The sequence below is a fragment of the Staurois parvus genome, unplaced genomic scaffold, assembly GCF_062004578.1.
Source record: "Staurois parvus isolate SC_StPar_1 unplaced genomic scaffold, SC_StPar_1.0 ptg000209l, whole genome shotgun sequence".
Taxonomy (NCBI): Eukaryota; Metazoa; Chordata; class Amphibia; order Anura; family Ranidae; genus Staurois; species Staurois parvus.
The window spans coordinates 12,370,638-12,514,816 of record NW_028318005.1 but is presented as its reverse complement, the minus strand read 5'-3'; positions in this window follow the sequence as shown (position 1 = coordinate 12,514,816).

Here is a 144,179-nt window from a genome sequence, read left to right as displayed (position 1 = left end):
GAAAGTGGAGCGTGGGTGGGAGAGGGAAGGGGGGGAGGGGAGGGGGAGTTTTGGGAGGGGGGGTGGTAAGAAAAGGAAGTTTATATATATGGTCAAATAAATCATATAAATTACTGTTTTGATAATTATAATAATAGAAATGTTGAAATGACATGTATAAGACTTGAAAATAAATAAATATTTATAAAAAAAAAAAAAAAGAAGCTCCATAAGCCCTTCATATCAAAGAATCAGAATATGCTGAGAAGAGGTCAGAAGTGTAATGTGAAACATAGCTTTTTAATGTACAATAAAGACTATACAGAAAAAAGGTCAGGAGTACAACATACACTACCCAGAGAATGGGTCAAAAGTATAATGTACAGTGTAACACAGACTATAGAAAGATAAGAGAGGAGTTTATTGCAAAGACAATATACAGTGCAGAGAAGGGGCCAGGAGTAACATTAACTGTTTAGAGTAAACAGTTAGTGTTTGTCGGTCTTAAGTTTTTTACTTTGATTGTGAATAAGCAATGAAAAATATGTCAGCCAGAAACATGTTGAGCGTGGGGCGTCTAATGTTCTTGTCAGTATTGTGTCCTTTTTACATGTGTTGTGCTCTGGCCAGAGTGGATTACTTTTCTGGAACATTATTTGGTCTGAGTTTACTCTGTGGTAAAAGTGGATGCCCGGTTGGTATCTATCTATCTATCTATCTATCTATCTATCTATCAATCTATATATTTGTCTGTCTACTTTTCTATGCATCAAAGATAAAAGGGCTGATTGGATGTAAAGCTGATATTCAGGGCAAAAAGGTCCTGCTGTCTATCCTCCGTAAAAGGGTATACCTTCTTCCCACTTTTACAGTCGAGACTGGGCACGCAGACGGGACAGCAGTGCAGAGTTCCAACTCTTCGTTTCCGAACTCTAAGATGCGATTTACCTCTTTACACAGTGATCGACCTAGGAGAGGGATCTGCAAAGAGGGATCAGCCTCTAAGAGACGTACTTGCGAACAGTATAGAAGCTCTATAAAGAAGGGGGTGGAGGGGAGAGATGTTTTTTTTTTTTTTTTTTTTTTTCTCTCTGCCCCTCCGTGTCCCTAATTTGCCTCCTGTTTCATCCTTCAGTCCTCTAGCTTTGCTCTAATTCTTCCCCTTTTTGTTAAGAAGTACAAGTAGAAAGGGGTCAATAGGGAGATCTGGATGGAGGGGAGGCTAGCCATGGGAGGAGTGTAGCCCTAAGGACCAAATCAAAGGTGGATGTTAGTTCCACAAATGATGAATAGGCAAAGTGAAGGCCTAAAAAGAGGGGGGAGGGGGGGGGAGGGATGGTGGTGAGGTTGGGGGGAGGGGATGGAGGGGAGGGAGAGGGGAGGGATTGTGGGAAGGGGGGGAGGGATAAGGGGAGAGAAAAGGTTAGCGGGATAAATACGCTCTACAGGTATAAGAAAGAGGAAAGTAAGGAGGAAAAGGAGTCAGAAGGAAAAGAGTAAGATGGAAGAAATCCAATATATAACCTATAATGTAAAAGGGCTAAATTGTCCAGGAAAGAGATTTAGGTTATTTAAAGAACTACAACATAGAAAATCCTCAGTGATATTCTTGCAAGAAACACACTTAGAGATAGAGTCGAAGGTTAGACTGAGAACCAGATACTTTCCGACATGGTTTTATGCGGATTCACCAATTAAAAGAGCAAAAGGAGTTGCTATAGGCTTTGCTAAAAATATAAGGTTTGTGGTTGAGGAGAGATTGACGGACCCGGAGGGAAGGTTCCTATTTTTGAGAGGTAAATTACAGGGAATTGAGTGCACAATAGCAAATATATATAGTCCAAATAAGAAGCCAGTGACATTTGCGAGAGAAGTGTTGAAGAGATTGATGGACTTTAAAAAAGGGTGTATGTTAGTGGCGGGTGATTTTAACCTCTGTATAGACCTGAAGATGGATACCACTTCCTGTGTGAGGAGAGAGGAAAGCAAGTCCTTGAGAAGGTTAAAAAAAAGGATGCATGAGTGTCAACTTGTGGACATCTGGAGAATTAGGAATATGAATGAGAGAGATTATACTTTCTTTTCGCAAGTACATGAGACTTATTCTAGACTAGATTACATATTAGTAGAACACCAAATGATAGAATGGGTGGGGGAAGTAAAAATAGGAGTAAGCACCCTATCGGATCATGCCCCGGTAGAAATGAGGTTAAGATGGGGTAGAGAAGAGAGAGAGGGATATGTGTGGCGGATGAATGAGGCACTCCTCATGGATGAAGAGATTAGTCGAAGAATTGAGAGGGAAATTGAGTGGTTTTTTGAAGAGAACGAGACAGAGGATGTATCGGTAGCAACGGTGTGGGAAGCTCATAAAGCTTACATCAGAGGTCTGCTCATTGCAATGGGGGCAAAAAAGAATAAAGAAAGGAAAGAAAAGATAAATAGATTATTAAATGAAATAAATGATCTTGAACAGGTGCATAAAAGGGAAAGATCTAAGGAGATAATGCAGGGGTTAATAAAGAAGAAAGAAGAACTAGAGAATGTAATGGAGGAAGAAAAAAGAAGAGTCTTTAATAAAATAACATGTGAAAGGTATAGATGGGGAGATAGGCCGGGAAAGTATTTAATGAGAACTTTAAGAAAGAAGAAAAATAGAAATTATATTGAGAAAATAAGAAACCCCAAGGGTGAATTTCTACACTCAACTAAGGATATTGCCAGAATATTTAAAGAGTATTACAATGAGTTGTATAATATTATACCCCAGGATAAGTTTAAGAAAATGGAAATAGTAAATAGGGGGAAAAGAAAGATATACCTAGAGGAAGCAGGTCTACCGAAATTAAGAGAAATACAACTGAACTCTTTAGAGGAAGAAATAACTTCAGAGGAAATAAAAATAGCGTTAAAAAGCATGGCGGGAGGGAAAAGTCCGGGTCCAGACGGATACACAGTTAAATACTATAAAAAATATATAGAGCTTTTAATACCCAAGATGAAGACTTATATGAACGCCTTGGGGAATGCGATGGAGATGAGGGGTGAATCGTTACAGGCTAATATAGTACTGATTCAGAAGGAAGATAAAGATCCCTCGCAATGTGCGAGTTATCGACCAATAGCGCTATTGAATGTAGACACTAAAATATTTGCAAAGGTGTTGGCAAATAGATTAAAAGAACTGATGCCGGAGTGGATACATAGAGATCAAGTGGGGTTTGTTCCAGGAAGAGAGGGTAGAGACAACGCTCTGAGATCACTGCTGCTTACACAAGAGGGCAAGAAAGGGAAAACCCCAATGATATTGATGTCGATAGATGCCGAGAAGGCATTCGACAGAGTAAGTTGGGGTTTTATGATGGACACCCTGGAAGCATTAGGAATGGGAGATAGAATAAGAGGGTGGATTGGAGAGTTAGATAGAGGGCCTACCGCCACCATAATGGTAAATGGAGGAAGATCAGAGTATTTTAAGATGTCAAATGGTACAAGACAGGGATGTCCATTGTCCCCACTGTTATATGTATTATCACTGGAGCCCTTGCTGTCTAGGATTAGGAAGAATATAGATATAAAAGGAATAAAGATAGGAGATAGAGAAAATAAGGTAGCGGCGTATGCGGATGATTTGATGTTCTATGTAGGAAATCCCAGAACATCACTTCCAAATTTAATGAAAGCATTCAGTGAGTATGGAGAACTGTCGAATCTGAAAATAAACCCGACAAAGACTGAAATTTTAAATATCAACCTTTAAAATGAAGAAAAGGAAAAACTAAAAGAGGAATTCCCTTTCCTTTGGAGAGATAAAGATTTAAAATATCTAGGAATAAAATTATCAGCCTCAACTACGAACTTATATAAAGCCAATTATATAGCACTATTAAATGAGATAAAGGTGGAGCTGAGAAGGGTGGGAAATGGAAACCCATCGTGGATGGCACGCATAAACCTGATAAAGATGATAATTGTCCCTAAAGTATTATACAAATTTCAAATGATCCCAATTAAGCTCCCAGAGACATATTTTAAAGAACTTAGGAAAATGATGATAAAATATATATGGAGAAATAAAAAACCTAGAATAGACTATGAGATATTGACTAGAAGTAAAGAGAGAGGAGGATTGGGAGTACCAGATTTCAGGAGATATTATAGAGCGGGGATTATTGCGAGAATTTTTGACTGGATCCATAATCCGGAGAAAAGTTGGGTTAAAATTGAGAAAGCACTGAGTGGAATAAGTTTAAGTAAAAGTATTTGGGTACCAGCACAATATAGGGAATTAGAGGAGAGCACTAGTAAGTATACTTTGAATGTTCTAAAAGAATGGGATTTATTACACAGACAAAAAGGGTGGGTTTTTAATTCACAATTAATACCACTTAGGAACACAAAATATTTGATCCCGGGTATGGATAGTATAGCAGGGAAATGGATTATAAAACAAGAGGCGCAATTGAGAGATATATTGGTAGGGGAGGAAATTGGGTCATATAAGGATATGGAAGACAGAAAGGGAGAAGTTTTTAATAAGATGGATAGATTAAGATATTACCAACTGAAGTATTTTTTTGAGAGTCTCCCTAAGCCCATAAGAACTAGAAAGGATTGAAACCCATTTGAGAGATTATTTGAGACACGGGGAAATGGTAGACACGGAATGGCAAAAATACACAAGATATTATTGGAGATTGACACTGACACAAAATTAATGCACATAGAGAAATGGGAAAGAGATATAGGAAGGAAAATAGAGGAGGAGGAGAAGAGGAAAATGTTCACATTAATTCATGAAAATATTAGTATGAGGGAAGTAGAAGTAAATTATAAGTGTTTGAATAGATGGCACATTACCCCTAATGTAGAGCACAAGATGAATACGGAGATGTCACGGATGTGTTGGAGAGGATGTGGTGAGGTTGGCACGTGGTATCACATGTGGTGGGAGTGTTCAGAAATACAGGTGTTTTGGCGGAAGATAGTTTATGTAATAGGGAAAATGACTAAAATCAATATAGGATTGGATCCAGAACTATGTCTCCTCCATATCTCGAAGCTCTCTACGAAAGTATACAAGAGTCTCAGGATATGGCAATACTTGACCGCAGCAAAGAGTCTGATCCCAGGTTCTGGAAGAAAAGAGAGGTGCCAACTTAGGAGGATTGGATAAGTAGAGTAAATCAGCTATCCGGGACAGAAAGATTGTATTATACATATGAGGACAAGTTGGAGTTGTATAATAAAAAATGGAAAGTCTGGGAAGAATATAAAGTAAAGATGAAATATATGAGGAGATAATATTCCTGGAAGTGGAATTAGAATAGGGTTTAGGAAGAAAAGAAAGATATGGAGTTAATGAGAGAAAAAGGAAAGTGGAGCGTGGGTGGGAGAGGGAAGGGGGGGAGGGGAGGGGGAGTTTTGGGAGGGGGGGTGGTAAGAAAAGGAAGTTTATATATATGGTCAAATAAATCATATAAATTACTGTTTTGATAATTATAATAATAGAAATGTTGAAATGACATGTATAAGACTTGAAAATAAATAAATATTTATAAAAAAAAAAAAAAGAAGCTCCATAAGCCCTTCATATCAAAGAATCAGAATATGCTGAGAAGAGGTCAGAAGTGTAATGTGAAACATAGCTTTTTAATGTACAATAAAGACTATACAGAAAAAAGGTCAGGAGTACAACATACACTACCCAGAGAATGGGTCAAAAGTATAATGTACAGTGTAACACAGACTATAGAAAGATAAGAGAGGAGTTTATTGCAAAGACAATAGACAGTGCAGAGAAGGGGCCAGGAGTAACATATACTGTTTAGAGTAAACAGTTAGTGTTTGTCGGTCTTAAGTTTTTTACTTTGATTGTGAATAAGCAATGAAAAATATGTCAGCCAGAAACATGTTGAGCGTGGGGCGTCTAATGTTCTTGTCAGTATTGTGTCCTTTTTACATGTGTTGTGCTCTGGCCAGAGTGGATTACTTTTCTGGAACATTATTTGGTCTGAGTTTACTCTGTGGTAAAAGCGGATGCCCGGTTGGTATCTATCTATCTATCTATCTATCTATCTATCTATCTATCTATCTATCAATCTATATATTTGTCTGTCTACTTTTCTATGCATCAAAGATAAAAGGGCTGATTGGATGTAAAGCTGATATTCAGGGCAAAAAGGTCCTGCTGTCTATCCTCCGTAAAAGGGTATACCTTCTTCCCACTTTTACAGTCGAGACTGGGCACGCAGACGGGACAGCAGTGCAGAGTTCCAACTCTTCGTTTCCGAACTCTAAGATGCGATTTACCTCTTTACACAGTGATCGACCTAGGAGAGGGATCTGCAAAGAGGGATCAGCCTCTAAGAGACGTACTTGCGAACAGTATAGAAGCTCCATAAAGAAGGGGGTGGAGGGGAGAAATGTTTTTTTTTTTTTTTTTTTTTTCTCTCTGCCCCTCCGTTTCCCTAATTTGCCTCCTGTTTCATCCTTCAGTCCTCTAGCTTTGCTCTAATTCTTCCCCTTTTTGTTAAGAAGTACAAGTAGAAAGGGGTCAATAGGGAGATCTGGATGGAGGGGAGGCTAGCCATGGGAGGAGTGTAGCCCTAAGGACCAAATCAAAGGTGGATGTTAGTTCCACAAATGATGAATAGGCAAAGTGAAGGCCTAAAAAGAGGGGGGAGGGGGGGAGGGATGGTGGTGAGGTTGGGGGGAGGGGATGGAGGGGAGGGAGAGGGGAGGGATTGTGGGAAGAGGGGGGGGAGGGATAAGGGGAGAGAAAAGGTTAGCGGGATAAATACGCTCTATAGGTATAAGAAAGAGGAAAGTAAGGAGGAAAAGGAGTCAGGAGGAAAAGAGTAAGATGGAAGAAATCCAATATATAACCTATAATGTAAAAGGGCTAAATTGTCCAGGAAAGAGATTTAGGTTATTTAAAGAACTACAACATAGAAAATCCTCAGTGATATTCTTGCAAGAAACACACTTAGAGATAGAGTCGAAGGTTAGACTGAGAACCAGATACTTTCCGACATGGTTTTATGCGGATTCACCAATTAAAAGAGCAAAAGGAGTTGCTATAGGCTTTGCTAAAAATATAAGGTTTGTGGTTGAGGAGAGATTGACGGACCCGGAGGGAAGGTTCCTATTTTTGAGAGGTAAATTACAGGGAATTGAGTGCACAATAGCAAATATATATAGTCCAAATAAGAAGCCAGTGACATTTGTGAGAGAAGTGTTGAAGAGATTGATGGACTTTAAAAAAGGGTGTATGTTAGTGGCGGGTGATTTTAACCTCTGTATAGACCTGAAGATGGATACCACTTCCTGTGTGAGGAGAGAGGAAAGCAAGTCCTTGAGAAGGTTAAAAAAAAGGATGCATGAGTGTCAACTGGTGGACATCTGGAGAATTAGGAATATGAAAGAGAGAGATTATACTTTCTTTTCGCAAGTACATGAGACTTATTCTAGACTAGATTACATATTAGTAGAACACCAAATGATAGAATGGGTGGGGGAAGTAAAAATAGGAGTAAGCACCCTATCGGATCATGCCCCGGTAGAAATGAGGTTAAGATGGGGTAGAGAAGAGAGAGAGGGATATGTGTGGTGGATGAATGAGGCACTCCTCATGGATGAAGAGATTAGTCGAAGAATTGAGAGGGAAATTGAGTGGTTTTTTGAAGAGAACGAGACAGAGGATGTATCGGTAGCAACGGTGTGGGAAGCTCATAAAGCTTACATCAGAGGTCTGCTCATTGCAATGGGGGCAAAAAAGAATAAAGAAAGGAAAGAAAAGATAAATAGATTATTAAATGAAATAAATGATCTTGAACAGGTGCATAAAAGGGAAAGATCTAAGGAGATAATGCAGGGGTTAATAAAGAAGAAAGAAGAACTAGAGAATGTAATGGAGGAAGAAAAAAGAAGAGTCTTTAATAAAATAACATGTGAAAGGTATAGATGGGGAGATAGGCCGGGAAAGTATTTAATGAGGACTTTAAGAAAGAAGAAAAATAGAAATTATATTGAGAAAATAAGAAACCCCAAGGGTGAATTTCTACACTCAACTAAGGATATTGCCAGAATATTTAAAGAGTATTACAATGAGTTGTATAATATTATACCCCAGGATAAGTTTAAGAAAATGGAAATAGTAAATAGGGGGAAAAGAAAGATATACCTAGAGGAAGCAGGTCTACCGAAATTAAGAGAAATACAACTGAACTCTTTAGAGGAAGAAATAACTTCAGAGGAAATAAAAATAGCGTTAAAAAGCATGGCGGGAGGGAAAAGTCCGGGTCCAGACGGATACACAGTTAAATACTATAAAAAATATATAGAGCTTTTAATACCCAAGATGAAGACTTATATGAACGCCTTGGGGAATGGGATGGAGATGAGGGGAGAATCGTTACAGGCTAATATAGTACTGATTCAGAAGGAAGATAAAGATCCCTCGCAATGTGCGAGTTATCGACCAATAGCGCTATTGAATGTAGACACTAAAATATTTGCAAAGGTGTTGGCAAATAGATTAAAAGAACTGATGCCGGAGTGGATACATAGAGATCAAGTGGGGTTTGTTCCAGGAAGAGAGGGTAGAGACAACGCTCTGAGATCACTGCTGCTTACACAAGAGGGCAAGAAAGGGAAAACCCCAATGATATTGATGTCGATAGATGCCGAGAAGGCATTCGACAGAGTAAGTTGGGGTTTTATGATGGACACCCTGGAAGCATTAGGAATGGGAGATAGAATAAGAGGGTGGATTGGAGAGTTAGATAGAGGGCCTACCGCCACCATAATGGTAAATGGAGGAAGATCAGAGTATTTTAAGATGTCAAATGGTACAAGACAGGGATGTCCATTGTCCCCACTGTTATATGTATTATCACTGGAGCCCTTGCTGTCTAGGATTAGGAAGAATATAGATATAAAAGGAATAAAGATAGGAGATAGAGAAAATAAGGTAGCGGCGTATGTGGACGATTTGATGTTCTATGTAGGAAATCCCAGAACATCACTTCCAAATTTAATGAAAGCATTCAGTGAGTATGGAGAACTGTCGAATCTGAAAATAAACCCGACAAAGACTGAAATTTTAAATATCAACCTTTAAAATGAAGAAAAGGAAAAACTAAAAGAGGAATTCCCTTTCCTTTGGAGAGATAAAGATTTAAAATATCTAGGAATAAAATTATCAGCCTCAACTACGAACTTATATAAAGCCAATTATATAGCACTATTAAATGAGATAAAGGTGGAGCTGAGAAGGGTGGGAAATGGAAACCCATCGTGGATGGCACGCATAAACCTGATAAAGATGATAATTGTCCCTAAAGTATTATACAAATTTCAAATGATCCCAATTAAGCTCCCAGAGACATATTTTAAAGAACTTAGGAAAATGATGATAAAATATATATGGAGAAATAAAAAACCTAGAATAGGCTATGAGATATTGACTAGAAGTAAAGAGAGAGGAGGATTGGGAGTACCAGATTTCAGGAGATATTATAGAGCGGGGATTATTGCGAGAATTTTTGACTGGATCCATAATCCGGAGAAAAGTTGGGTTAAAACTGAGAAAGCACTGAGTGGAATAAGTTTAAGTAAAAGTATTTGGGTACCAGCACAATATAGGGAATTAGAGGAGAGCACTAGTAAGTATACTTTGAATGTTCTAAAAGAATGGGATTTATTACACAGACAAAAAGGGTGGGTTTTTAATTCACAATTAATACCACTTAGGAACACAAAATATTTGATCCCGGGTATGGATAGTATAGCAGGGAAATGGATTATAAAACAAGAGGCGCAATTGAGAGATATATTGGTAGGGGAGGAAATTGGGTCATATAAGGATATGGAAGACAGAAAGGGAGAAGTTTTTAATAAGATGGATAGATTAAGATATTACCAACTGAAGTATTTTTTTGAGAGTCTCCCTAAGCCCATAAGAACTAGAAAGGATTGAAACCCATTTGAGAGATTATTTGAGACACGGGGAAATGGTAGACACGGAATGGCAAAAATACACAAGATATTATTGGAGATTGACACTGACACAAAATTAATGCACATAGAGAAATGGGAAAGAGATATAGGAAGGAAAATAGAGGAGGAGGAGAAGAGGAAAATGTTCACATTAATTCATGAAAATATTAGTATGAGGGAAGTAGAAGTAAATTATAAGTGTTTGAATAGATGGCACATTACCCCTAATGTAGAGCACAAGATGAATACGGAGATGTCACGGATGTGTTGGAGAGGATGTGGTGAGGTTGGCACGTGGTATCACATGTGGTGGGAGTGTTCAGAAATACAGGTGTTTTGGCGGAAGATAGTTTATGTAATAGGGAAAATGACTAAAATCAATATAGGATTGGATCCAGAACTATGTCTCCTCCATATCTCGAAGCTCTCTACGAAAGTATACAAGAGTCTCGGGATATGGCAATACTTGACCGCAGCAAAGAGTCTGATCCCAGGTTCTGGAAGAAAAGAGAGGTGCCAACTTAGGAGGATTGGATAAGTAGAGTAAATCAGCTATCCGGGACAGAAAGATTGTATTATACATATGAGGACAAGTTGGAGTTGTATAATAAAAAATGGAAAGTCTGCGAAGAATATAAAGTAAAGATGAAATATATGAGGAGATAATATTCCTGGAAGTGGAATTAGAATAGGGTTTAGGAAGAATAGAAAGATATGGAGTTAATGAGAGAAATAGGAAAGTGGAGCGTGGGTGGGAGAGGGAAGGGGGGGAGGGGAGGGGGAGTTTTGGGAGGGGGGATGGTAAGAAAAGGAAGTTTATATATATGGTCAAATAAATCATATAAATTACTGTTTTGATAATTATAATAATAGAAATGTTGAAATGACATGTATAAGACTTGAAAATAAATAAATAAATATTTATAAAAAATAAAAAAAAAAGAAGCTCCATAAGCCCTTCATATCAAAGAATCAGAATATGCTGAGAAGAGGTCAGAAGTGTAATGTGAAACATAGCTTTTTAATGTACAATAAAGACTATACAGAAAAAAGGTCAGGAGTACAACATACACTACCCAGAGAATGGGTCAAAAGTATAATGTACAGTGTAACACAGACTATAGAAAGATAAGAGAGGAGTTTATTGCAAAGACAATAGACAGTGCAGAGAAGGGGCCAGGAGTAACATATACTGTTTAGAGTAAACAGTTAGTGTTTGTCGGTCTTAAGTTTTTTACTTTGATTGTGAATAAGCAATGAAAAATATGTCAGCCAGAAACATGTTGAGCGTGGGGCGTCTAATGTTCTTGTCAGTATTGTGTCCTTTTTACATGTGTTGTGCTCCGGCCAGAGTGGATTACTTTTCTGGAACATTATTTGGTCTGAGTTTACTCTGTGGTAAAAGCGGATGCCCGGTTGGTATCTATCTATCAATCTATATATTTGTCTGTCTACTTTTCTATGCATCAAAGATAAAAGGGCTGATTGGATGTAAAGCTGATATTCAGGGCAAAAAGGTCCTGCTGTCTATCCTCCGTAAAAGGGTATACCTTCTTCCCACTTTTACAGTCGAGACTGGGCACGCAGACGGGACAGCAGTGCAGAGTTCCAACTCTTCGTTTCCGAACTCTAAGATGCGATTTACCTCTTTACACAGTGATCGACCTAGGAGAGGGATCTGCAAAGAGGGATCAGCCTCTAAGAGACGTACTTGCGAACAGTATAGAAGCTCTATAAAGAAGGGGGTGGAGGGGAGAGATGTTTTTTTTTTTTTTTTTTTTTTTCTCTCTGCCCCTCCGTGTCCCTAATTTGCCTCCTGTTTCATCCTTCAGTCCTCTAGCTTTGCTCTAATTCTTCCCCTTTTTGTTAAGAAGTACAAGTAGAAAGGGGTCAATAGGGAGATCTGGATGGAGGGGAGGCTAGCCATGGGAGGAGTGTAGCCCTAAGGACCAAATCAAAGGTGGATGTTAGTTCCACAAATGATGAATAGGCAAAGTGAAGGCCTAAAAAGAGGGGGGAGGGGGGGGAGGGATGGTGGTGAGGTTGGGGGGAGGGGATGGAGGGGAGGGAGAGGGGAGGGATTGTGGGAAGGGGGGGAGGGATAAGGGGAGAGAAAAGGTTAGCGGGATAAATACGCTCTACAGGTATAAGAAAGAGGAAAGTAAGGAGGAAAAGGAGTCAGAAGGAAAAGAGTAAGATGGAAGAAATCCAATATATAACCTATAATGTAAAAGGGCTAAATTGTCCAGGAAAGAGATTTAGGTTATTTAAAGAACTACAACATAGAAAATCCTCAGTGATATTCTTGCAAGAAACACACTTAGAGATAGAGTCGAAGGTTAGACTGAGAACCAGATACTTTCCGACATGGTTTTATGCGGATTCACCAATTAAAAGAGCAAAAGGAGTTGCTATAGGCTTTGCTAAAAATATAAGGTTTGTGGTTGAGGAGAGATTGACGGACCCGGAGGGAAGGTTCCTATTTTTGAGAGGTAAATTACAGGGAATTGAGTGCACAATAGCAAATATATATAGTCCAAATAAGAAGCCAGTGACATTTGCGAGAGAAGTGTTGAAGAGATTGATGGACTTTAAAAAAGGGTGTATGTTAGTGGCGGGTGATTTTAACCTCTGTATAGACCTGAAGATGGATACCACTTCCTGTGTGAGGAGAGAGGAAAGCAAGTCCTTGAGAAGGTTAAAAAAAAGGATGCATGAGTGTCAACTGGTGGACATCTGGAGAATTAGGAATATGAATGAGAGAGATTATACTTTCTTTTCGCAAGTACATGAGACTTATTCTAGACTAGATTACATATTAGTAGAACACCAAATGATAGAATGGGTGGGGGAAGTAAAAATAGGAGTAAGCACCCTATCGGATCATGCCCCGGTAGAAATGAGGTTAAGATGGGGTAGAGAAGAGAGAGAGGGATATGTGTGGCGGATGAATGAGGCACTCCTCATGGATGAAGAGATTAGTCGAAGAATTGAGAGGGAAATTGAGTGGTTTTTTGAAGAGAACGAGACAGAGGATGTATCGGTAGCAACGGTGTGGGAAGCTCATAAAGCTTACATCAGAGGTCTGCTCATTGCAATGGGGGCAAAAAAGAATAAAGAAAGGAAAGAAAAGATAAATAGATTATTAAATGAAATAAATGATCTTGAACAGGTGCATAAAAGGGAAAGATCTAAGGAGATAATGCAGGGGTTAATAAAGAAGAAAGAAGAACTAGAGAATGTAATGGAGGAAGAAAAAAGAAGAGTCTTTAATAAAATAACATGTGAAAGGTATAGATGGGGAGATAGGCCGGGAAAGTATTTAATGAGAACTTTAAGAAAGAAGAAAAATAGAAATTATATTGAGAAAATAAGAAACCCCAAGGGTGAATTTCTACACTCAACTAAGGATATTGCCAGAATATTTAAAGAGTATTACAATGAGTTGTATAATATTATACCCCAGGATAAGTTTAAGAAAATGGAAATAGTAAATAGGGGGAAAAGAAAGATATACCTAGAGGAAGCAGGTCTACCGAAATTAAGAGAAATACAACTGAACTCTTTAGAGGAAGAAATAACTTCAGAGGAAATAAAAATAGCGTTAAAAAGCATGGCGGGAGGGAAAAGTCCGGGTCCAGACGGATACACAGTTAAATACTATAAAAAATATATAGAGCTTTTAATACCCAAGATGAAGACTTATATGAACGCCTTGGGGAATGCGATGGAGATGAGGGGTGAATCGTTACAGGCTAATATAGTACTGATTCAGAAGGAAGATAAAGATCCCTCGCAATGTGCGAGTTATCGACCAATAGCGCTATTGAATGTAGACACTAAAATATTTGCAAAGGTGTTGGCAAATAGATTAAAAGAACTGATGCCGGAGTGGATACATAGAGATCAAGTGGGGTTTGTTCCAGGAAGAGAGGGTAGAGACAACGCTCTGAGATCACTGCTGCTTACACAAGAGGGCAAGAAAGGGAAAACCCCAATGATATTGATGTCGATAGATGCCGAGAAGGCATTCGACAGAGTAAGTTGGGGTTTTATGATGGACACCCTGGAAGCATTAGGAATGGGAGATAGAATAAGAGGGTGGATTGGAGAGTTAGATAGAGGGCCTACCGCCACCATAATGGTAAATGGAGGAAGATCAGAGTATTTTAAGATGTCAAATGGTACAAGACAGGGATGTCCATTGTCCCCACTGTTATATGTATTATCACTGGAGCCCTTGCTGTCTAGGATTAGGAAGAATATAGATATAAAAGGAATAAAGATAGGAGATAGAGAAAATAAGGTAGCGGCGTATGCGGATGATTTGATGTTCTATGTAGGAAATCCCAGAACATCACTTCCAAATTTAATGAAAGCATTCAGTGAGTATGGAGAACTGTCGAATCTGAAAATAAACCCGACAAAGACTGAAATTTTAAATATCAACCTTTAAAATGAAGAAAAGGAAAAACTAAAAGAGGAATTCCCTTTCCTTTGGAGAGATAAAGATTTAAAATATCTAGGAATAAAATTATCAGCCTCAACTACGAACTTATATAAAGCCAATTATATAGCACTATTAAATGAGATAAAGGTGGAGCTGAGAAGGGTGGGAAATGGAAACCCATCGTGGATGGCACGCATAAACCTGATAAAGATGATAATTGTCCCTAAAGTATTATACAAATTTCAAATGATCCCAATTAAGCTCCCAGAGACATATTTTAAAGAACTTAGGAAAATGATGATAAAATATATATGGAGAAATAAAAAACCTAGAATAGACTATGAGATATTGACTAGAAGTAAAGAGAGAGGAGGATTGGGAGTACCAGATTTCAGGAGATATTATAGAGCGGGGATTATTGCGAGAATTTTTGACTGGATCCATAATCCGGAGAAAAGTTGGGTTAAAATTGAGAAAGCACTGAGTGGAATAAGTTTAAGTAAAAGTATTTGGGTACCAGCACAATATAGGGAATTAGAGGAGAGCACTAGTAAGTATACTTTGAATGTTCTAAAAGAATGGGATTTATTACACAGACAAAAAGGGTGGGTTTTTAATTCACAATTAATACCACTTAGGAACACAAAATATTTGATCCCGGGTATGGATAGTATAGCAGGGAAATGGATTATAAAACAAGAGGCGCAATTGAGAGATATATTGGTAGGGGAGGAAATTGGGTCATATAAGGATATGGAAGACAGAAAGGGAGAAGTTTTTAATAAGATGGATAGATTAAGATATTACCAACTGAAGTATTTTTTTGAGAGTCTCCCTAAGCCCATAAGAACTAGAAAGGATTGAAACCCATTTGAGAGATTATTTGAGACACGGGGAAATGGTAGACACGGAATGGCAAAAATACACAAGATATTATTGGAGATTGACACTGACACAAAATTAATGCACATAGAGAAATGGGAAAGAGATATAGGAAGGAAAATAGAGGAGGAGGAGAAGAGGAAAATGTTCACATTAATTCATGAAAATATTAGTATGAGGGAAGTAGAAGTAAATTATAAGTGTTTGAATAGATGGCACATTACCCCTAATGTAGAGCACAAGATGAATACGGAGATGTCACGGATGTGTTGGAGAGGATGTGGTGAGGTTGGCACGTGGTATCACATGTGGTGGGAGTGTTCAGAAATACAGGTGTTTTGGCGGAAGATAGTTTATGTAATAGGGAAAATGACTAAAATCAATATAGGATTGGATCCAGAACTATGTCTCCTCCATATCTCGAAGCTCTCTACGAAAGTATACAAGAGTCTCAGGATATGGCAATACTTGACCGCAGCAAAGAGTCTGATCCCAGGTTCTGGAAGAAAAGAGAGGTGCCAACTTAGGAGGATTGGATAAGTAGAGTAAATCAGCTATCCGGGACAGAAAGATTGTATTATACATATGAGGACAAGTTGGAGTTGTATAATAAAAAATGGAAAGTCTGGGAAGAATATAAAGTAAAGATGAAATATATGAGGAGATAATATTCCTGGAAGTGGAATTAGAATAGGGTTTAGGAAGAAAAGAAAGATATGGAGTTAATGAGAGAAAAAGGAAAGTGGAGCGTGGGTGGGAGAGGGAAGGGGGGGAGGGGAGGGGGAGTTTTGGGAGGGGGGGTGGTAAGAAAAGGAAGTTTATATATATGGTCAAATAAATCATATAAATTACTGTTTTGATAATTATAATAATAGAAATGTTGAAATGACATGTATAAGACTTGAAAATAAATAAATATTTATAAAAAAAAAAAAAAGAAGCTCCATAAGCCCTTCATATCAAAGAATCAGAATATGCTGAGAAGAGGTCAGAAGTGTAATGTGAAACATAGCTTTTTAATGTACAATAAAGACTATACAGAAAAAAGGTCAGGAGTACAACATACACTACCCAGAGAATGGGTCAAAAGTATAATGTACAGTGTAACACAGACTATAGAAAGATAAGAGAGGAGTTTATTGCAAAGACAATAGACAGTGCAGAGAAGGGGCCAGGAGTAACATATACTGTTTAGAGTAAACAGTTAGTGTTTGTCGGTCTTAAGTTTTTTACTTTGATTGTGAATAAGCAATGAAAAATATGTCAGCCAGAAACATGTTGAGCGTGGGGCGTCTAATGTTCTTGTCAGTATTGTGTCCTTTTTACATGTGTTGTGCTCTGGCCAGAGTGGATTACTTTTCTGGAACATTATTTGGTCTGAGTTTACTCTGTGGTAAAAGCGGATGCCCGGTTGGTATCTATCTATCTATCTATCTATCTATCTATCAATCTATATATTTGTCTGTCTACTTTTCTATGCATCAAAGATAAAAGGGCTGATTGGATGTAAAGCTGATATTCAGGGCAAAAAGGTCCTGCTGTCTATCCTCCGTAAAAGGGTATACCTTCTTCCCACTTTTACAGTCGAGACTGGGCACGCAGACGGGACAGCAGTGCAGAGTTCCAACTCTTCGTTTCCGAACTCTAAGATGCGATTTACCTCTTTACACAGTGATCGACCTAGGAGAGGGATCTGCAAAGAGGGATCAGCCTCTAAGAGACGTACTTGCGAACAGTATAGAAGCTCCATAAAGAAGGGGGTGGAGGGGAGAAATGTTTTTTTTTTTTTTTTTTTTTTCTCTCTGCCCCTCCGTTTCCCTAATTTGCCTCCTGTTTCATCCTTCAGTCCTCTAGCTTTGCTCTAATTCTTCCCCTTTTTGTTAAGAAGTACAAGTAGAAAGGGGTCAATAGGGAGATCTGGATGGAGGGGAGGCTAGCCATGGGAGGAGTGTAGCCCTAAGGACCAAATCAAAGGTGGATGTTAGTTCCACAAATGATGAATAGGCAAAGTGAAGGCCTAAAAAGAGGGGGGAGGGGGGGAGGGATGGTGGTGAGGTTGGGGGGAGGGGATGGAGGGGAGGGAGAGGGGAGGGATTGTGGGAAGAGGGGGGGGAGGGATAAGGGGAGAGAAAAGGTTAGCGGGATAAATACGCTCTATAGGTATAAGAAAGAGGAAAGTAAGGAGGAAAAGGAGTCAGGAGGAAAAGAGTAAGATGGAAGAAATCCAATATATAACCTATAATGTAAAAGGGCTAAATTGTCCAGGAAAGAGATTTAGGTTATTTAAAGAACTACAACATAGAAAATCCTCAGTGATATTCTTGCAAGAAACACACTTAGAGATAGAGTCGAAGGTTAGACTGAGAACCAGATACTTTCCGACATGGTTTTATGCGGATTCACCAATTAAAAGAGCAAAAGGAGTTGCTATAGGCTTTGCTAAAAATATAAGGTTTGTGGTTGAGGAGAGATTGACGGACCCGGAGGGAAGGTTCCTATTTTTGAGAGGTAAATTACAGGGAATTGAGTGCACAATAGCAAATATATATAGTCCAAATAAGAAGCCAGTGACATTTGTGAGAGAAGTGTTGAAGAGATTGATGGACTTTAAAAAAGGGTGTATGTTAGTGGCGGGTGATTTTAACCTCTGTATAGACCTGAAGATGGATACCACTTCCTGTGTGAGGAGAGAGGAAAGCAAGTCCTTGAGAAGGTTAAAAAAAAGGATGCATGAGTGTCAACTGGTGGACATCTGGAGAATTAGGAATATGAAAGAGAGAGATTATACTTTCTTTTCGCAAGTACATGAGACTTATTCTAGACTAGATTACATATTAGTAGAACACCAAATGATAGAATGGGTGGGGGAAGTAAAAATAGGAGTAAGCACCCTATCGGATCATGCCCCGGTAGAAATGAGGTTAAGATGGGGTAGAGAAGAGAGAGAGGGATATGTGTGGTGGATGAATGAGGCACTCCTCATGGATGAAGAGATTAGTCGAAGAATTGAGAGGGAAATTGAGTGGTTTTTTGAAGAGAACGAGACAGAGGATGTATCGGTAGCAACGGTGTGGGAAGCTCATAAAGCTTACATCAGAGGTCTGCTCATTGCAATGGGGGCAAAAAAGAATAAAGAAAGGAAAGAAAAGATAAATAGATTATTAAATGAAATAAATGATCTTGAACAGGTGCATAAAAGGGAAAGATCTAAGGAGATAATGCAGGGGTTAATAAAGAAGAAAGAAGAACTAGAGAATGTAATGGAGGAAGAAAAAAGAAGAGTCTTTAATAAAATAACATGTGAAAGGTATAGATGGGGAGATAGGCCGGGAAAGTATTTAATGAGGACTTTAAGAAAGAAGAAAAACAGAAATTATATTGAGAAAATAAGAAACCCCAAGGGTGAATTTCTACACTCAACTAAGGATATTGCCAGAATATTTAAAGAGTATTACAATGAGTTGTATAATATTATACCCCAGGATAAGTTTAAGAAAATGGAAATAGTAAATAGGGGGAAAAGAAAGATATACCTAGAGGAAGCAGGTCTACCGAAATTAAGAGAAATACAACTGAACTCTTTAGAGGAAGAAATAACTTCAGAGGAAATAAAAATAGCGTTAAAAAGCATGGCGGGAGGGAAAAGTCCGGGTCCAGACGGATACACAGTTAAATACTATAAAAAATATATAGAGCTTTTAATACCCAAGATGAAGACTTATATGAACGCCTTGGGGAATGGGATGGAGATGAGGGGAGAATCGTTACAGGCTAATATAGTACTGATTCAGAAGGAAGATAAAGATCCCTCGCAATGTGCGAGTTATCGACCAATAGCGCTATTGAATGTAGACACTAAAATATTTGCAAAGGTGTTGGCAAATAGATTAAAAGAACTGATGCCGGAGTGGATACATAGAGATCAAGTGGGGTTTGTTCCAGGAAGAGAGGGTAGAGACAACGCTCTGAGATCACTGCTGCTTACACAAGAGGGCAAGAAAGGGAAAACCCCAATGATATTGATGTCGATAGATGCCGAGAAGGCATTCGACAGAGTAAGTTGGGGTTTTATGATGGACACCCTGGAAGCATTAGGAATGGGAGATAGAATAAGAGGGTGGATTGGAGAGTTAGATAGAGGGCCTACCGCCACCATAATGGTAAATGGAGGAAGATCAGAGTATTTTAAGATGTCAAATGGTACAAGACAGGGATGTCCATTGTCCCCACTGTTATATGTATTATCACTGGAGCCCTTGCTGTCTAGGATTAGGAAGAATATAGATATAAAAGGAATAAAGATAGGAGATAGAGAAAATAAGGTAGCGGCGTATGTGGACGATTTGATGTTCTATGTAGGAAATCCCAGAACATCACTTCCAAATTTAATGAAAGCATTCAGTGAGTATGGAGAACTGTCGAATCTGAAAATAAACCCGACAAAGACTGAAATTTTAAATATCAACCTTTAAAATGAAGAAAAGGAAAAACTAAAAGAGGAATTCCCTTTCCTTTGGAGAGATAAAGATTTAAAATATCTAGGAATAAAATTATCAGCCTCAACTACGAACTTATATAAAGCCAATTATATAGCACTATTAAATGAGATAAAGGTGGAGCTGAGAAGGGTGGGAAATGGAAACCCATCGTGGATGGCACGCATAAACCTGATAAAGATGATAATTGTCCCTAAAGTATTATACAAATTTCAAATGATCCCAATTAAGCTCCCAGAGACATATTTTAAAGAACTTAGGAAAATGATGATAAAATATATATGGAGAAATAAAAAACCTAGAATAGGCTATGAGATATTGACTAGAAGTAAAGAGAGAGGAGGATTGGGAGTACCAGATTTCAGGAGATATTATAGAGCGGGGATTATTGCGAGAATTTTTGACTGGATCCATAATCCGGAGAAAAGTTGGGTTAAAACTGAGAAAGCACTGAGTGGAATAAGTTTAAGTAAAAGTATTTGGGTACCAGCACAATATAGGGAATTAGAGGAGAGCACTAGTAAGTATACTTTGAATGTTCTAAAAGAATGGGATTTATTACACAGACAAAAAGGGTGGGTTTTTAATTCACAATTAATACCACTTAGGAACACAAAATATTTGATCCCGGGTATGGATAGTATAGCAGGGAAATGGATTATAAAACAAGAGGCGCAATTGAGAGATATATTGGTAGGGGAGGAAATTGGGTCATATAAGGATATGGAAGACAGAAAGGGAGAAGTTTTTAATAAGATGGATAGATTAAGATATTACCAACTGAAGTATTTTTTTGAGAGTCTCCCTAAGCCCATAAGAACTAGAAAGGATTGAAACCCATTTGAGAGATTATTTGAGACACGGGGAAATGGTAGACACGGAATGGCAAAAATACACAAGATATTATTGGAGATTGACACTGACACAAAATTAATGCACATAGAGAAATGGGAAAGAGATATAGGAAGGAAAATAGAGGAGGAGGAGAAGAGGAAAATGTTCACATTAATTCATGAAAATATTAGTATGAGGGAAGTAGAAGTAAATTATAAGTGTTTGAATAGATGGCACATTACCCCTAATGTAGAGCACAAGATGAATACGGAGATGTCACGGATGTGTTGGAGAGGATGTGGTGAGGTTGGCACGTGGTATCACATGTGGTGGGAGTGTTCAGAAATACAGGTGTTTTGGCGGAAGATAGTTTATGTAATAGGGAAAATGACTAAAATCAATATAGGATTGGATCCAGAACTATGTCTCCTCCATATGTCGAAGCTCTCTACGAAAGTATACAAGAGTCTCGGGATATGGCAATACTTGACCGCAGCAAAGAGTCTGATCCCAGGTTCTGGAAGAAAAGAGAGGTGCCAACTTAGGAGGATTGGATAAGTAGAGTAAATCAGCTATCCGGGACAGAAAGATTGTATTATACATATGAGGACAAGTTGGAGTTGTATAATAAAAAATGGAAAGTCTGGGAAGAATATAAAGTAAAGATGAAATATATGAGGAGATAATATTCCTGGAAGTGGAATTAGAATAGGGTTTAGGAAGAATAGAAAGATATGGAGTTAATGAGAGAAAAAGGAAAGTGGAGCGTGGGTGGGAGAGGGAAGGGGGGGAGGGGAGGGGGAGTTTTGGGAGGGGGGGTGGTAAGAAAAGGAAGTTTATATATATGGTCAAATAAATCATATAAATTACTGTTTTGATAATTATAATAATAGAAATGTTGAAATGACATGTATAAGACTTGAAAATAAATAAATATTTATAAAAAAAAAAAAAAAGAAGCTCCATAAGCCCTTCATATCAAAGAATCAGAATATGCTGAGAAGAGGTCAGAAGTGTAATGTGAAACATAGCTTTTTAATGTACAATAAAGACTATACAGAAAAAAGGTCAGGAGTACAACATACACTACCCAGAGAATGGGTCAAAAGTATAATGTACAGTGTAACACAGACTATAGAAAGATAAGAGAGGAGTTTATTGCAAAGACAATAGACAGTGCAGAGAAGGGGCCAGGAGTAACATATACTGTTTAGAGTAAACAGTTAGTGTTTGTCGGTCTTAAGTTTTTTACTTTGATTGTGAATAAGCAATGAAAAATATGTCAGCCAGAAACATGTTGAGCGTGGGGCGTCTAATGTTCTTGTCAGTATTGTGTCCTTTTTACATGTGTTGTGCTCTGGCCAGAGTGGATTACTTTTCTGGAACATTATTTGGTCTGAGTTTACTCTGTGGTAAAAGCGGATGCCCGGTTGGTATCTATCTATCTATCAATCTATATATTTGTCTGTCTACTTTTCTATGCATCAAAGATAAAAGGGCTGATTGGATGTAAAGCTGATATTCAGGGCAAAAAGGTCCTGCTGTCTATCCTCCGTAAAAGGGTATACCTTCTTCCCACTTTTACAGTCGAGACTGGGCACGCAGACGGGACAGCAGTGCAGAGTTCCAACTCTTCGTTTCCGAACTCTAAGATGCGATTTACCTCTTTACACAGTGATCGACCTAGGAGAGGGATCTGCAAAGAGGGATCAGCCTCTAAGAGACGTACTTGCGAACAGTATAGAAGCTCCATAAAGAAGGGGGTGGAGGGGAGAGATGGTTTTTTTTTTTTTTTTTTTTTTTCTCTCTGCCCCTCCGTGTCCCTAATTTGCCTCCTGTTTCATCCTTCAGTCCTCTAGCTTTGCTCTAATTCTTCCCCTTTTTGTTAAGAAGTACAAGTAGAAAGGGGTCAATAGGGAGATCTGGATGGAGGGGAGGCTAGCCATGGGAGGAGTGTAGCCCTAAGGACCAAATCAAAGGTGGATGTTAGTTCCACAAATGATGAATAGGCAAAGTGAAGGCCTAAAAAGAGGGGGGAGGGGGGGGAGGGATGGTGGTGAGGTTGGGGGGAGGGGATGGAGGGGAGGGAGAGGGGAGGGATTGTGGGAAGGGGGGGGAGGGATAAGGGGAGAGAAAAGGTTAGCGGGATAAATGCGCTCTACAGGTATAAGAAAGAGGAAAGTAAGGAGGAAAAGGAGTCAGGAGGAAAAGAGTAAGATGGAAGAAATCCAATATATAACCTATAATGTAAAAGGGCTAAATTGTCCAGGAAAGAGATTTAGGTTATTTAAAGAACTACAACATAGAAAATCCTCAGTGATATTCTTGCATGAAACACACTTAGAGATAGAGTCGAAGGTTAGACTGAGAACCAGATACTTTCCGACATGGTTTTATGCGGATTCACCAATTAAAAGAGCAAAAGGAGTTGCTATAGGCTTTGCTAAAAATATAAGGTTTGTGGTTGAGGAGAGATTGACGGACCCGGAGGGAAGGTTCCTATTTTTGAGAGGTAAATTACAGGGAATTGAGTGCACAATAGCAAATATATATAGTCCAAATAAGAAGCCAGTGACATTTGTGAGAGAAGTGTTGAAGAGATTGATGGACTTTAAAAAAGGGTGTATGTTAGTGGCGGGTGATTTTAACCTCTGTATAGACCTGAAGATGGATACCACTTCCTGTGTGAGGAGAGAGGAAAGCAAGTCGTTGAGAAGGTTAAAAAAAAGGATGCATGAGTGTCAACTGGTGGACATCTGGAGAATTAGGAATATGAAAGAGAGAGATTATACTTTCTTTTCGCAAGTACATGAGACTTATTCTAGACTAGATTACATATTAGTAGAACACCAAATGATAGAATGGGTGGGGGAAGTAAAAATAGGAGTAAGCACCCTATCGGATCATGCCCCGGTAGAAATGAGGTTAAGATGGGGTAGAGAAGAGAGAGAGGGATATGTGTGGCAGATGAATGAGGCACTCCTCATGGATGAAGAGATTAGTCGAAGAATTGAGAGGGAAATTGAGTGGTTTTTTGAAGAGAACGAGACAGAGGATGTATCGGTAGCAACGGTGTGGGAAGCTCATAAAGCTTACATCAGAGGTCTGCTCATTGCAATGGGGGCAAAAAAGAATAAAGAAAGGAAAGAAAAGATAAATAGATTATTAAATGAAATAAATGATCTTGAACAGGTGCATAAAAGGGAAAGATCTAAGGAGATAATGCAGGGGTTAATAAAGAAGAAAGAAGAACTAGAGAATGTAATGGAGGAAGAAAAAAGAAGAGTCTTTAATAAAATAACATGTGAAAGGTATAGATGGGGAGATAGGCCGGGAATGTATTTAATGAGAACTTTAAGAAAGAAGAAAAATAGAAATTATATTGAGAAAATAAGAAACCCCAAGGGTGAATTTCTACACTCAACTAAGGATATTGCCAGAATATTTAAAGAGTATTACAATGAGTTGTATAATATTATACCCCAGGATAAGTTTAAGAAAATGGAAATAGTAAATAGGGGGAAAAGAAAGATATACCTAGAGGAAGCAGGTCTACCGAAATTAAGAGAAATACAACTGAACTCTTTAGAGGAAGAAATAACTTCAGAGGAAATAAAAATAGCGTTAAAAAGCATGGCGGGAGGGAAAAGTCCGGGTCCAGACGGATACACAGTTAAATACTATAAAAAATATATAGAGCTTTTAATACCCAAGATGAAGACTTATATGAACGCCTTGGGGAATGGGATGGAGATGAGGGGAGAATCGTTACAGGCTAATATAGTACTGATTCAGAAGGAAGATAAAGATCCCTCGCAATGTGCGAGTTATCGACCAATAGCGCTATTGAATGTAGACACTAAAATATTTGCAAAGGTGTTGGCAAATAGATTAAAAGAACTGATGCCGGAGTGGATACATAGAGATCAAGTGGGGTTTGTTCCAGGAAGAGAGGGTAGAGACAACGCTCTGAGATCACTGCTGCTTACACAAGAGGGCAAGAAAGGGAAAACCCCAATGATATTGATGTCGATAGATGCCGAGAAGGCATTCGACAGAGTAAGTTGGGGTTTTATGATGGACACCCTGGAAGCATTAGGAATGGGAGATAGAATAAGAGGGTGGATTGGAGAGTTAGATAGAGGGCCTACCGCCACCATAATGGTAAATGGAGGAAGATCAGAGTATTTTAAGATGTCAAATGGTACAAGACAGGGATGTCCATTGTCCCCACTGTTATATGTATTATCACTGGAGCCCTTGCTGTCTAGGATTAGGAAGAATATAGATATAAAAGGAATAAAGATAGGAGATAGAGAAAATAAGGTAGCGGCGTATGCGGACGATTTGATGTTCTATGTAGGAAATCCCAGAACATCACTTCCAAATTTAATGAAAGCATTCAGTGAGTATGGAGAACTGTCGAATCTGAAAATAAACCCGACAAAGACTGAAATTTTAAATATCAACCTTTAAAATGAAGAAAAGGAAAAACTAAAAGAGGAATTCCCTTTCCTTTGGAGAGATAAAGATTTAAAATATCTAGGAATAAAATTATCAGCCTCAACTACAAACTTATATAAAGCCAATTATATAGTACTATTAAATGAGATAAAGGTGGAGCTGAGAAGGGTGGGAAATGGAAACCCATCGTGGATGGCACGCATAAACCTGATAAAAATGATAATTGTCCCTAAAGTATTATACAAATTTCAAATGATCCCAATTAAGCTCCCAGAGACATATTTTAAAGAACTTAGGAAAATGATGATAAAATATATATGGAGAAATAAAAAACCTAGAATAGGCTATGAGATATTGACTAGAAGTAAAGAGAGAGGAGGATTGGGAGTACCAGATTTCAGGAGATATTATAGAGCGGGGATTATTGCGAGAATTTTTGACTGGATCCATAATCCGGAGAAAAGTTGGGTTAAAACTGAGAAAGCACTGAGTGGAATAAGTTTAAGTAAAAGTATTTGGGTACCAGCACAATATAGGGAATTAGAGGAGAGCACTAGTAAGTATACTTTGAATGTTCTAAAAGAATGGGATTTATTACACAGACAAAAAGGGTGGGTTTTTAATTCACAATTAATACCACTTAGGAACACAAAATATTTGATCCCGGGTATGGATAGTATAGCAGGGAAATGGATTATAAAACAAGAGGCGCAATTGAGAGATATATTGGTAGGGGAGGAAATTGGGTCATATAAGGATATGGAAGACAGAAAGGGAGAAGTTTTTAATAAGATGGATAGATTAAGATATTACCAACTGAAGTATTTTTTTGAGAGTCTCCCTAAGCCCATAAGAACTAGAAAGGATTGAAACCCATTTGAGAGATTATTTGAGACACGGGGAAATGGTAGACACGGAATGGCAAAAATACACAAGATATTATTGGAGATTGACACTGACACAAAATTAATGCACATAGAGAAATGGGAAAGAGATATAGGAAGGAAAATAGAGGAGGAGGAGAAGAGGAAAATGTTCACATTAATTCATGAAAATATTAGTATGAGGGAAGTAGAAGTAAATTATAAGTGTTTGAATAGATGGCACATTACCCCTAATGTAGAGCACAAGATGAATACGGAGATGTCACGGATGTGTTGGAGAGGATGTGGTGAGGTTGGCACGTGGTATCACATGTGGTGGGAGTGTTCAGAAATACAGGTGTTTTGGCGGAAGATAGTTTATGTAATAGGGAAAATGACTAAAATCAATATAGGATTGGATCCAGAACTATGTCTCCTCCATATCTCGAAGCTCTCTACGAAAGTATACAAGAGTCTCAGGATATGGCAATACTTGACCGCAGCAAAGAGTCTGATCCCAGGTTCTGGAAGAAAAGAGAGGTGCCAACTTAGGAGGATTGGATAAGTAGAGTAAATCAGCTATCCAGGACAGAAAGATTGTATTATACATATGAGGACAAGTTGGAGTTGTATAATAAAAAATGGAAAGTTTGGGAAGAATATAAAGTAAAGATGAAATATATGAGGAGATAATATTCCTGGAAGTGGAATTAGAATAGGGTTTAGGAAGAATAGAAAGATATGGAGTTAATGAGAGAAAAAGGAAAGTGGAGCGTGGGTGGGAGAGGGAAGGGGGGGAGGGGAGGGGGAGTTTTGGGAGGGGGGGTGTTAAGAAAAGGAAGTTTATATATATGGTCAAATAAATCATATAAATTACTGTTTTGATAATTATAATAATAGAAATGTTGAAATGACATGTATAAGACTTGAAAATAAATAAATAAATATTTATAAAAAAAAAAAAAAAGAAGCTCCATAAGCCCTTCATATCAAAGAATCAGAATATGCTGAGAAGAGGTCAGAAGTGTAATGTGAAACATAGCTTTTTAATGTACAATAAAGACTATACAGAAAAAAGGTCAGGAGTACAACATACACTACCCAGAGAATGGGTCAAAAGTATAATGTACAGTGTAACACAGACTATAGAAAGATAAGAGAGGAGTTTATTGCAAAGACAATAGACAGTGCAGAGAAGGGGCCAGGAGTAACATATACTGTTTAGAGTAAACAGTTAGTGTTTGTCGGTCTTAAGTTTTTTACTTTGATTGTGAATAAGCAATGAAAAATATGTCAGCCAGAAACATGTTGAGCGTGGGGCGTCTAATGTTCTTGTCAGTATTGTGTCCTTTTTACATGTGTTGTGCTCTGGCCAGAGTGGATTACTTTTCTGGAACATTATTTGGTCTGAGTTTACTCTGTGGTAAAAGCGGATGCCCGGTTGGTATCTATCTATCTATCAATCTATATATTTGTCTGTCTACTTTTCTATGCATCAAAGATAAAAGGGCTGATTGGATGTAAAGCTGATATTCAGGGCAAAAAGGTCCTGCTGTCTATCCTCCGTAAAAGGGTATACCTTCTTCCCACTTTTACAGTCGAGACTGGGCACGCAGACGGGACAGCAGTGCAGAGTTCCAACTCTTCGTTTCCGAACTCTAAGATGCGATTTACCTCTTTACACAGTGATCGACCTAGGAGAGGGATCTGCAAAGAGGGATCAGCCTCTAAGAGACGTACTTGCGAACAGTATAGAAGCTCCATAAAGAAGGGGGTGGAGGGGAGAGATGGTTTTTTTTTTTTTTTTTTTTTTCTCTCTGCCCCTCCGTGTCCCTAATTTGCCTCCTGTTTCATCCTTCAGTCCTCTAGCTTTGCTCTAATTCTTCCCCTTTTTGTTAAGAAGTACAAGTAGAAAGGGGTCAATAGGGAGATCTGGATGGAGGGGAGTCTAGCCATGGGAGGAGTGTAGCCCTAAGGACCAAATCAAAGGTGGATGTTAGTTCCACAAATGATGAATAGGCAAAGTGAAGGCCTAAAAAGAGGGGGGAGGGGGGGGAGGGATGGTGGTGAGGTTGGGGGGAGGGGATGGAGGGGAGGGAGAGGGGAGGGATTGTGGGAAGGGGGGGGAGGGATAAGGGGAGAGAAAAGGTTAGCGGGATAAATACGCTCTACAGGTATAAGAAAGAGGAAAGTAAGGAGGAAAAGGAGTCAGGAGGAAAAGAGTAAGATGGAAGAAATCCAATATATAACCTATAATGTAAAAGGGCTAAATTGTCCAGGAAAGAGATTTAGGTTATTTAAAGAACTACAACATAGAAAATCCTCAGTGATATTCTTGCAAGAAACACACTTAGAGATAGAGTCGAAGGTTAGACTGAGAACCAGATACTTTCCGACATGGTTTTATGCGGATTCACCAATTAAAAGAGCAAAAGGAGTTGCTATAGGCTTTGCTAAAAATATAAGGTTTGTGGTTGAGGAGAGATTGACGGACCCGGAGGGAAGGTTCCTATTTTTGAGAGGTAAATTACAGGGAATTGAGTGCACAATAGCAAATATATATAGTCCAAATAAGAAGCCAGTGACATTTGTGAGAGAAGTGTTGAAGAGATTGATGGACTTTAAAAAAGGGTGTATGTTAGTGGCGGGTGATTTTAACCTCTGTATAGACCTGAAGATGGATACCACTTCCTGTGTGAGGAGAGAGGAAAGCAAGTCCTTGAGAAGGTTAAAAAAAAGGATGCATGAGTGTCAACTGGTGGACATCTGGAGAATTAGGAATATGAAAGAGAGAGATTATACTTTCTTTTCGCAAGTACATGAGACTTATTCTAGACTAGATTACATATTAGTAGAACACCAAATGATAGAATGGGTGGGGGAAGTAAAAATAGGAGTAAGCACCCTATCGGATCATGCCCCGGTAGAAATGAGGTTAAGATGGGGTAGAGAAGAGAGAGAGGGATATGTGTGGCGGATGAATGAGGCACTCCTCATGGATGAAGAGATTAGTCGAAGAATTGAGAGGGAAATTGAGTGGTTTTTTGAAGAGAACGAGACAGAGGATGTATCGGTAGCAACGGTGTGGGAAGCTCATAAAGCTTACATCAGAGGTCTGCTCATTGCAATGGGGGCAAAAAAGAATAAAGAAAGGAAAGAAAAGATAAATAGATTATTAAATGAAATAAATGATCTTGAACAGGTGCATAAAAGGGAAAGATCTAAGGAGATAATGCAGGGGTTAATAAAGAAGAAAGAAGAACTAGAGAATGTAATGGAGGAAGAAAAAAGAAGAGTCTTTAATAAAATAACATGTGAAAGGTATAGATGGGGAGATAGGCCGGGAAAGTATTTAATGAGAACTTTAAGAAAGAAGAAAAATAGAAATTATATTGAGAAAATAAGAAACCCCAAGGGTGAATTTCTACACTCAACTAAGGATATTGCCAGAATATTTAAAGAGTATTACAATGAGTTGTATAATATTATACCCCAGGATAAGTTTAAGAAAATGGAAATAGTAAATAGGGGGAAAAGAAAGATATACCTAGAGGAAGCAGGTCTACCGAAATTAAGAGAAATACAACTGAACTCTTTAGAGGAAGAAATAACTTCAGAGGAAATAAAAATAGCGTTAAAAAGCATGGCGGGAGGGAAAAGTCCGGGTCCAGACGGATACACAGTTAAATACTATAAAAAATATATAGAGCTTTTAATACCCAAGATGAAGACTTATATGAACGCCTTGGGGAATGGGATGGAGATGAGGGGAGAATCGTTACAGGCTAATATAGTACTGATTCAGAAGGAAGATAAAGATCCCTCGCAATGTGCGAGTTATCGACCAATAGCGCTATTGAATGTAGACACTAAAATATTTGCAAAGGTGTTGGCAAATAGATTAAAAGAACTGATGCCGGAGTGGATACATAGAGATCAAGTGGGGTTTGTTCCAGGAAGAGAGGGTAGAGACAACGCTCTGAGATCACTGCTGCTTACACAAGAGGGCAAGAAAGGGAAAACCCCAATGATATTGATGTCGATAGATGCCGAGAAGGCATTCGACAGAGTAAGTTGGGGTTTTATGATGGACACCCTGGAAGCATTAGGAATGGGAGATAGAATAAGAGGGTGGATTGGAGAGTTAGATAGAGGGCCTACCGCCACCATAATGGTAAATGGAGGAAGATCAGAGTATTTTAAGATGTCAAATGGTACAAGACAGGGATGTCCATTGTCCCCACTGTTATATGTATTATCACTGGAGCCCTTGCTGTCTAGGATTAGGAAGAATATAGATATAAAAGGAATAAAGATAGGAGATAGAGAAAATAAGGTAGCGGCGTATGCGGACGATTTGATGTTCTATGTAGGAAATCCCAGAACATCACTTCCAAATTTAATGAAAGCATTCAGTGAGTATGGAGAACTGTCGAATCTGAAAATAAACCCGACAAAGACTGAAATTTTAAATATCAACCTTTAAAATGAAGAAAAGGAAAAACTAAAAGAGGAATTCCCTTTCCTTTGGAGAGATAAAGATTTAAAATATCTAGGAATAAAATTATCAGCCTCAACTACGAACTTATATAAAGCCAATTATATAGCACTATTAAATGAGATAAAGGTGGAGCTGAGAAGGGTGGGAAATGGAAACCCATCGTGGATGGCACGCATAAACCTGATAAAGATGATAATTGTCCCTAAAGTATTATACAAATTTCAAATGATCCCAATTAAGCTCCCAGAGACATATTTTAAAGAACTTAGGAAAATGATGATAAAATATATATGGAGAAATAAAAAACCTAGAATAGGCTATGAGATATTGACTAGAAGTAAAGAGAGAGGAGGATTGGGAGTACCAGATTTCAGGAGATATTATAGAGCGGGGATTATTGCGAGAATTTTTGACTGGATCCATAATCCGGAGAAAAGTTGGGTTAAAACTGAGAAAGCACTGAGTGGAATAAGTTTAAGTAAAAGTATTTAGGTACCAGCACAATATAGGGAATTAGAGGAGAGCACTAGTAAGTATACTTTGAATGTTCTAAAAGAATGGGATTTATTACACAGACAAAAAGGGTGGGTTTTTAATTCACAATTAATACCACTTAGGAACACAAAATATTTGATCCCGGGTATGGATAGTATAGCAGGGAAATGGATTATAAAACAAGAGGCGCAATTGAGAGATATATTGGTAGGGGAGGAAATTGGGTCATATAAGGATATGGAAGACAGAAAGGGAGAAGTTTTTAATAAGATGGATAGATTAAGATATTACCAACTGAAGTATTTTTTTGAGAGTCTCCCTAAGCCCATAAGAACTAGAAAGGATTGAAACCCATTTGAGAGATTATTTGAGACACGGGGAAATGGTAGACACGGAATGGCAAAAATACACAAGATATTATTGGAGATTGACACTGACACAAAATTAATGCACATAGAGAAATGGGAAAGAGATATAGGAAGGAAAATAGAGGAGGAGGAGAAGAGGAAAATGTTCACATTAATTCATGAAAATATTAGTATGAGGGAAGTAGAAGTAAATTATAAGTGTTTGAATAGATGGCACATTACCCCTAATGTAGAGCACAAGATGAATACGGAGATGTCACGGATGTGTTGGAGAGGATGTGGTGAGGTTGGCACGTGGTATCACATGTGGTGGGAGTGTTCAGAAATACAGGTGTTTTGGCGGAAGATAGTTTATGTAATAGGGAAAATGACTAAAATCAATATAGGATTGGATCCAGAACTATGTCTCCTCCATATCTCGAAGCTCTCTACGAAAGTATACAAGAGTCTCAGGATATGGCAATACTTGACCGCAGCAAAGAGTCTGATCCCAGGTTCTGGAAGAAAAGAGAGGTGCCAACTTAGGAGGATTGGATAAGTAGAGTAAATCAGCTATCCGGGACAGAAAGATTGTATTATACATATGAGGACAAGTTGGAGTTGTATAATAAAAAATGGAAAGTCTGGGAAGAATATAAAGTAAAGATGAAATATATGAGGAGATAATATTCCTGGAAGTGGAATTAGAATAGGGTTTAGGAAGAATAGAAAGATATGGAGTTAATGAGAGAAAAAGGAAAGTGGAGCGTGGGTGGGAGAGGGAAGGGGGGGAGGGGAGGGGAAGTTTTGGGAGGGGGGGTGGTAAGAAAAGGAAGTTTATATATATGGTCAAATAAATCATATAAATTACTGTTTTGATAATTATAATAATAGAAATGTTGAAATGACATGTATAAGACTTGAAAATAAATAAATATTTATAAAAAAAAAAAAAAAGAAGCTCCATAAGCCCTTCATATCAAAGAATCAGAATATGCTGAGAAGAGGTCAGAAGTGTAATGTGAAACATAGCTTTTTAATGTACAATAAAGACTATACAGAAAAAAGGTCAGGAGTACAACATACACTACCCAGAGAATGGGTCAAAAGTATAATGTACAGTGTAACACAGACTATAGAAAGATAAGAGAGGAGTTTATTGCAAAGACAATAGACAGTGCAGAGAAGGGGCCAGGAGTAACATATACTGTTTAGAGTAAACAGTTAGTGTTTGTCGGTCTTAAGTTTTTTACTTTGATTGTGAATAAGCAATGAAAAATATGTCAGCCAGAAACATGTTGAGCGTGGGGCGTCTAATGTTCTTGTCAGTATTGTGTCCTTTTTACATGTGTTGTGCTCTGGCCAGAGTGGATTACTTTTCTGGAACATTATTTGGTCTGAGTTTACTCTGTGGTAAAAGCGGATGCCCGGTTGGTATCTATCTATCTATCTATCTATCTATCTATCTATCTATCTATCTATCAATCTATATATTTGTCTGTCTACTTTTCTATGCATCAAAGATAAAAGGGCTGATTGGATGTAAAGCTGATATTCAGGGCAAAAAGGTCCTGCTGTCTATCCTCCGTAAAAGGGTATACCTTCTTCCCACTTTTACAGTCGAGACTGGGCACGCAGACGGGACAGCAGTGCAGAGTTCCAACTCTTCGTTTCCGAACTCTAAGATGCGATTTACCTCTTTACACAGTGATCGACCTAGGAGAGGGATCTGCAAAGAGGGATCAGCCTCTAAGAGACGTACTTGCGAACAGTATAGAAGCTCCATAAAGAAGGGGGTGGAGGGGAGAGATGTTTTTTTTTTTTTTTTTTTTTTTCTCTCTGCCCCTCCGTTTCCCTAATTTGCCTCCTGTTTCATCCTTCAGTCCTCTAGCTTTGCTCTAATTCTTCCCCTTTTTGTTAAGAAGTACAAGTAGAAAGGGGTCAATAGGGAGATCTGGATGGAGGGGAGGCTAGCCATGGGAGGAGTGTAGCCCTAAGGACCAAATCAAAGGTGGATGTTAGTTCCACAAATGATGAATAGGCAAAGTGAAGGCCTAAAAAGAGGGGGGAGGGGGGGAGGGATGGTGGTGAGGTTGGGGGGAGGGGATGGAGGGGAGGGAGAGGGGAGGGATTGTGGGAAGAGGGGGGGGGAGGGATAAGGGGAGAGAAAAGGTTAGCGGGATAAATACGCTCTACAGGTATAAGAAAGAGGAAAGTAAGGAGGAAAAGGAGTCAGGAGGAAAAGAGTAAGATGGAAGAAATCCAATATATAACCTATAATGTAAAAGGGCTAAATTGTCCAGGAAAGAGATTTAGGTTATTTAAAGAACTACAACATAGAAAATCCTCAGTGATATTCTTGCAAGAAACACACTTAGAGATAGAGTCGAAGGTTAGACTGAGAACCAGATACTTTCCGACATGGTTTTATGCGGATTCACCAATTAAAAGAGCAAAAGGAGTTGCTATAGGCTTTGCTAAAAATATAAGGTTTGTGGTTGAGGAGAGATTGACGGACCCGGAGGGAAGGTTCCTATTTTTGAGAGGTAAATTACAGGGAATTGAGTGCACAATAGCAAATATATATAGTCCAAATAAGAAGCCAGTGACATTTGTGAGAGAAGTGTTGAAGAGATTGATGGACTTTAAAAAAGGGTGTATGTTAGTGGCGGGTGATTTTAACCTCTGTATAGACCTGAAGATGGATACCACTTCCTGTGTGAGGAGAGAGGAAAGCAAGTCCTTGAGAAGGTTAAAAAAAAGGATGCATGAGTGTCAACTGGTGGACATCTGGAGAATTAGGAATATGAAAGAGAGAGATTATACTTTCTTTTCGCAAGTACATGAGACTTATTCTAGACTAGATTACATATTAGTAGAACACCAAATGATAGAATGGGTGGGGGAAGTAAAAATAGGAGTAAGCACCCTATCGGATCATGCCCCGGTAGAAATGAGGTTAAGATGGGGTAGAGAAGAGAGAGAGGGATATGTGTGGCGGATGAATGAGGCACTCCTCATGGATGAAGAGATTAGTCGAAGAATTGAGAGGGAAATTGAGTGGTTTTTTGAAGAGAACGAGACAGAGGATGTATCGGTAGCAACGGTGTGGGAAGCTCATAAAGCTTACATCAGAGGTCTGCTCATTGCAATGGGGGCAAAAAAGAATAAAGAAAGGAAAGAAAAGATAAATAGATTATTAAATGAAATAAATGATCTTGAACAGGTGCATAAAAGGGAAAGATCTAAGGAGATAATGCAGGGGTTAATAAAGAAGAAAGAAGAACTAGAGAATGTAATGGAGGAAGAAAAAAGAAGAGTCTTTAATAAAATAACATGTGAAAGGTATAGATGGGGAGATAGGCCGGGAAAGTATTTAATGAGAACTTTAAGAAAGAAGAAAAATAGAAATTATATTGAGAAAATAAGAAACCCCAAGGGTGAATTTCTACACTCAACTAAGGATATTGCCAGAATATTTAAAGAGTATTACAATGAGTTGTATAATATTATACCCCAGGATAAGTTTAAGAAAATGGAAATAGTAAATAGGGGGAAAAGAAAGATATACCTAGAGGAAGCAGGTCTACCGAAATTAAGAGAAATACAACTGAACTCTTTAGAGGAAGAAATAACTTCAGAGGAAATAAAAATAGCGTTAAAAAGCATGGCGGGAGGGAAAAGTCCGGGTCCAGACGGATACACAGTTAAATACTATAAAAAATATATAGAGCTTTTAATACCCAAGATGAAGACTTATATGAACGCCTTGGGGAATGGGATGGAGATGAGGGGAGAATCGTTACAGGCTAATATAGTACTGATTCAGAAGGAAGATAAAGATCCCTCGCAATGTGCGAGTTATCGACCAATAGCGCTATTGAATGTAGACACTAAAATATTTGCAAAGGTGTTGGCAAATAGATTAAAAGAACTGATGCCGGAGTGGATACATAGAGATCAAGTGGGGTTTGTTCCAGGAAGAGAGGGTAGAGACAACGCTCTGAGATCACTGCTGCTTACACAAGAGGGCAAGAAAGGGAAAACCCCAATGATATTGATGTCGATAGATGCCGAGAAGGCATTCGACAGAGTAAGTTGGGGTTTTATGATGGACACCCTGGAAGCATTAGGAATGGGAGATAGAATAAGAGGGTGGATTGGAGAGTTAGATAGAGGGCCTACCGCCACCATAATGGTAAATGGAGGAAGATCAGAGTATTTTAAGATGTCAAATGGTACAAGACAGGGATGTCCATTGTCCCCACTGTTATATGTATTATCACTGGAGCCCTTGCTGTCTAGGATTAGGAAGAATATAGATATAAAAGGAATAAAGATAGGAGATAGAGAAAATAAGGTAGCGGCGTATGCGGACGATTTGATGTTCTATGTAGGAAATCCCAGAACATCACTTCCAAATTTAATGAAAGCATTCAGTGAGTATGGAGAACTGTCGAATCTGAAAATAAACCCGACAAAGACTGAAATTTTAAATATCAACCTTTAAAATGAAGAAAAGGAAAAACTAAAAGAGGAATTCCCTTTCCTTTGGAGAGATAAAGATTTAAAATATCTAGGAATAAAATTATCAGCCTCAACTACGAACTTATATAAAGCCAATTATATAGCACTATTAAATGAGATAAAGGTGGAGCTGAGAAGGGTGGGAAATGGAAACCCATCGTGGATGGCACGCATAAACCTGATAAAGATGATAATTGTCCCTAAAGTATTATACAAATTTCAAATGATCCCAATTAAGCTCCCAGAGACATATTTTAAAGAACTTAGGAAAATGATGATAAAATATATATGGAGAAATAAAAAACCTAGAATAGGCTATGAGATATTGACTAGAAGTAAAGAGAGAGGAGGATTGGGAGTACCAGATTTCAGGAGATATTATAGAGCGGGGATTATTGCGAGAATTTTTGACTGGATCCATAATCCGGAGAAAAGTTGGGTTAAAACTGAGAAAGCACTGAGTGGAATAAGTTTAAGTAAAAGTATTTGGGTACCAGCACAATATAGGGAATTAGAGGAGAGCACTAGTAAGTATACTTTGAATGTTCTAAAAGAATGGGATTTATTACACAGACAAAAAGGGTGGGTTTTTAATTCACAATTAATACCACTTAGGAACACAAAATATTTGATCCCGGGTATGGATAGTATAGCAGGGAAATGGATTATAAAACAAGAGGCGCAATTGAGAGATATATTGGTAGGGGAGGAAATTGGGTCATATAAGGATATGGAAGACAGAAAGGGAGAAGTTTTTAATAAGATGGATAGATTAAGATATTACCAACTGAAGTATTTTTTTGAGAGTCTCCCTAAGCCCATAAGAACTAGAAAGGATTGAAACCCATTTGAGAGATTATTTGAGACACGGGGAAATGGTAGACACGGAATGGCAAAAATACACAAGATATTATTGGAGATTGACACTGACACAAAATTAATGCACATAGAGAAATGGGAAAGAGATATAGGAAGGAAAATAGAGGAGGAGGAGAAGAGGAAAATGTTCACATTAATTCATGAAAATATTAGTATGAGGGAAGTAGAAGTAAATTATAAGTGTTTGAATAGATGGCACATTACCCCTAATGTAGAGCACAAGATGAATACGGAGATGTCACGGATGTGTTGGAGAGGATGTGGTGAGGTTGGCACGTGGTATCACATGTGGTGGGAGTGTTCAGAAATACAGGTGTTTTGGCGGAAGATAGTTTATGTAATAGGGAAAATGACTAAAATCAATATAGGATTGGATCCAGAACTATGTCTCCTCCATATCTCGAAGCTCTCTACGAAAGTATACAAGAGTCTCGGGATATGGCAATACTTGACCGCAGCAAAGAGTCTGATCCCAGGTTCTGGAAGAAAAGAGAGGTGCCAACTTAGGAGGATTGGATAAGTAGAGTAAATCAGCTATCCGGGACAGAAAGATTGTATTATACATATGAGGACAAGTTGGAGTTGTATAATAAAAAATGGAAAGTCTGGGAAGAATATAAAGTAAAGATGAAATATATGAGGAGATAATATTCCTGGAAGTGGAATTAGAATAGGGTTTAGGAAGAATAGAAAGATATGGAGTTAATGAGAGAAAAAGGAAAGTGGAGCGTGGGTGGGAGAGGGAAGGGGGGGGAGGGGAGGGGGAGTTTTGGGAGGGGGGGTGGTAAGAAAAGGAAGTTTATATATATGGTCAAATAAATCATATAAATTACTGTTTTGATAATTATAATAATAGAAATGTTGAAATGACATGTATAAGACTTGAAAATAAATAAATATTTATAAAAAAAAAAAAAAGAAGCTCCATAAGCCCTTCATATCAAAGAATCAGAATATGCTGAGAAGAGGTCAGAAGTGTAATGTGAAACATAACTTTTTAATGTACAATAAAGACTATACAGAAAAAAGGTCAGGAGTACAACATACACTACCCAGAGAATGGGTCAAAAGTATAATGTACAGTGTAACACAGACTATAGAAAGATAAGAGAGGAGTTTATTGCAAAGACAATAGACAGTGCAGAGAAGGGGCCAGGAGTAACATATACTGTTTAGAGTAAACAGTTAGTGTTTGTCGGTCTTAAGTTTTTTACTTTGATTGTGAATAAGCAATGAAAAATATGTCAGCCAGAAACATGTTGAGCGTGGGGCGTCTAATGTTCTTGTCAGTATTGTGTCCTTTTTACATGTGTTGTGCTCTGGCCAGAGTGGATTACTTTTCTGGAACATTATTTGGTCTGAGTTTACTCTGTGGTAAAAGCGGATGCCCGGTTGGTATCTATCTATCTATCTATCTATCTATCTATCTATCTATCTATCTATCTATCAATCTATATATTTGTCTGTCTACTTTTCTATGCATCAAAGATAAAAGGGCTGATTGGATGTAAAGCTGATATTCAGGGCAAAAAGGTCCTGCTGTCTATCCTCCGTAAAAGGGTATACCTTCTTCCCACTTTTACAGTCGAGACTGGGCACGCAGACGGGACAGCAGTGCAGAGTTCCAACTCTTCGTTTCCGAACTCTAAGATGCGATTTACCTCTTTACACAGTGATCGACCTAGGAGAGGGATCTGCAAAGAGGGATCAGCCTCTAAGAGACGTACTTGCGAACAGTATAGAAGCTCCATAAAGAAGGGGGTGGAGGGGAGAGATGTTTTTTTTTTTTTTTTTTTTTTCTCTCTGCCCCTCCGTTTCCCTAATTTGCCTCCTGTTTCATCCTTCAGTCCTCTAGCTTTGCTCTAATTCTTCCCCTTTTTGTTAAGAAGTACAAGTAGAAAGGGGTCAATAGGGAGATCTGGATGGAGGGGAGGCTAGCCATGGGAGGAGTGTAGCCCTAAGGACCAAATCAAAGGTGGATGTTAGTTCCACAAATGATGAATAGGCAAAGTGAAGGCCTAAAAAGAGGGGGGAGGGGGGGAGGGATGGTGGTGAGGTTGGGGGGAGGGGATGGAGGGGAGGGAGAGGGGAGGGATTGTGGGAAGAGGGGGGGAGGGATAAGGGGAGAGAAAAGGTTAGCGGGATAAATACGCTCTACAGGTATAAGAAAGAGGAAAGTAAGGAGGAAAAGGAGTCAGGAGGAAAAGAGTAAGATGGAAGAAATCCAATATATAACCTATAATGTAAAAGGGCTAAATTGTCCAGGAAAGAGATTTAGGTTATTTAAAGAACTACAACATAGAAAATCCTCAGTGATATTCTTGCAAGAAACACACTTAGAGATAGAGTCGAAGGTTAGACTGAGAACCAGATACTTTCCGACATGGTTTTATGCGGATTCACCAATTAAAAGAGCAAAAGGAGTTGCTATAGGCTTTGCTAAAAATATAAGGTTTGTGGTTGAGGAGAGATTGACGGACCCGGAGGGAAGGTTCCTATTTTTGAGAGGTAAATTACAGGGAATTGAGTGCACAATAGCAAATATATATAGTCCAAATAAGAAGCCAGTGACATTTGTGAGAGAAGTGTTGAAGAGATTGATGGACTTTAAAAAAGGCTGTATGTTAGTGGCGGGTGATTTTAACCTCTGTATAGACCTGAAGATGGATACCACTTCCTGTGTGAGGAGAGAGGAAAGCAAGTCCTTGAGAAGGTTAAAAAAAAGGATGCATGAGTGTCAACTGGTGGACATCTGGAGAATTAGGAATATGAAAGAGAGAGATTATACTTTCTTTTTGCAAGTACATGAGACTTATTCTAGACTAGATTACATATTAGTAGAACACCAAATGATAGAATGGGTGGGGGGAAGTAAAAATAGGAGTAAGCACCCTATCGGATCATGCCCCGGTAGAAATGAGGTTAAGATGGGGTAGAGAAGAGAGAGAGGGATATGTGTGGCGGATGAATGAGGCACTCCTCATGGATGAAGAGATTAGTCGAAGAATTGAGAGGGAAATTGAGTGGTTTTTTGAAGAGAACGAGACAGAGGATGTATCGGTAGCAACGGTGTGGGAAGCTCATAAAGCTTACATCAGAGGTCTGCTCATTGCAATGGGGGCAAAAAAGAATAAAGAAAGGAAAGAAAAGATAAATAGATTATTAAATGAAATAAATGATCTTGAACAGGTGCATAAAAGGGAAAGATCTAAGGAGATAATGCAGGGGTTAATAAAGAAGAAAGAAGAACTAGAGAATGTAATGGAGGAAGAAAAAAGAAGAGTCTTTAATAAAATAACATGTGAAAGGTATAGATGGGGAGATAGGCCGGGAAAGTATTTAATGAGAACTTTAAGAAAGAAGAAAAATAGAAATTATATTGAGAAAATAAGAAACCCCAAGGGTGAATTTCTACACTCAACTAAGGATATTGCCAGAATATTTAAAGAGTATTACAATGAGTTGTATAATATTATACCCCAGGATAAGTTTAAGAAAATGGAAATAGTAAATAGGGGGAAAACAAAGATATACCTAGAGGAAGCAGGTCTACCGAAATTAAGAGAAATACAACTGAACTCTTTAGGGGAAGAAATAACTTCAGAGGAAATAAAAATAGCGTTAAAAAGCATGGCGGGAGGGAAAAGTCCGGGTCCAGACGGATACACAGTTAAATACTATAAAAAATATATAGAGCTTTTAATACCCAAGATGAAGACTTATATGAACGCCTTGGGGAATGGGATGGAGATGAGGGGAGAATCGTTACAGGCTAATATAGTACTGATTCAGAAGGAAGATAAAGATCCCTCGCAATGTGCGAGTTATCGACCAATAGCGCTATTGAATGTAGACACTAAAATATTTGCAAAGGTGTTGGCAAATAGATTAAAAGAACTGATGCCGGAGTGGATACATAGAGATCAAGTGGGGTTTGTTCCAGGAAGAGAGGGTAGAGACAACGCTCTGAGATCACTGCTGCTTACACAAGAGGGCAAGAAAGGGAAAACCCCAATGATATTGATGTCGATAGATGCCGAGAAGGCATTCGACAGAGTAAGTTGGGTTTTTATGATGGACACCCTGGAAGCATTAGGAATGGGAGATAGAATAAGAGGGTGGATTGGAGAGTTAGATAGAGGGCCTACCGCCACCATAATGGTAAATGGAGGAAGATCAGAGTATTTTAAGATGTCAAATGGTACAAGACAGGGATGTCCATTGTCCCCACTGTTATATGTATTATCACTGGAGCCCTTGCTGTCTAGGATTAGGAAGAATTTAGATATAAAAGGAATAAAGATAGGAGATAGAGAAAATAAGGTAGCGGCGTATGCGGACGATTTGATGTTCTATGTAGGAAATCCCAGAACATCACTTCCAAATTTAATGAAAGCATTCAGTGAGTATGGAGAACTGTCGAATCTGAAAATAAACCCGACAAAGACTGAAATTTTAAATATCAACCTTTAAAATGAAGAAAAGGAAAAACTAAAAGAGGAATTCCCTTTCCTTTGGAGAGATAAAGATTTAAAATATCTAGGAATAAAATTATCAGCCTCAACTACAAACTTATATAAAGCCAATTATATAGCACTATTAAATGAGATAAAGGTGGAGCTGAGAAGGGTGGGAAATGGAAACCCATCGTGGATGGCACGCATAAACCTGATAAAAATGATAATTGTCCCTAAAGTATTATACAAATTTCAAATGATCCCAATTAAGCTCCCAGAGACATATTTTAAAGAACTTAGGAAAATGATGATAAAATATATATGGAGAAATAAAAAACCTAGAATAGGCTATGAGATATTGACTAGAAGTAAAGAGAGAGGAGGATTGGGAGTACCAGATTTCAGGAGATATTATAGAGCGGGGATTATTGCGAGAATTTTTGACTGGATCCATAATCCGGAGAAAAGTTGGGTTAAAACTGAGAAAGCACTGAGTGGAATAAGTTTAAGTAAAAGTATTTGGGTACCAGCACAATATAGGGAATTAGAGGAGAGCACTAGTAAGTATACTTTGAATGTTCTAAAAGAATGGGATTTATTACACAGACAAAAAGGGTGGGTTTTTAATTCACAATTAATACCACTTAGGAACACAAAATATTTGATCCCGGGTATGGATAGTATAGCAGGGAAATGGATTATAAAACAAGAGGCGCAATTGAGAGATATATTGGTAGGGGAGGAAATTGGGTCATATAAGGATATGGAAGACAGAAAGGGAGAAGTTTTTAATAAGATGGATAGATTAAGATATTACCAACTGAAGTATTTTTTTGAGAGTCTCCCTAAGCCCATAAGAACTAGAAAGGATTGAAACCCATTTGAGAGATTATTTGAGACACGGGGAAATGGTAGACACGGAATGGCAAAAATACACAAGATATTATTGGAGATTGACACTGACACAAAATTAATGCACATAGAGAAATGGGAAAGAGATATAGGAAGGAAAATAGAGGAGGAGGAGAAGAGGAAAATGTTCACATTAATTCATGAAAATATTAGTATGAGGGAAGTAGAAGTAAATTATAAGTGTTTGAATAGATGGCACATTACCCCTAATGTAGAGCACAAGATGAATACGGAGATGTCACGGATGTGTTGGAGAGGATGTGGTGAGGTTGGCACGTGGTATCACATGTGGTGGGAGTGTTCAGAAATACAGGTGTTTTGGCGGAAGATAGTTTATGTAATAGGGAAAATGACTAAAATCAATATAGGATTGGATCCAGAACTATGTCTCCTCCATATCTCGAAGCTCTCTACGAAAGTATACAAGAGTCTCGGGATATGGCAATACTTGACCGCAGCAAAGAGTCTGATCCCAGGTTCTGGAAGAAAAGAGAGGTGCCAACTTAGGAGGATTGGATAAGTAGAGTAAATCAGCTATCCGGGACAGAAAGATTGTATTATACATATGAGGACAAGTTGGAGTTGTATAATAAAAAATGGAAAGTCTGGGAAGAATATAAAGTAAAGATGAAATATATGAGGAGATAATATTCCTGGAAGTGGAATTAGAATAGGGTTTAGGAAGAATAGAAAGATATGGAGTTAATGAGAGAAAAAGGAAAGTGGAGCGTGGGTGGGAGAGGGAAGGGGGGGGAGGGGAGGGGGAGTTTTGGGAGGGGGGGTGGTAAGAAAAGGAAGTTTATATATATGGTCAAATAAATCATATAAATTACTGTTTTGATAATTATAATAATAGAAATGTTGAAATGACATGTATAAGACTTGAAAATAAATAAATATTTATAAAAAAAAAAAAAAGAAGCTCCATAAGCCCTTCATATCAAAGAATCAGAATATGCTGAGAAGAGGTCAGAAGTGTAATGTGAAACATAACTTTTTAATGTACAATAAAGACTATACAGAAAAAAGGTCAGGAGTACAACATACACTACCCAGAGAATGGGTCAAAAGTATAATGTACAGTGTAACACAGACTATAGAAAGATAAGAGAGGAGTTTATTGCAAAGACAATAGACAGTGCAGAGAAGGGGCCAGGAGTAACATATACTGTTTAGAGTAAACAGTTAGTGTTTGTCGGTCTTAAGTTTTTTACTTTGATTGTGAATAAGCAATGAAAAATATGTCAGCCAGAAACATGTTGAGCGTGGGGCGTCTAATGTTCTTGTCAGTATTGTGTCCTTTTTACATGTGTTGTGCTCTGGCCAGAGTGGATTACTTTTCTGGAACATTATTTGGTCTGAGTTTACTCTGTGGTAAAAGCGGATGCCCGGTTGGTATCTATCTATCTATCTATCTATCTATCTATCTATCTATCTATCTATCAATCTATATATTTGTCTGTCTACTTTTCTATGCATCAAAGATAAAAGGGCTGATTGGATGTAAAGCTGATATTCAGGGCAAAAAGGTCCTGCTGTCTATCCTCCGTAAAAGGGTATACCTTCTTCCCACTTTTACAGTCGAGACTGGGCACGCAGACGGGACAGCAGTGCAGAGTTCCAACTCTTCGTTTCCGAACTCTAAGATGCGATTTACCTCTTTACACAGTGATCGACCTAGGAGAGGGATCTGCAAAGAGGGATCAGCCTCTAAGAGACGTACTTGCGAACAGTATAGAAGCTCCATAAAGAAGGGGGTGGAGGGGAGAGATGTTTTTTTTTTTTTTTTTTTTTTCTCTCTGCCCCTCCGTTTCCCTAATTTGCCTCCTGTTTCATCCTTCAGTCCTCTAGCTTTGCTCTAATTCTTCCCCTTTTTGTTAAGAAGTACAAGTAGAAAGGGGTCAATAGGGAGATCTGGATGGAGGGGAGGCTAGCCATGGGAGGAGTGTAGCCCTAAGGACCAAATCAAAGGTGGATGTTAGTTCCACAAATGATGAATAGGCAAAGTGAAGGCCTAAAAAGAGGGGGGAGGGGGGGGAGGGATGGTGGTGAGGTTGGGGGGAGGGGATGGAGGGGAGGGAGAGGGGAGGGATTGTGGGAAGAGGGGGGGAGGGATAAGGGGAGAGAAAAGGTTAGCGGGATAAATACGCTCTACAGGTATAAGAAAGAGGAAAGTAAGGAGGAAAAGGAGTCAGGAGGAAAAGAGTAAGATGGAAGAAATCCAATATATAACCTATAATGTAAAAGGGCTAAATTGTCCAGGAAAGAGATTTAGGTTATTTAAAGAACTACAACATAGAAAATCCTCAGTGATATTCTTGCAAGAAACACACTTAGAGATAGAGTCGAAGGTTAGACTGAGAACCAGATACTTTCCGACATGGTTTTATGCGGATTCACCAATTAAAAGAGCAAAAGGAGTTGCTATAGGCTTTGCTAAAAATATAAGGTTTGTGGTTGAGGAGAGATTGACGGACCCGGAGGGAAGGTTCCTATTTTTGAGAGGTAAATTACAGGGAATTGAGTGCACAATAGCAAATATATATAGTCCAAATAAGAAGCCAGTGACATTTGTGAGAGAAGTGTTGAAGAGATTGATGGACTTTAAAAAAGGCTGTATGTTAGTGGCGGGTGATTTTAACCTCTGTATAGACCTGAAGATGGATACCACTTCCTGTGTGAGGAGAGAGGAAAGCAAGTCCTTGAGAAGGTTAAAAAAAAGGATGCATGAGTGTCAACTGGTGGACATCTGGAGAATTAGGAATATGAAAGAGAGAGATTATACTTTCTTTTCGCAAGTACATGAGACTTATTCTAGACTAGATTACATATTAGTAGAACACCAAATGATAGAATGGGTGGGGGGAAGTAAAAATAGGAGTAAGCACCCTATCGGATCATGCCCCGGTAGAAATGAGGTTAAGATGGGGTAGAGAAGAGAGAGAGGGATATGTGTGGCGGATGAATGAGGCACTCCTCATGGATGAAGAGATTAGTCGAAGAATTGAGAGGGAAATTGAGTGGTTTTTTGAAGAGAACGAGACAGAGGATGTATCGGTAGCAACGGTGTGGGAAGCTCATAAAGCTTACATCAGAGGTCTGCTCATTGCAATGGGGGCAAAAAAGAATAAAGAAAGGAAAGAAAAGATAAATAGATTATTAAATGAAATAAATGATCTTGAACAGGTGCATAAAAGGGAAAGATCTAAGGAGATAATGCAGGGGTTAATAAAGAAGAAAGAAGAACTAGAGAATGTAATGGAGGAAGAAAAAAGAAGAGTCTTTAATAAAATAACATGTGAAAGGTATAGATGGGGAGATAGGCCGGGAAAGTATTTAATGAGAACTTTAAGAAAGAAGAAAAATAGAAATTATATTGAGAAAATAAGAAACCCCAAGGGTGAATTTCTACACTCAACTAAGGATATTGCCAGAATATTTAAAGAGTATTACAATGAGTTGTATAATATTATACCCCAGGATAAGTTTAAGAAAATGGAAATAGTAAATAGGGGGAAAACAAAGATATACCTAGAGGAAGCAGGTCTACCGAAATTAAGAGAAATACAACTGAACTCTTTAGAGGAAGAAATAACTTCAGAGGAAATAAAAATAGCGTTAAAAAGCATGGCGGGAGGGAAAAGTCCGGGTCCAGACGGATACACAGTTAAATACTATAAAAAATATATAGAGCTTTTAATACCCAAGATGAAGACTTATATGAACGCCTTGGGGAATGGGATGGAGATGAGGGGAGAATCGTTACAGGCTAATATAGTACTGATTCAGAAGGAAGATAAAGATCCCTCGCAATGTGCGAGTTATCGACCAATAGCGCTATTGAATGTAGACACTAAAATATTTGCAAAGGTGTTGGCAAATAGATTAAAAGAACTGATGCCGGAGTGGATACATAGAGATCAAGTGGGGTTTGTTCCAGGAAGAGAGGGTAGAGACAACGCTCTGAGATCACTGCTGCTTACACAAGAGGGCAAGAAAGGGAAAACCCCAATGATATTGATGTCGATAGATGCCGAGAAGGCATTCGACAGAGTAAGTTGGGGTTTGATGATGGACACCCTGGAAGCATTAGGAATGGGAGATAGAATAAGAGGGTGGATTGGAGAGTTAGATAGAGGGCCTACCGCCACCATAATGGTAAATGGAGGAAGATCAGAGTATTTTAAGATGTCAAATGGTACAAGACAGGGATGTCCATTGTCCCCACTGTTATATGTATTATCACTGGAGCCCTTGCTGTCTAGGATTAGGAAGAATATAGATATAAAAGGAATAAAGATAGGAGATAGAGAAAATAAGGTAGCGGCGTATGCGGACGATTTGATGTTCTATGTAGGAAATCCCAGAACATCACTTCCAAATTTAATGAAAGCATTCAGTGAGTATGGAGAACTGTCGAATCTGAAAATAAACCCGACAAAGACTGAAATTTTAAATATCAACCTTTAAAATGAAGAAAAGGAAAAACTAAAAGAGGAATTCCCTTTCCTTTGGAGAGATAAAGATTTAAAATATCTAGGAATAAAATTATCAGCCTCAACTACGAACTTATATAAAGCCAATTATATAGCACTATTAAATGAGATAAAGGTGGAGCTGAGAAGGGTGGGAAATGGAAACCCATCGTGGATGGCACGCATAAACCTGATAAAGATGATAATTGTCCCTAAAGTATTATACAAATTTCAAATGATCCCAATTAAGCTCCCAGAGACATATTTTAAAGAACTTAGGAAAATGATGATAAAATATATATGGAGAAATAAAAAACCTAGATTAGGCTATGAGATATTGACTAGAAGTAAAGAGAGAGGAGGATTGGGAGTACCAGATTTCAGGAGATATTATAGAGCGGGGATTATTGCGAGAATTTTTGACTGGATCCATAATCCGGAGAAAAGTTGGGTTAAAACTGAGAAAGCACTGAGTGGAATAAGTTTAAGTAAAAGTATTTGGGTACCAGCACAATATAGGGAATTACAGGAGAGCACTAGTAAGTATACTTTGAATGTTCTAAAAGAATGGGATTTATTACACAGACAAAAAGGGTGGGTTTTTAATTCACAATTAATACCACTTAGGAACACAAAATATTTGATCCCGGGTATGGATAGTATAGCAGGGAAATGGATTATAAAACAAGAGGCGCAATTGAGAGATATATTGGTAGGGGAGGAAATTGGGTCATATAAGGATATGGAAGACAGAAAGGGAGAAGTTTTTAATAAGATGGATAGATTAAGATATTACCAACTGAAGTATTTTTTTGAGAGTCTCCCTAAGCCCATAAGAACTAGAAAGGATTGAAACCCATTTGAGAGATTATTTGAGACACGGGGAAATGGTAGACACGGAATGGCAAAAATACACAAGATATTATTGGAGATTGACACTGACACAAAATTAATGCACATAGAGAAATGGGAAAGAGATATAGGAAGGAAAATAGAGGAGGAGGAGAAGAGGAAAATGTTCACATTAATTCATGAAAATATTAGTATGAGGGAAGTAGAAGTAAATTATAAGTGTTTGAATAGATGGCACATTACCCCTAATGTAGAGCACAAGATGAATACGGAGATGTCACGGATGTGTTGGAGAGGATGTGGTGAGGTTGGCACGTGGTATCACATGTGGTGGGAGTGTTCAGAAATACAGGTGTTTTGGCGGAAGATAGTTTATGTAATAGGGAAAATGACTAAAATCAATATAGGATTGGATCCAGAACTATGTCTCCTCCATATCTCGAAGCTCTCTACGAAAGTATACAAGAGTCTCGGGATATGGCAATACTTGACCGCAGCAAAGAGTCTGATCCCAGGTTCTGGAAGAAAAGAGAGGTGCCAACTTAGGAGGATTGGATAAGTAGAGTAAATCAGCTATCCGGGACAGAAAGATTGTATTATACATATGAGGACAAGTTGGAGTTGTATAATAAAAAATGGAAAGTCTGGGAAGAATATAAAGTAAAGATGAAATATATGAGGAGATAATATTCCTGGAAGTGGAATTAGAATAGGGTTTAGGAAGAATAGAAAGATATGGAGTTAATGAGAGAAAAAGGAAAGTGGAGCGTGGGTGGGAGAGGGAAGGGGGGGAGGGGAGGGGGAGTTTTGGGAGGGGAGGTGGTAAGAAAAGGAAGTTTATATATATGGTCAAATAAATCATATAAATTACTGTTTTGATAATTATAATAATAGAAATGTTGAAATGACATGTATAAGACTTGAAAATAAATAAATATTTATAAAAAAAAAAAAAAGAAGCTCCATAAGCCCTTCATATCAAAGAATCAGAATATGCTGAGAAGAGGTCAGAAGTGTAATGTGAAACATAGCTTTTTAATGTACAATAAAGACTATACAGAAAAAAGGTCAGGAGTACAACATACACTACCCAGAGAATGGGTCAAAAGTATAATGTACAGTGTAACACAGACTATAGAAAGATAAGAGAGGAGTTTATTGCAAAGACAATAGACAGTGCAGAGAAGGGGCCAGGAGTAACATATACTGTTTAGAGTAAACAGTTAGTGTTTGTCGGTCTTAAGTTTTTTACTTTGATTGTGAATAAGCAATGAAAAATATGTCAGCCAGAAACATGTTGAGCGTGGGGCGTCTAATGTTCTTGTCAGTATTGTGTCCTTTTTACATGTGTTGTGCTCTGGCCAGAGTGGATTACTTTTCTGGAACATTATTTGGTCTGAGTTTACTCTGTGGTAAAAGCGGATGCCCGGTTGGTATCTATCTATGTATCTATCTATCTATCTATCTATCTATCTATCTATCTATCTATCTATCAATCTATATATTTGTCTGTCTACTTTTCTATGCATCAAAGATAAAAGGGCTGATTGGATGTAAAGCTGATATTCAGGGCAAAAAGGTCCTGCTGTCTATCCTCCGTAAAAGGGTATACCTTCTTCCCACTTTTACAGTCGAGACTGGGCACGCAGACGGGACAGCAGTGCAGAGTTCCAACTCTTCGTTTCCGAACTCTAAGATGCGATTTACCTCTTTACACAGTGATCGACCTAGGAGAGGGATCTGCAAAGAGGGATCAGCCTCTAAGAGACGTACTTGCGAACAGTATAGAAGCTCCATAAAGAAGGGGGTGGAGGGGAGAGATGTTTTTTTTTTTTTTTTTTTTTTCTCTCTGCCCCTCCGTTTCCCTAATTTGCCTCCTGTTTCATCCTTCAGTCCTCTAGCTTTGCTCTAATTCTTCCCCTTTTTGTTAAGAAGTACAAGTAGAAAGGGGTCAATAGGGAGATCTGGATGGAGGGGAGGCTAGCCATGGGAGGAGTGTAGCCCTAAGGACCAAATCAAAGGTGGATGTTAGTTCCACAAATGATGAATAGGCAAAGTGAAGGCCTAAAAAGAGGGGGGAGGGGGGGAGGGATGGTGGTGAGGTTGGGGGGAGGGGATGGAGGGGAGGGAGAGGGGAGGGATTGTGGGAAGAGGGGGGGGAGGGATAAGGGGAGAGAAAAGGTTAGCGGGATAAATACGCTCTACAGGTATAAGAAAGAGGAAAGTAAGGAGGAAAAGGAGTCAGGAGGAAAAGAGTAAGATGGAAGAAATCCAATATATAACCTATAATGTAAAAGGGCTAAATTGTCCAGGAAAGAGATTTAGGTTATTTAAAGAACTACAACATAGAAAATCCTCAGTGATATTCTTGCAAGAAACACACTTAGAGATAGAGTCGAAGGTTAGACTGAGAACCAGATACTTTCCGACATGGTTTTATGCGGATTCACCAATTAAAAGAGCAAAAGGAGTTGCTATAGGCTTTGCTAAAAATATAAGGTTTGTGGTTGAGGAGAGATTGACGGACCCGGAGGGAAGGTTCCTATTTTTGAGAGGTAAATTACAGGGAATTGAGTGCACAATAGCAAATATATATAGTCCAAATAAGAAGCCAGTGACATTTGTGAGAGAAGTGTTGAAGAGATTGATGGACTTTAAAAAAGGCTGTATGTTAGTGGCGGGTGATTTTAACCTCTGTATAGACCTGAAGATGGATACCACTTCCTGTGTGAGGAGAGAGGAAAGCAAGTCCTTGAGAAGGTTAAAAAAAAGGATGCATGAGTGTCAACTGGTGGACATCTGGAGAATTAGGAATATGAAAGAGAGAGATTATACTTTCTTTTCGCAAGTACATGAGACTTATTCTAGACTAGATTACATATTAGTAGAACACCAAATGATAGAATGGGTGGGGGGAAGTAAAAATAGGAGTAAGCACCCTATCGGATCATGCCCCGGTAGAAATGAGGTTAAGATGGGGTAGAGAAGAGAGAGAGGGATATGTGTGGCGGATGAATGAGGCACTCCTCATGGATGAAGAGATTAGTCGAAGAATTGAGAGGGAAATTGAGTGGTTTTTTGAAGAGAACGAGACAGAGGATGTATCGGTAGCAACGGTGTGGGAAGCTCATAAAGCTTACATCAGAGGTCTGCTCATTGCAATGGGGGCAAAAAAGAATAAAGAAAGGAAAGAAAAGATAAATAGATTATTAAATGAAATAAATGATCTTGAACAGGTGCATAAAAGGGAAAGATCTAAGGAGATAATGCAGGGGTTAATAAAGAAGAAAGAAGAACTAGAGAATGTAATGGAGGAAGAAAAAAGAAGAGTCTTTAATAAAATAACATGTGAAAGGTATAGATGGGGAGATAGGCCGGGAAAGTATTTAATGAGAACTTTAAGAAAGAAGAAAAATAGAAATTATATTGAGAAAATAAGAAACCCCAAGGGTGAATTTCTACACTCAACTAAGGATATTGCCAGAATATTTAAAGAGTATTACAATGAGTTGTATAATATTATACCCCAGGATAAGTTTAAGAAAATGGAAATAGTAAATAGGGGGAAAAGAAAGATATACCTAGAGGAAGCAGGTCTACCGAAATTAAGAGAAATACAACTGAACTCTTTAGAGGAAGAAATAACTTCAGAGGAAATAAAAAATAGCGTTAAAAAGCATGGCGGGAGGGAAAAGTCCGGGTCCAGACGGATACACAGTTAAATACTATAAAAAATATATAGAGCTTTTAATACCCAAGATGAAGACTTATATGAACGCCTTGGGGAATGGGATGGAGATGAGGGGAGAATCGTTACAGGCTAATATAGTACTGATTCAGAAGGAAGATAAAGATCCCTCGCAATGTGCGAGTTATCGACCAATAGCGCTATTGAATGTAGACACTAAAATATTTGCAAAGGTGTTGGCAAATAGATTAAAAGAACTGATGCCGGAGTGGATACATAGAGATCAAGTGGGGTTTGTTCCAGGAAGAGAGGGTAGAGACAACGCTCTGAGATCACTGCTGCTTACACAAGAGGGCAAGAAAGGGAAAACCCCAATGATATTGATGTCGATAGATGCCGAGAAGGCATTCGACAGAGTAAGTTGGGGTTTTATGATGGACACCCTGGAAGCATTAGGAATGGGAGATAGAATAAGAGGGTGGATTGGAGAGTTAGATAGAGGGCCTACCGCCACCATAATGGTAAATGGAGGAAGATCAGAGTATTTTAAGATGTCAAATGGTACAAGACAGGGATGTCCATTGTCCCCACTGTTATATGTATTATCACTGGAGCCCTTGCTGTCTAGGATTAGGAAGAATATAGATATAAAAGGAATAAAGATAGGAGATAGAGAAAATAAGGTAGCGGCGTATGCGGACGATTTGATGTTCTATGTAGGAAATCCCAGAACATCACTTCCAAATTTAATGAAAGCATTCAGTGAGTATGGAGAACTGTCGAATCTGAAAATAAACCCGACAAAGACTGAAATTTTAAATATCAACCTTTAAAATGAAGAAAAGGAAAAACTAAAAGAGGAATTCCCTTTCCTTTGGAGAGATAAAGATTTAAAATATCTAGGAATAAAATTATCAGCCTCAACTACGAACTTATATAAAGCCAATTATATAGCACTATTAAATGAGATAAAGGTGGAGCTGAGAAGGGTGGGAAATGGAAACCCATCGTGGATGGCACGCATAAACCTGATAAAGATGATAATTGTCCCTAAAGTATTATACAAATTTCAAATGATCCCAATTAAGCTCCCAGAGACATATTTTAAAGAACTTAGGAAAATGATGATAAAATATATATGGAGAAATAAAAAACCTAGAATAGGCTATGAGATATTGACTAGAAGTAAAGAGAGAGGAGGATTGGGAGTACCAGATTTCAGGAGATATTATAGAGCGGGGATTATTGCGAGAATTTTTGACTGGATCCATAATCCGGAGAAAAGTTGGGTTAAAACTGAGAAAGCACTGAGTGGAATAAGTTTAAGTAAAAGTATTTGGGTACCAGCACAATATAGGGAATTAGAGGAGAGCACTAGTAAGTATACTTTGAATGTTCTAAAAGAATGGGATTTATTACACAGACAAAAAGGGTGGGTTTTTAATTCACAATTAATACCACTTAGGAACACAAAATATTTGATCCCGGGTATGGATAGTATAGCAGGGAAATGGATTATAAAACAAGAGGCGCAATTGAGAGATATATTGGTAGGGGAGGAAATTGGGTCATATAAGGATATGGAAGACAGAAAGGGAGAAGTTTTTAATAAGATGGATAGATTAAGATATTACCAACTGAAGTATTTTTTTGAGAGTCTCCCTAAGCCCATAAGAACTAGAAAGGATTGAAACCCATTTGAGAGATTATTTGAGACACGGGGAAATGGTAGACACGGAATGGCAAAAATACACAAGATATTATTGGAGATTGACACTGACACAAAATTAATGCACATAGAGAAATGGGAAAGAGATATAGGAAGGAAAATAGAGGAGGAGGAGAAGAGGAAAATGTTCACATTAATTCATGAAAATATTAGTATGAGGGAAGTAGAAGTAAATTATAAGTGTTTGAATAGATGGCACATTACCCCTAATGTAGAGCACAAGATGAATACGGAGATGTCACGGATGTGTTGGAGAGGATGTGGTGAGGTTGGCACGTGGTATCACATGTGGTGGGAGTGTTCAGAAATACAGGTGTTTTGGCGGAAGATAGTTTATGTAATAGGGAAAATGACTAAAATCAATATAGGATTGGATCCAGAACTATGTCTCCTCCATATCTCGAAGCTCTCTACGAAAGTATACAAGAGTCTCGGGATATGGCAATACTTGACCGCAGCAAAGAGTCTGATCCCAGGTTCTGGAAGAAAAGAGAGGTGCCAACTTAGGAGGATTGGATAAGTAGAGTAAATCAGCTATCCGGGACAGAAAGATTGTATTATACATATGAGGACAAGTTGGAGTTGTATAATAAAAAATGGAAAGTCTGGGAAGAATATAAAGTAAAGATGAAATATATGAGGAGATAATATTCCTGGAAGTGGAATTAGAATAGGGTTTAGGAAGAATAGAAAGATATGGAGTTAATGAGAGAAAAAGGAAAGTGGAGCGTGGGTGGGAGAGGGAAGGGGGGGAGGGGAGGGGGAGTTTTGGGAGGGGGGGTGGTAAGAAAAGGAAGTTATATATATGGTCAAATAAATCATATAAATTACTGTTTTGATAATTATAATAATAGAAATGTTGAAATGACATGTATAAGACTTGAAAATAAATAAATATTTATAAAAAAAAAAAAAAAGAAGCTCCATAAGCCCTTCATATCAAAGAATCAGAATATGCTGAGAAGAGGTCAGAAGTGTAATGTGAAACATAGCTTTTTAATGTACAATAAAGACTATACAGAAAAAAGGTCAGGAGTACAACATACACTACCCAGAGAATGGGTCAAAAGTATAATGTACAGTGTAACACAGACTATAGAAAGATAAGAGAGGAGTTTATTGCAAAGACAATAGACAGTGCAGAGAAGGGGCCAGGAGTAACATATACTGTTTAGAGTAAACAGTTAGTGTTTGTCGGTCTTAAGTTTTTTACTTTGATTGTGAATAAGCAATGAAAAATATGTCAGCCAGAAACATGTTGAGCGTGGGGCGTCTAATGTTCTTGTCAGTATTGTGTCCTTTTTACATGTGTTGTGCTCTGGCCAGAGTGGATTACTTTTCTGGAACATTATTTGGTCTGAGTTTACTCTGTGGTAAAAGCGGATGCCCGGTTGGTATCTATCTATCTATCTATCTATCTATCTATCTATCTATCTATCTATCAATCTATATATTTGTCTGTCTACTTTTCTATGCATCAAAGATAAAAGGGCTGATTGGATGTAAAGCTGATATTCAGGGCAAAAAGGTCCTGCTGTCTATCCTCCGTAAAAGGGTATACCTTCTTCCCACTTTTACAGTCGAGACTGGGCACGCAGACGGGACAGCAGTGCAGAGTTCCAACTCTTCGTTTCCGAACTCTAAGATGCGATTTACCTCTTTACACAGTGATCGACCTAGGAGAGGGATCTGCAAAGAGGGATCAGCCTCTAAGAGACGTACTTGCGAACAGTATAGAAGCTCCATAAAGAAGGGGGTGGAGGGGAGAGATGTTTTTTTTTTTTTTTTTTTTTTCTCTCTGCCCCTCCGTTTCCCTAATTTGCCTCCTGTTTCATCCTTCAGTCCTCTAGCTTTGCTCTAATTCTTCCCCTTTTTGTTAAGAAGTACAAGTAGAAAGGGGTCAATAGGGAGATCTGGATGGAGGGGAGGCTAGCCATGGGAGGAGTGTAGCACTAAGGACCAAATCAAAGGTGGATGTTAGTTCCACAAATGATGAATAGGCAAAGTGAAGGCCTAAAAAGAGGGGGGAGGGGGGGGGAGGGATGGTGGTGAGGTTGGGGGGAGGGGATGGAGGGGAGGGAGAGGGGAGGGATTGTGGGAAGAGGGGGGGGGAGGGATAAGGGGAGAGAAAAGGTTAGCGGGATAAATACGCTCTACAGGTATAAGAAAGAGGAAAGTAAGGAGGAAAAGGAGTCAGGAGGAAAAGAGTAAGATGGAAGAAATCCAATATATAACCTATAATGTAAAAGGGCTAAATTGTCCAGGAAAGAGATTTAGGTTATTTAAAGAACTACAACATAGAAAATCCTCAGTGATATTCTTGCAAGAAACACACTTAGAGATAGAGTCGAAGGTTAGACTGAGAACCAGATACTTTCCGACATGGTTTTATGCGGATTCACCAATTAAAAGAGCAAAAGGAGTTGCTATAGGCTTTGCTAAAAATATAAGGTTTGTGGTTGAGGAGAGATTGACGGACCCGGAGGGAAGGTTCCTATTTTTGAGAGGTAAATTACAGGGAATTGAGTGCACAATAGCAAATATATATAGTCCAAATAAGAAGCCAGTGACATTTGTGAGAGAAGTGTTGAAGAGATTGATGGACTTTAAAAAAGGGTGTATGTTAGTGGCGGGTGATTTTAACCTCTGTATAGACCTGAAGATGGATACCACTTCCTGTGTGAGGAGAGAGGAAAGCAAGTCCTTGAGAAGGTTAAAAAAATGGATGCATGAGTGTCAACTGGTGGACATCTGGAGAATTAGGAATATGAAAGAGAGAGATTATACTTTCTTTTCGCAAGTACATGAGACTTATTCTAGACTAGATTACATATTAGTAGAACACCAAATGATAGAATGGGTGGGGGAAGTAAAAATAGGAGTAAGCACCCTATCGGATCATGCCCCGGTAGAAATGAGGTTAAGATGGGGTAGAGAAGAGAGAGAGGGATATGTGTGGCGGATGAATGAGGCACTCCTCATGGATGAAGAGATTAGTCGAAGAATTGAGAGGGAAATTGAGTGGTTTTTTGAAGAGAACGAGACAGAGGATGTATCGGTAGCAACGGTGTGGGAAGCTCATAAAGCTTACATCAGAGGTCTGCTCATTGCAATGGGGGCAAAAAAGAATAAAGAAAGGAAAGAAAAGATAAATAGATTATTAAATGAAATAAATGATCTTGAACAGGTGCATAAAAGGGAAAGATCTAAGGAGATAATGCAGGGGTTAATAAAGAAGAAAGAAGAACTAGAGAATGTAATGGAGGAAGAAAAAAGAAGAGTCTTTAATAAAATAACATGTGAAAGGTATAGATGGGGAGATAGGCCGGGAAAGTATTTAATGAGAACTTTAAGAAAGAAGAAAAATAGAAATTATATTGAGAAAATAAGAAACCCCAAGGGTGAATTTCTACACTCAACTAAGGATATTGCCAGAATATTTAAAGAGTATTACAATGAGTTGTATAATATTATACCCCAGGATAAGTTTAAGAAAATGGAAATAGTAAATAGGGGGAAAAGAAAGATATACCTAGAGGAAGCAGGTCTACCGAAATTAAGAGAAATACAACTGAACTCTTTAGAGGAAGAAATAACTTCAGAGGAAATAAAAATAGCGTTAAAAAGCATGGCGGGAGGGAAAAGTCCGGGTCCAGACGGATACACAGTTAAATACTATAAAAAATATATAGAGCTTTTAATACCCAAGATGAAGACTTATATGAACGCCTTGGGGAATGGGATGGAGATGAGGGGAGAATCGTTACAGGCTAATATAGTACTGATTCAGAAGGAAGATAAAGATCCCTCGCAATGTGCGAGTTATCGACCAATAGCGCTATTGAATGTAGACACTAAAAGATTTGCAAAGGTGTTGGCAAATAGATTAAAAGAACTGATGCCGGAGTGGATACATAGAGATCAAGTGGGGTTTGTTCCAGGAAGAGAGGGTAGAGACAACGCTCTGAGATCACTGCTGCTTACACAAGAGGGCAAGAAAGGGAAAACCCCAATGATATTGATGTCGATAGATGCCGAGAAGGCATTCGACAGAGTAAGTTGGGTTTTTATGATGGACACCCTGGAAGCATTAGGAATGGGAGATAGAATAAGAGGGTGGATTGGAGAGTTAGATAGAGGGCCTACCGCCACCATAATGGTAAATGGAGGAAGATCAGAGTATTTTAAGATGTCAAATGGTACAAGACAGGGATGTCCATTGTCCCCACTGTTATATGTATTATCACTGGAGCCCTTGCTGTCTAGGATTAGGAAGAATATAGATATAAAAGGAATAAAGATAGGAGATAGAGAAAATAAGGTAGCGGCGTATGCGGACGATTTGATGTTCTATGTAGGAAATCCCAGAACATCACTTCCAAATTTAATGAAAGCATTCAGTGAGTATGGAGAACTGTCGAATCTGAAAATAAACCCGACAAAGACTGAAATTTTAAATATCAACCTTTAAAATGAAGAAAAGGAAAAACTAAAAGAGGAATTCCCTTTCCTTTGGAGAGATAAAGATTTAAAATATCTAGGAATAAAATTATCAGCCTCAACTACGAACTTATATAAAGCCAATTATATAGCACTATTAAATGAGATAAAGGTGGAGCTGAGAAGGGTGGGAAATGGAAACCCATCGTGGATGGCACGCATAAACCTGATAAAGATGATAATTGTCCCTAAAGTATTATACAAATTTCAAATGATCCCAATTAAGCTCCCAGAGACATATTTTAAAGAACTTAGGAAAATGATGATAAAATATATATGGAGAAATAAAAAACCTAGAATAGGCTATGAGATATTGACTAGAAGTAAAGAGAGAGGAGGATTGGGAGTACCAGATTTCAGGAGATATTATAGAGCGGGGATTATTGCGAGAATTTTTGACTGGATCCATAATCCGGAGAAAAGTTGGGTTAAAACTGAGAAAGCACTGAGTGGAATAAGTTTAAGTAAAAGTATTTGGGTACCAGCACAATATAGGGAATTAGAGGAGAGCACTAGTAAGTATACTTTGAATGTTCTAAAAGAATGGGATTTATTACACGGACAAAAAGGGTGGGTTTTTAATTCACAATTAATACCACTTAGGAACACAAAATATTTGATCCCGGGTATGGATAGTATAGCAGGGAAATGGATTATAAAACAAGAGGCGCAATTGAGAGATATATTGGTAGGGGAGGAAATTGGGTCATATAAGGATATGGAAGACAGAAAGGGAGAAGTTTTTAATAAGATGGATAGATTAAGATATTACCAACTGAAGTATTTTTTTGAGAGTCTCCCTAAGCCCATAAGAACTAGAAAGGATTGAAACCCATTTGAGAGATTATTTGAGACACGGGGAAATGGTAGACACGGAATGGCAAAAATACACAAGATATTATTGGAGATTGACACTGACACAAAATTAATGCACATAGAGAAATGGGAAAGAGATATAGGAAGGAAAATAGAGGAGGAGGAGAAGAGGAAAATGTTCACATTAATTCATGAAAATATTAGTATGAGGGAAGTAGAAGTAAATTATAAGTGTTTGAATAGATGGCACATTACCCCTAATGTAGAGCACAAGATGAATACGGAGATGTCACGGATGTGTTGGAGAGGATGTGGTGAGGTTGGCACGTGGTATCACATGTGGTGGGAGTGTTCAGAAATACAGGTGTTTTGGCGGAAGATAGTTTATGTAATAGGGAAAATGACTAAAATCAATATAGGATTGGATCCAGAACTATGTCTCCTCCATATCTCGAAGCTCTCTACGAAAGTATACAAGAGTCTCAGGATATGGCAATACTTGACCGCAGCAAAGAGTCTGATCCCAGGTTCTGGAAGAAAAGAGAGGTGCCAACTTAGGAGGATTGGATAAGTAGAGTAAATCAGCTATCCGGGACAGAAAGATTGTATTATACATATGAGGACAAGTTGGAGTTGTATAATAAAAAATGGAAAGTCTGGGAAGAATATAAAGTAAAGATGAAATATATGAGGAGATAATATTCCTGGAAGTGGAATTAGAATAGGGTTTAGGAAGAATAGAAAGATATGGAGTTAATGAGAGAAAAAGGAAAGTGGAGCGTGGGTGGGAGAGGGAAGGGGGGGAGGGGAGGGGGAGTTTTGGGAGGGGGGGTGGTAAGAAAAGGAAGTTTATATATATGGTCAAATAAATCATATAAATTACTGTTTTGATAATTATAATAATAGAAATGTTGAAATGACATGTATAAGACTTGAAAATAAATAAATATTTATAAAAAAAAAAAAAAAGAAGCTCCATAAGCCCTTCATATCAAAGAATCAGAATATGCTGAGAAGAGGTCAGAAGTGTAATGTGAAACATAGCTTTTTAATGTACAATAAAGACTATACAGAAAAAAGGTCAGGAGTACAACATACACTACCCAGAGAATGAGTCAAAAGTATAATGTACAGTGTAACACAGACTATAGAAAGATAAGAGAGGAGTTTATTGCAAAGACAATAGACAGTGCAGAGAAGGGGCCAGGAGTAACATATACTGTTTAGAGTAAACAGTTAGTGTTTGTCGGTCTTAAGTTTTTTACTTTGATTGTGAATAAGCAATGAAAAATATGTCAGCCAGAAACATGTTGAGCGTGGGGCGTCTAATGTTCTTGTCAGTATTGTGTCCTTTTTACATGTGTTGTGCTCTGGCCAGAGTGGATTACTTTTCTGGAACATTATTTGGTCTGAGTTTACTCTGTGGTAAAAGCGGATGCCCGGTTGGTATCTATCTATCTATCTATCTATCTATCTATCTATCAATCTATATATTTGTCTGTCTACTTTTCTATGCATCAAAGATAAAAGGGCTGATTGGATGTAAAGCTGATATTCAGGGCAAAAAGGTCCTGCTGTCTATCCTCCGTAAAAGGGTATACCTTCTTCCCACTTTTACAGTCGAGACTGGGCACGCAGACGGGACAGCAGTGCAGAGTTCCAACTCTTCGTTTCCGAACTCTAAGATGCGATTTACCTCTTTACACAGTGATCGACCTAGGAGAGGGATCTGCAAAGAGGGATCAGCCTCTAAGAGACGTACTTGCGAACAGTATAGAAGCTCCATAAAGAAGGGGGTGGAGGGGAGAGATGTTTTTTTTTTTTTCTCTCTGCCCCTCCGTTTCCCTAATTTGCCTCCTGTTTCATCCTTCAGTCCTCTAGCTTTGCTCTAATTCTTCCCCTTTTTGTTAAGAAGTACAAGTAGAAAGGGGTCAATAGGGAGATCTGGATGGAGGGGAGGCTAGCCATGGGAGGAGTGTAGCCCTAAGGACCAAATCAAAGGTGGATGTTAGTTCCACAAATGATGAATAGGCAAAGTGAAGGCCTAAAAAGAGGGGGGAGCGGGGGGAGGGATGGTGGTGAGGTTGGGGGGAGGGGATGGAGGGGAGAGGGGAGGGATTGTGGGAAGAGGGGGGGGAGGGATAAGGGGAGAGAAAAGGTTAGCGGGATAAATACGCTCTACAGGTATAAGAAAGAGGAAAGTAAGGAGGAAAAGGAGTCAGGAGGAAAAGAGTAAGATGGAAGAAATCCAATATATAACCTATAATGTAAAAGGGCTAAATTGTCCAGGAAAGAGATTTAGGTTATTTAAAGAACTACAACATAGAAAATCCTCAGTGATATTCTTGCAAGAAACACACTTAGAGATAGAGTCGAAGGTTAAACTGAGAACCAGATACTTTCCGACATGGTTTTATGCGGATTCACCAATTAAAAGAGCAAAAGGAGTTGCTATAGGCTTTGCTAAAAATATAAGGTTTGTGGTTGAGGAGAGATTGACGGACCCGGAGGGAAGGTTCCTATTTTTCAGAGGTAAATTACAGGGAATTGAGTGCACAATAGCAAATATATATAGTCCAAATAAGAAGCCAGTGACATTTGTGAGAGAAGTGTTGAAGAGATTGATGGACTTTAAAAAAGGGTGTATGTTAGTGGCGGGTGATTTTAACCTCTGTATAGACCTGAAGATGGATACCACTTCCTGTGTGAGGAGAGAGGAAAGCAAGTCCTTGAGAAGGTTAAAAAAAAGGATGCATGAGTGTCAACTGGTGGACATCTGGAGAATTAGGAATATGAAAGAGAGAGATTATACTTTCTTTTCGCAAGTACATGAGACTTATTCTAGACTAGATTACATATTAGTAGAACACCAAATGATAGAATGGGTGGGGGAAGTAAAAATAGGAGTAAGCACCCTATCGGATCATGCCCCGGTAGAAATGAGGTTAAGATGGGGTAGAGAAGAGAGAGAGGGATATGTGTGGCGGATGAATGAGGCACTCCTCATGGATGAAGAGATTAGTCGAAGAATTGAGAGGGAAATTGAGTGGTTTTTTGAAGAGAACGAGACAGAGGATGTATCGGTAGCAACGGTGTGGGAAGCTCATAAAGCTTACATCAGAGGTCTGCTCATTGCAATGGGGGCAAAAAAGAATAAAGAAAGGAAAGAAAAGATAAATAGATTATTAAATGAAATAAATGATCTTGAACAGGTGCATAAAAGGGAAAGATCTAAGGAGATAATGCAGGGGTTAATAAAGAAGAAAGAAGAACTAGAGAATGTAATGGAGGAAGAAAAAAGAAGAGTCTTTAATAAAATAACATGTGAAAGGTATAGATGGGGAGATAGGCCGGGAAAGTATTTAATGAGAACTTTAAGAAAGAAGAAAAATAGAAATTATATTGAGAAAATAAGAAACCCCAAGGGTGAATTTCTACACTCAACTAAGGATATTGCCAGAATATTTAAAGAGTATTACAATGAGTTGTATAATATTATACCCCAGGATAAGTTTAAGAAAATGGAAATAGTAAATAGGGGGAAAAGAAAGATATACCTAGAGGAAGCAGGTCTACCGAAATTAAGAGAAATACAACTGAACTCTTTAGAGGAAGAAATAACTTCAGAGGAAATAAAAATAGCGTTAAAAAGCATGGCGGGAGGGAAAAGTCCGGGTCCAGACGGATACACAGTTAAATACTATAAAAAATATATAGAGCTTTTAATACCCAAGATGAAGACTTATATGAACGCCTTGGGGAATGGGATGGAGATGAGGGGAGAATCGTTACAGGCTAATATAGTACTGATTCAGAAGGAAGATAAAGATCCCTCGCAATGTGCGAGTTATCGACCAATAGCGCTATTGAATGTAGACACTAAAATATTTGCAAAGGTGTTGGCAAATAGATTAAAAGAACTGATGCCGGAGTGGATACATAGAGATCAAGTGGGGTTTGTTCCAGGAAGAGAGGGTAGAGACAACGCTCTGAGATCACTGCTGCTTACACAAGAGGGCAAGAAAGGGAAAACCCCAATGATATTGATGTCGATAGATGCCGAGAAGGCATTCGACAGAGTAAGTTGGGGTTTTATGATGGACACCCTGGAAGCATTAGGAATGGGAGATAGAATAAGAGGGTGGATTGGAGAGTTAGATAGAGGGCCTACCGCCACCATAATGGTAAATGGAGGAAGATCAGAGTATTTTAAGATGTCAAATGGTACAAGACAGGGATGTCCATTGTCCCCACTGTTATATGTATTATCACTGGAGCCCTTGCTGTCTAGGATTAGGAAGAATATAGATATAAAAGGAATAAAGATAGGAGATAGAGAAAATAAGGTAGCGGCGTATGCGGACGATTTGATGTTCTATGTAGGAAATCCCAGAACATCACTTCCAAATTTAATGAAAGCATTCAGTGAGTATGGAGAACTGTCGAATCTGAAAATAAACCCGACAAAGACTGAAATTTTAAATATCAACCTTTAAAATGAAGAAAAGGAAAAACTAAAAGAGGAATTCCCTTTCCTTTGGAGAGATAAAGATTTAAAATATCTAGGAATAAAATTATCAGCCTCAACTACGAACTTATATAAAGCCAATTATATAGCACTATTAAATGAGATAAAGGTGGAGCTGAGAAGGGTGGGAAATGGAAACCCATCGTGGATGGCACGCATAAACCTGATAAAGATGATAATTGTCCCTAAAGTATTATACAAATTTCAAATGATCCCAATTAAGCTCCCAGAGACATATTTTAAAGAACTTAGGAAAATGATGATAAAATATATATGGAGAAATAAAAAACCTAGAATAGGCTATGAGATATTGACTAGAAGTAAAGAGAGAGGAGGATTGGGAGTACCAGATTTCAGGAGATATTATAGAGCGGGGATTATTGCGAGAATTTTTGACTGGATCCATAATCCGGAGAAAAGTTGGGTTAAAACTGAGAAAGCACTGAGTGGAATAAGTTTAAGTAAAAGTATTTGGGTACCAGCACAATATAGGGAATTAGAGGAGAGCACTAGTAAGTATACTTTGAATGTTCTAAAAGAATGGGATTTATTACACGGACAAAAAGGGTGGGTTTTTAATTCACAATTAATACCACTTAGGAACACAAAATATTTGATCCCGGGTATGGATAGTATAGCAGGGAAATGGATTATAAAACAAGAGGCGCAATTGAGAGATATATTGGTAGGGGAGGAAATTGGGTCATATAAGGATATGGAAGACAGAAAGGGAGAAGTTTTTAATAAGATGGATAGATTAAGATATTACCAACTGAAGTATTTTTTTGAGAGTCTCCCTAAGCCCATAAGAACTAGAAAGGATTGAAACCCATTTGAGAGATTATTTGAGACACGGGGAAATGGTAGACACGGAATGGCAAAAATACACAAGATATTATTGGAGATTGACACTGACACAAAATTAATGCACATAGAGAAATGGGAAAGAGATATAGGAAGGAAAATAGAGGAGGAGGAGAAGAGGAAAATGTTCACATTAATTCATGAAAATATTAGTATGAGGGAAGTAGAAGTAAATTATAAGTGTTTGAATAGATGGCACATTACCCCTAATGTAGAGCACAAGATGAATACGGAGATGTCACGGATGTGTTGGAGAGGATGTGGTGAGGTTGGCACGTGGTATCACATGTGGTGGGAGTGTTCAGAAATACAGGTGTTTTGGCGGAAGATAGTTTATGTAATAGGGAAAATGACTAAAATCAATATAGGATTGGATCCAGAACTATGTCTCCTCCATATCTCGAAGCTCTCTACGAAAGTATACAAGAGTCTCGGGATATGGCAATACTTGACCGCAGCAAAGAGTCTGATCCCAGGTTCTGGAAGAAAAGAGAGGTGCCAACTTAGGAGGATTGGATAAGTAGAGTAAATCAGCTATCCGGGACAGAAAGATTGTATTATACATATGAGGACAAGTTGGAGTTGTATAATAAAAAATGGAAAGTCTGGGAAGAATATAAAGTAAAGATGAAATATATGAGGAGATAATATTCCTGGAAGTGGAATTAGAATAGGGTTTAGGAAGAATAGAAAGATATGGAGTTAATGAGAGAAAAAGGAAAGTGGAGCGTGGGTGGGAGAGGGAAGGGGGGGAGGGGAGGGGGAGTTTTGGGAGGGGGGGTGGTAAGAAAAGGAAGTTTATATATATGGTCAAATAAATCATATAAATTACTGTTTTGATAATTATAATAATAGAAATGTTGAAATGACATGTATAAGACTTGAAAATAAATAAATATTTATAAAAAAAAAAAAAGAAGCTCCATAAGCCCTTCATATCAAAGAATCAGAATATGCTGAGAAGAGGTCAGAAGTGTAATGTGAAACATAGCTTTTTAATGTACAATAAAGACTATACAGAAAAAAGGTCAGGAGTACAACATACACTACCCAGAGAATGGGTCAAAAGTATAATGTACAGTGTAACACAGACTATAGAAAGATAAGAGAGGAGTTTATTGCAAAGACAATAGACAGTGCAGAGAAGGGGCCAGGAGTAACATATACTGTTTAGAGTAAACAGTTAGTGTTTGTCGGTCTTAAGTTTTTTACTTTGATTGTGAATAAGCAATGAAAAATATGTCAGCCAGAAACATGTTGAGTGTGGGGCGTCTAATGTTCTTGTCAGTATTGTGTCCTTTTTACATGTGTTGTGCTCTGGCCAGAGTGGATTACTTTTCTGGAACATTATTTGGTCTGAGTTTACTCTGTGGTAAAAGCGGATGCCCGGTTGGTATCTATCTATCTATCTATCTATCTATCTATCTATCAATCTATATATTTGTCTGTCTACTTTTCTATGCATCAAAGATAAAAGGGCTGATTGGATGTAAAGCTGATATTCAGGGCAAAAAGGTCCTGCTGTCTATCCTCCGTAAAAGGGTATACCTTCTTCCCACTTTTACAGTCGAGACTGGGCACGCAGACGGGACAGCAGTGCAGAGTTCCAACTCTTCGTTTCCGAACTCTAAGATGCGATTTACCTCTTTACACAGTGATCGACCTAGGAGAGGGATCTGCAAAGAGGGATCAGCCTCTAAGAGACGTACTTGCGAACAGTATAGAAGCTCCATAAAGAAGGGGGTGGAGGGGAGAGATGTTTTTTTTTTTTTTTTTCTCTCTGCCCCTCCGTTTCCCTAATTTGCCTCCTGTTTCATCCTTCAGTCCTCTAGCTTTGCTCTAATTCTTCCCCTTTTTGTCAAGAAGTACAAGTAGAAAGGGGTCAATAGGGAGATCTGGATGGAGGGGAGGCTAGCCATGGGAGGAGTGTAGCACTAAGGACCAAATCAAAGGTGGATGTTAGTTCCACAAATGATGAATAGGCAAAGTGAAGGCCTAAAAAGAGGGGGGAGGGGGGGGAGGGATGGTGGTGAGGTTGGGGGGAGGGGATGGAGGGGAGGGAGAGGGGAGGGATTGTGGGAAGAGGGGGGGGGAGGGATAAGGGGAGAGAAAAGGTTAGCGGGATAAATACGCTCTACAGGTATAAGAAAGAGGAAAGTAAGGAGGAAAAGGAGTCAGGAGGAAAAGAGTAAGATGGAAGAAATCCAATATATAACCTATAATGTAAAAGGGCTAAATTGTCCAGGAAAGAGATTTAGGTTATTTAAAGAACTACAACATAGAAAATCCTCAGTGATATTCTTGCAAGAAACACACTTAGAGATAGAGTCGAAGGTTAGACTGAGAACCAGATACTTTCCGACATGGTTTTATGCGGATTCACCAATTAAAAGAGCAAAAGGAGTTGCTATAGGCTTTGCTAAAAATATAAGGTTTGTGGTTGAGGAGAGATTGACGGACCCGGAGGGAAGGTTCCTATTTTTGAGAGGTAAATTACAGGGAATTGAGTGCACAATAGCAAATATATATAGTCCAAATAAGAAGCCAGTGACATTTGTGAGAGAAGTGTTGAAGAGATTGATGGACTTTAAAAAAGGGTGTATGTTAGTGGCGGGTGATTTTAACCTCTGTATAGACCTGAAGATGGATACCACTTCCTGTGTGAGGAGAGAGGAAAGCAAGTCCTTGAGAAGGTTAAAAAAATGGATGCATGAGTGTCAACTGGTGGACATCTGGAGAATTAGGAATATGAAAGAGAGAGATTATACTTTCTTTTCGCAAGTACATGAGACTTATTCTAGACTAGATTACATATTAGTAGAACACCAAATGATAGAATGGGTGGGGGAAGTAAAAATAGGAGTAAGCACCCTATCGGATCATGCCCCGGTAGAAATGAGGTTAAGATGGGGTAGAGAAGAGAGAGAGGGATATGTGTGGCGGATGAATGAGGCACTCCTCATGGATGAAGAGATTAGTCGAAGAATTGAGAGGGAAATTGAGTGGTTTTTTGAAGAGAACGAGACAGAGGATGTATCGGTAGCAACGGTGTGGGAAGCTCATAAAGCTTACATCAGAGGTCTGCTCATTGCAATGGGGGCAAAAAAGAATAAAGAAAGGAAAGAAAAGATAAATAGATTATTAAATGAAATAAATGATCTTGAACAGGTGCATAAAAGGGAAAGATCTAAGGAGATAATGCAGGGGTTAATAAAGAAGAAAGAAGAACTAGAGAATGTAATGGAGGAAGAAAAAAGAAGAGTCTTTAATAAAATAACATGTGAAAGGTATAGATGGGGAGATAGGCCGGGAAAGTATTTAATGAGAACTTTAAGAAAGAAGAAAAATAGAAATTATATTGAGAAAATAAGAAACCCCAAGGGTGAATTTCTACACTCAACTAAGGATATTGCCAGAATATTTAAAGAGTATTACAATGAGTTGTATAATATTATACCCCAGGATAAGTTTAAGAAAATGGAAATAGTAAATAGGGGGAAAAGAAAGATATACCTAGAGGAAGCAGGTCTACCGAAATTAAGAGAAATACAACTGAACTCTTTAGAGGAAGAAATAACTTCAGAGGAAATAAAAATAGCGTTAAAAAGCATGGCGGGAGGGAAAAGTCCGGGTCCAGACGGATACACAGTTAAATACTATAAAAAATATATAGAGCTTTTAATACCCAAGATGAAGACTTATATGAACGCCTTGGGGAATGGGATGGAGATGAGGGGAGAATCGTTACAGGCTAATATAGTACTGATTCAGAAGGAAGATAAAGATCCCTCGCAATGTGCGAGTTATCGACCAATAGCGCTATTGAATGTAGACACTAAAATATTTGCAAAGGTGTTGGCAAATAGATTAAAAGAACTGATGCCGGAGTGGATACATAGAGATCAAGTGGGGTTTGTTCCAGGAAGAGAGGGTAGAGACAACGCTCTGAGATCACTGCTGCTTACACAAGAGGGCAAGAAAGGGAAAACCCCAATGATATTGATGTCGATAGATGCCGAGAAGGCATTCGACAGAGTAAGTTGGGGTTTTATGATGGACACCCTGGAAGCATTAGGAATGGGAGATAGAATAAGAGGGTGGATTGGAGAGTTAGATAGAGGGCCTACCGCCACCATAATGGTAAATGGAGGAAGATCAGAGTATTTTAAGATGTCAAATGGTACAAGACAGGGATGTCCATTGTCCCCACTGTTATATGTATTATCACTGGAGCCCTTGCTGTCTAGGATTAGGAAGAATATAGATATAAAAGGAATAAAGATAGGAGATAGAGAAAATAAGGTAGCGGCATATGCGGACGATTTGATGTTCTATGTAGGAAATCCCAGAACATCACTTCCAAATTTAATGAAAGCATTCAGTGAGTATGGAGAACTGTCGAATCTGAAAATAAACCCGACAAAGACTGAAATTTTAAATATCAACCTTTAAAATGAAGAAAAGGAAAAACTAAAAGAGGAATTCCCTTTCCTTTGGAGAGATAAAGATTTAAAATATCTAGGAATAAAATTATCAGCCTCAACTACGAACTTATATAAAGCCAATTATATAGCACTATTAAATGAGATAAAGGTGGAGCTGAGAAGGGTGGGAAATGGAAACCCATCGTGGATGGCACGCATAAACCTGATAAAGATGATAATTGTCCCTAAAGTATTATACAAATTTCAAATGATCCCAATTAAGCTCCCAGAGACATATTTTAAAGAACTTAGGAAAATGATGATAAAATATATATGGAGAAATAAAAAACCTAGAATAGGCTATGAGATATTGACTAGAAGTAAAGAGAGAGGAGGATTGGGAGTACCAGATTTCAGGAGATATTATAGAGCGGGGATTATTGCGAGAATTTTTGACTGGATCCATAATCCGGAGAAAAGTTGGGTTAAAACTGAGAAAGCACTGAGTGGAATAAGTTTAAGTAAAAGTATTTGGGTACCAGCACAATATAGGGAATTAGAGGAGAGCACTAGTAAGTATACTTTGAATGTTCTAAAAGAATGGGATTTATTACACGGACAAAAAGGGTGGGTTTTTAATTCACAATTAATACCACTTAGGAACACAAAATATTTGATCCCGGGTATGGATAGTATAGCAGGGAAATGGATTATAAAACAAGAGGCGCAATTGAGAGATATATTGGTAGGGGAGGAAATTGGGTCATATAAGGATATGGAAGACAGAAAGGGAGAAGTTTTTAATAAGATGGATAGATTAAGATATTACCAACTGAAGTATTTTTTTGAGAGTCTCCCTAAGCCCATAAGAACTAGAAAGGATTGAAACCCATTTGAGAGATTATTTGAGACACGGGGAAATGGTAGACACGGAATGGCAAAAATACACAAGATATTATTGGAGATTGACACTGACACAAAATTAATGCACATAGAGAAATGGGAAAGAGATATAGGAAGGAAAATAGAGGAGGAGGAGAAGAGGAAAATGTTCACATTAATTCATGAAAATATTAGTATGAGGGAAGTAGAAGTAAATTATAAGTGTTTGAATAGATGGCACATTACCCCTAATGTAGAGCACAAGATGAATACGGAGATGTCACGGATGTGTTGGAGAGGATGTGGTGAGGTTGGCACGTGGTATCACATGTGGTGGGAGTGTTCAGAAATACAGGTGTTTTGGCGGAAGATAGTTTATGTAATAGGGAAAATGACTAAAATCAATATAGGATTGGATCCAGAACTATGTCTCCTCCATATCTCGAAGCTCTCTACGAAAGTATACAAGAGTCTCGGGATATGGCAATACTTGACCGCAGCAAAGAGTCTGATCCCAGGTTCTGGAAGAAAAGAGAGGTGCCAACTTAGGAGGATTGGATAAGTAGAGTAAATCAGCTATCCGGGACAGAAAGATTGTATTATACATATGAGGACAAGTTGGAGTTGTATAATAAAAAATGGAAAGTCTGGGAAGAATATAAAGTAAAGATGAAATATATGAGGAGATAATATTCCTGGAAGTGGAATTAGAATAGGGTTTAGGAAGAATAGAAAGATATGGAGTTAATGAGAGAAAAAGGAAAGTGGAGCGTGGGTGGGAGAGGGAAGGGGGGGAGGGGAGGGGGAGTTTTGGGAGGGGGGGTGGTAAGAAAAGGAAGTTTATATATATGGTCAAATAAATCATATAAATTACTGTTTTGATAATTATAATAATAGAAATGTTGAAATGACATGTATAAGACTTGAAAATAAATAAATATTTATTAAAAAAAAAAAAAAAGAAGCTCCATAAGCCCTTCATATCAAAGAATCAGAATATGCTGAGAAGAGGTCAGAAGTGTAATGTGAAACATAGCTTTTTAATGTACAATAAAGACTATACAGAAAAAAGGTCAGGAGTACAACATACACTACCCAGAGAATGGGTCAAAAGTATAATGTACAGTGTAACACAGACTATAGAAAGATAAGAGAGGAGTTTATTGCAAAGACAATAGACAGTGCAGAGAAGGGGCCAGGAGTAACATATACTGTTTAGAGTAAACAGTTAGTGTTTGTCGGTCTTAAGTTTTTTACTTTGATTGTGAATAAGCAATGAAAAATATGTCAGCCAGAAACATGTTGAGCGTGGGGCGTCTAATGTTCTTGTCAGTATTGTGTCCTTTTTACATGTGTTGTGCTCTGGCCAGAGTGGATTACTTTTCTGGAACATTATTTGGTCTGAGTTTACTCTGTGGTAAAAGCGGATGCCCGGTTGGTATCTATCTATCTATCTATCTATCTATCTATCTATCAATCTATATATTTGTCTGTCTACTTTTCTATGCATCAAAGATAAAAGGGCTGATTGGATGTAAAGCTGATATTCAGGGCAAAAAGGTCCTGCTGTCTATCCTCCGTAAAAGGGTATACCTTCTTCCCACTTTTACAGTCGAGACTGGGCACGCAGACGGGACAGCAGTGCAGAGTTCCAACTCTTCGTTTCCGAACTCTAAGATGCGATTTACCTCTTTACACAGTGATCGACCTAGGAGAGGGATCTGCAAAGAGGGATCAGCCTCTAAGAGACGTACTTGCGAACAGTATAGAAGCTCCATAAAGAAGGGGGTGGAGGGGAGAGATGTTTTTTTTTTTTTTTTTCTCTCTGCCCCTCCGTTTCCCTAATTTGCCTCCTGTTTCATCCTTCAGTCCTCTAGCTTTGCTCTAATTCTTCCCCTTTTTGTTAAGAAGTACAAGTAGAAAGGGGTCAATAGGGAGATCTGGATGGAGGGGAGGCTAGCCATGGGAGGAGTGTAGCACTAAGGACCAAATCAAAGGTGGATGTTAGTTCCACAAATGATGAATAGGCAAAGTGAAGGCCTAAAAAGAGGGGGGAGGGGGGGGAGGGATGGTGGTGAGGTTGGGGGGAGGGGATGGAGGGGAGGGAGAGGGGAGGGATTGTGGGAAGAGGGGGGGGGAGGGATAAGGGGAGAGAAAAGGTTAGCGGGATAAATACGCTCTACAGGTATAAGAAAGAGGAAAGTAAGGAGGAAAAGGAGTCAGGAGGAAAAGAGTAAGATGGAAGAAATCCAATATATAACCTATAATGTAAAAGGGCTAAATTGTCCAGGAAAGAGATTTAGGTTATTTAAAGAACTACAACATAGAAAATCCTCAGTGATATTCTTGCAAGAAACACACTTAGAGATAGAGTCGAAGGTTAGACTGAGAACCAGATACTTTCCGACATGGTTTTATGCGGATTCACCAATTAAAAGAGCAAAAGGAGTTGCTATAGGCTTTGCTAAAAATATAAGGTTTGTGGTTGAGGAGAGATTGACGGACCCGGAGGGAAGGTTCCTATTTTTGAGAGGTAAATTACAGGGAATTGAGTGCACAATAGCAAATATATATAGTCCAAATAAGAAGCCAGTGACATTTGTGAGAGAAGTGTTGAAGAGATTGATGGACTTTAAAAAAGGGTGTATGTTAGTGGCGGGTGATTTTAACCTCTGTATAGACCTGAAGATGGATACCACTTCCTGTGTGAGGAGAGAGGAAAGCAAGTCCTTGAGAAGGTTAAAAAAATGGATGCATGAGTGTCAACTGGTGGACATCTGGAGAATTAGGAATATGAAAGAGAGAGATTATACTTTCTTTTCGCAAGTACATGAGACTTATTCTAGACTAGATTACATATTAGTAGAACACCAAATGATAGAATGGGTGGGGGAAGTAAAAATAGGAGTAAGCACCCTATCGGATCATGCCCCGGTAGAAATGAGGTTAAGATGGGGTAGAGAAGAGAGAGAGGGATATGTGTGGCGGATGAATGAGGCACTCCTCATGGATGAAGAGATTAGTCGAAGAATTGAGAGGGAAATTGAGTGGTTTTTTGAAGAGAACGAGACAGAGGATGTATCGGTAGCAACGGTGTGGGAAGCTCATAAAGCTTACATCAGAGGTCTGCTCATTGCAATGGGGGCAAAAAAGAATAAAGAAAGGAAAGAAAAGATAAATAGATTATTAAATGAAATAAATGATCTTGAACAGGTGCATAAAAGGGAAAGATCTAAGGAGATAATGCAGGGGTTAATAAAGAAGAAAGAAGAACTAGAGAATGTAATGGAGGAAGAAAAAAGAAGAGTCTTTAATAAAATAACATGTGAAAGGTATAGATGGGGAGATAGGCCGGGAAAGTATTTAATGAGAACTTTAAGAAAGAAGAAAAATAGAAATTATATTGAGAAAATAAGAAACCCCAAGGGTGAATTTCTACACTCAACTAAGGATATTGCCAGAATATTTAAAGAGTATTACAATGAGTTGTATAATATTATACCCCAGGATAAGTTTAAGAAAATGGAAATAGTAAATAGGGGGAAAAGAAAGATATACCTAGAGGAAGCAGGTCTACCGAAATTAAGAGAAATACAACTGAACTCTTTAGAGGAAGAAATAACTTCAGAGGAAATAAAAATAGCGTTAAAAAGCATGGCGGGAGGGAAAAGTCCGGGTCCAGACGGATACACAGTTAAATACTATAAAAAATATATAGAGCTTTTAATACCCAAGATGAAGACTTATATGAACGCCTTGGGGAATGGGATGGAGATGAGGGGAGAATCGTTACAGGCTAATATAGTACTGATTCAGAAGGAAGATAAAGATCCCTCGCAATGTGCGAGTTATCGACCAATAGCGCTATTGAATGTAGACACTAAAATATTTGCAAAGGTGTTGGCAAATAGATTAAAAGAACTGATGCCGGAGTGGATACATAGAGATCAAGTGGGGTTTGTTCCAGGAAGAGAGGGTAGAGACAACGCTCTGAGATCACTGCTGCTTACACAAGAGGGCAAGAAAGGGAAAACCCCAATGATATTGATGTCGATAGATGCCGAGAAGGCATTCGACAGAGTAAGTTGGGGTTTTATGATGGACACCCTGGAAGCATTAGGAATGGGAGATAGAATAAGAGGGTGGATTGGAGAGTTAGATAGAGGGCCTACCGCCACCATAATGGTAAATGGAGGAAGATCAGAGTATTTTAAGATGTCAAATGGTACAAGACAGGGATGTCCATTGTCCCCACTGTTATATGTATTATCACTGGAGCCCTTGCTGTCTAGGATTAGGAAGAATATAGATATAAAAGGAATAAAGATAGGAGATAGAGAAAATAAGGTAGCGGCGTATGCGGATGATTTGATGTTCTATGTAGGAAATCCCAGAACATCACTTCCAAATTTAATGAAAGCATTCAGTGAGTATGGAGAACTGTCGAATCTGAAAATAAACCCGACAAAGACTGAAATTTTAAATATCAACCTTTAAAATGAAGAAAAGGAAAAACTAAAAGAGGAATTCCCTTTCCTTTGGAGAGATAAAGATTTAAAATATCTAGGAATAAAATTATCAGCCTCAACTACGAACTTATATAAAGCCAATTATATAGCACTATTAAATGAGATAAAGGTGGAGCTGAGAAGGGTGGGAAATGGAAACCCATCGTGGATGGCACGCATAAACCTGATAAAGATGATAATTGTCCCTAAAGTATTATACAAATTTCAAATGATCCCAATTAAGCTCCCAGAGACATATTTTAAAGAACTTAGGAAAATGATGATAAAATATATATGGAGAAATAAAAAACCTAGAATAGGCTATGAGATATTGACTAGAAGTAAAGAGAGAGGAGGATTGGGAGTACCAGATTTCAGGAGATATTATAGAGCGGGGATTATTGCGAGAATTTTTGACTGGATCCATAATCCGGAGAAAAGTTGGGTTAAAACTGAGAAAGCACTGAGTGGAATAAGTTTAAGTAAAAGTATTTGGGTACCAGCACAATATAGGGAATTAGAGGAGAGCACTAGTAAGTATACTTTGAATGTTCTAAAAGAATGGGATTTATTACACGGACAAAAAGGGTGGGTTTTTAATTCACAATTAATACCACTTAGGAACACAAAATATTTGATCCCGGGTATGGATAGTATAGCAGGGAAATGGATTATAAAACAAGAGGCGCAATTGAGAGATATATTGGTAGGGGAGGAAATTGGGTCATATAAGGATATGGAAGACAGAAAGGGAGAAGTTTTTAATAAGATGGATAGATTAAGATATTACCAACTGAAGTATTTTTTTGAGAGTCTCCCTAAGCCCATAAGAACTAGAAAGGATTGAAACCCATTTGAGAGATTATTTGAGACACGGGGAAATGGTAGACACGGAATGGCAAAAATACACAAGATATTATTGGAGATTGACACTGACACAAAATTAATGCACATAGAGAAATGGGAAAGAGATATAGGAAGGAAAATAGAGGAGGAGGAGAAGAGGAAAATGTTCACATTAATTCATGAAAATATTAGTATGAGGGAAGTAGAAGTAAATTATAAGTGTTTGAATAGATGGCACATTACCCCTAATGTAGAGCACAAGATGAATACGGAGATGTCACGGATGTGTTGGAGAGGATGTGGTGAGGTTGGCACGTGGTATCACATGTGGTGGGAGTGTTCAGAAATACAGGTGTTTTGGCGGAAGATAGTTTATGTAATAGGGAAAATGACTAAAATCAATATAGGATTGGATCCAGAACTATGTCTCCTCCATATCTCGAAGCTCTCTACGAAAGTATACAAGAGTCTCAGGATATGGCAATACTTGACCGCAGCAAAGAGTCTGATCCCAGGTTCTGGAAGAAAAGAGAGGTGCCAACTTAGGAGGATTGGATAAGTAGAGTAAATCAGCTATCCGGGACAGAAAGATTGTATTATACATATGAGGACAAGTTGGAGTTGTATAATAAAAAATGGAAAGTCTGGGAAGAATATAAAGTAAACATGAAATATATGAGGAGATAATATTCCTGGAAGTGGAATTAGAATAGGGTTTAGGAAGAATAGAAAGATATGGAGTTAATGAGAGAAAAAGGAAAGTGGAGCGTGGGTGGGAGAGGGAAGGGGGGGAGGGGAGGGGGAGTTTTGGGAGGGGGGGTGGTAAGAAAAGGAAGTTTATATATATGGTCAAATAAATCATATAAATTACTGTTTTGATAATTATAATAATAGAAATGTTGAAATGACATGTATAAGACTTGAAAATAAATAAATATTTATAAAAAAAAAAAAAAAGAAGCTCCATAAGCCCTTCATATCAAAGAATCAGAATATGCTGAGAAGAGGTCAGAAGTGTAATGTGAAACATAGCTTTTTAATGTACAATAAAGACTATACAGAAAAAAGGTCAGGAGTACAACATACACTACCCAGAGAATGAGTCAAAAGTATAATGTACAGTGTAACACAGACTATAGAAAGATAAGAGAGGAGTTTATTGCAAAGACAATAGACAGTGCAGAGAAGGGGCCAGGAGTAACATATACTGTTTAGAGTAAACAGTTAGTGTTTGTCGGTCTTAAGTTTTTTACTTTGATTGTGAATAAGCAATGAAAAATATGTCAGCCAGAAACATGTTGAGCGTGGGGCGTCTAATGTTCTTGTCAGTATTGTGTCCTTTTTACATGTGTTGTGCTCTGGCCAGAGTGGATTACTTTTCTGGAACATTATTTGGTCTGAGTTTACTCTGTGGTAAAAGCGGATGCCCGGTTGGTATCTATCTATCTATCTATCTATCTATCAATCTATATATTTGTCTGTCTACTTTTCTATGCATCAAAGATAAAAGGGCTGATTGGATGTAAAGCTGATATTCAGGGCAAAAAGGTCCTGCTGTCTATCCTCCGTAAAAGGGTATACCTTCTTCCCACTTTTACAGTCGAGACTGGGCACGCAGACGGGACAGCAGTGCAGAGTTCCAACTCTTCGTTTCCGAACTCTAAGATGCGATTTACCTCTTTACACAGTGATCGACCTAGGAGAGGGATCTGCAAAGAGGGATCAGCCTCTAAGAGACGTACTTGCGAACAGTATAGAAGCTCCATAAAGAAGGGGGTGGAGGGGAGAGATGTTTTTTTTTTTTTTTTTTTTTCTCTCTGCCCCTCCGTTTCCCTAATTTGCCTCCTGTTTCATCCTTCAGTCCTCTAGCTTTGCTCTAATTCTTCCCCTTTTTGTTAAGAAGTACAAGTAGAAAGGGGTCAATAGGGAGATCTGGATGGAGGGGAGGCTAGCCATGGGAGGAGTGTAGCCCTAAGGACCAAATCAAAGGTGGATGTTAGTTCCACAAATGATGAATAGGCAAAGTGAAGGCCTAAAAAGAGGGGGGAGGGGGGGAGGGATGGTGGTGAGGTTGGGGGGAGGGGATGGAGGGGAGGGAGAGGGGAGGGATTGTGGGAAGAGGGGGGGGGAGGGATAAGGGGAGAGAAAAGGTTAGCGGGATAAATACGCTCTACAGGTATAAGAAAGAGGAAAGTAAGGAGGAAAAGGAGTCAGGAGGAAAAGAGTAAGATGGAAGAAATCCAATATATAACCTATAATGTAAAAGGGCTAAATTGTCCAGGAAAGAGATTTAGGTTATTTAAAGAACTACAACATAGAAAATCCTCAGTGATATTCTTGCAAGAAACACACTTAGAGATAGAGTCGAAGGTTAAACTGAGAACCAGATACTTTCCGACATGGTTTTATGCGGATTCACCAATTAAAAGAGCAAAAGGAGTTGCTATAGGCTTTGCTAAAAATATAAGGTTTGTGGTTGAGGAGAGATTGACGGATCCGGAGGGAAGGTTCCTATTTTTCAGAGGTAAATTACAGGGAATTGAGTGCACAATAGCAAATATATATAGTCCAAATAAGAAGCCAGTGACATTTGTGAGAGAAGTGTTGAAGAGATTGATGGACTTTAAAAAAGGGTGTATGTTAGTGGCGGGTGATTTTAACCTCTGTATAGACCTGAAGATGGATACCACTTCCTGTGTGAGGAGAGAGGAAAGCAAGTCCTTGAGAAGGTTAAAAAAAAGGATGCATGAGTGTCAACTGGTGGACATCTGGAGAATTAGGAATATGAAAGAGAGAGATTATACTTTCTTTTCGCAAGTACATGAGACTTATTCTAGACTAGATTACATATTAGTAGAACACCAAATGATAGAATGGGTGGGGGAAGTAAAAATAGGAGTAAGCACCCTATCGGATCATGCCCCGGTAGAAATGAGGTTAAGATGGGGTAGAGAAGAGAGAGAGGGATATGTGTGGCGGATGAATGAGGCACTCCTCATGGATGAAGAGATTAGTCGAAGAATTGAGAGGGAAATTGAGTGGTTTTTTGAAGAGAACGAGACAGAGGATGTATCGGTAGCAACGGTGTGGGAAGCTCATAAAGCTTACATCAGAGGTCTGCTCATTGCAATGGGGGCAAAAAAGAATAAAGAAAGGAAAGAAAAGATAAATAGATTATTAAATGAAATAAATGATCTTGAACAGGTGCATAAAAGGGAAAGATCTAAGGAGATAATGCAGGGGTTAATAAAGAAGAAAGAAGAACTAGAGAATGTAATGGAGGAAGAAAAAAGAAGAGTCTTTAATAAAATAACATGTGAAAGGTATAGATGGGGAGATAGGCCGGGAAAGTATTTAATGAGAACTTTAAGAAAGAAGAAAAATAGAAATTATATTGAGAAAATAAGAAACCCCAAGGGTGAATTTCTACACTCAACTAAGGATATTGCCAGAATATTTAAAGAGTATTACAATGAGTTGTATAATATTATACCCCAGGATAAGTTTAAGAAAATGGAAATAGTAAATAGGGGGAAAAGAAAGATATACCTAGAGGAAGCAGGTCTACCGAAATTAAGAGAAATACAACTGAACTCTTTAGAGGAAGAAATAACTTCAGAGGAAATAAAAATAGCGTTAAAAAGCATGGCGGGAGGGAAAAGTCCGGGTCCAGACGGATACACAGTTAAATACTATAAAAAATATATAGAGCTTTTAATACCCAAGATGAAGACTTATATGAACGCCTTGGGGAATGGGATGGAGATGAGGGGAGAATCGTTACAGGCTAATATAGTACTGATTCAGAAGGAAGATAAAGATCCCTCGCAATGTGCGAGTTATCGACCAATAGCGCTATTGAATGTAGACACTAAAATATTTGCAAAGGTGTTGGCAAATAGATTAAAAGAACTGATGCCGGAGTGGATACATAGAGATCAAGTGGGGTTTGTTCCAGGAAGAGAGGGTAGAGACAACGCTCTGAGATCACTGCTGCTTACACAAGAGGGCAAGAAAGGGAAAACCCCAATGATATTGATGTCGATAGATGCCGAGAAGGCATTCGACAGAGTAAGTTGGGGTTTTATGATGGACACCCTGGAAGCATTAGGAATGGGAGATAGAATAAGAGGGTGGATTGGAGAGTTAGATAGAGGGCCTACCGCCACCATAATGGTAAATGGAGGAAGATCAGAGTATTTTAAGATGTCAAATGGTACAAGACAGGGATGTCCATTGTCCCCACTGTTATATGTATTATCACTGGAGCCCTTGCTGTCTAGGATTAGGAAGAATATAGATATAAAAGGAATAAAGATAGGAGATAGAGAAAATAAGGTAGCGGCGTATGCGGACGATTTGATGTTCTATGTAGGAAATCCCAGAACATCACTTCCAAATTTAATGAAAGCATTCAGTGAGTATGGAGAACTGTCGAATCTGAAAATAAACCCGACAAAGACTGAAATTTTAAATATCAACCTTTAAAATGAAGAAAAGGAAAAACTAAAAGAGGAATTCCCTTTCCTTTGGAGAGATAAAGATTTAAAATATCTAGGAATAAAATTATCAGCCTCAACTACGAACTTATATAAAGCCAATTATATAGCACTATTAAATGAGATAAAGGTGGGAAGAAGGGTGGGAAATGGAAACCCATCGTGGATGGCACGCATAAACCTGATAAAGATGATAATTGTCCCTAAAGTATTATACAAATTTCAAATGATCCCAATTAAGCTCCCAGAGACATATTTTAAAGAACTTAGGAAAATGATGATAAAATATATATGGAGAAATAAAAAACCTAGAATAGGCTATGAGATATTGACTAGAAGTAAAGAGAGAGGAGGATTGGGAGTACCAGATTTCAGGAGATATTATAGAGCGGGGATTATTGCGAGAATTTTTGACTGGATCCATAATCAGGAGAAAAGTTGGGTTAAAACTGAGAAAGCACTGAGTGGAATAAGTTTAAGTAAAAGTATTTGGGTACCAGCACAATATAGGGAATTAGAGGAGAGCACTAGTAAGTATACTTTGAATGTTCTAAAAGAATGGGATTTATTACACAGACAAAAAGGGTGGGTTTTTAATTCACAATTAATACCACTTAGGAACACAAAATATTTGATCCCGGGTATGGATAGTATAGCAGGGAAATGGATTATAAAACAAGAGGCGCAATTGAGAGATATATTGGTAGGGGAGGAAATTGGGTCATATAAGGATATGGAAGACAGAAAGGGAGAAGTTTTTAATAAGATGGATAGATTAAGATATTACCAACTGAAGTATTTTTTTGAGAGTCTCCCTAAGCCCATAAGAACTAGAAAGGATTGAAACCCATTTGAGAGATTATTTGAGACACGGGGAAATGGTAGACACGGAATGGCAAAAATACACAAGATATTATTGGAGATTGACACTGACACAAAATTAATGCACATAGAGAAATGGGAAAGAGATATAGGAAGGAAAATAGAGGAGGAGGAGAAGAGGAAAATGTTCACATTAATTCATGAAAATATTAGTATGAGGGAAGTAGAAGTAAATTATAAGTGTTTGAATAGATGGCACATTACCCCTAATGTAGAGCACAAGATGAATACGGAGATGTCACGGATGTGTTGGAGAGGATGTGGTGAGGTTGGCACGTGGTATCACATGTGGTGGGAGTGTTCAGAAATACAGGTGTTTTGGCGGAAGATAGTTTATGTAATAGGGAAAATGACTAAAATCAATATAGGATTGGATCCAGAACTATGTCTCCTCCATATCTCGAAGCTCTCTACGAAAGTATACAAGAGTCTCAGGATATGGCAATACTTGACCGCAGCAAAGAGTCTGATCCCAGGTTCTGGAAGAAAAGAGAGGTGCCAACTTAGGAGGATTGGATAAGTAGAGTAAATCAGCTATCCGGGACAGAAAGATTGTATTATACATATGAGGACAAGTTGGAGTTGTATAATAAAAAATGGAAAGTCTGGGAAGAATATAAAGTAAAGATGAAATATATGAGGAGATAATATTCCTGGAAGTGGAATTAGAATAGGGTTTAGGAAGAATAGAAAGATATGGAGTTAATGAGAGAAAAAGGAAAGTGGAGCGTGGGTGGGAGAGGGAAGGGGGGGAGGGGAGGGGGAGTTTTGGGAGGGGGGGTGGTAAGAAAAGGAAGTTATATATATGGTCAAATAAATCATATAAATTACTGTTTTGATAATTATAATAATAGAAATGTTGAAATGACATGTATAAGACTTGAAAATAAATAAATATTTATAAAAAAAAAAAAAAAGAAGCTCCATAAGCCCTTCATATCAAAGAATCAGAATATGCTGAGAAGAGGTCAGAAGTGTAATGTGAAACATAGCTTTTTAATGTACAATAAAGACTATACAGAAAAAAGGTCAGGAGTACAACATACACTACCCAGAGAATGGGTCAAAAGTATAATGTACAGTGTAACACAGACTATAGAAAGATAAGAGAGGAGTTTATTGCAAAGACAATAGACAGTGCAGAGAAGGGGCCAGGAGTAACATATACTGTTTAGAGTAAACAGTTAGTGTTTGTCGGTCTTAAGTTTTTTACTTTGATTGTGAATAAGCAATGAAAAATATGTCAGCCAGAAACATGTTGAGCGTGGGGCGTCTAATGTTCTTGTCAGTATTGTGTCCTTTTTACATGTGTTGTGCTCTGGCCAGAGTGGATTACTTTTCTGGAACATTATTTGGTCTGAGTTTACTCTGTGGTAAAAGCGGATGCCCGGTTGGTATCTATCTATCTATCTATCTATCTATCTATCTATCAATCTATATATTTGTCTGTCTACTTTTCTATGCATCAAAGATAAAAGGGCTGATTGGATGTAAAGCTGATATTCAGGGCAAAAAGGTCCTGCTGTCTATCCTCCGTAAAAGGGTATACCTTCTTCCCACTTTTACAGTCGAGACTGGGCACGCAGACGGGACAGCAGTGCAGAGTTCCAACTCTTCGTTTCCGAACTCTAAGATGCGATTTACCTCTTTACACAGTGATCGACCTAGGAGAGGGATCTGCAAAGAGGGATCAGCCTCTAAGAGACGTACTTGCGAACAGTATAGAAGCTCCATAAAGAAGGGGGTGGAGGGGAGAGATGTTTTTTTTTTTTTTTTTTTTTCTCTCTGCCCCTCCGTTTCCCTAATTTGCCTCCTGTTTCATCCTTCAGTCCTCTAGCTTTGCTCTAATTCTTCCCCTTTTTGTTAAGAAGTACAAGTAGAAAGGGGTCAATAGGGAGATCTGGATGGAGGGGAGGCTAGCCATGGGAGGAGTGTAGCCCTAAGGACCAAATCAAAGGTGGATGTTAGTTCCACAAATGATGAATAGGCAAAGTGAAGGCCTAAAAAGAGGGGGGAGCGGGGGGAGGGATGGTGGTGAGGTTGGGGGGAGGGGATGGAGGGGAGAGGGGAGGGATTGTGGGAAGAGGGGGGGGAGGGATAAGGGGAGAGAAAAGGTTAGCGGGATAAATACGCTCTACAGGTATAAGAAAGAGGAAAGTAAGGAGGAAAAGGAGTCAGGAGGAAAAGAGTAAGATGGAAGAAATCCAATATATAACCTATAATGTAAAAGGGCTAAATTGTCCAGGAAAGAGATTTAGGTTATTTAAAGAACTACAACATAGAAAATCCTCAGTGATATTCTTGCAAGAAACACACTTAGAGATAGAGTCGAAGGTTAAACTGAGAACCAGATACTTTCCGACATGGTTTTATGCGGATTCACCAATTAAAAGAGCAAAAGGAGTTGCTATAGGCTTTGCTAAAAATATAAGGTTTGTGGTTGAGGAGAGATTGACGGACCCGGAGGGAAGGTTCCTATTTTTCAGAGGTAAATTACAGGGAATTGAGTGCACAATAGCAAATATATATAGTCCAAATAAGAAGCCAGTGACATTTGTGAGAGAAGTGTTGAAGAGATTGATGGACTTTAAAAAAGGGTGTATGTTAGTGGCGGGTGATTTTAACCTCTGTATAGACCTGAAGATGGATACCACTTCCTGTGTGAGGAGAGAGGAAAGCAAGTCCTTGAGAAGGTTAAAAAAAAGGATGCATGAGTGTCAACTGGTGGACATCTGGAGAATTAGGAATATGAAAGAGAGAGATTATACTTTCTTTTCGCAAGTACATGAGACTTATTCTAGACTAGATTACATATTAGTAGAACACCAAATGATAGAATGGGTGGGGGAAGTAAAAATAGGAGTAAGCACCCTATCGGATCATGCCCCGGTAGAAATGAGGTTAAGATGGGGTAGAGAAGAGAGAGAGGGATATGTGTGGCGGATGAATGAGGCACTCCTCATGGATGAAGAGATTAGTCGAAGAATTGAGAGGGAAATTGAGTGGTTTTTTGAAGAGAACGAGACAGAGGATGTATCGGTAGCAACGGTGTGGGAAGCTCATAAAGCTTACATCAGAGGTCTGCTCATTGCAATGGGGGCAAAAAAGAATAAAGAAAGGAAAGAAAAGATAAATAGATTATTAAATGAAATAAATGATCTTGAACAGGTGCATAAAAGGGAAAGATCTAAGGAGATAATGCAGGGGTTAATAAAGAAGAAAGAAGAACTAGAGAATGTAATGGAGGAAGAAAAAAGAAGAGTCTTTAATAAAATAACATGTGAAAGGTATAGATGGGGAGATAGGCCGGGAAAGTATTTAATGAGAACTTTAAGAAAGAAGAAAAATAGAAATTATATTGAGAAAATAAGAAACCCCAAGGGTGAATTTCTACACTCAACTAAGGATATTGCCAGAATATTTAAAGAGTATTACAATGAGTTGTATAATATTATACCCCAGGATAAGTTTAAGAAAATGGAAATAGTAAATAGGGGGAAAAGAAAGATATACCTAGAGGAAGCAGGTCTACCGAAATTAAGAGAAATACAACTGAACTCTTTAGAGGAAGAAATAACTTCAGAGGAAATAAAAATAGCGTTAAAAAGCATGGCGGGAGGGAAAAGTCCGGGTCCAGACGGATACACAGTTAAATACTATAAAAAATATATAGAGCTTTTAATACCCAAGATGAAGACTTATATGAACGCCTTGGGGAATGGGATGGAGATGAGGGGAGAATCGTTACAGGCTAATATAGTACTGATTCAGAAGGAAGATAAAGATCCCTCGCAATGTGCGAGTTATCGACCAATAGCGCTATTGAATGTAGACACTAAAATATTTGCAAAGGTGTTGGCAAATAGATTAAAAGAACTGATGCCGGAGTGGATACATAGAGATCAAGTGGGGTTTGTTCCAGGAAGAGAGGGTAGAGACAACGCTCTGAGATCACTGCTGCTTACACAAGAGGGCAAGAAAGGGAAAACCCCAATGATATTGATGTCGATAGATGCCGAGAAGGCATTCGACAGAGTAAGTTGGGGTTTTATGATGGACACCCTGGAAGCATTAGGAATGGGAGATAGAATAAGAGGGTGGATTGGAGAGTTAGATAGAGGGCCTACCGCCACCATAATGGTAAATGGAGGAAGATCAGAGTATTTTAAGATGTCAAATGGTACAAGACAGGGATGTCCATTGTCCCCACTGTTATATGTATTATCACTGGAGCCCTTGCTGTCTAGGATTAGGAAGAATATAGATATAAAAGGAATAAAGATAGGAGATAGAGAAAATAAGGTAGCGGCGTATGCGGACGATTTGATGTTCTATGTAGGAAATCCCAGAACATCACTTCCAAATTTAATGAAAGCATTCAGTGAGTATGGAGAACTGTCGAATCTGAAAATAAACCCGACAAAGACTGAAATTTTAAATATCAACCTTTAAAATGAAGAAAAGGAAAAACTAAAAGAGGAATTCCCTTTCCTTTGGAGAGATAAAGATTTAAAATATCTAGGAATAAAATTATCAGCCTCAACTACGAACTTATATAAAGCCAATTATATAGCACTATTAAATGAGATAAAGGTGGAGCTGAGAAGGGTGGGAAATGGAAACCCATCGTGGATGGCACGCATAAACCTGATAAAGATGATAATTGTCCCTAAAGTATTATACAAATTTCAAATGATCCCAATTAAGCTCCCAGAGACATATTTTAAAGAACTTAGGAAAATGATGATAAAATATATATGGAGAAATAAAAAACCTAGAATAGGCTATGAGATATTGACTAGAAGTAAAGAGAGAGGAGGATTGGGAGTACCAGATTTCAGGAGATATTATAGAGCGGGGATTATTGCGAGAATTTTTGACTGGATCCATAATCAGGAGAAAAGTTGGGTTAAAACTGAGAAAGCACTGAGTGGAATAAGTTTAAGTAAAAGTATTTGGGTACCAGCACAATATAGGGAATTAGAGGAGAGCACTAGTAAGTATACTTTGAATGTTCTAAAAGAATGGGATTTATTACACAGACAAAAAGGGTGGGTTTTTAATTCACAATTAATACCACTTAGGAACACAAAATATTTGATCCCGGGTATGGATAGTATAGCAGGGAAATGGATTATAAAACAAGAGGCGCAATTGAGAGATATATTGGTAGGGGAGGAAATTGGGTCATATAAGGATATGGAAGACAGAAAGGGAGAAGTTTTTAATAAGATGGATAGATTAAGATATTACCAACTGAAGTATTTTTTTGAGAGTCTCCCTAAGCCCATAAGAACTAGAAAGGATTGAAACCCATTTGAGAGATTATTTGAGACACGGGGAAATGGTAGACACGGAATGGCAAAAATACACAAGATATTATTGGAGATTGACACTGACACAAAATTAATGCACATAGAGAAATGGGAAAGAGATATAGGAAGGAAAATAGAGGAGGAGGAGAAGAGGAAAATGTTCACATTAATTCATGAAAAATATTTATAAATATATTAATAAATTATAAATATTTATAAAAAAAAAAAAAAAGAAGCTCCATAAGCCCTTCATATCAAAGAATCAGAATATGCTGAGAAGAGGTCAGAAGTGTAATGTGAAACATAGCTTTTTAATGTATAATAAAGACTATACAGAAAAAAGGTCAGGAGTACAACATACACTACCCAGAGAATGGGTCAAAAGTATAATGTACAGTGTAACACAGACTATAGAAAGATAAGAGAGGAGTTTATTGCAAAGACAATAGACAGTGCAGAGAAGGGGCCAGGAGTAACATATACTGTTTAGAGTAAACAGTTAGTGTTTGTCGGTCTTAAGTTTTTTACTTTGATTGTGAATAAGCAATGAAAAATATGTCAGCCAGAAACATGTTGAGCGTGGGGCGTCTAATGTTCTTGTCAGTATTGTGTCCTTTTTACATGTGTTGTGCTCTGGCCAGAGTGGATTACTTTTCTGGAACATTATTTGGTCTGAGTTTACTCTGTGGTAAAAGCGGATGCCCGGTTGGTATCTATCTATCTATCTATCTATCTATCTATCTATCAATCTATATATTTGTCTGTCTACTTTTCTATGCATCAAAGATAAAAGGGCTGATTGGATGTAAAGCTGATATTCAGGGCAAAAAGGTCCTGCTGTCTATCCTCCGTAAAAGGGTATACCTTCTTCCCACTTTTACAGTCGAGACTGGGCACGCAGACGGGACAGCAGTGCAGAGTTCCAACTCTTCGTTTCCGAACTCTAAGATGCGATTTACCTCTTTACACAGTGATCGACCTAGGAGAGGGATCTGCAAAGAGGGATCAGCCTCTAAGAGACGTACTTGCGAACAGTATAGAAGCTCCATAAAGAAGGGGGTGGAGGGGAGAGATGTTTTTTTTTTTTTTTTTTTTTCTCTCTGCCCCTCCGTTTCCCTAATTTGCCTCCTGTTTCATCCTTCAGTCCTCTAGCTTTGCTCTAATTCTTCCCCTTTTTGTTAAGAAGTACAAGTAGAAAGGGGTCAATAGGGAGATCTGGATGGAGGGGAGGCTAGCCATGGGAGGAGTGTAGCCCTAAGGACCAAATCAAAGGTGGATGTTAGTTCCACAAATGATGAATAGGCAAAGTGAAGGCCTAAAAAGAGGGGGGAGGGGGGGAGGGATGGTGGTGAGGTTGGGGGGAGGGGATGGAGGGGAGGGAGAGGGGAGGGATTGTGGGAAGAGGGGGGGGAGGGATAAGGGGAGAGAAAAGGTTAGCGGGATAAATACGCTCTACAGGTATAAGAAAGAGGAAAGTAAGGAGGAAAAGGAGTCAGGAGGAAAAGAGTAAGATGGAAGAAATCCAATATATAACCTATAATGTAAAAGGGCTAAATTGTCCAGGAAAGAGATTTAGGTTATTTAAAGAACTACAACATAGAAAATCCTCAGTGATATTCTTGCAAGAAACACACTTAGAGATAGAGTCGAAGGTTAAACTGAGAACCAGATACTTTCCGACATGGTTTTATGCGGATTCACCAATTAAAAGAGCAAAAGGAGTTGCTATAGGCTTTGCTAAAAATATAAGGTTTGTGGTTGAGGAGAGATTGACGGACCCGGAGGGAAGGTTCCTATTTTTCAGAGGTAAATTACAGGGAATTGAGTGCACAATAGCAAATATATATAGTCCAAATAAGAAGCCAGTGACATTTGTGAGAGAAGTGTTGAAGAGATTGATGGACTTTAAAAAAGGGTGTATGTTAGTGGCGGGTGATTTTAACCTCTGTATAGACCTGAAGATGGATACCACTTCCTGTGTGAGGAGAGAGGAAAGCAAGTCCTTGAGAAGGTTAAAAAAAAGGATGCATGAGTGTCAACTGGTGGACATCTGGAGAATTAGGAATATGAAAGAGAGAGATTATACTTTCTTTTCGCAAGTACATGAGACTTATTCTAGACTAGATTACATATTAGTAGAACACCAAATGATAGAATGGGTGGGGGAAGTAAAAATAGGAGTAAGCACCCTATCGGATCATGCCCCGGTAGAAATGAGGTTAAGATGGGGTAGAGAAGAGAGAGAGGGATATGTGTGGCGGATGAATGAGGCACTCCTCATGGATGAAGAGATTAGTCGAAGAATTGAGAGGGAAATTGAGTGGTTTTTTGAAGAGAACGAGACAGAGGATGTATCGGTAGCAACGGTGTGGGAAGCTCATAAAGCTTACATCAGAGGTCTGCTCATTGCAATGGGGGCAAAAAAGAATAAAGAAAGGAAAGAAAAGATAAATAGATTATTAAATGAAATAAATGATCTTGAACAGGTGCATAAAAGGGAAAGATCTAAGGAGATAATGCAGGGGTTAATAAAGAAGAAAGAAGAACTAGAGAATGTAATGGAGGAAGAAAAAAGAAGAGTCTTTAATAAAATAACATGTGAAAGGTATAGATGGGGAGATAGGCCGGGAAAGTATTTAATGAGAACTTTAAGAAAGAAGAAAAATAGAAATTATATTGAGAAAATAAGAAACCCCAAGGGTGAATTTCTACACTCAACTAAGGATATTGCCAGAATATTTAAAGAGTATTACAATGAGTTGTATAATATTATACCCCAGGATAAGTTTAAGAAAATGGAAATAGTAAATAGGGGGAAAAGAAAGATATACCTAGAGGAAGCAGGTCTACCGAAATTAAGAGAAATACAACTGAACTCTTTAGAGGAAGAAATAACTTCAGAGGAAATAAAAATAGCGTTAAAAAGCATGGCGGGAGGGAAAAGTCCGGGTCCAGACGGATACACAGTTAAATACTATAAAAAATATATAGAGCTTTTAATACCCAAGATGAAGACTTATATGAACGCCTTGGGGAATGGGATGGAGATGAGGGGAGAATCGTTACAGGCTAATATAGTACTGATTCAGAAGGAAGATAAAGATCCCTCGCAATGTGCGAGTTATCGACCAATAGCGCTATTGAATGTAGACACTAAAATATTTGCAAAGGTGTTGGCAAATAGATTAAAAGAACTGATGCCGGAGTGGATACATAGAGATCAAGTGGGGTTTGTTCCAGGAAGAGAGGGTAGAGACAACGCTCTGAGATCACTGCTGCTTACACAAGAGGGCAAGAAAGGGAAAACCCCAATGATATTGATGTCGATAGATGCCGAGAAGGCATTCGACAGAGTAAGTTGGGGTTTTATGATGGACACCCTGGAAGCATTAGGAATGGGAGATAGAATAAGAGGGTGGATTGGAGAGTTAGATAGAGGGCCTACCGCCACCATAATGGTAAATGGAGGAAGATCAGAGTATTTTAAGATGTCAAATGGTACAAGACAGGGATGTCCATTGTCCCCACTGTTATATGTATTATCACTGGAGCCCTTGCTGTCTAGGATTAGGAAGAATATAGATATAAAAGGAATAAAGATAGGAGATAGAGAAAATAAGGTAGCGGCGTATGCGGACGATTTGATGTTCTATGTAGGAAATCCCAGAACATCACTTCCAAATTTAATGAAAGCATTCAGTGAGTATGGAGAACTGTCGAATCTGAAAATAAACCCGACAAAGACTGAAATTTTAAATATCAACCTTTAAAATGAAGAAAAGGAAAAACTAAAAGAGGAATTCCCTTTCCTTTGGAGAGATAAAGATTTAAAATATCTAGGAATAAAATTATCAGCCTCAACTACGAACTTATATAAAGCCAATTATATAGCACTATTAAATGAGATAAAGGTGGAGCTGAGAAGGGTGGGAAATGGAAACCCATCGTGGATGGCACGCATAAACCTGATAAAGATGATAATTGTCCCTAAAGTATTATACAAATTTCAAATGATCCCAATTAAGCTCCCAGAGACATATTTTAAAGAACTTAGGAAAATGATGATAAAATATATATGGAGAAATAAAAAACCTAGAATAGGCTATGAGATATTGACTAGAAGTAAAGAGAGAGGAGGATTGGGAGTACCAGATTTCAGGAGATATTATAGAGCGGGGATTATTGCGAGAATTTTTGACTGGATCCATAATCAGGAGAAAAGTTGGGTTAAAACTGAGAAAGCACTGAGTGGAATAAGTTTAAGTAAAAGTATTTGGGTACCAGCACAATATAGGGAATTAGAGGAGAGCACTAGTAAGTATACTTTGAATGTTCTAAAAGAATGGGATTTATTACACAGACAAAAAGGGTGGGTTTTTAATTCACAATTAATACCACTTAGGAACACAAAATATTTGATCCCGGGTATGGATAGTATAGCAGGGAAATGGATTATAAAACAAGAGGCGCAATTGAGAGATATATTGGTAGGGGAGGAAATTGGGTCATATAAGGATATGGAAGACAGAAAGGGAGAAGTTTTTAATAAGATGGATAGATTAAGATATTACCAACTGAAGTATTTTTTTGAGAGTCTCCCTAAGCCCATAAGAACTAGAAAGGATTGAAACCCATTTGAGAGATTATTTGAGACACGGGGAAATGGTAGACACGGAATGGCAAAAATACACAAGATATTATTGGAGATTGACACTGACACAAAATTAATGCACATAGAGAAATGGGAAAGAGATATAGGAAGGAAAATAGAGGAGGAGGAGAAGAGGAAAATGTTCACATTAATTCATGAAAATATTAGTATGAGGGAAGTAGAAGTAAATTATAAGTGTTTGAATAGATGGCACATTACCCCTAATGTAGAGCACAAGATGAATACGGAGATGTCACGGATGTGTTGGAGAGGATGTGGTGAGGTTGGCACGTGGTATCACATGTGGTGGGAGTGTTCAGAAATACAGGTGTTTTGGCGGAAGATAGTTTATGTAATAGGGAAAATGACTAAAATCAATATAGGATTGGATCCAGAACTATGTCTCCTCCATATCTCGAAGCTCTCTACGAAAGTATACAAGAGTCTCAGGATATGGCAATACTTGACCGCAGCAAAGAGTCTGATCCCAGGTTCTGGAAGAAAAGAGAGGTGCCAACTTAGGAGGATTGGATAAGTAGAGTAAATCAGCTATCCGGGACAGAAAGATTGTATTATACATATGAGGACAAGTTGGAGTTGTATAATAAAAAATGGAAAGTCTGGGAAGAATATAAAGTAAAGATGAAATATATGAGGAGATAATATTCCTGGAAGTGGAATTAGAATAGGGTTTAGGAAGAATAGAAAGATATGGAGTTAATGAGAGAAAAAGGAAAGTGGAGCGTGGGTGGGAGAGGGAAGGGGGGGAGGGGAGGGGGAGTTTTGGGAGGGGGGGTGGTAAGAAAAGGAAGTTATATATATGGTCAAATAAATCATATAAATTACTGTTTTGATAATTATAATAATAGAAATGTTGAAATGACATGTATAAGACTTGAAAATAAATAAATATTTATAAAAAAAAAAAAAAAGAAGCTCCATAAGCCCTTCATATCAAAGAATCAGAATATGCTGAGAAGAGGTCAGAAGTGTAATGTGAAACATAGCTTTTTAATGTACAATAAAGACTATACAGAAAAAAGGTCAGGAGTACAACATACACTACCCAGAGAATGGGTCAAAAGTATAATGTACAGTGTAACACAGACTATAGAAAGATAAGAGAGGAGTTTATTGCAAAGACAATAGACAGTGCAGAGAAGGGGCCAGGAGTAACATATACTGTTTAGAGTAAACAGTTAGTGTTTGTCGGTCTTAAGTTTTTTACTTTGATTGTGAATAAGCAATGAAAAATATGTCAGCCAGAAACATGTTGAGCGTGGGGCGTCTAATGTTCTTGTCAGTATTGTGTCCTTTTTACATGTGTTGTGCTCTGGCCAGAGTGGATTACTTTTCTGGAACATTATTTGGTCTGAGTTTACTCTGTGGTAAAAGCGGATGCCCGGTTGGTATCTATCTATCTATCTATCTATCTATCTATCTATCTATCTATCAATCTATATATTTGTCTGTCTACTTTTCTATGCATCAAAGATAAAAGGGCTGATTGGATGTAAAGCTGATATTCAGGGCAAAAAGGTCCTGCTGTCTATCCTCCGTAAAAGGGTATACCTTCTTCCCACTTTTACAGTCGAGACTGGGCACGCAGACGGGACAGCAGTGCAGAGTTCCAACTCTTCGTTTCCGAACTCTAAGATGCGATTTACCTCTTTACACAGTGATCGACCTAGGAGAGGGATCTGCAAAGAGGGATCAGCCTCTAAGAGACGTACTTGCGAACAGTATAGAAGCTCCATAAAGAAGGGGGTGGAGGGGAGAGATGTTTTTTTTTTTTTTTTTTTTTCTCTCTGCCCCTCCGTTTCCCTAATTTGCCTCCTGTTTCATCCTTCAGTCCTCTAGCTTTGCTCTAATTCTTCCCCTTTTTGTTAAGAAGTACAAGTAGAAAGGGGTCAATAGGGAGATCTGGATGGAGGGGAGGCTAGCCATGGGAGGAGTGTAGCCCTAAGGACCAAATCAAAGGTGGATGTTAGTTCCACAAATGATGAATAGGCAAAGTGAAGGCCTAAAAAGAGGGGGGAGGGGGGGGGAGGGATGGTGGTGAGGTTGGGGGGAGGGGATGGAGGGGAGGGAGAGGGGAGGGATTGTGGGAAGAGGGGGGGGAGGGATAAGGGGAGAGAAAAGGTTAGCGGGATAAATACGCTCTACAGGTATAAGAAAGAGGAAAGTAAGGAGGAAAAGGAGTCAGGAGGAAAAGAGTAAGATGGAAGAAATCCAATATATAACCTATAATGTAAAAGGGCTAAATTGTCCAGGAAAGAGATTTAGGTTATTTAAAGAACTACAACATAGAAAATCCTCAGTGATATTCTTGCAAGAAACACACTTAGAGATAGAGTCGAAGGTTAAACTGAGAACCAGATACTTTCCGACATGGTTTTATGCGGATTCACCAATTAAAAGAGCAAAAGGAGTTGCTATAGGCTTTGCTAAAAATATAAGGTTTGTGGTTGAGGAGAGATTGACGGACCCGGAGGGAAGGTTCCTATTTTTCAGAGGTAAATTACAGGGAATTGAGTGCACAATAGCAAATATATATAGTCCAAATAAGAAGCCAGTGACATTTGTGAGAGAAGTGTTGAAGAGATTGATGGACTTTAAAAAAGGGTGTATGTTAGTGGCGGGTGATTTTAACCTCTGTATAGACCTGAAGATGGATACCACTTCCTGTGTGAGGAGAGAGGAAAGCAAGTCCTTGAGAAGGTTAAAAAAAAGGATGCATGAGTGTCAACTGGTGGACATCTGGAGAATTAGGAATATGAAAGAGAGAGATTATACTTTCTTTTCGCAAGTACATGAGACTTATTCTAGACTAGATTACATATTAGTAGAACACCAAATGATAGAATGGGTGGGGGAAGTAAAAATAGGAGTAAGCACCCTATCGGATCATGCCCCGGTAGAAATGAGGTTAAGATGGGGTAGAGAAGAGAGAGAGGGATATGTGTGGCGGATGAATGAGGCACTCCTCATGGATGAAGAGATTAGTCGAAGAATTGAGAGGGAAATTGAGTGGTTTTTTGAAGAGAACGAGACAGAGGATGTATCGGTAGCAACGGTGTGGGAAGCTCATAAAGCTTACATCAGAGGTCTGCTCATTGCAATGGGGGCAAAAAAGAATAAAGAAAGGAAAGAAAAGATAAATAGATTATTAAATGAAATAAATGATCTTGAACAGGTGCATAAAAGGGAAAGATCTAAGGAGATAATGCAGGGGTTAATAAAGAAGAAAGAAGAACTAGAGAATGTAATGGAGGAAGAAAAAAGAAGAGTCTTTAATAAAATAACATGTGAAAGGTATAGATGGGGAGATAGGCCGGGAAAGTATTTAATGAGAACTTTAAGAAAGAAGAAAAATAGAAATTATATTGAGAAAATAAGAAACCCCAAGGGTGAATTTCTACACTCAACTAAGGATATTGCCAGAATATTTAAAGAGTATTACAATGAGTTGTATAATATTATACCCCAGGATAAGTTTAAGAAAATGGAAATAGTAAATAGGGGGAAAAGAAAGTTATACCTAGAGGAAGCAGGTCTACCGAAATTAAGAGAAATACAACTGAACTCTTTAGAGGAAGAAATAACTTCAGAGGAAATAAAAATAGCGTTAAAAAGCATGGCGGGAGGGAAAAGTCCGGGTCCAGACGGATACACAGTTAAATACTATAAAAAATATATAGAGCTTTTAATACCCAAGATGAAGACTTATATGAACGCCTTGGGGAATGGGATGGAGATGAGGGGAGAATTGTTACAGGCTAATATAGTACTGATTCAGAAGGAAGATAAAGATCCCTCGCAATGTGCGAGTTATCGACCAATAGCGCTATTGAATGTAGACACTAAAATATTTGCAAAGGTGTTGGCAAATAGATTAAAAGAACTGATGCCGGAGTGGATACATAGAGATCAAGTGGGGTTTGTTCCAGGAAGAGAGGGTAGAGACATCGCTCTGAGATCACTGCTGCTTACACAAGAGGGCAAGAAAGGGAAAACCCCAATGATATTGATGTCGATAGATGCCGAGAAGGCATTCGACAGAGTAAGTTGGGGTTTTATGATGGACACCCTGGAAGCATTAGGAATGGGAGATAGAATAAGAGGGTGGATTGGAGAGTTAGATAGAGGGCCTACCGCCACCATAATGGTAAATGGAGGAAGATCAGAGTATTTTAAGATGTCAAATGGTACAAGACAGGGATGTCCATTGTCCCCACTGTTATATGTATTATCACTGGAGCCCTTGCTGTCTAGGATTAGGAAGAATATAGATATAAAAGGAATAAAGATAGGAGATAGAGAAAATAAGGTAGCGGCGTATGCGGACGATTTGATGTTCTATGTAGGAAATCCCAGAACATCACTTCCAAATTTAATGAAAGCATTCAGTGAGTATGGAGAACTGTCGAATCTGAAAATAAACCCGACAAAGACTGAAATTTTAAATATCAACCTTTAAAATGAAGAAAAGGAAAAACTAAAAGAGGAATTCCCTTTCCTTTGGAGAGATAAAGATTTAAAATATCTAGGAATAAAATTATCAGCCTCAACTACGAACTTATATAAAGCCAATTATATAGCACTATTAAATGAGATAAAGGTGGAGCTGAGAAGGGTGGGAAATGGAAACCCATCGTGGATGGCACGCATAAACCTGATAAAGATGATAATTGTCCCTAAAGTATTATACAAATTTCAAATGATCCCAATTAAGCTCCCAGAGACATATTTTAAAGAACTTAGGAAAATGATGATAAAATATATATGGAGAAATAAAAAACCTAGAATAGGCTATGAGATATTGACTAGAAGTAAAGAGAGAGGAGGATTGGGAGTACCAGATTTCAGGAGATATTATAGAGCAGGGATTATTGCGAGAATTTTTGACTGGATCCATAATCAGGAGAAAAGTTGGGTTAAAACTGAGAAAGCACTGAGTGGAATAAGTTTAAGTAAAAGTATTTGGGTACCAGCACAATATAGGGAATTAGAGGAGAGCACTAGTAAGTATACTTTGAATGTTCTAAAAGAATGGGATTTATTACACAGACAAAAAGGGTGGGTTTTTAATTCACAATTAATACCACTTAGGAACACAAAATATTTGATCCCGGGTATGGATAGTATAGCAGGGAAATGGATTATAAAACAAGAGGCGCAATTGAGAGATATATTGGTAGGGGAGGAAATTGGGTCATATAAGGATATGGAAGACAGAAAGGGAGAAGTTTTTAATAAGATGGATAGATTAAGATATTACCAACTGAAGTATTTTTTTGAGAGTCTCCCTAAGCCCATAAGAACTAGAAAGGATTGAAACCCATTTGAGAGATTATTTGAGACACGGGGAAATGGTAGACACGGAATGGCAAAAATACACAAGATATTATTGGAGATTGACACTGACACAAAATTAATGCACATAGAGAAATGGGAAAGAGATATAGGAAGGAAAATAGAGGAGGAGGAGAAGAGGAAAATGTTCACATTAATTCATGAAAATATTAGTATGAGGGAAGTAGAAGTAAATTATAAGTGTTTGAATAGATGGCACATTACCCCTAATGTAGAGCACAAGATGAATACGGAGATGTCACGGATGTGTTGGAGAGGATGTGGTGAGGTTGGCACGTGGTATCACATGTGGTGGGAGTGTTCAGAAATACAGGTGTTTTGGCGGAAGATAGTTTATGTAATAGGGAAAATGACTAAAATCAATATAGGATTGGATCCAGAACTATGTCTCCTCCATATCTCGAAGCTCTCTACGAAAGTATACAAGAGTCTCAGGATATGGCAATACTTGACCGCAGCAAAGAGTCTGATCCCAGGTTCTGGAAGAAAAGAGAGGTGCCAACTTAGGAGGATTGGATAAGTAGAGTAAATCAGCTATCCGGGACAGAAAGATTGTATTATACATATGAGGACAAGTTGGAGTTGTATAATAAAAAATGGAAAGTCTGGGAAGAATATAAAGTAAAGATGAAATATATGAGGAGATAATATTCCTGGAAGTGGAATTAGAATAGGGTTTAGGAAGAATAGAAAGATATGGAGTTAATGAGAGAAAAAGGAAAGTGGAGCGTGGGTGGGAGAGGGAAGGGGGGAGGGGAGGGGGAGTTTTGGGAGGGGGGGTGGTAAGAAAAGGAAGTTATATATATGGTCAAATAAATCATATAAATTACTGTTTTGATAATTATAATAATAGAAATGTTGAAATGACATGTATAAGACTTGAAAATAAATAAATATTTATAAAAAAAAAAAAAAAGAAGCTCCATAAGCCCTTCATATCAAAGAATCAGAATATGCTGAGAAGAGGTCAGAAGTGTAATGTGAAACATAGCTTTTTAATGTACAATAAAGACTATACAGAAAAAAGGTCAGGAGTACAACATACACTACCCAGAGAATGGGTCAAAAGTATAATGTACAGTGTAACACAGACTATAGAAAGATAAGAGAGGAGTTTATTGCAAAGACAATAGACAGTGCAGAGAAGGGGCCAGGAGTAACATATACTGTTTAGAGTAAACAGTTAGTGTTTGTCGGTCTTAAGTTTTTTACTTTGATTGTGAATAAGCAATGAAAAATATGTCAGCCAGAAACATGTTGAGCGTGGGGCGTCTAATGTTCTTGTCAGTATTGTGTCCTTTTTACATGTGTTGTGCTCTGGCCAGAGTGGATTACTTTTCTGGAACATTATTTGGTCTGAGTTTACTCTGTGGTAAAAGCGGATGCCCGGTTGGTATCTATCTATCTATCTATCTATCTATCTATCAATCTATATATTTGTCTGTCTACTTTTCTATGCATCAAAGATAAAAGGGCTGATTGGATGTAAAGCTGATATTCAGGGCAAAAAGGTCCTGCTGTCTATCCTCCGTAAAAGGGTATACCTTCTTCCCACTTTTACAGTCGAGACTGGGCACGCAGACGGGACAGCAGTGCAGAGTTCCAACTCTTCGTTTCCGAACTCTAAGATGCGATTTACCTCTTTACACAGTGATCGACCTAGGAGAGGGATCTGCAAAGAGGGATCAGCCTCTAAGAGACGTACTTGCGAACAGTATAGAAGCTCCATAAAGAAGGGGGTGGAGGGGAGAGATGTTTTTTTTTTTTTTTTTTTTTTCTCTCTGCCCCTCCGTTTCCCTAATTTGCCTCCTGTTTCATCCTTCAGTCCTCTAGCTTTGCTCTAATTCTTCCCCTTTTTGTTAAGAAGTACAAGTAGAAAGGGGTCAATAGGGAGATCTGGATGGAGGGGAGGCTAGCCATGGGAGGAGTGTAGCACTAAGGACCAAATCAAAGGTGGATGTTAGTTCCACAAATGATGAATAGGCAAAGTGAAGGCCTAAAAAGAGGGGGGAGGGGGGGGAGGGATGGTGGTGAGGTTGGGGGGAGGGGATGGAGGGGAGGGAGAGGGGAGGGATTGTGGGAAGAGGGGGGGGGAGGGATAAGGGGAGAGAAAAGGTTAGCGGGATAAATACGCTCTACAGGTATAAGAAAGAGGAAAGTAAGGAGGAAAAGGAGTCAGGAGGAAAAGAGTAAGATGGAAGAAATCCAATATATAACCTATAATGTAAAAGGGCTAAATTGTCCAGGAAAGAGATTTAGGTTATTTAAAGAACTACAACATAGAAAATCCTCAGTGATATTCTTGCAAGAAACACACTTAGAGATAGAGTCGAAGGTTAGACTGAGAACCAGATACTTTCCGACATGGTTTTATGCGGATTCACCAATTAAAAGAGCAAAAGGAGTTGCTATAGGCTTTGCTAAAAATATAAGGTTTGTGGTTGAGGAGAGATTGACGGACCCGGAGGGAAGGTTCCTATTTTTGAGAGGTAAATTACAGGGAATTGAGTGCACAATAGCAAATATATATAGTCCAAATAAGAAGCCAGTGACATTTGTGAGAGAAGTGTTGAAGAGATTGATGGACTTTAAAAAAGGGTGTATGTTAGTGGCGGGTGATTTTAACCTCTGTATAGACCTGAAGATGGATACCACTTCCTGTGTGAGGAGAGAGGAAAGCAAGTCCTTGAGAAGGTTAAAAAAATGGATGCATGAGTGTCAACTGGTGGACATCTGGAGAATTAGGAATATGAAAGAGAGAGATTATACTTTCTTTTCGCAAGTACATGAGACTTATTCTAGACTAGATTACATATTAGTAGAACACCAAATGATAGAATGGGTGGGGGAAGTAAAAATAGGAGTAAGCACCCTATCGGATCATGCCCCGGTAGAAATGAGGTTAAGATGGGGTAGAGAAGAGAGAGAGGGATATGTGTGGCGGATGAATGAGGCACTCCTCATGGATGAAGAGATTAGTCGAAGAATTGAGAGGGAAATTGAGTGGTTTTTTGAAGAGAACGAGACAGAGGATGTATCGGTAGCAACGGTGTGGGAAGCTCATAAAGCTTACATCAGAGGTCTGCTCATTGCAATGGGGGCAAAAAAGAATAAAGAAAGGAAAGAAAAGATAAATAGATTATTAAATGAAATAAATGATCTTGAACAGGTGCATAAAAGGGAAAGATCTAAGGAGATAATGCAGGGGTTAATAAAGAAGAAAGAAGAACTAGAGAATGTAATGGAGGAAGAAAAAAGAAGAGTCTTTAATAAAATAACATGTGAAAGGTATAGATGGGGAGATAGGCCGGGAAAGTATTTAATGAGAACTTTAAGAAAGAAGAAAAATAGAAATTATATTGAGAAAATAAGAAACCCCAAGGGTGAATTTCTACACTCAACTAAGGATATTGCCAGAATATTTAAAGAGTATTACAATGAGTTGTATAATATTATACCCCAGGATAAGTTTAAGAAAATGGAAATAGTAAATAGGGGGAAAAGAAAGATATACCTAGAGGAAGCAGGTCTACCGAAATTAAGAGAAATACAACTGAACTCTTTAGAGGAAGAAATAACTTCAGAGGAAATAAAAATAGCGTTAAAAAGCATGGCGGGAGGGAAAAGTCCGGGTCCAGACGGATACACAGTTAAATACTATAAAAAATATATAGAGCTTTTAATACCCAAGATGAAGACTTATATGAACGCCTTGGGGAATGGGATGGAGATGAGGGGAGAATCGTTACAGGCTAATATAGTACTGATTCAGAAGGAAGATAAAGATCCCTCGCAATGTGCGAGTTATCGACCAATAGCGCTATTGAATGTAGACACTAAAATATTTGCAAAGGTGTTGGCAAATAGATTAAAAGAACTGATGCCGGAGTGGATACATAGAGATCAAGTGGGGTTTGTTCCAGGAAGAGAGGGTAGAGACAACGCTCTGAGATCACTGCTGCTTACACAAGAGGGCAAGAAAGGGAAAACCCCAATGATATTGATGTCGATAGATGCCGAGAAGGCATTCGACAGAGTAAGTTGGGGTTTGATGATGGACACCCTGGAAGCATTAGGAATGGGAGATAGAATAAGAGGGTGGATTGGAGAGTTAGATAGAGGGCCTACCGCCACCATAATGGTAAATGGAGGAAGATCAGAGTATTTTAAGATGTCAAATGGTACAAGACAGGGATGTCCATTGTCCCCACTGTTATATGTATTATCACTGGAGCCCTTGCTGTCTAGGATTAGGAAGAATATAGATATAAAAGGAATAAAGATAGGAGATAGAGAAAATAAGGTAGCGGCGTATGCGGACGATTTGATGTTCTATGTAGGAAATCCCAGAACATCACTTCCAAATTTAATGAAAGCATTCAGTGAGTATGGAGAACTGTCGAATCTGAAAATAAACCCGACAAAGACTGAAATTTTAAATATCAACCTTTAAAATGAAGAAAAGGAAAAACTAAAAGAGGAATTCCCTTTCCTTTGGAGAGATAAAGATTTAAAATATCTAGGAATAAAATTATCAGCCTCAACTACGAACTTATATAAAGCCAATTATATAGCACTATTAAATGAGATAAAGGTGGAGCTGAGAAGGGTGGGAAATGGAAACCCATCGTGGATGGCACGCATAAACCTGATAAAGATGATAATTGTCCCTAAAGTATTATACAAATTTCAAATGATCCCAATTAAGCTCCCAGAGACATATTTTAAAGAACTTAGGAAAATGATGATAAAATATATATGGAGAAATAAAAAACCTAGAATAGGCTATGAGATATTGACTAGAAGTAAAGAGAGAGGAGGATTGGGAGTACCAGATTTCAGGAGATATTATAGAGCGGGGATTATTGCGAGAATTTTTGACTGGATCCATAATCCGGAGAAAAGTTGGGTTAAAACTGAGAAAGCACTGAGTGGAATAAGTTTAAGTAAAAGTATTTAGGTACCAGCACAATATAGGGAATTAGAGGAGAGCACTAGTAAGTATACTTTGAATGTTCTAAAAGAATGGGATTTATTACACAGACAAAAAGGGTGGGTTTTTAATTCACAATTAATACCACTTAGGAACACAAAATATTTGATCCCGGGTATGGATAGTATAGCAGGGAAATGGATTATAAAACAAGAGGCGCAATTGAGAGATATATTGGTAGGGGAGGAAATTGGGTCATATAAGGATATGGAAGACAGAAAGGGAGAAGTTTTTAATAAGATGGATAGATTAAGATATTACCAACTGAAGTATTTTTTTGAGAGTCTCCCTAAGCCCATAAGAACTAGAAAGGATTGAAACCCATTTGAGAGATTATTTGAGACACGGGGAAATGGTAGACACGGAATGGCAAAAATACACAAGATATTATTGGAGATTGACACTGACACAAAATTAATGCACATAGAGAAATGGGAAAGAGATATAGGAAGGAAAATAGAGGAGGAGGAGAAGAGGAAAATGTTCACATTAATTCATGAAAATATTAGTATGAGGGAAGTAGAAGTAAATTATAAGTGTTTGAATAGATGGCACATTACCCCTAATGTAGAGCACAAGATGAATACGGAGATGTCACGGATGTGTTGGAGAGGATGTGGTGAGGTTGGCACGTGGTATCACATGTGGTGGGAGTGTTCAGAAATACAGGTGTTTTGGCGGAAGATAGTTTATGTAATAGGGAAAATGACTAAAATCAATATAGGATTGGATCCAGAACTATGTCTCCTCCATATCTCGAAGCTCTCTACGAAAGTATACAAGAGTCTCAGGATATGGCAATACTTGACCGCAGCAAAGAGTCTGATCCCAGGTTCTGGAAGAAAAGAGAGGTGCCAACTTAGGAGGATTGGATAAGTAGAGTAAATCAGCTATCCGGGACAGAAAGATTGTATTATACATATGAGGACAAGTTGGAGTTGTATAATAAAAAATGGAAAGTCTGGGAAGAATATAAAGTAAAGATGAAATATATGAGGAGATAATATTCCTGGAAGTGGAATTAGAATAGGGTTTAGGAAGAATAGAAAGATATGGAGTTAATGAGAGAAAAAGGAAAGTGGAGCGTGGGTGGGAGAGGGAAGGGGGGGAGGGGAGGGGGAGTTTTGGGAGGGGGGGTGGTAAGAAAAGGAAGTTTATATATATGGTCAAATAAATCATATAAATTACTGTTTTGATAATTATAATAATAGAAATGTTGAAATGACATGTATAAGACTTGAAAATAAATAAATATTTATAAAAAAAAAAAAAAAGAAGCTCCATAAGCCCTTCATATCAAAGAATCAGAATATGCTGAGAAGAGGTCAGAAGTGTAATGTGAAACATAGCTTTTTAATGTACAATAAAGACTATACAGAAAAAAGGTCAGGAGTACAACATACACTACCCAGAGAATGGGTCAAAAGTATAATGTACAGTGTAACACAGACTATAGAAAGATAAGAGAGGAGTTTATTGCAAAGACAATAGACAGTGCAGAGAAGGGGCCAGGAGTAACATATACTGTTTAGAGTAAACAGTTAGTGTTTGTCGGTCTTAAGTTTTTTACTTTGATTGTGAATAAGCAATGAAAAATATGTCAGCCAGAAACATGTTGAGCGTGGGGCGTCTAATGTTCTTGTCAGTATTGTGTCCTTTTTACATGTGTTGTGCTCTGGCCAGAGTGGATTACTTTTCTGGAACATTATTTGGTCTGAGTTTACTCTGTGGTAAAAGCGGATGCCCGGTTGGTATCTATCTATCTATCTATCTATCTATCTATCTATCAATCTATATATTTGTCTGTCTACTTTTCTATGCATCAAAGATAAAAGGGCTGATTGGATGTAAAGCTGATATTCAGGGCAAAAAGGTCCTGCTGTCTATCCTCCGTAAAAGGGTATACCTTCTTCCCACTTTTACAGTCGAGACTGGGCACGCAGACGGGACAGCAGTGCAGAGTTCCAACTCTTCGTTTCCGAACTCTAAGATGCGATTTACCTCTTTACACAGTGATCGACCTAGGAGAGGGATCTGCAAAGAGGGATCAGCCTCTAAGAGACGTACTTGCGAACAGTATAGAAGCTCCATAAAGAAGGGGGTGGAGGGGAGAGATGTTTTTTTTTTTTTTTTTTTTTTTCTCTCTGCCCCTCCGTTTCCCTAATTTGCCTCCTGTTTCATCCTTCAGTCCTCTAGCTTTGCTCTAATTCTTCCCCTTTTTGTTAAGAAGTACAAGTAGAAAGGGGTCAATAGGGAGATCTGGATGGAGGGGAGGCTAGCCATGGGAGGAGTGTAGCCCTAAGGACCAAATCAAAGGTGGATGTTAGTTCCACAAATGATGAATAGGCAAAGTGAAGGCCTAAAAAGAGGGGGGAGGGGGGGAGGGATGGTGGTGAGGTTGGGGGGAGGGGATGGAGGGGAGGGAGAGGGGAGGGATTGTGGGAAGAGGGGGGGGGAGGGATAAGGGGAGAGAAAAGGTTAGCGGGATAAATACGCTCTACAGGTATAAGAAAGAGGAAAGTAAGGAGGAAAAGGAGTCAGGAGGAAAAGAGTAAGATGGAAGAAATCCAATATATAACCTATAATGTAAAAGGGCTAAATTGTCCAGGAAAGAGATTTAGGTTATTTAAAGAACTACAACATAGAAAATCCTCAGTGATATTCTTGCAAGAAACACACTTAGAGATAGAGTCGAAGGTTAGACTGAGAACCAGATACTTTCCGACATGGTTTTATGCGGATTCACCAATTAAAAGAGCAAAAGGAGTTGCTATAGGCTTTGCTAAAAATATAAGGTTTGTGGTTGAGGAGAGATTGACGGACCCGGAGGGAAGGTTCCTATTTTTGAGAGGTAAATTACAGGGAATTGAGTGCACAATAGCAAATATATATAGTCCAAATAAGAAGCCAGTGACATTTGTGAGAGAAGTGTTGAAGAGATTGATGGACTTTAAAAAAGGGTGTATGTTAGTGGCGGGTGATTTTAACCTCTGTATAGACCTGAAGATGGATACCACTTCCTGTGTGAGGAGAGAGGAAAGCAAGTCCTTGAGAAGGTTAAAAAAAAGGATGCATGAGTGTCAACTGGTGGACATCTGGAGAATTAGGAATATGAAAGAGAGAGATTATACTTTCTTTTCGCAAGTACATGAGACTTATTCTAGACTAGATTACATATTAGTAGAACACCAAATGATAGAATGGGTGGGGGAAGTAAAAATAGGAGTAAGCACCCTATCGGATCATGCCCCGGTAGAAATGAGGTTAAGATGGGGTAGAGAAGAGAGAGAGGGATATGTGTGGCGGATGAATGAGGCACTCCTCATGGATGAAGAGATTAGTCGAAGAATTGAGAGGGAAATTGAGTGGTTTTTTGAAGAGAACGAGACAGAGGATGTATCGGTAGCAACGGTGTGGGAAGCTCATAAAGCTTACATCAGAGGTCTGCTCATTGCAATGGGGGCAAAAAAGAATAAAGAAAGGAAAGAAAAGATAAATAGATTATTAAATGAAATAAATGATCTTGAACAGGTGCATAAAAGGGAAAGATCTAAGGAGATAATGCAGGGGTTAATAAAGAAGAAAGAAGAACTAGAGAATGTAATGGAGGAAGAAAAAAGAAGAGTCTTTAATAAAATAACATGTGAAAGGTATAGATGGGGAGATAGGCCGGGAAAGTATTTAATGAGAACTTTAAGAAAGAAGAAAAATAGAAATTATATTGAGAAAATAAGAAACCCCAAGGGTGAATTTCTACACTCAACTAAGGATATTGCCAGAATATTTAAAGAGTATTACAATGAGTTGTATAATATTATACCCCAGGATAAGTTTAAGAAAATGGAAATAGTAAATAGGGGGAAAAGAAAGATATACCTAGAGGAAGCAGGTCTACCGAAATTAAGAGAAATACAACTGAACTCTTTAGAGGAAGAAATAACTTCAGAGGAAATAAAAATAGCGTTAAAAAGCATGGCGGGAGGGAAAAGTCCGGGTCCAGACGGATACACAGTTAAATACTATAAAAAATATATAGAGCTTTTAATACCCAAGATGAAGACTTATATGAACGCCTTGGGGAATGGGATGGAGATGAGGGGAGAATCGTTACAGGCTAATATAGTACTGATTCAGAAGGAAGATAAAGATCCCTCGCAATGTGCGAGTTATCGACCAATAGCGCTATTGAATGTAGACACTAAAATATTTGCAAAGGTGTTGGCAAATAGATTAAAAGAACTGATGCCGGAGTGGATACATAGAGATCAAGTGGGGTTTGTTCCAGGAAGAGAGGGTAGAGACAACGCTCTGAGATCACTGCTGCTTACACAAGAGGGCAAGAAAGGGAAAACCCCAATGATATTGATGTCGATAGATGCCGAGAAGGCATTCGACAGAGTAAGTTGGGGTTTTATGATGGACACCCTGGAAGCATTAGGAATGGGAGATAGAATAAGAGGGTGGATTGGAGAGTTAGATAGAGGGCCTACCGCCACCATAATGGTAAATGGAGGAAGATCAGAGTATTTTAAGATGTCAAATGGTACAAGACAGGGATGTCCATTGTCCCCACTGTTATATGTATTATCACTGGAGCCCTTGCTGTCTAGGATTAGGAAGAATATAGATATAAAAGGAATAAAGATAGGAGATAGAGAAAATAAGGTAGCGGCGTATGCGGATGATTTGATGTTCTATGTAGGAAATCCCAGAACATCACTTCCAAATTTAATGAAAGCATTCAGTGAGTATGGAGAACTGTCGAATCTGAAAATAAACCCGACAAAGACTGAAATTTTAAATATCAACCTTTAAAATGAAGAAAAGGAAAAACTAAAAGAGGAATTCCCTTTCCTTTGGAGAGATAAAGATTTAAAATATCTAGGAATAAAATTATCAGCCTCAACTACGAACTTATATAAAGCCAATTATATAGCACTATTAAATGAGATAAAGGTGGAGCTGAGAAGGGTGGGAAATGGAAACCCATCGTGGATGGCACGCATAAACCTGATAAAGATGATAATTGTCCCTAAAGTATTATACAAATTTCAAATGATCCCAATTAAGCTCCCAGAGACATATTTTAAAGAACTTAGGAAAATGATGATAAAATATATATGGAGAAATAAAAAACCTAGAATAGGCTATGAGATATTGACTAGAAGTAAAGAGAGAGGAGGATTGGGAGTACCAGATTTCAGGAGATATTATAGAGCGGGGATTATTGCGAGAATTTTTGACTGGATCCATAATCCGGAGAAAAGTTGGGTTAAAACTGAGAAAGCACTGAGTGGAATAAGTTTAAGTAAAAGTATTTGGGTACCAGCACAATATAGGGAATTAGAGGAGAGCACTAGTAAGTATACTTTGAATGTTCTAAAAGAATGGGATTTATTACACAGACAAAAAGGGTGGGTTTTTAATTCACAATTAATACCACTTAGGAACACAAAATATTTGATCCCGGGTATGGATAGTATAGCAGGGAAATGGATTATAAAACAAGAGGCGCAATTGAGAGATATATTGGTAGGGGAGGAAATTGGGTCATATAAGGATATGGAAGACAGAAAGGGAGAAGTTTTTAATAAGATGGATAGATTAAGATATTACCAACTGAAGTATTTTTTTGAGAGTCTCCCTAAGCCCATAAGAACTAGAAAGGATTGAAACCCATTTGAGAGATTATTTGAGACACGGGGAAATGGTAGACACGGAATGGCAAAAATACACAAGATATTATTGGAGATTGACACTGACACAAAATTAATGCACATAGAGAAATGGGAAAGAGATATAGGAAGGAAAATAGAGGAGGAGGAGAAGAGGAAAATGTTCACATTAATTCATGAAAATATTAGTATGAGGGAAGTAGAAGTAAATTATAAGTGTTTGAATAGATGGCACATTACCCCTAATGTAGAGCACAAGATGAATACGGAGATGTCACGGATGTGTTGGAGAGGATGTGGTGAGGTTGGCACGTGGTATCACATGTGGTGGGAGTGTTCAGAAATACAGGTGTTTTGGCGGAAGATAGTTTATGTAATAGGGAAAATGACTAAAATCAATATAGGATTGGATCCAGAACTATGTCTCCTCCATATCTCGAAGCTCTCTACGAAAGTATACAAGAGTCTCAGGATATGGCAATACTTGACCGCAGCAAAGAGTCTGATCCCAGGTTCTGGAAGAAAAGAGAGGTGCCAACTTAGGAGGATTGGATAAGTAGAGTAAATCAGCTATCCGGGACAGAAAGATTGTATTATACATATGAGGACAAGTTGGAGTTGTATAATAAAAAATGGAAAGTCTGGGAAGAATATAAAGTAAAGATGAAATATATGAGGAGATAATATTCCTGGAAGTGGAATTAGAATAGGGTTTAGGAAGAATAGAAAGATATGGAGTTAATGAGAGAAAAAGGAAAGTGGAGCGTGGGTGGGAGAGGGAAGGGGGGGAGGGGAGGGGGAGTTTTGGGAGGGGGGGTGGTAAGAAAAGGAAGTTATATATATGGTCAAATAAATCATATAAATTACTGTTTTGATAATTATAATAATAGAAATGTTGAAATGACATGTATAAGACTTGAAAATAAATAAATATTTATAAAAAAAAAAAAAAAGAAGCTCCATAAGCCCTTCATATCAAAGAATCAGAATATGCTGAGAAGAGGTCAGAAGTGTAATGTGAAACATAGCTTTTTAATGTACAATAAAGACTATACAGAAAAAAGGTCAGGAGTACAACATACACTACCCAGAGAATGGGTCAAAAGTATAATGTACAGTGTAACACAGACTATAGAAAGATAAGAGAGGAGTTTATTGCAAAGACAATAGACAGTGCAGAGAAGGGGCCAGGAGTAACATATACTGTTTAGAGTAAACAGTTAGTGTTTGTCGGTCTTAAGTTTTTTACTTTGATTGTGAATAAGCAATGAAAAATATGTCAGCCAGAAACATGTTGAGCGTGGGGCGTCTAATGTTCTTGTCAGTATTGTGTCCTTTTTACATGTGTTGTGCTCTGGCCAGAGTGGATTACTTTTCTGGAACATTATTTGGTCTGAGTTTACTCTGTGGTAAAAGCGGATGCCCGGTTGGTATCTATCTATCTATCTATCTATCTATCAATCTATATATTTGTCTGTCTACTTTTCTATGCATCAAAGATAAAAGGGCTGATTGGATGTAAAGCTGATATTCAGGGCAAAAAGGTCCTGCTGTCTATCCTCCGTAAAAGGGTATACCTTCTTCCCACTTTTACAGTCGAGACTGGGCACGCAGACGGGACAGCAGTGCAGAGTTCCAACTCTTCGTTTCCGAACTCTAAGATGCGATTTACCTCTTTACACAGTGATCGACCTAGGAGAGGGATCTGCAAAGAGGGATCAGCCTCTAAGAGACGTACTTGCGAACAGTATAGAAGCTCCATAAAGAAGGGGGTGGAGGGGAGAGATGTTTTTTTTTTTTTTTTTTTTTTTCTCTCTGCCCCTCCGTTTCCCTAATTTGCCTCCTGTTTCATCCTTCAGTCCTCTAGCTTTGCTCTAATTCTTCCCCTTTTTGTTAAGAAGTACAAGTAGAAAGGGGTCAATAGGGAGATCTGGATGGAGGGGAGGCTAGCCATGGGAGGAGTGTAGCCCTAAGGACCAAATCAAAGGTGGATGTTAGTTCCACAAATGATGAATAGGCAAAGTGAAGGCCTAAAAAGAGGGGGGAGGGGGGGAGGGATGGTGGTGAGGTTGGGGGGAGGGGATGGAGGGGAGGGAGAGGGGAGGGATTGTGGGAAGAGGGGGGGGGAGGGATAAGGGGAGAGAAAAGGTTAGCGGGATAAATACGCTCTACAGGTATAAGAAAGAGGAAAGTAAGGAGGAAAAGGAGTCAGGAGGAAAAGAGTAAGATGGAAGAAATCCAATATATAACCTATAATGTAAAAGGGCTAAATTGTCCAGGAAAGAGATTTAGGTTATTTAAAGAACTACAACATAGAAAATCCTCAGTGATATTCTTGCAAGAAACACACTTAGAGATAGAGTCGAAGGTTAGACTGAGAACCAGATACTTTCCGACATGGTTTTATGCGGATTCACCAATTAAAAGAGCAAAAGGAGTTGCTATAGGCTTTGCTAAAAATATAAGGTTTGTGGTTGAGGAGAGATTGACGGACCCGGAGGGAAGGTTCCTATTTTTGAGAGGTAAATTACAGGGAATTGAGTGCACAATAGCAAATATATATAGTCCAAATAAGAAGCCAGTGACATTTGTGAGAGAAGTGTTGAAGAGATTGATGGACTTTAAAAAAGGGTGTATGTTAGTGGCGGGTGATTTTAACCTCTGTATAGACCTGAAGATGGATACCACTTCCTGTGTGAGGAGAGAGGAAAGCAAGTCCTTGAGAAGGTTAAAAAAAAGGATGCATGAGTGTCAACTGGTGGACATCTGGAGAATTAGGAATATGAAAGAGAGAGATTATACTTTCTTTTCGCAAGTACATGAGACTTATTCTAGACTAGATTACATATTAGTAGAACACCAAATGATAGAATGGGTGGGGGAAGTAAAAATAGGAGTAAGCACCCTATCGGATCATGCCCCGGTAGAAATGAGGTTAAGATGGGGTAGAGAAGAGAGAGAGGGATATGTGTGGCGGATGAATGAGGCACTCCTCATGGATGAAGAGATTAGTCGAAGAATTGAGAGGGAAATTGAGTGGTTTTTTGAAGAGAACGAGACAGAGGATGTATCGGTAGCAACGGTGTGGGAAGCTCATAAAGCTTACATCAGAGGTCTGCTCATTGCAATGGGGGCAAAAAAGAATAAAGAAAGGAAAGAAAAGATAAATAGATTATTAAATGAAATAAATGATCTTGAACAGGTGCATAAAAGGGAAAGATCTAAGGAGATAATGCAGGGGTTAATAAAGAAGAAAGAAGAACTAGAGAATGTAATGGAGGAAGAAAAAAGAAGAGTCTTTAATAAAATAACATGTGAAAGGTATAGATGGGGAGATAGGCCGGGAAAGTATTTAATGAGAACTTTAAGAAAGAAGAAAAATAGAAATTATATTGAGAAAATAAGAAACCCCAAGGGTGAATTTCTACACTCAACTAAGGATATTGCCAGAATATTTAAAGAGTATTACAATGAGTTGTATAATATTATACCCCAGGATAAGTTTAAGAAAATGGAAATAGTAAATAGGGGGAAAAGAAAGATATACCTAGAGGAAGCAGGTCTACCGAAATTAAGAGAAATACAACTGAACTCTTTAGAGGAAGAAATAACTTCAGAGGAAATAAAAATAGCGTTAAAAAGCATGGCGGGAGGGAAAAGTCCGGGTCCAGACGGATACACAGTTAAATACTATAAAAAATATATAGAGCTTTTAATACCCAAGATGAAGACTTATATGAACGCCTTGGGGAATGGGATGGAGATGAGGGGAGAATCGTTACAGGCTAATATAGTACTGATTCAGAAGGAAGATAAAGATCCCTCGCAATGTGCGAGTTATCGACCAATAGCGCTATTGAATGTAGACACTAAAATATTTGCAAAGGTGTTGGCAAATAGATTAAAAGAACTGATGCCGGAGTGGATACATAGAGATCAAGTGGGGTTTGTTCCAGGAAGAGAGGGTAGAGACAACGCTCTGAGATCACTGCTGCTTACACAAGAGGGCAAGAAAGGGAAAACCCCAATGATATTGATGTCGATAGATGCCGAGAAGGCATTCGACAGAGTAAGTTGGGGTTTTATGATGGACACCCTGGAAGCATTAGGAATGGGAGATAGAATAAGAGGGTGGATTGGAGAGTTAGATAGAGGGCCTACCGCCACCATAATGGTAAATGGAGGAAGATCAGAGTATTTTAAGATGTCAAATGGTACAAGACAGGGATGTCCATTGTCCCCACTGTTATATGTATTATCACTGGAGCCCTTGCTGTCTAGGATTAGGAAGAATATAGATATAAAAGGAATAAAGATAGGAGATAGAGAAAATAAGGTAGCGGCGTATGCGGATGATTTGATGTTCTATGTAGGAAATCCCAGAACATCACTTCCAAATTTAATGAAAGCATTCAGTGAGTATGGAGAACTGTCGAATCTGAAAATAAACCCGACAAAGACTGAAATTTTAAATATCAACCTTTAAAATGAAGAAAAGGAAAAACTAAAAGAGGAATTCCCTTTCCTTTGGAGAGATAAAGATTTAAAATATCTAGGAATAAAATTATCAGCCTCAACTACGAACTTATATAAAGCCAATTATATAGCACTATTAAATGAGATAAAGGTGGAGCTGAGAAGGGTGGGAAATGGAAACCCATCGTGGATGGCACGCATAAACCTGATAAAGATGATAATTGTCCCTAAAGTATTATACAAATTTCAAATGATCCCAATTAAGCTCCCAGAGACATATTTTAAAGAACTTAGGAAAATGATGATAAAATATATATGGAGAAATAAAAAACCTAGAATAGGCTATGAGATATTGACTAGAAGTAAAGAGAGAGGAGGATTGGGAGTACCAGATTTCAGGAGATATTATAGAGCGGGGATTATTGCGAGAATTTTTGACTGGATCCATAATCCGGAGAAAAGTTGGGTTAAAACTGAGAAAGCACTGAGTGGAATAAGTTTAAGTAAAAGTATTTGGGTACCAGCACAATATAGGGAATTAGAGGAGAGCACTAGTAAGTATACTTTGAATGTTCTAAAAGAATGGGATTTATTACACAGACAAAAAGGGTGGGTTTTTAATTCACAATTAATACCACTTAGGAACACAAAATATTTGATCCCGGGTATGGATAGTATAGCAGGGAAATGGATTATAAAACAAGAGGCGCAATTGAGAGATATATTGGTAGGGGAGGAAATTGGGTCATATAAGGATATGGAAGACAGAAAGGGAGAAGTTTTTAATAAGATGGATAGATTAAGATATTACCAACTGAAGTATTTTTTTGAGAGTCTCCCTAAGCCCATAAGAACTAGAAAGGATTGAAACCCATTTGAGAGATTATTTGAGACACGGGGAAATGGTAGACACGGAATGGCAAAAATACACAAGATATTATTGGAGATTGACACTGACACAAAATTAATGCACATAGAGAAATGGGAAAGAGATATAGGAAGGAAAATAGAGGAGGAGGAGAAGAGGAAAATGTTCACATTAATTCATGAAAATATTAGTATGAGGGAAGTAGAAGTAAATTATAAGTGTTTGAATAGATGGCACATTACCCCTAATGTAGAGCACAAGATGAATACGGAGATGTCACGGATGTGTTGGAGAGGATGTGGTGAGGTTGGCACGTGGTATCACATGTGGTGGGAGTGTTCAGAAATACAGGTGTTTTGGCGGAAGATAGTTTATGTAATAGGGAAAATGACTAAAATCAATATAGGATTGGATCCAGAACTATGTCTCCTCCATATCTCGAAGCTCTCTACGAAAGTATACAAGAGTCTCAGGATATGGCAATACTTGACCGCAGCAAAGAGTCTGATCCCAGGTTCTGGAAGAAAAGAGAGGTGCCAACTTAGGAGGATTGGATAAGTAGAGTAAATCAGCTATCCGGGACAGAAAGATTGTATTATACATATGAGGACAAGTTGGAGTTGTATAATAAAAAATGGAAAGTCTGGGAAGAATATAAAGTAAAGATGAAATATATGAGGAGATAATATTCCTGGAAGTGGAATTAGAATAGGGTTTAGGAAGAATAGAAAGATATGGAGTTAATGAGAGAAAAAGGAAAGTGGAGCGTGGGTGGGAGAGGGAAGGGGGGGAGGGGAGGGGGAGTTTTGGGAGGGGGGGTGGTAAGAAAAGGAAGTTATATATATGGTCAAATAAATCATATAAATTACTGTTTTGATAATTATAATAATAGAAATGTTGAAATGACATGTATAAGACTTGAAAATAAATAAATATTTATAAAAAAAAAAAAAAAGAAGCTCCATAAGCCCTTCATATCAAAGAATCAGAATATGCTGAGAAGAGGTCAGAAGTGTAATGTGAAACATAGCTTTTTAATGTACAATAAAGACTATACAGAAAAAAGGTCAGGAGTACAACATACACTACCCAGAGAATGGGTCAAAAGTATAATGTACAGTGTAACACAGACTATAGAAAGATAAGAGAGGAGTTTATTGCAAAGACAATAGACAGTGCAGAGAAGGGGCCAGGAGTAACATATACTGTTTAGAGTAAACAGTTAGTGTTTGTCGGTCTTAAGTTTTTTACTTTGATTGTGAATAAGCAATGAAAAATATGTCAGCCAGAAACATGTTGAGCGTGGGGCGTCTAATGTTCTTGTCAGTATTGTGTCCTTTTTACATGTGTTGTGCTCTGGCCAGAGTGGATTACTTTTCTGGAACATTATTTGGTCTGAGTTTACTCTGTGGTAAAAGCGGATGCCCGGTTGGTATCTATCTATCTATCTATCTATCAATCTATATATTTGTCTGTCTACTTTTCTATGCATCAAAGATAAAAGGGCTGATTGGATGTAAAGCTGATATTCAGGGCAAAAAGGTCCTGCTGTCTATCCTCCGTAAAAGGGTATACCTTCTTCCCACTTTTACAGTCGAGACTGGGCACGCAGACGGGACAGCAGTGCAGAGTTCCAACTCTTCGTTTCCGAACTCTAAGATGCGATTTACCTCTTTACACAGTGATCGACCTAGGAGAGGGATCTGCAAAGAGGGATCAGCCTCTAAGAGACGTACTTGCGAACAGTATAGAAGCTCCATAAAGAAGGGGGTGGAGGGGAGAGATGTTTTTTTTTTTTTTTTTTTTTCTCTCTGCCCCTCCGTTTCCCTAATTTGCCTCCTGTTTCATCCTTCAGTCCTCTAGCTTTGCTCTAATTCTTCCCCTTTTTGTTAAGAAGTACAAGTAGAAAGGGGTCAATAGGGAGATCTGGATGGAGGGGAGGCTAGCCATGGGAGGAGTGTAGCCCTAAGGACCAAATCAAAGGTGGATGTTAGTTCCACAAATGATGAATAGGCAAAGTGAAGGCCTAAAAAGAGGGGGGAGGGGGGGGAGGGATGGTGGTGAGGTTGGGGGGAGGGGATGGAGGGGAGGGAGAGGGGAGGGATTGTGGGAAGAGGGGGGGGAGGGATAAGGGGAGAGAAAAGGTTAGCGGGATAAATACGCTCTACAGGTATAAGAAAGAGGAAAGTAAGGAGGAAAAGGAGTCAGGAGGAAAAGAGTAAGATGGAAGAAATCCAATATATAACCTATAATGTAAAAGGGCTAAATTGTCCAGGAAAGAGATTTAGGTTATTTAAAGAACTACAACATAGAAAATCCTCAGTGATATTCTTGCAAGAAACACACTTAGAGATAGAGTCGAAGGTTAAACTGAGAACCAGATACTTTCCGACATGGTTTTATGCGGATTCACCAATTAAAAGAGCAAAAGGAGTTGCTATAGGCTTTGCTAAAAATATAAGGTTTGTGGTTGAGGAGAGATTGACGGACCCGGAGGGAAGGTTCCTATTTTTCAGAGGTAAATTACAGGGAATTGAGTGCACAATAGCAAATATATATAGTCCAAATAAGAAGCCAGTGACATTTGTGAGAGAAGTGTTGAAGAGATTGATGGACTTTAAAAAAGGGTGTATGTTAGTGGCGGGTGATTTTAACCTCTGTATAGACCTGAAGATGGATACCACTTCCTGTGTGAGGAGAGAGGAAAGCAAGTCCTTGAGAAGGTTAAAAAAAAGGATGCATGAGTGTCAACTGGTGGACATCTGGAGAATTAGGAATATGAAAGAGAGAGATTATACTTTCTTTTCGCAAGTACATGAGACTTATTCTAGACTAGATTACATATTAGTAGAACACCAAATGATAGAATGGGTGGGGGAAGTAAAAATAGGAGTAAGCACCCTATCGGATCATGCCCCGGTAGAAATGAGGTTAAGATGGGGTAGAGAAGAGAGAGAGGGATATGTGTGGCGGATGAATGAGGCACTCCTCATGGATGAAGAGATTAGTCGAAGAATTGAGAGGGAAATTGAGTGGTTTTTTGAAGAGAACGAGACAGAGGATGTATCGGTAGCAACGGTGTGGGAAGCTCATAAAGCTTACATCAGAGGTCTGCTCATTGCAATGGGGGCAAAAAAGAATAAAGAAAGGAAAGAAAAGATAAATAGATTATTAAATGAAATAAATGATCTTGAACAGGTGCATAAAAGGGAAAGATCTAAGGAGATAATGCAGGGGTTAATAAAGAAGAAAGAAGAACTAGAGAATGTAATGGAGGAAGAAAAAAGAAGAGTCTTTAATAAAATAACATGTGAAAGGTATAGATGGGGAGATAGGCCGGGAAAGTATTTAATGAGAACTTTAAGAAAGAAGAAAAATAGAAATTATATTGAGAAAATAAGAAACCCCAAGGGTGAATTTCTACACTCAACTAAGGATATTGCCAGAATATTTAAAGAGTATTACAATGAGTTGTATAATATTATACCCCAGGATAAGTTTAAGAAAATGGAAATAGTAAATAGGGGGAAAAGAAAGATATACCTAGAGGAAGCAGGTCTACCGAAATTAAGAGAAATACAACTGAACTCTTTAGAGGAAGAAATAACTTCAGAGGAAATAAAAATAGCGTTAAAAAGCATGGCGGGAGGGAAAAGTCCGGGTCCAGACGGATACACAGTTAAATACTATAAAAAATATATAGAGCTTTTAATACCCAAGATGAAGACTTATATGAACGCCTTGGGGAATGGGATGGAGATGAGGGGAGAATCGTTACAGGCTAATATAGTACTGATTCAGAAGGAAGATAAAGATCCCTCGCAATGTGCGAGTTATCGACCAATAGCGCTATTGAATGTAGACACTAAAATATTTGCAAAGGTGTTGGCAAATAGATTAAAAGAACTGATGCCGGAGTGGATACATAGAGATCAAGTGGGGTTTGTTCCAGGAAGAGAGGGTAGAGACAACGCTCTGAGATCACTGCTGCTTACACAAGAGGGCAAGAAAGGGAAAACCCCAATGATATTGATGTCGATAGATGCCGAGAAGGCATTCGACAGAGTAAGTTGGGGTTTTATGATGGACACCCTGGAAGCATTAGGAATGGGAGATAGAATAAGAGGGTGGATTGGAGAGTTAGATAGAGGGCCTACCGCCACCATAATGGTAAATGGAGGAAGATCAGAGTATTTTAAGATGTCAAATGGTACAAGACAGGGATGTCCATTGTCCCCACTGTTATATGTATTATCACTGGAGCCCTTGCTGTCTAGGATTAGGAAGAATATAGATATAAAAGGAATAAAGATAGGAGATAGAGAAAATAAGGTAGCGGCGTATGCGGACGATTTGATGTTCTATGTAGGAAATCCCAGAACATCACTTCCAAATTTAATGAAAGCATTCAGTGAGTATGGAGAACTGTCGAATCTGAAAATAAACCCGACAAAGACTGAAATTTTAAATATCAACCTTTAAAATGAAGAAAAGGAAAAACTAAAAGAGGAATTCCCTTTCCTTTGGAGAGATAAAGATTTAAAATATCTAGGAATAAAATTATCAGCCTCAACTACGAACTTATATAAAGCCAATTATATAGCACTATTAAATGAGATAAAGGTGGAGCTGAGAAGGGTGGGAAATGGAAACCCATCGTGGATGGCACGCATAAACCTGATAAAGATGATAATTGTCCCTAAAGTATTATACAAATTTCAAATGATCCCAATTAAGCTCCCAGAGACATATTTTAAAGAACTTAGGAAAATGATGATAAAATATATATGGAGAAATAAAAAACCTAGAATAGGCTATGAGATATTGACTAGAAGTAAAGAGAGAGGAGGATTGGGAGTACCAGATTTCAGGAGATATTATAGAGCGGGGATTATTGCGAGAATTTTTGACTGGATCCATAATCAGGAGAAAAGTTGGGTTAAAACTGAGAAAGCACTGAGTGGAATAAGTTTAAGTAAAAGTATTTGGGTACCAGCACAATATAGGGAATTAGAGGAGAGCACTAGTAAGTATACTTTGAATGTTCTAAAAGAATGGGATTTATTACACAGACAAAAAGGGTGGGTTTTTAATTCACAATTAATACCACTTAGGAACACAAAATATTTGATCCCGGGTATGGATAGTATAGCAGGGAAATGGATTATAAAACAAGAGGCGCAATTGAGAGATATATTGGTAGGGGAGGAAATTGGGTCATATAAGGATATGGAAGACAGAAAGGGAGAAGTTTTTAATAAGATGGATAGATTAAGATATTACCAACTGAAGTATTTTTTTGAGAGTCTCCCTAAGCCCATAAGAACTAGAAAGGATTGAAACCCATTTGAGAGATTATTTGAGACACGGGGAAATGGTAGACACGGAATGGCAAAAATACACAAGATATTATTGGAGATTGACACTGACACAAAATTAATGCACATAGAGAAATGGGAAAGAGATATAGGAAGGAAAATAGAGGAGGAGGAGAAGAGGAAAATGTTCACATTAATTCATGAAAATATTAGTATGAGGGAAGTAGAAGTAAATTATAAGTGTTTGAATAGATGGCACATTACCCCTAATGTAGAGCACAAGATGAATACGGAGATGTCACGGATGTGTTGGAGAGGATGTGGTGAGGTTGGCACGTGGTATCACATGTGGTGGGAGTGTTCAGAAATACAGGTGTTTTGGCGGAAGATAGTTTATGTAATAGGGAAAATGACTAAAATCAATATAGGATTGGATCCAGAACTATGTCTCCTCCATATCTCGAAGCTCTCTACGAAAGTATACAAGAGTCTCAGGATATGGCAATACTTGACCGCAGCAAAGAGTCTGATCCCAGGTTCTGGAAGAAAAGAGAGGTGCCAACTTAGGAGGATTGGATAAGTAGAGTAAATCAGCTATCCGGGACAGAAAGATTGTATTATACATATGAGGACAAGTTGGAGTTGTATAATAAAAAATGGAAAGTCTGGGAAGAATATAAAGTAAAGATGAAATATATGAGGAGATAATATTCCTGGAAGTGGAATTAGAATAGGGTTTAGGAAGAATAGAAAGATATGGAGTTAATGAGAGAAAAAGGAAAGTGGAGCGTGGGTGGGAGAGGGAAGGGGGGGAGGGGAGGGGGAGTTTTGGGAGGGGGGGTGGTAAGAAAAGGAAGTTATATATATGGTCAAATAAATCATATAAATTACTGTTTTGATAATTATAATAATAGAAATGTTGAAATGACATGTATAAGACTTGAAAATAAATAAATATTTATAAAAAAAAAAAAAAAGAAGCTCCATAAGCCCTTCATATCAAAGAATCAGAATATGCTGAGAAGAGGTCAGAAGTGTAATGTGAAACATAGCTTTTTAATGTACAATAAAGACTATACAGAAAAAAGGTCAGGAGTACAACATACACTACCCAGAGAATGGGTCAAAAGTATAATGTACAGTGTAACACAGACTATAGAAAGATAAGAGAGGAGTTTATTGCAAAGACAATAGACAGTGCAGAGAAGGGGCCAGGAGTAACATATACTGTTTAGAGTAAACAGTTAGTGTTTGTCGGTCTTAAGTTTTTTACTTTGATTGTGAATAAGCAATGAAAAATATGTCAGCCAGAAACATGTTGAGCGTGGGGCGTCTAATGTTCTTGTCAGTATTGTGTCCTTTTTACATGTGTTGTGCTCTGGCCAGAGTGGATTACTTTTCTGGAACATTATTTGGTCTGAGTTTACTCTGTGGTAAAAGCGGATGCCCGGTTGGTATCTATCTATCTATCTATCTATCTATCTATCTATCTATCTATCAATCTATATATTTGTCTGTCTACTTTTCTATGCATCAAAGATAAAAGGGCTGATTGGATGTAAAGCTGATATTCAGGGCAAAAAGGTCCTGCTGTCTATCCTCCGTAAAAGGGTATACCTTCTTCCCACTTTTACAGTCGAGACTGGGCACGCAGACGGGACAGCAGTGCAGAGTTCCAACTCTTCGTTTCCGAACTCTAAGATGCGATTTACCTCTTTACACAGTGATCGACCTAGGAGAGGGATCTGCAAAGAGGGATCAGCCTCTAAGAGACGTACTTGCGAACAGTATAGAAGCTCCATAAAGAAGGGGGTGGAGGGGAGAGATGTTTTTTTTTTTTTTTTTTTTTCTCTCTGCCCCTCCGTTTCCCTAATTTGCCTCCTGTTTCATCCTTCAGTCCTCTAGCTTTGCTCTAATTCTTCCCCTTTTTGTTAAGAAGTACAAGTAGAAAGGGGTCAATAGGGAGATCTGGATGGAGGGGAGGCTAGCCATGGGAGGAGTGTAGCCCTAAGGACCAAATCAAAGGTGGATGTTAGTTCCACAAATGATGAATAGGCAAAGTGAAGGCCTAAAAAGAGGGGGGAGGGGGGGGAGGGATGGTGGTGAGGTTGGGGGGAGGGGATGGAGGGGAGGGAGAGGGGAGGGATTGTGGGAAGAGGGGGGGGAGGGATAAGGGGAGAGAAAAGGTTAGCGGGATAAATACGCTCTACAGGTATAAGAAAGAGGAAAGTAAGGAGGAAAAGGAGTCAGGAGGAAAAGAGTAAGATGGAAGAAATCCAATATATAACCTATAATGTAAAAGGGCTAAATTGTCCAGGAAAGAGATTTAGGTTATTTAAAGAACTACAACATAGAAAATCCTCAGTGATATTCTTGCAAGAAACACACTTAGAGATAGAGTCGAAGGTTAAACTGAGAACCAGATACTTTCCGACATGGTTTTATGCGGATTCACCAATTAAAAGAGCAAAAGGAGTTGCTATAGGCTTTGCTAAAAATATAAGGTTTGTGGTTGAGGAGAGATTGACGGACCCGGAGGGAAGGTTCCTATTTTTGAGAGGTAAATTACAGGGAATTGAGTGCACAATAGCAAATATATATAGTCCAAATAAGAAGCCAGTGACATTTGTGAGAGAAGTGTTGAAGAGATTGATGGACTTTAAAAAAGGGTGTATGTTAGTGGCGGGTGATTTTAACCTCTGTATAGACCTGAAGATGGATACCACTTCCTGTGTGAGGAGAGAGGAAAGCAAGTCCTTGAGAAGGTTAAAAAAAAGGATGCATGAGTGTCAACTGGTGGACATCTGGAGAATTAGGAATATGAAAGAGAGAGATTATACTTTCTTTTCGCAAGTACATGAGACTTATTCTAGACTAGATTACATATTAGTAGAACACCAAATGATAGAATGGGTGGGGGAAGTAAAAATAGGAGTAAGCACCCTATCGGATCATGCCCCGGTAGAAATGAGGTTAAGATGGGGTAGAGAAGAGAGAGAGGGATATGTGTGGCGGATGAATGAGGCACTCCTCATGGATGAAGAGATTAGTCGAAGAATTGAGAGGGAAATTGAGTGGTTTTTTGAAGAGAACGAGACAGAGGATGTATCGGTAGCAACGGTGTGGGAAGCTCATAAAGCTTACATCAGAGGTCTGCTCATTGCAATGGGGGCAAAAAAGAATAAAGAAAGGAAAGAAAAGATAAATAGATTATTAAATGAAATAAATGATCTTGAACAGGTGCATAAAAGGGAAAGATCTAAGGAGATAATGCAGGGGTTAATAAAGAAGAAAGAAGAACTAGAGAATGTAATGGAGGAAGAAAAAAGAAGAGTCTTTAATAAAATAACATGTGAAAGGTGTAGATGGGGAGATAGGCCGGGAAAGTATTTAATGAGAACTTTAAGAAAGAAGAAAAATAGAAATTATATTGAGAAAATAAGAAACCCCAAGGGTGAATTTCTACACTCAACTAAGGATATTGCCAGAATATTTAAAGAGTATTACAATGAGTTGTATAATATTATACCCCAGGATAAGTTTAAGAAAATGGAAATAGTAAATAGGGGGAAAAGAAAGATATACCTAGAGGAAGCAGGTCTACCGAAATTAAGAGAAATACAACTGAACTCTTTAGAGGAAGAAATAACTTCAGAGGAAATAAAAATAGCGTTAAAAAGCATGGCGGGAGGGAAAAGTCCGGGTCCAGACGGATACACAGTTAAATACTATAAAAAATATATAGAGCTTTTAATACCCAAGATGAAGACTTATATGAACGCCTTGGGGAATGGGATGGAGATGAGGGGAGAATCGTTACAGGCTAATATAGTACTGATTCAGAAGGAAGATAAAGATCCCTCGCAATGTGCGAGTTATCGACCAATAGCGCTATTGAATGTAGACACTAAAATATTTGCAAAGGTGTTGGCAAATAGATTAAAAGAACTGATGCCGGAGTGGATACATAGAGATCAAGTGGGGTTTGTTCCAGGAAGAGAGGGTAGAGACAACGCTCTGAGATCACTGCTGCTTACACAAGAGGGCAAGAAAGGGAAAACCCCAATGATATTGATGTCGATAGATGCCGAGAAGGCATTCGACAGAGTAAGTTGGGGTTTGATGATGGACACCCTGGAAGCATTAGGAATGGGAGATAGAATAAGAGGGTGGATTGGAGAGTTAGATAGAGGGCCTACCGCCACCATAATGGTAAATGGAGGAAGATCAGAGTATTTTAAGATGTCAAATGGTACAAGACAGGGATGTCCATTGTCCCCACTGTTATATGTATTATCACTGGAGCCCTTGCTGTCTAGGATTAGGAAGAATATAGATATAAAAGGAATAAAGATAGGAGATAGAGAAAATAAGGTAGCGGCGTATGCGGACGATTTGATGTTCTATGTAGGAAATCCCAGAACATCACTTCCAAATTTAATGAAAGCATTCAGTGAGTATGGAGAACTGTCGAATCTGAAAATAAACCCGACAAAGACTGAAATTTTAAATATCAACCTTTAAAATGAAGAAAAGGAAAAACTAAAAGAGGAATTCCCTTTCCTTTGGAGAGATAAAGATTTAAAATATCTAGGAATAAAATTATCAGCCTCAACTACGAACTTATATAAAGCCAATTATATAGCACTATTAAATGAGATAAAGGTGGAGCTGAGAAGGGTGGGAAATGGAAACCCATCGTGGATGGCACGCATAAACCTGATAAAGATGATAATTGTCCCTAAAGTATTATACAAATTTCAAATGATCCCAATTAAGCTCCCAGAGACATATTTTAAAGAACTTAGGAAAATGATGATAAAATATATATGGAGAAATAAAAAACCTAGAATAGGCTATGAGATATTGACTAGAAGTAAAGAGAGAGGAGGATTGGGAGTACCAGATTTCAGGAGATATTATAGAGCGGGGATTATTGCGAGAATTTTTGACTGGATCCATAATCAGGAGAAAAGTTGGGTTAAAACTGAGAAAGCACTGAGTGGAATAAGTTTAAGTAAAAGTATTTGGGTACCAGCACAATATAGGGAATTAGAGGAGAGCACTAGTAAGTATACTTTGAATGTTCTAAAAGAATGGGATTTATTACACAGACAAAAAGGGTGGGTTTTTAATTCACAATTAATACCACTTAGGAACACAAAATATTTGATCCCGGGTATGGATAGTATAGCAGGGAAATGGATTATAAAACAAGAGGCGCAATTGAGAGATATATTGGTAGGGGAGGAAATTGGGTCATATAAGGATATGGAAGACAGAAAGGGAGAAGTTTTTAATAAGATGGATAGATTAAGATATTACCAACTGAAGTATTTTTTTGAGAGTCTCCCTAAGCCCATAAGAACTAGAAAGGATTGAAACCCATTTGAGAGATTATTTGAGACACGGGGAAATGGTAGACACGGAATGGCAAAAATACACAAGATATTATTGGAGATTGACACTGACACAAAATTAATGCACATAGAGAAATGGGAAAGAGATATAGGAAGGAAAATAGAGGAGGAGGAGAAGAGGAAAATGTTCACATTAATTCATGAAAATATTAGTATGAGGGAAGTAGAAGTAAATTATAAGTGTTTGAATAGATGGCACATTACCCCTAATGTAGAGCACAAGATGAATACGGAGATGTCACGGATGTGTTGGAGAGGATGTGGTGAGGTTGGCACGTGGTATCACATGTGGTGGGAGTGTTCAGAAATACAGGTGTTTTGGCGGAAGATAGTTTATGTAATAGGGAAAATGACTAAAATCAATATAGGATTGGATCCAGAACTATGTCTCCTCCATATCTCGAAGCTCTCTACGAAAGTATACAAGAGTCTCAGGATATGGCAATACTTGACCGCAGCAAAGAGTATGATCCCAGGTTCTGGAAGAAAAGAGAGGTGCCAACTTAGGAGGATTGGATAAGTAGAGTAAATCAGCTATCCGGGACAGAAAGATTGTATTATACATATGAGGACAAGTTGGAGTTGTATAATAAAAAATGGAAAGTCTGGGAAGAATATAAAGTAAAGATGAAATATATGAGGAGATAATATTCCTGGAAGTGGAATTAGAATAGGGTTTAGGAAGAATAGAAAGATATGGAGTTAATGAGAGAAAAAGGAAAGTGGAGCGTGGGTGGGAGAGGGAAGGGGGGGAGGGGAGGGGGAGTTTTGGGAGGGGGGGTGGTAAGAAAAGGAAGTTATATATATGGTCAAATAAATCATATAAATTACTGTTTTGATAATTATAATAATAGAAATGTTGAAATGACATGTATAAGACTTGAAAATAAATAAATATTTATAAAAAAAAAAAAAAAGAAGCTCCATAAGCCCTTCATATCAAAGAATCAGAATATGCTGAGAAGAGGTCAGAAGTGTAATGTGAAACATAGCTTTTTAATGTACAATAAAGACTATACAGAAAAAAGGTCAGGAGTACAACATACACTACCCAGAGAATGGGTCAAAAGTATAATGTACAGTGTAACACAGACTATAGAAAGATAAGAGAGGAGTTTATTGCAAAGACAATAGACAGTGCAGAGAAGGGGCCAGGAGTAACATATACTGTTTAGAGTAAACAGTTAGTGTTTGTCGGTCTTAAGTTTTTTACTTTGATTGTGAATAAGCAATGAAAAATATGTCAGCCAGAAACATGTTGAGCGTGGGGCGTCTAATGTTCTTGTCAGTATTGTGTCCTTTTTACATGTGTTGTGCTCTGGCCAGAGTGGATTACTTTTCTGGAACATTATTTGGTCTGAGTTTACTCTGTGGTAAAAGCGGATGCCCGGTTGGTATCTATCTATCTATCTATCTATCTATCTATCTATCTATCTATCAATCTATATATTTGTCTGTCTACTTTTCTATGCATCAAAGATAAAAGGGCTGATTGGATGTAAAGCTGATATTCAGGGCAAAAAGGTCCTGCTGTCTATCCTCCGTAAAAGGGTATACCTTCTTCCCACTTTTACAGTCGAGACTGGGCACGCAGACGGGACAGCAGTGCAGAGTTCCAACTCTTCGTTTCCGAACTCTAAGATGCGATTTACCTCTTTACACAGTGATCGACCTAGGAGAGGGATCTGCAAAGAGGGATCAGCCTCTAAGAGACGTACTTGCGAACAGTATAGAAGCTCCATAAAGAAGGGGGTGGAGGGGAGAGATGTTTTTTTTTTTTTTTTTTTTTTTCTCTCTGCCCCTCCGTTTCCCTAATTTGCCTCCTGTTTCATCCTTCAGTCCTCTAGCTTTGCTCTAATTCTTCCCCTTTTTGTTAAGAAGTACAAGTAGAAAGGGGTCAATAGGGAGATCTGGATGGAGGGGAGGCTAGCCATGGGAGGAGTGTAGCACTAAGGACCAAATCAAAGGTGGATGTTAGTTCCACAAATGATGAATAGGCAAAGTGAAGGCCTAAAAAGAGGGGGGAGGGGGGGGAGGGATGGTGGTGAGGTTGGGGGGAGGGGATGGAGGGGAGGGAGAGGGGAGGGATTGTGGGAAGAGGGGGGGGAGGGATAAGGGGAGAGAAAAGGTTAGCGGGATAAATACGCTCTACAGGTATAAGAAAGAGGAAAGTAAGGAGGAAAAGGAGTCAGGAGGAAAAGAGTAAGATGGAAGAAATCCAATATATAACCTATAATGTAAAAGGGCTAAATTGTCCAGGAAAGAGATTTAGGTTATTTAAAGAACTACAACATAGAAAATCCTCAGTGATATTCTTGCAAGAAACACACTTAGAGATAGAGTCGAAGGTTAGACTGAGAACCAGATACTTTCCGACATGGTTTTATGCGGATTCACCAATTAAAAGAGCAAAAGGAGTTGCTATAGGCTTTGCTAAAAATATAAGGTTTGTGGTTGAGGAGAGATTGACGGACCCGGAGGGAAGGTTCCTATTTTTGAGAGGTAAATTACAGGGAATTGAGTGCACAATAGCAAATATATATAGTCCAAATAAGAAGCCAGTGACATTTGTGAGAGAAGTGTTGAAGAGATTGATGGACTTTAAAAAAGGGTGTATGTTAGTGGCGGGTGATTTTAACCTCTGTATAGACCTGAAGATGGATACCACTTCCTGTGTGAGGAGAGAGGAAAGCAAGTCCTTGAGAAGGTTAAAAAAAAGGATGCATGAGTGTCAACTGGTGGACATCTGGAGAATTAGGAATATGAAAGAGAGAGATTATACTTTCTTTTCGCAAGTACATGAGACTTATTCTAGACTAGATTACATATTAGTAGAACACCAAATGATAGAATGGGTGGGGGAAGTAAAAATAGGAGTAAGCACCCTATCGGATCATGCCCCGGTAGAAATGAGGTTAAGATGGGGTAGAGAAGAGAGAGAGGGATATGTGTGGCGGATGAATGAGGCACTCCTCATGGATGAAGAGATTAGTCGAAGAATTGAGAGGGAAATTGAGTGGTTTTTTGAAGAGAACGAGACAGAGGATGTATCGGTAGCAACGGTGTGGGAAGCTCATAAAGCTTACATCAGAGGTCTGCTCATTGCAATGGGGGCAAAAAAGAATAAAGAAAGGAAAGAAAAGATAAATAGATTATTAAATGAAATAAATGATCTTGAACAGGTGCATAAAAGGGAAAGATCTAAGGAGATAATGCAGGGGTTAATAAAGAAGAAAGAAGAACTAGAGAATGTAATGGAGGAAGAAAAAAGAAGAGTCTTTAATAAAATAACATGTGAAAGGTATAGATGGGGAGATAGGCCGGGAAAGTATTTAATGAGAACTTTAAGAAAGAAGAAAAATAGAAATTATATTGAGAAAATAAGAAACCCCAAGGGTGAATTTCTACACTCAACTAAGGATATTGCCAGAATATTTAAAGAGTATTACAATGAGTTGTATAATATTATACCCCAGGATAAGTTTAAGAAAATGGAAATAGTAAATAGGGGGAAAAGAAAGATATACCTAGAGGAAGCAGGTCTACCGAAATTAAGAGAAATACAACTGAACTCTTTAGAGGAAGAAATAACTTCAGAGGAAATAAAAATAGCGTTAAAAAGCATGGCGGGAGGGAAAAGTCCGGGTCCAGACGGATACACAGTTAAATACTATAAAAAATATATAGAGCTTTTAATACCCAAGATGAAGACTTATATGAACGCCTTGGGGAATGGGATGGAGATGAGGGGAGAATCGTTACAGGCTAATATAGTACTGATTCAGAAGGAAGATAAAGATCCCTCGCAATGTGCGAGTTATCGACCAATAGCGCTATTGAATGTAGACACTAAAATATTTGCAAAGGTGTTGGCAAATAGATTAAAAGAACTGATGCCGGAGTGGATACATAGAGATCAAGTGGGGTTTGTTCCAGGAAGAGAGGGTAGAGACAACGCTCTGAGATCACTGCTGCTTACACAAGAGGGCAAGAAAGGGAAAACCCCAATGATATTGATGTCGATAGATGCCGAGAAGGCATTCGACAGAGTAAGTTGGGGTTTTATGATGGACACCCTGGAAGCATTAGGAATGGGAGATAGAATAAGAGGGTGGATTGGAGAGTTAGATAGAGGGCCTACCGCCACCATAATGGTAAATGGAGGAAGATCAGAGTATTTTAAGATGTCAAATGGTACAAGACAGGGATGTCCATTGTCCCCACTGTTATATGTATTATCACTGGAGCCCTTGCTGTCTAGGATTAGGAAGAATATAGATATAAAAGGAATAAAGATAGGAGATAGAGAAAATAAGGTAGCGGCGTATGCGGACGATTTGATGTTCTATGTAGGAAATCCCAGAACATCACTTCCAAATTTAATGAAAGCATTCAGTGAGTATGGAGAACTGTCGAATCTGAAAATAAACCCGACAAAGACTGAAATTTTAAATATCAACCTTTAAAATGAAGAAAAGGAAAAACTAAAAGAGGAATTCCCTTTCCTTTGGAGAGATAAAGATTTAAAATATCTAGGAATAAAATTATCAGCCTCAACTACGAACTTATATAAAGCCAATTATATAGCACTATTAAATGAGATAAAGGTGGAGCTGAGAAGGGTGGGAAATGGAAACCCATCGTGGATGGCACGCATAAACCTGATAAAGATGATAATTGTCCCTAAAGTATTATACAAATTTCAAATGATCCCAATTAAGCTCCCAGAGACATATTTTAAAGAACTTAGGAAAATGATGATAAAATATATATGGAGAAATAAAAAACCTAGAATAGGCTATGAGATATTGACTAGAAGTAAAGAGAGAGGAGGATTGGGAGTACCAGATTTCAGGAGATATTATAGAGCGGGGATTATTGCGAGAATTTTTGACTGGATCCATAATCCGGAGAAAAGTTGGGTTAAAACTGAGAAAGCACTGAGTGGAATAAGTTTAAGTAAAAGTATTTGGGTACCAGCACAATATAGGGAATTAGAGGAGAGCACTAGTAAGTATACTTTGAATGTTCTAAAAGAATGGGATTTATTACACAGACAAAAAGGGTGGGTTTTTAATTCACAATTAATACCACTTAGGAACACAAAATATTTGATCCCGGGTATGGATAGTATAGCAGGGAAATGGATTATAAAACAAGAGGCGCAATTGAGAGATATATTGGTAGGGGAGGAAATTGGGTCATATAAGGATATGGAAGACAGAAAGGGAGAAGTTTTTAATAAGATGGATAGATTAAGATATTACCAACTGAAGTATTTTTTTGAGAGTCTCCCTAAGCCCATAAGAACTAGAAAGGATTGAAACCCATTTGAGAGATTATTTGAGACACGGGGAAATGGTAGACACGGAATGGCAAAAATACACAAGATATTATTGGAGATTGACACTGACACAAAATTAATGCACATAGAGAAATGGGAAAGAGATATAGGAAGGAAAATAGAGGAGGAGGAGAAGAGGAAAATGTTCACATTAATTCATGAAAATATTAGTATGAGGGAAGTAGAAGTAAATTATAAGTGTTTGAATAGATGGCACATTACCCCTAATGTAGAGCACAAGATGAATACGGAGATGTCACGGATGTGTTGGAGAGGATGTGGTGAGGTTGGCACGTGGTATCACATGTGGTGGGAGTGTTCAGAAATACAGGTGTTTTGGCGGAAGATAGTTTATGTAATAGGGAAAATGACTAAAATCAATATAGGATTGGATCCAGAACTATGTCTCCTCCATATCTCGAAGCTCTCTACGAAAGTATACAAGAGTCTCGGGATATGGCAATACTTGACCGCAGCAAAGAGTCTGATCCCAGGTTCTGGAAGAAAAGAGAGGTGCCAACTTAGGAGGATTGGATAAGTAGAGTAAATCAGCTATCCGGGACAGAAAGATTGTATTATACATATGAGGACAAGTTGGAGTTGTATAATAAAAAATGGAAAGTCTGGGAAGAATATAAAGTAAAGATGAAATATATGAGGAGATAATATTCCTGGAAGTGGAATTAGAATAGGGTTTAGGAAGAATAGAAAGATATGGAGTTAATGAGAGAAAAAGGAAAGTGGAGCGTGGGTGGGAGAGGGAAGGGGGGGAGGGGAGGGGGAGTTTTGGGAGGGGGGGTGGTAAGAAAAGGAAGTTTATATATATGGTCAAATAAATCATATAAATTACTGTTTTGATAATTATAATAATAGAAATGTTGAAATGACATGTATAAGACTTGAAAATAAATAAATATTTATAAAAAAAAAAAAAAAGAAGCTCCATAAGCCCTTCATATCAAAGAATCAGAATATGCTGAGAAGAGGTCAGAAGTGTAATGTGAAACATAGCTTTTTAATGTACAATAAAGACTATACAGAAAAAAGGTCAGGAGTACAACATACACTACCCAGAGAATGGGTCAAAAGTATAATGTACAGTGTAACACAGACTATAGAAAGATAAGAGAGGAGTTTATTGCAAAGACAATAGACAGTGCAGAGAAGGGGCCAGGAGTAACATATACTGTTTAGAGTAAACAGTTAGTGTTTGTCGGTCTTAAGTTTTTTACTTTGATTGTGAATAAGCAATGAAAAATATGTCAGCCAGAAACATGTTGAGCGTGGGGCGTCTAATGTTCTTGTCAGTATTGTGTCCTTTTTACATGTGTTGTGCTCTGGCCAGAGTGGATTACTTTTCTGGAACATTATTTGGTCTGAGTTTACTCTGTGGTAAAAGCGGATGCCCGGTTGGTATCTATCTATCTATCTATCTATCTATCTATCTATCAATCTATATATTTGTCTGTCTACTTTTCTATGCATCAAAGATAAAAGGGCTGATTGGATGTAAAGCTGATATTCAGGGCAAAAAGGTCCTGCTGTCTATCCTCCGTAAAAGGGTATACCTTCTTCCCACTTTTACAGTCGAGACTGGGCACGCAGACGGGACAGCAGTGCAGAGTTCCAACTCTTCGTTTCCGAACTCTAAGATGCGATTTACCTCTTTACACAGTGATCGACCTAGGAGAGGGATCTGCAAAGAGGGATCAGCCTCTAAGAGACGTACTTGCGAACAGTATAGAAGCTCCATAAAGAAGGGGGTGGAGGGGAGAGATGTTTTTTTTTTTTTTTTTTTTTTTCTCTCTGCCCCTCCGTTTCCCTAATTTGCCTCCTGTTTCATCCTTCAGTCCTCTAGCTTTGCTCTAATTCTTCCCCTTTTTGTTAAGAAGTACAAGTAGAAAGGGGTCAATAGGGAGATCTGGATGGAGGGGAGGCTAGCCATGGGAGGAGTGTAGCCCTAAGGACCAAATCAAAGGTGGATGTTAGTTCCACAAATGATGAATAGGCAAAGTGAAGGCCTAAAAAGAGGGGGGAGGGGGGGAGGGATGGTGGTGAGGTTGGGGGGAGGGGATGGAGGGGAGGGAGAGGGGAGGGATTGTGGGAAGAGGGGGGGGGAGGGATAAGGGGAGAGAAAAGGTTAGCGGGATAAATACGCTCTACAGGTATAAGAAAGAGGAAAGTAAGGAGGAAAAGGAGTCAGGAGGAAAAGAGTAAGATGGAAGAAATCCAATATATAACCTATAATGTAAAAGGGCTAAATTGTCCAGGAAAGAGATTTAGGTTATTTAAAGAACTACAACATAGAAAATCCTCAGTGATATTCTTGCAAGAAACACACTTAGAGATAGAGTCGAAGGTTAGACTGAGAACCAGATACTTTCCGACATGGTTTTATGCGGATTCACCAATTAAAAGAGCAAAAGGAGTTGCTATAGGCTTTGCTAAAAATATAAGGTTTGTGGTTGAGGAGAGATTGACGGACCCGGAGGGAAGGTTCCTATTTTTGAGAGGTAAATTACAGGGAATTGAGTGCACAATAGCAAATATATATAGTCCAAATAAGAAGCCAGTGACATTTGTGAGAGAAGTGTTGAAGAGATTGATGGACTTTAAAAAAGGGTGTATGTTAGTGGCGGGTGATTTTAACCTCTGTATAGACCTGAAGATGGATACCACTTCCTGTGTGAGGAGAGAGGAAAGCAAGTCCTTGAGAAGGTTAAAAAAAAGGATGCATGAGTGTCAACTGGTGGACATCTGGAGAATTAGGAATATGAAAGAGAGAGATTATACTTTCTTTTCGCAAGTACATGAGACTTATTCTAGACTAGATTACATATTAGTAGAACACCAAATGATAGAATAGGTGGGGGAAGTAAAAATAGGAGTAAGCACCCTATCGGATCATGCCCCGGTAGAAATGAGGTTAAGATGGGGTAGAGAAGAGAGAGAGGGATATGTGTGGCGGATGAATGAGGCAATCCTCATGGATGAAGAGATTAGTCGAAGAATTGAGAGGGAAATTGAGTGGTTTTTTGAAGAGAACGAGACAGAGGATGTATCGGTAGCAACGGTGTGGGAAGCTCATAAAGCTTACATCAGAGGTCTGCTCATTGCAATGGGGGCAAAAAAGAATAAAGAAAGGAAAGAAAAGATAAATAGATTATTAAATGAAATAAATGATCTTGAACAGGTGCATAAAAGGGAAAGATCTAAGGAGATAATGCAGGGGTTAATAAAGAAGAAAGAAGAACTAGAGAATGTAATGGAGGAAGAAAAAAGAAGAGTCTTTAATAAAATAACATGTGAAAGGTATAGATGGGGAGATAGGCCGGGAAAGTATTTAATGAGAACTTTAAGAAAGAAGAAAAATAGAAATTATATTGAGAAAATAAGAAACCCCAAGGGTGAATTTCTACACTCAACTAAGGATATTGCCAGAATATTTAAAGAGTATTACAATGAGTTGTATAATATTATACCCCAGGATAAGTTTAAGAAAATGGAAATAGTAAATAGGGGGAAAAGAAAGATATACCTAGAGGAAGCAGGTCTACCGAAATTAAGAAAAATACAACTGAACTCTTTAGAGGAAGAAATAACTTCAGAGGAAATAAAAATAGCGTTAAAAAGCATGGCGGGAGGGAAAAGTCCGGGTCCAGACGGATACACAGTTAAATACTATAAAAAATATATAGAGCTTTTAATACCCAAGATGAAGACTTATATGAACGCCTTGGGGAATGGGATGGAGATGAGGGGAGAATCGTTACAGGCTAATATAGTACTGATTCAGAAGGAAGATAAAGATCCCTCGCAATGTGCGAGTTATCGACCAATAGCGCTATTGAATGTAGACACTAAAATATTTGCAAAGGTGTTGGCAAATAGATTAAAAGAACTGATGCCGGAGTGGATACATAGAGATCAAGTGGGGTTTGTTCCAGGAAGAGAGGGTAGAGACAACGCTCTGAGATCACTGCTGCTTACACAAGAGGGCAAGAAAGGGAAAACCCCAATGATATTGATGTCGATAGATGCCGAGAAGGCATTCGACAGAGTAAGTTGGGGTTTTATGATGGACACCCTGGAAGCATTAGGAATGGGAGATAGAATAAGAGGGTGGATTGGAGAGTTAGATAGAGGGCCTACCGCCACCATAATGGTAAATGGAGGAAGATCAGAGTATTTTAAGATGTCAAATGGTACAAGACAGGGATGTCCATTGTCCCCACTGTTATATGTATTATCACTGGAGCCCTTGCTGTCTAGGATTAGGAAGAATATAGATATAAAAGGAATAAAGATAGGAGATAGAGAAAATAAGGTAGCGGCGTATGCGGACGATTTGATGTTCTATGTAGGAAATCCCAGAACATCACTTCCAAATTTAATGAAAGCATTCAGTGAGTATGGAGAACTGTCGAATCTGAAAATAAACCCGACAAAGACTGAAATTTTAAATATCAACCTTTAAAATGAAGAAAAGGAAAAACTAAAAGAGGAATTCCCTTTCCTTTGGAGAGATAAAGATTTAAAATATCTAGGAATAAAATTATCAGCCTCAACTACGAACTTATATAAAGCCAATTATATAGCACTATTAAATGAGATAAAGGTGGAGCTGAGAAGGGTGGGAAATGGAAACCCATCGTGGATGGCACGCATAAACCTGATAAAGATGATAATTGTCCCTAAAGTATTATACAAATTTCAAATGATCCCAATTAAGCTCCCAGAGACATATTTTAAAGAACTTAGGAAAATGATGATAAAATATATATGGAGAAATAAAAAACCTAGAATAGGCTATGAGATATTGACTAGAAGTAAAGAGAGAGGAGGATTGGGAGTACCAGATTTCAGGAGATATTATAGAGCGGGGATTATTGCGAGAATTTTTGACTGGATCCATAATCCGGAGAAAAGTTGGGTTAAAACTGAGAAAGCACTGAGTGGAATAAGTTTAAGTAAAAGTATTTGGGTACCAGCACAATATAGGGAATTAGAGGAGAGCACTAGTAAGTATACTTTGAATGTTCTAAAAGAATGGGATTTATTACACGGACAAAAAGGGTGGGTTTTTAATTCACAATTAATACCACTTAGGAACACAAAATATTTGATCCCGGGTATGGATAGTATAGCAGGGAAATGGATTATAAAACAAGAGGCGCAATTGAGAGATATATTGGTAGGGGAGGAAATTGGGTCATATAAGGATATGGAAGACAGAAAGGGAGAAGTTTTTAATAAGATGGATAGATTAAGATATTACCAACTGAAGTATTTTTTTGAGAGTCTCCCTAAGCCCATAAGAACTAGAAAGGATTGAAACCCATTTGAGAGATTATTTGAGACACGGGGAAATGGTAGACACGGAATGGCAAAAATACACAAGATATTATTGGAGATTGACACTGACACAAAATTAATGCACATAGAGAAATGGGAAAGAGATATAGGAAGGAAAATAGAGGAGGAGGAGAAGAGGAAAATGTTCACATTAATTCATGAAAATATTAGTATGAGGGAAGTAGAAGTAAATTATAAGTGTTTGAATAGATGGCACATTACCCCTAATGTAGAGCACAAGATGAATACGGAGATGTCACGGATGTGTTGGAGAGGATGTGGTGAGGTTGGCACGTGGTATCACATGTGGTGGGAGTGTTCAGAAATACAGGTGTTTTGGCGGAAGATAGTTTATGTAATAGGGAAAATGACTAAAATCAATATAGGATTGGATCCAGAACTATGTCTCCTCCATATCTCGAAGCTCTCTACGAAAGTATACAAGAGTCTCAGGATATGGCAATACTTGACCGCAGCAAAGAGTCTGATCCCAGGTTCTGGAAGAAAAGAGAGGTGCCAACTTAGGAGGATTGGATAAGTAGAGTAAATCAGCTATCCGGGACAGAAAGATTGTATTATACATATGAGGACAAGTTGGAGTTGTATAATAAAAAATGGAAAGTCTGGGAAGAATATAAAGTAAAGATGAAATATATGAGGAGATAATATTCCTGGAAGTGGAATTAGAATAGGGTTTAGGAAGAATAGAAAGATATGGAGTTAATGAGAGAAAAAGGAAAGTGGAGCGTGGGTGGGAGAGGGAAGGGGGGGAGGGGAGGGGGAGTTTTGGGAGGGGGGGTGGTAAGAAAAGAAAGTTTATATATATGGTCAAATAAATCATATAAATTACTGTTTTGATAATTATAATAATAGAAATGTTGAAATGACATGTATAAGACTTGAAAATAAATAAATATTTATAAAAAAAAAAAAAAAGAAGCTCCATAAGCCCTTCATATCAAAGAATCAGAATATGCTGAGAAGAGGTCAGAAGTGTAATGTGAAACATAGCTTTTTAATGTACAATAAAGACTATACAGAAAAAAGGTCAGGAGTACAACATACACTACCCAGAGAATGAGTCAAAAGTATAATGTACAGTGTAACACAGACTATAGAAAGATAAGAGAGGAGTTTATTGCAAAGACAATAGACAGTGCAGAGAAGGGGCCAGGAGTAACATATACTGTTTAGAGTAAACAGTTAGTGTTTGTCGGTCTTAAGTTTTTTACTTTGATTGTGAATAAGCAATGAAAAATATGTCAGCCAGAAACATGTTGAGCGTGGGGCGTCTAATGTTCTTGTCAGTATTGTGTGCTTTTTACATGTGTTGTGCTCTGGCCAGAGTGGATTACTTTTCTGGAACATTATTTGGTCTGAGTTTACTCTGTGGTAAAAGCGGATGCCCGGTTGGTATCTATCTATCTATCTATCTATCTATCTATCTATCAATCTATGTATTTGTCTGTCTACTTTTCTATGCATCAAAGATAAAAGGGCTGATTGGATGTAAAGCTGATATTCAGGGCAAAAAGGTCCTGCTGTCTATCCTCCGTAAAAGGGTATACCTTCTTCCCACTTTTACAGTCGAGACTGGGCACGCAGACGGGACAGCAGTGCAGAGTTCCAACTCTTCGTTTCCGAACTCTAAGATGCGATTTACCTCTTTACACAGTGATCGACCTAGGAGAGGGATCTGCAAAGAGGGATCAGCCTCTAAGAGACGTACTTGCGAACAGTATAGAAGCTCCATAAAGAAGGGGGTGGAGGGGAGAGATGTTTTTTTTTTTTTTTTTTTTTCTCTCTGCCCCTCCGTTTCCCTAATTTGCCTCCTGTTTCATCCTTCAGTCCTCTAGCTTTGCTCTAATTCTTCCCCTTTTTGTTAAGAAGTACAAGTAGAAAGGGGTCAATAGGGAGATCTGGATGGAGGGGAGGCTAGCCATGGGAGGAGTGTAGCCCTAAGGACCAAATCAAAGGTGGATGTTAGTTCCACAAATGATGAATAGGCAAAGTGAAGGCCTAAAAAGAGGGGGGAGCGGGGGGAGGGATGGTGGTGAGGTTGGGGGGAGGGGATGGAGGGGAGAGGGGAGGGATTGTGGGAAGAGGGGGGGGAGGGATAAGGGGAGAGAAAAGGTTAGCGGGATAAATACGCTCTACAGGTATAAGAAAGAGGAAAGTAAGGAGGAAAAGGAGTCAGGAGGAAAAGAGTAAGATGGAAGAAATCCAATATATAACCTATAATGTAAAAGGGCTAAATTGTCCAGGAAAGAGATTTAGGTTATTTAAAGAACTACAACATAGAAAATCCTCAGTGATATTCTTGCAAGAAACACACTTAGAGATAGAGTCGAAGGTTAAACTGAGAACCAGATACTTTCCGACATGGTTTTATGCGGATTCACCAATTAAAAGAGCAAAAGGAGTTGCTATAGGCTTTGCTAAAAATATAAGGTTTGTGGTTGAGGAGAGATTGACGGACCCGGAGGGAAGGTTCCTATTTTTCAGAGGTAAATTACAGGGAATTGAGTGCACAATAGCAAATATATATAGTCCAAATAAGAAGCCAGTGACATTTGTGAGAGAAGTGTTGAAGAGATTGATGGACTTTAAAAAAGGGTGTATGTTAGTGGCGGGTGATTTTAACCTCTGTATAGACCTGAAGATGGATACCACTTCCTGTGTGAGGAGAGAGGAAAGCAAGTCCTTGAGAAGGTTAAAAAAAAGGATGCATGAGTGTCAACTGGTGGACATCTGGAGAATTAGGAATATGAAAGAGAGAGATTATACTTTCTTTTCGCAAGTACATGAGACTTATTCTAGACTAGATTACATATTAGTAGAACACCAAATGATAGAATGGGTGGGGGAAGTAAAAATAGGAGTAAGCACCCTATCGGATCATGCCCCGGTAGAAATGAGGTTAAGATGGGGTAGAGAAGAGAGAGAGGGATATGTGTGGCGGATGAATGAGGCACTCCTCATGGATGAAGAGATTAGTCGAAGAATTGAGAGGGAAATTGAGTGGTTTTTTGAAGAGAACGAGACAGAGGATGTATCGGTAGCAACGGTGTGGGAAGCTCATAAAGCTTACATCAGAGGTCTGCTCATTGCAATGGGGGCAAAAAAGAATAAAGAAAGGAAAGAAAAGATAAATAGATTATTAAATGAAATAAATGATCTTGAACAGGTGCATAAAAGGGAAAGATCTAAGGAGATAATGCAGGGGTTAATAAAGAAGAAAGAAGAACTAGAGAATGTAATGGAGGAAGAAAAAAGAAGAGTCTTTAATAAAATAACATGTGAAAGGTATAGATGGGGAGATAGGCCGGGAAAGTATTTAATGAGAACTTTAAGAAAGAAGAAAAATAGAAATTATATTGAGAAAATAAGAAACCCCAAGGGTGAATTTCTACACTCAACTAAGGATATTGCCAGAATATTTAAAGAGTATTACAATGAGTTGTATAATATTATACCCCAGGATAAGTTTAAGAAAATGGAAATAGTAAATAGGGGGAAAAGAAAGATATACCTAGAGGAAGCAGGTCTACCGAAATTAAGAGAAATACAACTGAACTCTTTAGAGGAAGAAATAACTTCAGAGGAAATAAAAATAGCGTTAAAAAGCATGGCGGGAGGGAAAAGTCCGGGTCCAGACGGATACACAGTTAAATACTATAAAAAATATATAGAGCTTTTAATACCCAAGATGAAGACTTATATGAACGCCTTGGGGAATGGGATGGAGATGAGGGGAGAATCGTTACAGGCTAATATAGTACTGATTCAGAAGGAAGATAAAGATCCCTCGCAATGTGCGAGTTATCGACCAATAGCGCTATTGAATGTAGACACTAAAATATTTGCAAAGGTGTTGGCAAATAGATTAAAAGAACTGATGCCGGAGTGGATACATAGAGATCAAGTGGGGTTTGTTCCAGGAAGAGAGGGTAGAGACAACGCTCTGAGATCACTGCTGCTTACACAAGAGGGCAAGAAAGGGAAAACCCCAATGATATTGATGTCGATAGATGCCGAGAAGGCATTCGACAGAGTAAGTTGGGGTTTTATGATGGACACCCTGGAAGCATTAGGAATGGGAGATAGAATAAGAGGGTGGATTGGAGAGTTAGATAGAGGGCCTACCGCCACCATAATGGTAAATGGAGGAAGATCAGAGTATTTTAAGATGTCAAATGGTACAAGACAGGGATGTCCATTGTCCCCACTGTTATATGTATTATCACTGGAGCCCTTGCTGTCTAGGATTAGGAAGAATATAGATATAAAAGGAATAAAGATAGGAGATAGAGAAAATAAGGTAGCGGCGTATGCGGATGATTTGATGTTCTATGTAGGAAATCCCAGAACATCACTTCCAAATTTAATGAAAGCATTCAGTGAGTATGGAGAACTGTCGAATCTGAAAATAAACCCGACAAAGACTGAAATTTTAAATATCAACCTTTAAAATGAAGAAAAGGAAAAACTAAAAGAGGAATTCCCTTTCCTTTGGAGAGATAAAGATTTAAAATATCTAGGAATAAAATTATCAGCCTCAACTACGAACTTATATAAAGCCAATTATATAGCACTATTAAATGAGATAAAGGTGGAGCTGAGAAGGGTGGGAAATGGAAACCCATCGTGGATGGCACGCATAAACCTGATAAAGATGATAATTGTCCCTAAAGTATTATACAAATTTCAAATGATCCCAATTAAGCTCCCAGAGACATATTTTAAAGAACTTAGGAAAATGATGATAAAATATATATGGAGAAATAAAAAACCTAGAATAGGCTATGAGATATTGACTAGAAGTAAAGAGAGAGGAGGATTGGGAGTACCAGATTTCAGGAGATATTATAGAGCGGGGATTATTGCGAGAATTTTTGACTGGATCCATAATCAGGAGAAAAGTTGGGTTAAAACTGAGAAAGCACTGAGTGGAATAAGTTTAAGTAAAAGTATTTGGGTACCAGCACAATATAGGGAATTAGAGGAGAGCACTAGTAAGTATACTTTGAATGTTCTAAAAGAATGGGATTTATTACACAGACAAAAAGGGTGGGTTTTTAATTCACAATTAATACCACTTAGGAACACAAAATATTTGATCCCGGGTATGGATAGTATAGCAGGGAAATGGATTATAAAACAAGAGGCACAATTGAGAGATATATTGGTAGGGGAGGAAATTGGGTCATATAAGGATATGGAAGACAGAAAGGGAGAAGTTTTTAATAAGATGGATAGATTAAGATATTACCAACTGAAGTATTTTTTTGAGAGTCTCCCTAAGCCCATAAGAACTAGAAAGGATTGAAACCCATTTGAGAGATTATTTGAGACACGGGGAAATGGTAGACACGGAATGGCAAAAATACACAAGATATTATTGGAGATTGACACTGACACAAAATTAATGCACATAGAGAAATGGGAAAGAGATATAGGAAGGAAAATAGAGGAGGAGGAGAAGAGGAAAATGTTCACATTAATTCATGAAAATATTAGTATGAGGGAAGTAGAAGTAAATTATAAGTGTTTGAATAGATGGCACATTACCCCTAATGTAGAGCACAAGATGAATACGGAGATGTCACGGATGTGTTGGAGAGGATGTGGTGAGGTTGGCATGTGGTATCACATGTGGTGGGAGTGTTCAGAAATACAGGTGTTTTGGCGGAAGATAGTTTATGTAATAGGGAAAATGACTAAAATCAATATAGGATTGGATCCAGAACTATGTCTCCTCCATATCTCGAAGCTCTCTACGAAAGTATACAAGAGTCTCAGGATATGGCAATACTTGACCGCAGCAAAGAGTCTGATCCCAGGTTCTGGAAGAAAAGAGAGGTGCCAACTTAGGAGGATTGGATAAGTAGAGTAAATCAGCTATCCGGGACAGAAAGATTGTATTATACATATGAGGACAAGTTGGAGTTGTATAATAAAAAATGGAAAGTCTGGGAAGAATATAAAGTAAAGATGAAATATATGAGGAGATAATATTCCTGGAAGTGGAATTAGAATAGGGTTTAGGAAGAATAGAAAGATATGGAGTTAATGAGAGAAAAAGGAAAGTGGAGCGTGGGTGGGAGAGGGAAGGGGGGGAGGGGAGGGGGAGTTTTGGGAGGGGGGGTGGTAAGAAAAGGAAGTTATATATATGGTCAAATAAATCATATAAATTACTGTTTTGATAATTATAATAATAGAAATGTTGAAATGACATGTATAAGACTTGAAAATAAATAAATATTTATAAAAAAAAAAAAAAAGAAGCTCCATAAGCCCTTCATATCAAAGAATCAGAATATGCTGAGAAGAGGTCAGAAGTGTAATGTGAAACATAGCTTTTTAATGTACAATAAAGACTATACAGAAAAAAGGTCAGGAGTACAACATACACTACCCAGAGAATGGGTCAAAAGTATAATGTACAGTGTAACACAGACTATAGAAAGATAAGAGAGGAGTTTATTGCAAAGACAATAGACAGTGCAGAGAAGGGGCCAGGAGTAACATATACTGTTTAGAGTAAACAGTTAGTGTTTGTCGGTCTTAAGTTTTTTACTTTGATTGTGAATAAGCAATGAAAAATATGTCAGCCAGAAACATGTTGAGCGTGGGGCGTCTAATGTTCTTGTCAGTATTGTGTCCTTTTTACATGTGTTGTGCTCTGGCCAGAGTGGATTACTTTTCTGGAACATTATTTGGTCTGAGTTTACTCTGTGGTAAAAGCGGATGCCCGGTTGGTATCTATCTATCTATCTATCTATCTATCTATCTATCTATCTATCTATCAATCTATATATTTGTCTGTCTACTTTTCTATGCATCAAAGATAAAAGGGCTGATTGGATGTAAAGCTGATATTCAGGGCAAAAAGGTCCTGCTGTCTATCCTCCGTAAAAGGGTATACCTTCTTCCCACTTTTACAGTCGAGACTGGGCACGCAGACGGGACAGCAGTGCAGAGTTCCAACTCTTCGTTTCCGAACTCTAAGATGCGATTTACCTCTTTACACAGTGATCGACCTAGGAGAGGGATCTGCAAAGAGGGATCAGCCTCTAAGAGACGTACTTGCGAACAGTATAGAAGCTCCATAAAGAAGGGGGTGGAGGGGAGAGATGTTTTTTTTTTTTTTTTTTTTTCTCTCTGCCCCTCCGTTTCCCTAATTTGCCTCCTGTTTCATCCTTCAGTCCTCTAGCTTTGCTCTAATTCTTCCCCTTTTTGTTAAGAAGTACAAGTAGAAAGGGGTCAATAGGGAGATCTGGATGGAGGGGAGGCTAGCCATGGGAGGAGTGTAGCCCTAAGGACCAAATCAAAGGTGGATGTTAGTTCCACAAATGATGAATAGGCAAAGTGAAGGCCTAAAAAGAGGGGGGAGGGGGGGGGAGGGATGGTGGTGAGGTTGGGGGGAGGGGATGGAGGGGAGGGAGAGGGGAGGGATTGTGGGAAGAGGGGGGGGAGGGATAAGGGGAGAGAAAAGGTTAGAGGGATAAATACGCTCTACAGGTATAAGAAAGAGGAAAGTAAGGAGGAAAAGGAGTCAGGAGGAAAAGAGTAAGATGGAAGAAATCCAATATATAACCTATAATGTAAAAGGGCTAAATTGTCCAGGAAAGAGATTTAGGTTATTTAAAGAACTACAACATAGAAAATCCTCAGTGATATTCTTGCAAGAAACACACTTAGAGATAGAGTCGAAGGTTAAACTGAGAACCAGATACTTTCCGACATGGTTTTATGCGGATTCACCAATTAAAAGAGCAAAAGGAGTTGCTATAGGCTTTGCTAAAAATATAAGGTTTGTGGTTGAGGAGAGATTGACGGACCCGGAGGGAAGGTTCCTATTTTTCAGAGGTAAATTACAGGGAATTGAGTGCACAATAGCAAATATATATAGTCCAAATAAGAAGCCAGTGACATTTGTGAGAGAAGTGTTGAAGAGATTGATGGACTTTAAAAAAGGGTGTATGTTAGTGGCGGGTGATTTTAACCTCTGTATAGACCTGAAGATGGATACCACTTCCTGTGTGAGGAGAGAGGAAAGCAAGTCCTTGAGAAGGTTAAAAAAAAGGATGCATGAGTGTCAACTGGTGGACATCTGGAGAATTAGGAATATGAAAGAGAGAGATTATACTTTCTTTTCGCAAGTACATGAGACTTATTCTAGACTAGATTACATATTAGTAGAACACCAAATGATAGAATGGGTGGGGGAAGTAAAAATAGGAGTAAGCACCCTATCGGATCATGCCCCGGTAGAAATGAGGTTAAGATGGGGTAGAGAAGAGAGAGAGGGATATGTGTGGCGGATGAATGAGGCACTCCTCATGGATGAAGAGATTAGTCGAAGAATTGAGAGGGAAATTGAGTGGTTTTTTGAAGAGAACGAGACAGAGGATGTATCGGTAGCAACGGTGTGGGAAGCTCATAAAGCTTACATCAGAGGTCTGCTCATTGCAATGGGGGCAAAAAAGAATAAAGAAAGGAAAGAAAAGATAAATAGATTATTAAATGAAATAAATGATCTTGAACAGGTGCATAAAAGGGAAAGATCTAAGGAGATAATGCAGGGGTTAATAAAGAAGAAAGAAGAACTAGAGAATGTAATGGAGGAAGAAAAAAGAAGAGTCTTTAATAAAATAACATGTGAAAGGTATAGATGGGGAGATAGGCCGGGAAAGTATTTAATGAGAACTTTAAGAAAGAAGAAAAATAGAAATTATATTGAGAAAATAAGAAACCCCAAGGGTGAATTTCTACACTCAACTAAGGATATTGCCAGAATATTTAAAGAGTATTACAATGAGTTGTATAATATTATACCCCAGGATAAGTTTAAGAAAATGGAAATAGTAAATAGGGGGAAAAGAAAGATATACCTAGAGGAAGCAGGTCTACCGAAATTAAGAGAAATACAACTGAACTCTTTAGAGGAAGAAATAACTTCAGAGGAAATAAAAATAGCGTTAAAAAGCATGGCGGGAGGGAAAAGTCCGGGTCCAGACGGATACACAGTTAAATACTATAAAAAATATATAGAGCTTTTAATACCCAAGATGAAGACTTATATGAACGCCTTGGGGAATGGGATGGAGATGAGGGGAGAATCGTTACAGGCTAATATAGTACTGATTCAGAAGGAAGATAAAGATCCCTCGCAATGTGCGAGTTATCGACCAATAGCGCTATTGAATGTAGACACTAAAATATTTGCAAAGGTGTTGGCAAATAGATTAAAAGAACTGATGCCGGAGTGGATACATAGAGATCAAGTGGGGTTTGTTCCAGGAAGAGAGGGTAGAGACAACGCTCTGAGATCACTGCTGCTTACACAAGAGGGCAAGAAAGGGAAAACCCCAATGATATTGATGTCGATAGATGCCGAGAAGGCATTCGACAGAGTAAGTTGGGGTTTTATGATGGACACCCTGGAAGCATTAGGAATGGGAGATAGAATAAGAGGGTGGATTGGAGAGTTAGATAGAGGGCCTACCGCCACCATAATGGTAAATGGAGGAAGATCAGAGTATTTTAAGATGTCAAATGGTACAAGACAGGGATGTCCATTGTCCCCACTGTTATATGTATTATCACTGGAGCCCTTGCTGTCTAGGATTAGGAAGAATATAGATATAAAAGGAATAAAGATAGGAGATAGAGAAAATAAGGTAGCGGCGTATGCGGATGATTTGATGTTCTATGTAGGAAATCCCAGAACATCACTTCCAAATTTAATGAAAGCATTCAGTGAGTATGGAGAACTGTCGAATCTGAAAATAAACCCGACAAAGACTGAAATTTTAAATATCAACCTTTAAAATGAAGAAAAGGAAAAACTAAAAGAGGAATTCCCTTTCCTTTGGAGAGATAAAGATTTAAAATATCTAGGAATAAAATTATCAGCCTCAACTACGAACTTATATAAAGCCAATTATATAGCACTATTAAATGAGATAAAGGTGGAGCTGAGAAGGGTGGGAAATGGAAACCCATCGTGGATGGCACGCATAAACCTGATAAAGATGATAATTGTCCCTAAAGTATTATACAAATTTCAAATGATCCCAATTAAGCTCCCAGAGACATATTTTAAAGAACTTAGGAAAATGATGATAAAATATATATGGAGAAATAAAAAACCTAGAATAGGCTATGAGATATTGACTAGAAGTAAAGAGAGAGGAGGATTGGGAGTACCAGATTTCAGGAGATATTATAGAGCGGGGATTATTGCGAGAATTTTTGACTGGATCCATAATCCGGAGAAAAGTTGGGTTAAAACTGAGAAAGCACTGAGTGGAATAAGTTTAAGTAAAAGTATTTGGGTACCAGCACAATATAGGGAATTAGAGGAGAGCACTAGTAAGTATACTTTGAATGTTCTAAAAGAATGGGATTTATTACACAGACAAAAAGGGTGGGTTTTTAATTCACAATTAATACCACTTAGGAACACAAAATATTTGATCCCGGGTATGGATAGTATAGCAGGGAAATGGATTATAAAACAAGAGGCGCAATTGAGAGATATATTGGTAGGGGAGGAAATTGGGTCATATAAGGATATGGAAGACAGAAAGGGAGAAGTTTTTAATAAGATGGATAGATTAAGATATTACCAACTGAAGTATTTTTTTGAGAGTCTCCCTAAGCCCATAAGAACTAGAAAGGATTGAAACCCATTTGAGAGATTATTTGAGACACGGGGAAATGGTAGACACGGAATGGCAAAAATACACAAGATATTATTGGAGATTGACACTGACACAAAATTAATGCACATAGAGAAATGGGAAAGAGATATAGGAAGGAAAATAGAGGAGGAGGAGAAGAGGAAAATGTTCACATTAATTCATGAAAATATTAGTATGAGGGAAGTAGAAGTAAATTATAAGTGTTTGAATAGATGGCACATTACCCCTAATGTAGAGCACAAGATGAATACGGAGATGTCACGGATGTGTTGGAGAGGATGTGGTGAGGTTGGCACGTGGTATCACATGTGGTGGGAGTGTTCAGAAATACAGGTGTTTTGGCGGAAGATAGTTTATGTAATAGGGAAAATGACTAAAATCAATATAGGATTGGATCCAGAACTATGTCTCCTCCATATCTCGAAGCTCTCTACGAAAGTATACAAGAGTCTCAGGATATGGCAATACTTGACCGCAGCAAAGAGTCTGATCCCAGGTTCTGGAAGAAAAGAGAGGTGCCAACTTAGGAGGATTGGATAAGTAGAGTAAATCAGCTATCCGGGACAGAAAGATTGTATTATACATATGAGGACAAGTTGGAGTTGTATAATAAAAAATGGAAAGTCTGGGAAGAATATAAAGTAAAGATGAAATATATGAGGAGATAATATTCCTGGAAGTGGAATTAGAATAGGGTTTAGGAAGAATAGAAAGATATGGAGTTAATGAGAGAAAAAGGAAAGTGGAGCGTGGGTGGGAGAGGGAAGGGGGGGAGGGGAGGGGGAGTTTTGGGAGGGGGGGTGGTAAGAAAAGGAAGTTATATATATGGTCAAATAAATCATATAAATTACTGTTTTGATAATTATAATAATAGAAATGTTGAAATGACATGTATAAGACTTGAAAATAAATAAATATTTATAAAAAAAAAAAAAAAGAAGCTCCATAAGCCCTTCATATCAAAGAATCAGAATATGCTGAGAAGAGGTCAGAAGTGTAATGTGAAACATAGCTTTTTAATGTACAATAAAGACTATACAGAAAAAAGGTCAGGAGTACAACATACACTACCCAGAGAATGGGTCAAAAGTATAA